The sequence below is a fragment of the Arachis ipaensis genome, chromosome B6 (genome assembly GCF_059453495.1).
Source record: "Arachis ipaensis isolate K30076 ecotype BB chromosome B6, ASM5945349v1, whole genome shotgun sequence".
NCBI classification, from domain to species: domain Eukaryota; kingdom Viridiplantae; phylum Streptophyta; class Magnoliopsida; order Fabales; family Fabaceae; genus Arachis; species Arachis ipaensis.
Window position 1 is genome coordinate 98,871,012 of NC_142441.1, and position 144,179 is coordinate 99,015,190.

General features: G+C 36.6%; 3 protein-coding genes and 2 non-coding genes across 13 annotated transcripts; 4 read left to right on the top strand and 1 right to left on the bottom strand.

The window, feature by feature from the left end:
- The first annotated feature begins 1,505 nt into the window (after nt 1-1,505).
- Nucleotides 1,506-1,613, top strand: LOC148561920 (small nucleolar RNA R71). The gene has a single exon (XR_015887228.1). It is a non-coding gene; the product is annotated as a small nucleolar RNA R71 (small nucleolar RNA).
- A 29,346-nt stretch (nt 1,614-30,959) lies between these two features.
- On the top strand, nt 30,960-65,769 carry LOC107648270 (uncharacterized). Its single transcript, XM_088490801.1, has 5 exons — nt 30,960-31,148; nt 31,266-31,439; nt 31,539-31,631; nt 41,461-41,562; nt 65,377-65,769. The coding sequence occupies exons 1-5, from the start codon at nt 30,960-30,962 to the stop codon at nt 65,767-65,769; spliced, it is 951 nt and encodes a 316-aa protein (XP_088346927.1).
- Nucleotides 60,818-60,925, top strand: LOC148561921 (small nucleolar RNA R71). Its single transcript, XR_015886633.1, has one exon. It is a non-coding gene; the product is annotated as a small nucleolar RNA R71 (small nucleolar RNA).
- Nucleotides 65,770-68,088: 2,319 nt separating the features above from the next.
- LOC107648271 (uncharacterized) lies at nt 68,089-71,514 on the top strand. Of its 2 annotated transcripts, none has more exons than XM_016352205.3 (2): nt 68,089-68,716; nt 71,335-71,514. In XM_016352205.3, exons 1-2 carry the CDS (start codon nt 68,226-68,228, stop codon nt 71,366-71,368), a joined length of 525 nt encoding a protein of 174 aa, XP_016207691.1. In that variant the 5' UTR covers nt 68,089-68,225; the 3' UTR covers nt 71,369-71,514. The 2 variants fall into 2 exon arrangements, with proteins under 2 accessions (XP_016207691.1, XP_088345841.1); XM_088489715.1 differs by lacking the exon at nt 71,335-71,514 and adding an exon at nt 70,461-70,652 and having other exon boundaries at nt 68,089-68,718.
- A 2,703-nt stretch (nt 71,515-74,217) lies between these two features.
- On the bottom strand, nt 74,218-83,481 carry EMB1345 (Transducin/WD40 repeat-like superfamily protein). 8 transcript variants are annotated; one of them, XM_021104571.2, is made up of 13 exons: nt 82,946-83,431; nt 82,270-82,346; nt 79,102-79,225; nt 78,716-78,969; nt 78,281-78,427; nt 77,909-78,127; nt 77,702-77,766; nt 77,502-77,567; nt 77,330-77,401; nt 76,948-77,010; nt 76,553-76,622; nt 75,444-75,527; nt 74,218-74,563 (listed from the first exon to the last, which is right to left on the bottom strand). In XM_021104571.2, exons 4-13 carry the CDS (start codon nt 78,896-78,898, stop codon nt 74,492-74,494), a joined length of 1,041 nt encoding a protein of 346 aa, XP_020960230.1. In that variant the 5' UTR covers nt 78,899-78,969; nt 79,102-79,225; nt 82,270-82,346; nt 82,946-83,431; the 3' UTR covers nt 74,218-74,491. The 8 variants fall into 8 exon arrangements, with proteins under 8 accessions (XP_020960230.1, XP_088345839.1, XP_016208148.1 ...); XM_088489713.1 differs by having other exon boundaries at nt 79,108-79,225; nt 82,946-83,395; XM_016352662.3 differs by having other exon boundaries at nt 78,716-78,960; nt 82,946-83,395.
- Nucleotides 83,482-144,179: the final 60,698 nt, after the last annotated feature.

Genomic DNA, 144,179 nt, shown 5'->3' on the forward strand with positions numbered 1-144,179 from the left:
AGGATGACCTCGAGTTTTAAACACAAGGGAGTCCTCATTCAATTGAAGAACTAGTTCACCTCTGTCAACATCAATCACAGCTCTTGCTGTGGCTAGGAAGGGTCTTCCAAGGATGATGCATTCATCCTCATCTTTCCCAGTATCTAGGACTATGAAGTCAGCAGGGATGTAAAGGCCTTCAACCTTTACTAACACGTCCTCTACTTGTCCATAAGCCTGTTTTCTTGAATTGTCTGCCATCTCTAATGAGATTTTAGCAGCTTGCACCCCAAAGATTCCCAGTTTCTCTATTACAGAGAGGGGCATGAGGTTTATCCCTGAACCAAGGTCACACAGAGCTTTTTCAAAGATCATGGTGCCTATGGTACAAGTATTAGGAACTTTCCAGGATCCTGTTTCTTCTGAGGCAATGTCAGTTGATCCAAATCACTTAGTTCATTGGTGAACAAGGGAGGTTCATCTTCCCAAGTCTCAATACCAAATAATTTGGCATTCAGCTTCATGATTGCACTAAGGTACTTGGTAACTTGCTCCTTAGTAACATCCTCATTCTCTTCAGAAGAGGAATGCTCATCAGAGCTCATGAATGGCATAAGGAGGTTCAATGGAATCTCTATGGTCTCTAGATGAGTCTCGGATTCCTTTGGTTCCACAGAGGGAAGCTCCTTATTGATCACTGGACGTCCCAGGAGGTCTTCCTCCTTGGGATTCACGTCCTCTCCTTCTTCCTTGGATTCGGCCATGATGGTTATATCAATGGCCTTGCACTCTCTTTTTGGATTTTCTTCTGTATTGCTTGGGAGAGTACTAGGAGGGATTTCAGTGATCCTTTTACTCAGCTGGCCCACTTGTGCCTCCAAATTTCTAATGGAGGACCTTGTTTTATTCATGAAACTCACAGTGGCCTTAGATAGATCAGAGACTAAGTTTGCTAAATTAGAAGTATTTTGTTCAGAGTTCTCTGTCTGTTGCTGAGTGGATGATGGAAAAGGTTTACTATTGTTAAACCTATTTCTTCCACCATTATTAAAGCCTTGTTGAGGCTTTTGTTGATCCTTCCATGAGAAATTTGGATGATTTCTCCATGATGAGTTATAGGTGTTTTCATAAGGTTCACCTAAGTAATTTACCTCTGCTATTGCAGGGTTCTCAGGATCATAGGCCTCTTCTTCAGAAGGTGCCTCTTGAGTACTGTTGGATGCAGCTTGCATTCCATTCAGACTCTGAGAAATCATATTGACTTACTGAGTCAATATTTTATTCTGAGCCAATATAGCGTTCAGAGTATCAATTTCAAGAACTCTCTTCTTCTGAGGCGTCCCATTACTCACAGGATTCCTCTCAGAAGTGTACATGAACTGGTTATTAGCAACCATGTCAATGAGTTCTTGAGCTTCTGCAGGCATTTTCTTTAGGTGAATGGATCCACCTGCAGAAGTATCCAATGACATCTTAGCTAATTCAGACAGACCATCATAGAATATATCCAGGATGGTCCATTCTGAAAGCATGTCAGAAGGACACTTTTTGGTCAGTTGCTTGTATCTCTCCCAAGCTTCATAGAGGGATTCACCTTCTTTCTGTCTGAAGGTTTGAACATCCACTCTAAGCTTGCTCAGCTTTTGAGGAGGAAAGAACTTGGCTAAGAAAGCCGTGACCAGCTTATCCCAAGAGTTCAGGCTATCTTTGGGTTGAGAGTCCAACCACACTCTGGCTCTGTCTCTTACAGCAAAAGGGAAAAGCATGAGCCTGTAGACTTCAGGATCTACTCCATTAGTCTTAACAGTATCACAGATCTGCAAGAATTCAGTTAAGAACTGAAAAGGATCTTCAGATGGAAGTCCATGGAACTTGTAGTTCTGCTGCATCAGAGAAACCAATTGAGGTTTCAGCTCAAAATTGTTTGCTCCTGTTCGCAAATTTCTGACAGGTGCTTGCTGGCTTGTTGTAATTTAGCTTCTTTTAGTTTCCTCTTCAGAGTCCTTTCAGGTTCTGGATCTGCTTCAACAAGAATGTTCTTGTCCTTGCTCCTGCTCATATGAAAAAGTGGTAACAGAAAAATAATAATAATAGGGATCCTTTTTGCCCAAGTATAGAGGTTCTCCTGTGTGAGTAGAAGAAGAAAAGAATGTAATGTAAAGAAAGAAACACAAGTGTGAGGAGAGCAGAGATATGAGATGAAGAGAAGTGTTAGTAGATGAATAAATAAATAGAAAGAGATGAGAGAGAAAGAGAATTTTCGAAAATTATTTTTTTGAAAAAGAGTTAGTGATTTTCGAAAATAGTTTTTGAAAAAGGTTAGTAATTTTTGAAAATTAAAATAAAAAATTAAAATAATTAGTTAATTAAAAAGAATTTTTGAAAAAGAGGGAGATATTTTCGAAAATTAGAGAGAGAGAGAGTTAGTTAGGTAGTTTTGAAAAAGATAAGAAACAAACAAAAAGTTAGTTAGTTAGTTGAAACAAATTTTGAAAATCAATTTTTGAAAAGATAAGAAGATAAGAAGTTAGAAAAGATATTTTAAAATCAAATTTTTGAAAAAGATAAGATAAGAAGATATTTTTGAAAAGATATGATTGAAATTAGTTTTTGAAAAAGATTTGATTTTTAGAATCACAATTAATGACTTGATTCACAAGAAATCTCAAGATATGATTCTAGAACTTAAAGTTTGAATCTTTCTTAACAAGTAAGTAACAAACTTGAAATTTTTGAATCAAAACATTAATTGATGATGTTATTTTCGAAAATTATGTGATAAAGATAAGAAAAAGATTTTTGAAAAATATTTTTAAAATTTTCGAAAATAACTAAGAAAAATGAAAAAGATTTGATTTTGAAAAAGATTTTGAAAAAGATAAGATTTTTAAATTGAAAATTTGATTTGACTCATAAGAAACAATTGAATTTTTAAAAATTTTTGAAAAAGTCAATCCAAATTTTCGAATTTTATGAGAAAAAAAAAGGAAAGATATTTTTTTGATTTTTTTGAATTTTTAATGATGAAAGAGAAAAACATGAAAACTGATGCAATGCATGAAAATTTTGGATCAAAGCATGTGATGAATACAAGAACACTATGAATGTCAAGATGAACACCAAGAACACTTTGAATGTCAAGATGAACATCAAGAACTTATTTTTGAAAAATTTTTAATGCAAAGAAAATATGCAAGACACCAAACTTAGAAATCTTTCATATTCAGACACTATGAATGCAAGAATGCATATGAAAAACAAGAAAAGATGCAAAACAAGAAAACATCAAGATCAAACAAGAAGATTTACCAAGAACAACTTGAAGATCATGAAGAACACCATGAATGCATGATTTTTCGAAAAATGCAAGATGAGTATCCAATTGACACCAAACTTAAAAATTGACTCAAGACTCAAACAAGAAACATGAAATATTTTTTTGATTTTTATGATTTTCTAATTTTTTTTGGATTTTTGTATATTTTTTTTCGAAAACATTTGGGAAAAAGGAAGTAATGAATTCATAGTCCTCAATCAAAATCCTGGAAATTAGACATGGCTTAATAGCCAGCCAAGCTAAAACATGTTATATGAAACTCCAGAATTCATTCTTGAAAATTTAGAATAAATTTTTTTTTTCGAAAACAAAAGAAAAATTTCTGAAATATTTTTGAAGAATTTTTGAAAATAAAACAAAAAGAAAATTACCTAATCTGAGCAACACGATGAACCGTCAGTTGTCCAAACTCGAACAATCCCTGGCAACGGCGCCAAAAACTTGGTGCACAAAATTGTGATCCCCGGCAACGGTGCCAAAAACTTGGTGCACGAAATTGTGATCTCAGGCAACGGCGCCAAAAACTCTGTACGCACGTCTTAATAAATTGTTTTTCATTCACAACTTCGATACAACTAACCAGCAAGTGCATTGGGTCGTCCAAGTAATAAAACCTTACGTGAGTAAGGGTCGATCCCATGGAGATTGTTGGTATGAAGCAAACTATGGTCACCTTGTAGATCTCAGTCAGGCGGATATGAAATAGTTATGGAGTTTTCGAAAATAAATAATAAAATAAGGATAGAAACACTTATGTAAATCATTGGTGAGAATTTCAAATAAGCGCATAGAGATGCTTTCGTTCCTCTGAACCTCTGCTTTCCTGCTGTCTTCATCCAATCAATCCTACTACTTTCTATGGCTGGCTTTATGTAAGGACATCACCGTTGTCAATGGCTACTTTTTATCCTCTCTGGAAAATGGTCCGATGCGCTGTCACTGCATGGCTAATCATCTGGAGGCATCACCCTTATCAATAGATGCATCCCATCCTCTTGTGAAAATGGTCCAAATGCTCTGTCATAGCACGACTAATCATCTGAGGTTCTCGATCATGCTGGAATAGGATTCACCCTCCTTTTGCGTCTGTCACTACGCCCAGCAATCGCGAGTTTGAAGTTTGTCACAGTCATTCAATCTCGGAGTCCTACTCGGAATACCACAGACAAGGTTTAGACTTTCCGGACTCTCATGAATGCCGCCATCAATCTAGCTTATACCACGAAGATTCTGATTAAGAGATCCAAGAGATACTCATTCAATCTAAGGTAGAACGGAAGTAGTTGTCAGGCACGCGTTCATAGGGAATGATGATGATTGTCACGTTCATCACATTCAGGTTGAAGTGTGAATAAATATCTTAGAAGCGGAATAAGTTGAATTGAATAGAAAAACAGTAGTACTTTGCATTAATCTTTGAGGAACAGCAGAGCTCCACACCTTAATCTATTGAGTGTAGAAACTCTACCGTTGAAAATACATAAGTGAACATAGGGTAAGCATGGCCGAGTGGCCAGCCTCCCATGGAGGTCTAGAGATCTAAAATTGATCAAAAGATTAATCCAAAGATGTCTAATACAATAGTAAAAAGTTCTATTTATAATAAACTAGCTACTAGGGTTTACAGAAGTAAGTAATTGATGCATAAATCCACTTCCGAGGCCCACTTGGTGTGTGCTTAGGCTGAGCTTGAATGTTACACGTGCAGAGGCTCTTTCTGGAGTTGAACGCCAGGTTGTAACGTATTTCTGGCGTTCAACTCTGGTTTGTGACGTGTTTCTGGCGTTTAACTCCAGACAGCAGCATAGAACTGGCGTTCAACGCCATTTTACGTCATTTAAACTCGGCCAAAGTATGGACTATTATATATTTCTGGAAAGCCCTAGATGTCTACTTTCCAACGCAATTGGAAGCGTGCCATTTTGAGTTCTGTAGCTCCAGAAAATTCACTTTGAGTGCAAGGAGGTCAGAATCCAACAGCATCAGCAGTCCTTCTTCAACCTCTGAATCTGATTTTTGCTCAAGTCCCTCAATTTCAGCCAGAAATTACCTGAAATAAAAAAAAAAATACACAAACTCATAGTAAAGTCCAGAAATGTGAATTTAACATAAAAACTAATAAAAACATCCCTAAAAGTAACTAGATTCTACTAAAAACATACTAAAAACAATGCCAAAAAGCGTATAAATTATCCGCTCATCAGGATGCATTTTCCTCCACAAAACTATTGGGAGCAAGTCAACACCTCCCTAAAAGAATTGAGTTCCAACATGGGACAACTAAGGGTGGAGCACCAAGAGCATTCCATCCTCCTCCATGAAATTAGGGAAGACCAAAGAACCATGAGAGAGGAGCAACAAAGGCAAGAGACATTGAGGAGCTCAAGCACTCCATAAGATCTTCAAGAGGAAGAACTAGCCGCCATCACTAAGGTGGACCCGTTCTTTAATTTCCTTGTTCTTTATTTTCTATTTTTCGAAAATTATGCTCTATGTTTGTCTATGTTTGTGTCTTTATTACATGATCATTAGTGTCTAAGTGTCTATGCCTTAAAGCTATGAAAATGAATCCATCACCTTTCTTAAATGAAAAATATTTTTAATTGAAAAAGAAAAAAAAGTGCATGAATTTCAAATTTTAAAACAGTTTAATTATTTTGATGTGGTGGCAATACTATTATTCTTCTGAATGAATGCTTGAACAATGCATATTTTTGAATTTGATTGTTTATGAATGTTAAAATTGTTGGCTCTTGAAAGAATGATGGGAAAAGGAGAAATGTTATCCGATGATCTGAAAAATCATAAAAATTGATTCTTGAAGCAAGAAAAAGCAGTGAAAAGCTTGCAGAAAAAGGATATATGCGAAAAAAAAAGAGAAAAGAAAGAAAAAGAAAAGCAAGCAGAAAAAGCCAATACCCCTTTAAACCAAAAGGCAAGGGTGATAAAAAGGATCCAAGGCTTTGAGAATCAGTGGATAGGAGGGCCCACATGAATAAAATCCTGGCCTAAGCGGCTAAACCAAGCTGTCCCTAACCATGTGCTTGTGGCGTGAAGGTGTCAAGTGAAAAATTGAGACTGAGCGGTTAAAGTCGAGGTCCAAAGCAAAAAGAAGAGTGTGCTTAAGAACCCTGGACACCTCTAATTTGGGACTCTAGCAAAGCTGAGTCACAAGTTATGTGTCTGTGGCATTTATGTATCCGGTGGTAATACTGGAAAATAAAGTGCTTAGGGCCACGGCCAAGACTCATAAAGTAGCTGTGTTCAAGAATCAACATACTTAATTAGGAGAATCAATAACACTATCTGGATTTTGAGTTTCTATAGATGCCAATCATTCTGAACTTCAAGGAATAAAGTGAGATGCCAAAACTGTTCAGAAGCAAGAAGCTAAAAGCCCCGCTCATCTAATTAATACTGATCTTCATAGATGTTTTTGGAATTCATTGTATATTCTCTTCTTTTTATCCTATTTGATTTTCAGTTGCTTGGGGACAAGCAACAATTTAAGTTTGGTGTTGTGATGAGCGGATAATTTATACGCTTTTTTGCATTGTTTTTAGTATCTTTTTAGTATATTTTAATTAGTTTTTATTATATTTTTATTAGTTTTTAAATAAAAATCACTCTTCTAGACTTTACTATGAGTTTGTGTGTTTTTCTATGATTTCAGGTATTTTCTGGTTGAAATTGAGGGACCTGAGCAAAAATCTGATTCAGAGGCTGAAAAAGGACTGCAGATGCTGTTGGATTCTGACCTCCCTGCACTCGAAGTAAATTTTTTGGAGCTACAGAAGCCCAATTGGCACGCTCTCAATTGCGTTGAAAAGTAGACATCTTGGGCTTTCTAGAAATATATAATAGTCTATACGTTTCCCGAGATTTGATGGCCCAAACAGGCATTCCAAATCAGCTCAAGAATTCTGGCGTTTAACTCCAAAACTGGCACAAAAGCTGGAGTTAAACGCCCAAACTGGCACAAAAGCTGGCGTTTAACTCCAAGAAAAGTCTCTATATATGGAAGCTTCAATGCTCAGCCTAAGCACACACCAAGTGGGCCCAGAAGAAGATTTCTGCATTAATTACTTATTTCTGTAAATCCTAGGCTACTAGTTCTCTATAAATAGGACCTTTTGCTATTGTATTTTCATACTGAGATAGACCTTTTCACGTTTGGAGGCTGGCCATTCGGCCATGCCTAGACCTTGTTCTTATGTATTTTTAATGGTGGAGTTTCTACACACCACAGATTAAGGTGTAGAGCTCTACTGTTCTTCATGAATTAATACAAAGTACTATTATTTTTCTATTCAACTCAAATCTATTTCTTCTCCAAGATATTCATTCGTTCTTCAACTTGATAAATGTGATGATCCGTGACACTCATCATCATTCTCACCTATGAACATGTGCCTGACAACCACCTCTGTTCTACTAGCAATGGCTTGAATGCATATCTCTTGGGTTTTTTATCTAAGATTGGAACCTTCGTGGTATAGGCTAGAATTATTGGCGGCCATTCCTGAGATCCGGAATGTCTAAACCTTGTCTGTGGTATTCTGAGTAGGATCTGGGAAGGAATGACTGTGACGAGCTTCAAACTCGCGATTGTGGGGCGTGTGACAGACGCAAAAGGATCAATAGATCCTATTCCGACATGATCGAGAACCGACAGATGATTAGTCGTGCGGTGACAGCGCATTTGGAACGTTTTCACTGAGAGGACGGGAAGTAGCCATTGACAACGGTGATGCCCAACATAAATCTTGCCATGGAAAAGAGTATGAATGATTGGAAGAAGGCAATAGGAAAGCAGAGGTTCAGGAGGAACAAAGCATCTTCATACGCTTATATGAAATTCCAACCAAAGAATTACATAAGTATCTTTATCTTTATTTTATGTTTTTTTCATCTTTTAATTATCAATTCTTCATCACCATCTGAATTCGCCTGACTGAGATTAACAAGGTGACCATAGCTTGCTTCAAGCCGACAGTCTCCGTGGGATCGACCCTTACTCACGTAAAGTTTATTACTTGGACGACCCAGCGCACTTGCTGGTTAGTTGTGCGAAATTGTGACAAAGTATGATTCACGTTTAAGAGCTCCAAGTCCTTTGGCGCCATTGTTGATGATCACAATTTTGCGCACCACTCACCCATGTTCACTCTATCTCAAAAATAAAAAGATGTAGGCACAAAATTGTTCAGTGGCAGCAAGAGAGCAACTACAACTCTAAAAAAGAAATTGACTAGCTCACTAGTCGCATTAATGATCTTTGGGCAGTGGTGCACGAAATTTTGATCCTTAACAACGACGCCAAAAACTTGGTGCTCGGAATGTAATTCACACACTTTGTCACAATTTCGCACAATTCCGCACGGCTAATCATCTGTCAGTTCTCGATCCTGCTGGAATAGGATTCAGTAATCCTTTTGCGTCTGTCACTACGCCCAGCACTCGCGAGTTTGAAGCTCGTCACAGCCATCCCTTCCCAGATCCTACTCGGAATACCACAGACAAGGTTTAGACTTCCCGGACCTCAAGAATGGCCGCCAATAGTTTAGCCTATACCACGAAGACTCTGATCTCACGAACAGAAGGCTAAGAGATACGCATTCAAGCTTGTTTGCATGTAGAACGGAAGTGTTTGTCAGGCACGCGTTCATAAGTGAGAATGGTGATGAGCGTCACATAATCATCACATTCATCATGTTCTTGTGTGCGAATAAATATCTTAGAGAAGAAATAGACTTGAATTGAATAGAAAAACAATAGTACTTTGCATTAATTCATGAGGAACAGCAGAGCTCCACACCTTAATCTATGGTGTGTAGAAACTCTACCATTGAAAATACATAAGAACAAGGTCCAAGCATGGCCGACTGGCCAGCCTCCCTAAATGGCATATGAATTTGAAAATAGGGAAAAAGACCCCTAGTACAATAGTAAAAAGTTCTATTTAAACTAAAACTAGCCACTAGGGTTACAGGAATAAGTAAATGATGCAGAAATCCACTTCCGGGTCCACTTGGTGTGTGCTTGGACTGAGCATTGAGCTTTCATGTGTAGAGACTCTTTTTGGAGTTAAACGCCAGTTTGTAACGTGTTTCTGGCGTTTAACTCTGCTTTGCAACCTGTTTTTGGTGTTTAACTCCAGAATAGGGCAGAGAGCTGGCGTTGAACGCCAGTTTGCGACATCTAAACTCAGGAAAAGTATGGACTATTATATATTGCTGGAAAGCCCTGGATGTCTACTTTCCAATTCAATTGAGAGCGCGCCATTTGGACTTCTTTAGCTCCAGAAAATCTACTTTGAGTGCAGGGAGATCAGAATCCAACAGCATCTGCAGTCCTTCTTCAACCTCTAAATCTGATTTTTTCTCAAGTCCCTCAATTTCAGCCAGAAATTACCTGAAATCACAAACAAAACATACAAACTCATAGTAAAGTCCAGAAATGTGATTTTTATTTAAAAACTAATAAAAATATATTAAAAACTAATCAAATCATATTAAAAACTATGTAAAAACAATGCCAAAAAGCGTATAAATTATCCGCTCATCACAACACCAAACTTAAATTGTTGCCCAAGCAACTAAAAATAAAATAGGATAAAAAGAAGAGAATATACAATGAATTCCAAAATATCAATGAAACTTAGCTCCAATCAGATGAGCGGGACTAGTAGCTTTTTGCCTCTTGAATAGTTTTGGCATCTCACTTTATCCCTTAAAGTTCAGAATGATTAGCATCAATAGGAACTTAGAATTCAGATAGTGTTATTGATTCTCCTAGTTCAGTATGTTGATTCTTGAATACAGCTACTTTATGAGTCTTGGCCATGGCCCTAAGCACTTTGTTTTCCAGTATTACCACCGGATACATAAATGCCACAGACACATAACTAGGTGAACCTTTTCAGATTGTGACTCAGCTTTGCTAAAGTCCCCAACTAGAGGTGTCCAGGGTTCTTAAACACACTCTTCTTTTGCTTTGGACCTCGACTTTAACCGCTCAGTCTCAAGTTTTCACTTGACACCTTCACGCCACAAGCACATGGTTAGGGACAGTTTGGTTTAGCCGCTTAGGCCAGGATTTTATTCCTTTAGGCCCTCCTATCCACTGATGCTCAAAGTCTTGGATCCTTTTTATTACCCTTGCCTTTTGGTTTTAAGGGCTATTTGCTTTTCGCTCTTGCCTTTTGGTTTAAAGAGCTTTTGGCTTTTTCTGCTTGCTTTTTCTTTTTCTTTCTGTTTTTTTTGCCATTTTTTTCCTTTTTTTTTTTCGCAAGCTCTTCTCTATTCACTGCTTTTTCTTGCTTCAAGAATCAGTTTTATAATTTTTCAGATTATCAAATAACATGTCTCCTTTTTCATCATTCTTTCAAGAGCCAACATATTTAACATTTATAAACAACAATTTCAAAAGACAAAGGCACTGTTCAAGCATTCATTCAGAAAACAAAAAGTATGGTCACCACATCAAAATAATTAAACCAGTTTCAAGGATGAATTCGAAACCATGTACTTCTTGTTCTTTTGTTTTTAGAACATTTTTCATTTAAGAGAGGTGATGGATTCATGGGACATTCATAACTTTAAGGCATAGACACTTAAACACTAATGATCATATAGTAAAGATACAAACATAAATAAACATGAAGCATAGTAAACGAAAAACAAAAAATAAGAACAAGGAGATTAAGGAATGGGTCCACCTTAGTGAGGGTGACGTCTTCCTCTTCTTGAAGAACCAATGGTGCTCTTGAGCTCCTTTATGTCTCTTCCTTGTCTTTGTTGCTCCTCCCTCATAGCTCTTTGATCTTCTCTAATCTCATGGAGGATGATGGAGTGCTCTTGGTGCTCCATCCTTAGTTGTCCCATGTTGGAACTTAATTCTCCTAGGGAAGTGTTGATTTGCTCCCAATAGTTTTGTGGAGGGAAGTGCATCCCTTGAGGTATCTCAGGGATTTCATGGTGAAGGAATTCCTCATGCTCTTGTTGAGGTCCATGATCTCTTGTTTACTCCATCTTTTTCTTAGTGATGGGCTTGTCCTCTTCAATGAGGATGTCTCCCTCTATGTCAATTCCAGCCGAATTGCAGAGGTGGAAAATGAGGTGAGGAAAGGCTAACCTTGCCAAAGTAGAGGACTTGTCAGCCACCTTGTAGAGTTCTTGAGGTATAATCTCATGAACTTCCACTTCCTCCCCAATCATGATACTATGGATCATGATGGCCCGGTCTACAGTAACTTCAGACCGGTTGCTAGTAGGAATGATTGAGCGTTGAATAAACTCCAATCATCCTCTAGCTACAGGCTTAAGGTCCAGTCTTCTCAATTGAACCGGCTTACCTCTTGAGTCAACTTTCCATTGAGCTCCTTCCACACATATATCCATGAGGACTTGGTCCAACTTTTGATCAAAGTTGACCCTTCTAGTGTAGGGGTGTGCGTTTTCTTCCATCATTGGCAAGTTGAACGCCAGCCTTACATTTTCTGAACTGAAATCTAAGTATTTCCCCCGAACCATGGTAAGCCAATGCTTTGGATTTGGGTTCACACTTTGATCATGGTTCCTAGTGATCCATGCATTTGCATAGAACTCTTGAACCATTAAGATCCCAACTTGTTGAATGGGGTTGGTGAGAACTTCCCAACCTCTTCTTCGGATCTCATGTCAGATCTCCGGATACTCATTCTTTTTGAGCTTGAAAGGAACCTCAGGGATCACTTTCTTCTTGGCCACAACTTCATAGAAGTGGTCTTGATGGACCTTTGAGATGAATCTCTCCATCTCCCATGACTCAGAGGTGGAAGCAATTGCCTTTCCTTTCCTCTTTCTTGTGGTTTCTCTGGCCTTAGGTGCCATTAATAGTTATGGAAAAACAAAAAGCTATGCTTTTACCACACCAAACTTAAAATGTTTGCTCGTCCCCGAGCAAAAGAAGAAAGAAAGAAGGAAAAGAAGAAGAAAAATGGAGGAGAGGGAGAGAGGTTTGTATTCGGCCAATGGGAAGAAGAAAGGGTTGTGTTGTGTGAAAATGAAGAAGGAAAGAGAGGTTTATATAGGAGTGGGGGAAGGTTTAGGGTTCGGCCATTAGGGTTGGGTTTGGGAGGGAAAAGAGTTTGAATTTTGGAGGTAGTGGGGTTTTTGGGGAAGAGAGAATAGATGTGAGTGGTGAAGAGGTGATGGGGAAGAGTGATTGAGGTGATTGGTGAGGGGTATTTATGGAAGAGGGTTATGAAAAGGTGTGAAGAGGAGAGAAGAAAATGTGAGGATCCTGTGGGGTCAAGGACTTAACATCCCTGCTCCAATTAGGCGTGTAAAATGCCCTTATCACGCATGTCTGGCATTAAACGCCAGCTTACTGCTTGTTTTTGGTGTTAAATGCCCAAATGTAGCCTGTTTCTGGCGTTTAACGCCACTTCCATGCTCTGTTCTGGCGTTAAACGCCAGTTTGATGCTTCTTACTAGCGTTTAAACGCCAGTAAGTTCTTTCTCCAGGGTGAGCTATTTTTAAAGTTGTTTTTCATTTTGTTTTTGATTTTTCAATAGTTTTTGTGACTCCACATGATCATCAACCTAAAATAAAATAAAATAAAATAGATATAATTAAATAACATTGGGTTGCCTCCCAACAAGCGCTTCTTTAATGTCAATAGCTTGACAGTGAGCTCTCATGGAGCCTCACAGATATTCAGAGTATTGTTGGAACCTCCCAACACCAAACTTAGAGTTTGACTGTGGGGGCTCTGGTTGACTCTGCAGTGAGAAAAGCTTTTCATGCTTCCTCTCCATAGTTACAGAAGGAGATCCTTGAGTTTTAAACACAAGGTTGTCCTCATTCAGTTGGAGGACCAACTCTCCTCTGTCCACATCAATCACAGCTCTTGCTATGGCTAGGAAGGGTCTTCCAAGGATGATGGATTCATCCTCCTCCTTCTCAGTGTCTAGGATTATGAAATCAGCAGGGATGTAAAGGCCTTTAACCTTTACTAACACGTCCTCTACTTGTCCATAAGTCTATTTTCTTGAGTTGTCTGCCATCTCTAAAGAGATTCTGGCAGCTTGCACCTCAAAGATCCCAAGTTTCTCCATTACAGAGAGTGGCATTAAGTTTATTCCTGACCCCAGGTCACACAGAGCCTTCTCAAAGGTCATGGTGCCTATGTTACAGGAAATTAGGAATTTACCAGGATCCTGTTTCTTTTGAGGTAATTTCTGCCTATCCAATGCATTTAGTTCATTGGTGAGCAAGGGAGGTTCATCTTCCCAGGTCTCATTACCAAATAGCTTGGCATTCAGCTTCATGATTGCACCAAGGTATTCAGCAACTTGCTCTTCAGTAATGTCTTCATCCTCTTCAGAGGAAGAATACTCATCAGAGCTCATAAAGGGCAGAAGGAGGTTCAATGGAATCTCTATCGTCTCTAGATGAGCCTCGGATTCCTTTGGTTCCTCAAAGGAAAACTCCTTTTTGGTCACTGAGCGTTCCAGGAGGTCTTCCTCACTATGATTCACGTCCTCCTCCTCCATTTTGGGTTCGGCCACACCAAGTAAGGTAATGGCCTTGCACTCTCTTTTTGGATTCTCTTCTGTATTGCTTGGGAGAGTACTAGGAGGAGTTTCAGTGACTCTTTTACTCAGCTGGTCCACTTGTACCTCCAAATTTCTAATGGAGGACCTTATTTCATTCATGAAACTTAAAGTGGCCTTAGATAGATCAGAGACTATATTTGCTAAGCTAGATGGATTCTGCTCAGAATTCTCTGTCTGTTGCTGAGTGGATGATGGAAAAAGCTTGCTATTGCTAAACCTGTTTCTTCCACCATTATTAAAGCCTTGTTGAGGCTTTTGTTGATCCTTCCATGAGAAATTTGGATGATTTCTCCATGAAGGATTATAGGTGTTTCCATAGGGTTCACCCATGTAATTCACCTCTACTATTGCAGGGTTCTTAGGATCATAAGCTTCTTCTTCAGAAGATGCCTCTTGAGTACTGTTGGATGCAGCTTGCAATCCATTCAGACTCTAAGAAATCATATTGACTTGCTGAGTCAATATTTTATTCTGAGCCAATATGGCATTCAGAGTATCAATTTCAAGAACTCCCTTCCTCTAAGGCGTCCATTACTCACAGGATTCCTTTCAAAAGTGTACATGAACTTGTTATTTGCAACCATGTCAATGAGTTCTTAAGCTTCTGCAGGTGTTTTCTTTAGGTGAATGGATCCACCTGCAGAATGGTCCAATGATATCTTTGATAATTCAGACAGACCATCATAGAATATATCCAGGATGGTCCATTCTGAAAGCATGTCAGAAGGACACTTTTTGGTCAGTTGCTTATATCTCTCCCAAGCTTCATAGAGGGATTCACCTTCTTTCTATTTGAAGGTTTGAACATGCACTCTAAGCTTGCTAAGCTTTTGAGGAGGAAAGAACTTGGCTAAGAAAGCCGTGACCAGCTTATCCCAAGAGTTTAGGCTATCTTTAGGTTGAGAGTCCAACCATATTCTAGCTCTGTCTCTTACAGCAAACGGGAAAAGCATAAGCCTGTAGACCTCGGAGTCAACCCCATTGGTCTTAACAGTATCACAGATCTGCAAGAACTTAGTTAAGAACTGAAAAGAATCTTCTGATGGAAGTCCATGAAACTTGCAGTTCTGTTGCATCAGAGAAACTAATTGAGGGTTTAGCTCAAAATTGTTTGCTCCAATGGCAGGGATTGAGATGCTTCTTCCATGTAAATTGGAATTTGGTGCAGTAAAGTCACCAAGCATCTTCCTTGCATTGTTATTATTTTCGGCCATGTCTCCTTCTTTTTTGAAAATTTTTGTCAGATTTTCTCCAGAGAGTTGTGCTTTAGCTTCCCTTAGCTTCCTCTTCAGAGTCCTTTCAGGTTCAGGATCAGCCTCAACAAGAATGTTCTTATCCTTGTTCCTGCTCATATGAAAAAGAAGAAAACTGAAAAGAAAATATGGAATCCTCTATGTCACAGTATAGATATTCCTTATGTAAGTATAAGAAGAGAAGAATAGAAGAAGGAAAAGATAAGAATCCAAACACAGAGGGGAAGAGTGGGTTCGAATTCTTGGGTGGAAGAGAAGTGTTAGTAGATGAATAAATAATTAGAAGGAGATGAGAGAGGGAAGAATTCGAAAATTAAATAAGATAAAATAAAAATATTTTTTTGTTTTTAATTTAAAATTAAAGTTAAAATTCGAAAATAAGAAAAGAAATAAAATTAAAGTTTAAAATAATTAGTTAATTAAAAAGGAATTTTGAAAAAGAGGAAGGTGATTTTCGAAAATTAGAGAGAGAAAATTAGTTGGGTAATTTTGAAAAAGATAAGAATCAAACAAAAAGATAGGATTAGTTTGAAAAAGATTTGAAAATTAATTCTAAAAAGATAAGAAGTTAGATAAGAAGTTAGAAAAGATTTTGAAATTGATTTTGAAAAAGATGTGATTGAAAAGATATGATTGAAAATCATTTTGAAAAGGAAATTAAAAAGATTTGATTTTAGAAATCAAAGTTGATTACTTGACTAACAAGAAACTTGAAGATATGATTTTAAAATTTAAAGATTGAACCTTTCTTAATAGACAAGTAACAAACTTAAAAATTTTTGAATCAATCACATTAATTGTTAGTAAAGATTTTGAAATTATGAACAAGATAAGAAAAAGATTTTTGAAAATCAATTTGAAATTTTCGAAAATCATAAAAGAAAAATGAAAAAGATTTTATTTTTGAAAAAGATTTGAAAAAGATAGAATTTTTAAATTGAAAATTTGATTTGACTCATAAGAAACACTTAAATTTAGAAACTTTTTGAAAAAGTCAACTCAAATTTTCGAAAGTTTATGAGAGAAAATGGGAAAGATATTTTTTTGATTTTTGAATTTTAATCAAGAAAGAGAAAAACATAAAATTGATGCAAAACATAAAAATTTTGGAATAAAAGATGCATGCAAGAACGCTATGAGTGTCAAGATGAACACCAAGAACACTTTGAATGTCAAGATGAACACCAAGAACTCATTTTTGAAAAATTTTTAAGAAAAAAAAACATGCAAGACACCAAACTTAGAAATTTTCAATGTTGAGACATTAATAATTCAAAAATGCATATGAGAAACAAGAAAAGACACCAAACAAGAAATTTTAAAGATCAAACAAGAAGACTTACCAAGAACAACTTGAAGATCATGAAGAATGTAATGCATGGATTTTCGAAAAATGCAAGAAAGAGATAAACATGCAATTGACACCAAAGTTAAAAACCGACACAAGACTTAAACAAGAAACATCAAATTATTTTTGATTTTATGATTTTATTAATTTTTTTGGTTTTTTTTTTTTTGAAAATTAATTGGAAAAAGAAAATTAAGGATATCAAAATTTTTAATGAGAATTTGATGACAAGTCATCTTAGCCTAGTTTCACTAGCCTTTTTCCTTTATTTTCAACTGAATTATGTACTTTCTTGAGCCATAAGCAAGCCAATTGGGTAGATTTTCATGTTTCCTTTGATTTAATCAACCATGTATGAATTCATGCTATTTCATGAGGTTTTATGCTATAATTGTCACATATTATGAAAGAATGAATATCTCATGATTTTGAGCATAGCTTTGATGTGTTTGGTTGATTAATGATAGGTGAAGAAAGCTTGGAGAAAGGTTGATGCAAGAAGGAATGGCTAGGAGGAAGAGAGAACAAAAAGTTTGAGCAAAAGTTTGCCTCAAACTTTAGCTCAAACTTTTGGATTAATTGAAAATGAACCAGGAAGCAAAAAGCTGGACCAAAAGTTAGCCTCAAACTTTTTGGCTAACTTTTGGGCAAAAGCTGGAGCAAAAGTTAGCCCCTAACTTTTTGGCTAACTTTTGGGCAAAAGCTAGAGCAAAAGTTAGCTCCTAACTTTTTGGCTAACTTTTGGCATGAAAAACACTCCCTGGATGAGCAAAAGTTTGCGCCAACGTTAGCCCCTAACTTTTTGGCTAACGTTGGCACATGAAAAACACTCCCTGGGCTAGCAAAAGTTTGCGCCAACGTTAGCCCCTAACTTTTTGGCTAACGTTGGCGCCATGAATAAGCAAGGGGAGGCCAACGTTGGAGCAAAAGTTAGACCCCTAACTTTTGCCCCAACGTTGGTATCAGCAAGGAAGGGTACTGATGTGAAAAGTTGGAGCAAAAGTTAGACCCTAACTTTTACTCCAACTTTTACTCAAGCTTTCATGATTCCAACCCGGTTCAATTCGGTTCTTCTCCAAACTCCAAGAGCAATCAACCAAGGCCTCTATCAACCCAATTCCATCAAGAGCAAAGGCCCAATTGAAGGCTTGAAGACCATTTGAAGAAAGTGTATAAATAGCATAGGATTTAAGTTTTTAAGGGAGCTTCCCTTTTAGTTTTTCAGAATAGCTTTCTTTTGAGTTTTGCTGAGAGCTCACTTTTATTTTTTCTTAGCATTGTTGTTTAATTGAAGAGAATTTGGGAGGAGAATTGATCTCTCTTCTTCCTTGTTCTTGCCCAGCACTCTTTACTTTTCTTGTCTTGGATTTTGGGTGGATAATTGAAGAAATTCTGTTTCAATCTCACCTTGGGATCTTGTTTAATTTTCTGCTTAATTGAATTTCAGTTTCGGTTACTTGCTTCTTCATCTACTTTCTTTGCAATTTACAATCTCCTTTGCAATTGTTCTTGTTGGATCTAGGAAGGCATTGAGATCTAGACTTGGTTTTCTAGTCTCTTGGGTCCTGAGATCTGAATTCCAATTTTACATCCTCTGTTTACTGCTTTCATGCTCATTTTACTTTTCTGTTTTAGATCCGATTCAATCCAAGTCTTCTTCTATTTCTCTGCTTGTTGCAATTTTACATTTCCTTGTTTAATTTCTGCAAATCCAACTCCCCATTCCCTTTACAATTCAAGCCATTTACATTTCTTGCACTTTAAGATTTTGCAATTTACATTTCTTGCATTCTAAGTTTCTGCCATTTAATTTCTTGTTCTTTAAGATTCAGCACTTTAATTCCTGTTCTCTTTAATTTCATGCCAATTACCCATTCCCTTTACTTTCTATGCAATTTAAATTCTGCAAATCACAAATCTCTCAACCAAATCTTGATTCGCTTGACTAAATCAACCACTAAACTAAAATTGCTCAATCCTTCAATCCCTGTGGGATCGACCTCACTCCCGTGAGTTATTATTACTTGATGCGACCCGGTGCACTTGCCGGTTAGATCTGGGTATTTTGGAGGAATTCGTTTTTCCGTAAAAATATCCCATCAAGTTTTTGGCACCGTTGCCGGGGATTGATTAGATTGACAATGATTAAGTGAGGTGGCAGTTTAGATCAAGCACTTTTTCTTTAATTTTTGACTAACCCACTAACTGTTTGAAGTTTTGTCTCAACTGACTACACTTAATTTTCAAGAGAATCACTGTGTGTTCCGTTGTTGATTTATATGTCACAGGGAGGAAGAGCAGCCAGAGGGAAGGATGTCATTGAAGAAGGAGTTTCTGAGAAAGAAGAACACCACAACATGAAGCCACAACTCATTACACTAATAGAGAACAATTGTTCCTATGGTGGAACTCCACTGGAGAATCCTAAACAGCACCTATCCAATTTTCTGAGAACTTGTGGTGCTGTCAATCTCGATAATGTAAATCATGATGCCATTAAGCTCTTGTTATTTCCCTTCTCACTGAAGGATGAAGCGGCACAATGGCTTGAAATCTTTCCCCAAGGAAGTATAACTAGTTGGGATGATTTGGTTGCCAAGTTTCTAGCTAAATTCTCCTCGTCCCAACAACACATCAAGATGAAAAAGGGAGTACATCCATTCATACAAGGAGGGGAAGAATCATTGTTCAAAGCATGGGAAAAATACAAGAAGGCAATCAACAAAGCGGATTTCCAAGCGTTCTATGAAGGATTAACCCCGGAAATAAGAAGAGCGGTGGATCACTTCTCAGATGGCCTGCTCAACGCAACAGCAACCATTCAAGGAACTGCAGAGTTCAATGACAAAAGAGCCAATAACCAACACTCATTTGAGACCCCACAGAATGCAACATCAGAAAAGGAGATAATGAATCTTGAAGGAATGAAGGCAGTCATGAATCAAAGCAAACAGCTACATCAGCAAACTCAGCAACAATTGGAGTCAATAGCTAGACAAATTGATCTTCTCCATTCTACTACAGTGAATGCACAATTTCCACCATGGAAGCCACATTCTTATCTAAGAATGAGGGAATCTCAACATCAGGAACAAAGGGACTTCAACTACAACAACCCCAATTTTCCAAACCTGCAAAAACACCACCATACCAACAACAATCACTACATACCACCACACTACCCACCCTTCCAACCCCCAACACCCCACAACCTACAAATTTCACAAGACTCTCAGAGGATCACCAATCTGGAGATCTTAGTAGAGAGAATGATGACACATCAAGAGATGATAAGCAAACACCAGGAGGCCTCACTCGGGAGAATTGAGAGGCAAATGGAACAATTAGCTAAGAATCTCACAGGAATGAGTGAAAAGAGGGCTAAAGGAAAAGAATCACTCATCCAGGATGAGCATCACAAAGCAAAGCCTCACTTAGGAGGACAAGGGGACAAGGAGAAGGAAGCTCAAAATCTGAACTGAGCAAGCACAGAGGATGTCAAGCTAATGACAATAAAAGAGCACTTGTTGGGAGGCAACCCAACCTGAGGTAGTTTTCTGTTCATAACTATTTTAATAAAAAGGTTAATTAGTTTTATCTATAATGCAAGAAGCTAAGTTTGGTGTTGCACACCAAAACAATCTAAAGGAGAATGCAGGATTCTAAGTTTGGTGTTTCACCAAAATCCCATTATAAAACACATTCTCACTTTCTGCATAATGCTGGCTTCAAGCATGTTGGATGAACTAGTTAACTATTCTGCTGTTTCCTAGTTTTCAGTTTTATTGCTTTTGAAAAAGAAGAAGAAAAAGAAAAAAAAAATTTATTATCACACATGGTTAATTTGATGCATGAAAACCATTGGCAAGGTACTAAGTTTGGTGTTCCCACACCAAAGTAAGTTCAAAAGCCCATAAATAAATCAGCCAGACTAACCATTGTTTCCAAGTGCTTGGGGAACAAGCAACTTTCAATATCATTGCAGAGGTCCATACAAGCTTTTGGAAGGATTAAGCATCATCAACCAAAGAAATAAAAGATGAACCTAAAGGCCAGCAATGATGATGATGAGAAGAAAGAAAGCAAGTGAACTCCAAAAGGTTGTACTGTTAAGTGATTATCTTACATCAAACACTGCTATGATTGAGAGTGGTTTTGTTTCCCTGATTATCTGTCTGTTTAGCATGGTTTCTTTTCTGTAATTCAATAAGCAAGATGCTTGATCATTCACAACATTTTTCTCTTCAAAACTTGTTTGCACTCAATGTTCAAAAAAATTGCATCACATGAAAGTTCTTTGAAAAGAAGGATTGAGGAATTAAACAATTTTGAGGCAAGCAAAAGATTAGGAGAAGTGGTGGTTCTAGTTGTATGAATGTGTATTGAGGTTGCATGCTTGTGAAAACTTGCATGGGAGCTTATAGGCAGGACATGAAGTTCAAAGAAGTATTGTGGAGATTCTCAAAAATTTATTGATCCAAGAAGCAGCAAACAAAACAAAAGAAAATAAAGAAAATACAAAAGCAAAAAGAACATGGCCCAAGGCTCTGAGCATCAATTACTAGGCAGAAAAAGAAAGAAGAAACAAAACTCAAAGAGTTGTTAGCCTAGTAAATGCTTGTGGTTGAGCTGCGTCAAGGAAAGAGGCTTGAGCAAGTAAATCCTTAAGGGTGCTTTAACACCTAATACCTTAAAACCAACTGGTTTAGGAGTATTGATTGAAAGCTTATCTAAAGAGCCGCTTTGAGACATGACACTTAGAGTCAAGGCCAAAGCACAGAAACTATAAGCTGCTTCAAGGTGACTACATATAAAGAGATCTCCATGATACCATTTGGATGAAAATCCTAAGACCTAAGACTCCCAATATGTGAGGACTAGTGAGCACTGAAGCCTTTGCATGAGCATATGATTTAGAGTTCACCCCACTGACACTTAATCACTTCACTCACAGGACCTTACAATTTTTTCTTCAATCCGCCTTAATTGAAAGAACCTTTGAGCAAAATTCATTTCTTGCTTGGGGACAAGCAAGCTTTAAGTTTGGTGTTGTGATGACAAGTCATCTTAGCCTAGTTTCACTAGCCTTTTTCCTTTATTTTCAACTGAATTATGCACTTTCTTGAGCCAAAAGCAAGCCAATTGGGTAGATTTTCATGTTTCCTTTGATTTAATCAACCATGTATGAATTCATGCTATTTCATGAGGTTTTATGCTATAATTGTCACATATTATGAAAGAATAAATATCTCATGATTTTGAGCATAGCTTTGATGTGTTTGGTTGATTAATGATAGGTGAAGAAAGCTTGGAGAAAGGTTGATGCAAGAAGGAATGGCTAGGAGGAAGAGAGAACAAAAAGTTTGAGCAAAAGTTTGCCTCAAACTTTAGCTCAAACTTTTGGATTAATTGAAAATGAACCAGGAAGCAAAAAGCTGGACCAAAAGTTAGCCTCAAACTTTTTGGCTAACTTTTGGGCAAAAGCTGGAGCAAAAGTTAGCCCCTAACTTTTTGGCTAACTTTTGGCATGAAAAACACTCCCTGGATGAGCAAAAGTTTGCGCCAACGTTAGCCCCTAACTTTTTGGCTAACGTTGGCACATGAAAAACACTCCCTGGGCTAGCAAAAGTTTGCGCCAACGTTAGCCCCTAACTTTTTGGCTAACGTTGGCGCCATGAATAAGCAAGGGGAGGCCAACGTTGGAGCAAAAGTTAGACCCCTAACTTTTGCCCCAACGTTGGTATCAGCAAGGAAGGGTGCTGATGTGAAAAGTTGGAGCAAAAGTTAGACCTTAACTTTTACTCCAACTTTTACTCAAGCTTTCATGATTCCAACCCGGTTCAATTCGGTTCTTCTCCAAACTCCAAGAGCAATCAACCAAGGCCTCTATCAACCCAATTCCATCAAGAGCAAAGGCCCAATTGAAGGCTTGAAGACCATTTGAAGAAAGTGTATAAATAGCATAGGATTTAAGTTTTTAAGGGAGCTTCCTTTTTAGTTTTTCAGAATAGCTTTCTTTTGAGTTTTGCTGAGAGCTCACTTTTATTTTTTCTTAGCATTGTTGTTTAATTGAAGAGAATTTGGGAGGAGAATTGATCTCTCTTCTTCCTTGTTCTTGCCCAGCACTCTTTACTTTTCTTGTCTTGGATTTTGGGTGGAGAATTGAAGAAATTCTGTTTCAATCTCACCTTGGGATCTTGTTTAATTTTCTGCTTAATTGAATTTCAGTTTCGGTTACTTGCTTCTTCATCTACTTTCTTTGCAATTTACAATCTCCTTTGCAATTGTTCTTGTTGGATCTAGGAAGGCATTGAGATCTAGACTTGGTTTTCTAGTCTCTTGGGTCCTGAGATCTGAATTCCAATTTTACATCCTCTGTTTACTGCTTTCATGCTCATTTTACTTTTCTGTTTTAGATCCGATTCAATCCAAGTCTTCTTCTATTTCTCTGCTTGTTGCAATTTTACATTTCCTTGTTTAATTTCTGCAAATCCAACTCCCCATTCCCTTTACAATTCATGCCATTTATATTTCTTGCACTTTAAGATTTTGCAATTTACATTTCTTGCGTTCTAAGTTTCTGCCATTTAATTTCTTGTTCTTTAAGATTCAGCACTTTAATTCCTGTTCTCTTTAATTTCATGCCAATTACCCATTCCCTTTACTTTCTATGCAATTTAAATTCTGCAAATCACAAATCTCTCAACCAAATCTTGATTCGCTTGACTAAATCAACCACTAAACTAAAATTGCTCAATCCTTCAATCCCTGTGGGATCGACCTCACTACCGTGAGTTATTATTACTTGATGCGACCCGGTGCACTTGCCGGTTAGATCTGGGTGTTTTGGAGGAATTCGTTTTTCCGCAAAAATATCCCATCAAGTTTTTGGCGCCGTTGCCGGGGATTGATTAGATTGACAATGATTAAGTGAGGTGGCAGTTTAGATCAAGCACTTTTTCTTTAATTTTTGACTAACCCACTAACTGTTTGAAGTTTTGTCTCAACTGACTACACTTAATTTTCAAGAGAATCACTGTGTGTTCCGTTGTTGATTTATATGTCACAGGGAGGAAGAGCAGCCAGAGGGAAGGATGTCATTGAAGAAGGAGTTTCTGAGAAAGAAGAACACCACAACATGAAGCCACAACTCATTACACTAATAGAGAACAATTGTTCCTATGGTGGAACTCCACTGGAGAATCCTAAACAGCACCTATCCAATTTTCTGAGAACTTATGTAATTCATTGGTGAGAATTTCAAATAGGCGTATGGAGATGCTTTTGTTCCTTCTGAACCTCTGCTTTCCTATTGTCTTCATCCAATCCTTCATACTCCTTTCCATGGCAAGCTTTATGTAGGGCATGACCGTTGTCAATGGCTACTTCCCGTCCTCTCAGTGAAAATGGTCCAAGATGCGCTGTCACCGCACGGCTAATCATCTGTCGATTCTCGATCCTGCTGGAATAGGATTCAGTGATCCTTTTGCATTTGTCACTACGCCCAGCACTCACGAGTTTGAAGCTCGTCACAGCCATCCCTTCCCGGATCCTACTCGGAATACCACAGACAAGGTTTAGACTTTTCGAACCTCAAGAATGGCCGCCAATAGTTCTAGCCTATACCACGAAAACTCTGATCTCACGATCAGAAGGCTAAGAGATACGCATTCAAGCTTGTTTGCATGTAGAACGGAAGTGTTTGTCACGCACGCATTCATAAGTGAGAATGGTGATGTGAGTCACATAATCATCACATTCATCATGTTCCTTTGTGCGAATGAATATCTTAGAGAAGAAATAGACTTGAATTGAATAGAAAACAATAGTACTTTGCATTAATTCATGAGGAACAGCAGAGCTCCACACCTTAATCTATGGTGTGTAGAAACTCTACCGTTGAAAATACATAAGAACAAGGTCCAGGCATGGCCGAATGGCCAGCCTCCCTAAATGGCATATGAATTCGAAAATAGGGAAAAAGACCCCTAGTACAATAGTAAAAAGTTCTATTTAAACTAAAACTAGTCACTAGGGTTACAGGAATAAGTAAATAATGCAGAAATCCACTTCCAGGCCCACTTGGTGTGTGCTTGGATTAAGCATTGAGCTTTCATGTGTAGAGACTCTTTTTGGAGTTAAACGACAGTTTGTAACGTGTTTCTGGCATTTAACTCTGCTTTGCAACCTGTTTCTAGCGTTTAACTCCAGAATAGGGCAGAGAGCTGGTGTTGAACGCCAGTTTGCATCGTCTAAAATTGGGAAAAATATGAACTATTATATATTGCTGAAAAACCCTGGATGTCTACTTTCTAATGCAAATGAGAGCGCGCCATTTGGACTTCTGTAGCTCCAGAAAATCTACTTTGAGTGCAGGGAGGTCAGAATCCAACAGCATCTGCAGTCCTTCTTCAACCTCTGAATCTGATTTTTGCTCAAGTCCCTCAATTTCAGCCAGAAATTACCTGAAATCACAGAAAAACACACAAACTCATAGTAAAGTCCAGAAATGTGATTTTTATTTAAAAACTAATAAAAATATATTAAAAACTAATCAAATCATATTAAAAACTATGTAAAAATAATGCCAAAAAGCGTATAAATTATCCACTCATCAGGCAGCAGGTATTCTAGGGGGCACCAAATTAACAGAGCTTGAAAGGAGGCTAGAAATTGATTTTCAGGATGAAGAGCTTTATTAGAAAAAAAATCAAGAGTCAAATGGCTTATGGAGGGTGATCAAAATACTAAGTTCTTTCATCAGAAGTTTAGATCGAGAATCAGAAGAAATAAGATATGGAAACTAATTGATGACAATGGAGAGGAAGCTACCTCCAATGCTGCTATTGTCGCGACTATTGAAAGATACTTTAAAGGTATATTCTCATCAGAGTGTCATGCTGATTTAGCCCCCTTCTTTGATGATTTTGATCCTAGAGTATCAGCTACTATGAACTGAAAGCTCAGGAAGCCTGTTACTGTGGAGGAAGTGAAACGAGCAATAATCAGCATACACCCACAGAGTACCCCAGGTGATGATGGGATGACCTCAAAATTATTTCAGACTTATTGGGATATTGTGAATGGTGATGTTTTTCGGGCAGTACAAAGCTTCTTTGTGGGTGGTCAAATTCTCAAAAGTTTCAACCACATGCATATTTGCCTTATTCCAACAATACCGGATGTAAGCAACATGGCTCAGGTGAGACCTATTAGCCTCTCAACGGTTGTCTATAAAATTATATCTAAGGTGATGGTGCATAGATTTCAAGATTTAATGAATAAGCTTGTCAGCTTAAATCAGAGTGCATTTATCAAAGGTTGTCTAATATCTGATAATATTCTGATAGCTCATGAGTGTTTGCATTACCTAAAAACCAAGAAGTAAGGGCTAGAATACGAAATGACTATTAAATTAGACATGAGCAAGGCTTATGATAGAGTAGAATGACACTTTTTGTTGTTTATATTGGACAAATTGGGTTTTGATGATATTGTGATCAATTGGATTCGTGAATTGATAACTACTGTTTCTTATTCTGTTGTTGTGAAAGGTTAACCTTATGGTTTCTTTAAACCAAATAGAGGTATCCGACAAAGTGATCCTCTATCCCCGTATCTTTTCCTATTTTATACAAAAGACCTCTCCTTCTTGCGACACAAAGCAGTGAAATTCAAGGTATCCAGGTGAATAGACAATGCCCAAGAGTAAACCACCTTCTATTTGTGGATGATTCTATCCTACTTTGTAAGGAAAGTAATAGTTGCGGTAGAGTTCTAGAGTTGTTAGAGCACTACGAAAGCTTTAGTGTATAGTGGATTAACTTAACAAATGTGCTATTTTCTTTAGTAATAATACTCCACAATCACTACGAACTCAACTGACAGAGACTCTAAATATTGACCATGTTAAGGCACAGGACAAGTACCTTGGTCTACGCTTCAATGTGAATAGATTGAAGAAGGTGCCATGTAGTTTAATCATGGAAAAAGTTTGAAAGAAGATGATAGGGTGGAAGAGGAGTTCTCTTTCATCGGGTGGATGACATATTTTGCTTAAAGCAGTTGGTGAGACAATTCCAATATATACCTTGTCATGCTTCAAACTCCCTAATACTTTGATTTCAGAAATTCATAGCAAGCTTTCACAATTCTGGTGGGGGCAAAAAAGTTCAGAAAGGAGAATGGTTTGGAGAATCTGGAATACAATGACTTGGCCAAAGAAAGGAGGTAGTTTAGGAATCAGAGACCTAAAAGCTCAGAACCTAGCTCTACTAGAAAAACAATTTTGGAGAATAATCGCCCAACCTAAGTCCTTACTAGCAAGAATTCTCAAAGAAAAGTATTTCAAATATTCTGATGCAATGAGAGCAAAGATAGGGACATTACTTTCATGGGCTGGTGAAGTCTGCTAGAGGGTAGAAATATTGTTGAGAAAGGCCTGAACTGACAAGTCGGCTTGGGCTCCTCCGTTAAAGTTTTCGACGATCCTTGGCTACCTCTCTCATCCTTTTCACCACTACAAGATTCAAGTTTATTTGTGGCAGTTTTTTTCTTGGTTTGTGGCGGTTTGAAACCCCTACAAAAATATTTGTAGGAGTTTTCCAAACTTCCAAATTTGAGATGCCACGAGCCTATTTGTGGCAGTTTTACAGAACCCCCACAACATAATTTAGTGGCGGTTCTTTGTCTACTTTGTAGGGATTTTAAGTTAAAATTTTTTATAACTTTTTTAAATTTTTGTGACAAAATAATCAGTAAATTTTTTGCGGTTTAAGAATTTTTAATTAAAAATATTCGTGAATATATTTTTTAAAATTAACCTATATTATTTATAATTAAAAATATTTAATATTTTTTGGAGACTAATTAAAGCTTAACGTTTAACTAATCGGTGATGCTACACGTATAAGTATTTTTGTAACAAAGTTCAATTAAGTTGGCATAAGTCTATCAAAAAAAATGCGTACATGAGTTATCGCTTTTTCTCTTTTGCACTTTTTTTAGCATAGAAATTTTTGTTAGATGTATAAAAATTTATTGATAAAGCACAGAAATTTTTATTCATAGCACAAAAATTTTTTCACATAGCACATAAATTTTGCTGCAAATATATTTTATTGGTTGGATAAATCAATTGTGGTCCTTCAAATATTTTTGTGTTGTGCAAATTTTTGTACTGTGTACCAAAATTTCTATATTGTATGTATTTTGTTGGTTAGGTGTTAATATTTTTGACACATAGTCCTTTAAAAATTTATGTGCTGAACATCAAAATTTTTATGTATTGTGTACCAAAATTTCTATGTTTTTGCGTATTTTGTTGGTTGAGTGTCAATGTTATGAACATGCAGTCTTTTAAAAATTTGTACTGTGCACCAAAATTTTTTGTGTTGTGCATTGATAAACCACTATTTTATGGTTTATTTTGTATTGAATTGAGTGGATTTTATCCATTATTCTCACACTTATTCATATAATTCGCATGTTTTACATTTTCCTTCCTAATTTTTTGCTATGATTGAAAACATGCTTTTTGGCTTTAAAATTACTAATTTTTAATTCTCTCTTATTACCATTCAATGCTGTGATATGTTTGTTAAAATTTTCAAGGTTTATAGGGCAGGAATGGCTTAGAGGATGAAAAAGAAGCATCCAAAAGTGGAAGGAACACAAGAAATTGAAGTTTTGAGAATCTGGTAGCGATGCGCATGCATGGATGACGCGTACGCATGACCGGTGCAACAGACATTCGACGCGCACGCGTGGCTGACGCGTACACGTGACGAGCGTCACGTGCTGCATTAAACAGAATTCGCTGGGGGCGATTTCTGGGCTAGGTTTGACACAGTTTCAAGCCCGAAATTACAGATTAGAGGCTGGGAGTGGAGCAGGAAAGGGGGGATCAATCATTCACTTCACATTCATACACACTTTAGGTTTTAGATGTAGGTTTTCTAGAGAGAGAGACTCTCTCCTCTCTCTAGGTTTTAGGGTTTTTAGTCCTGTTCCTTCTCAAATTCAGATTTCTACCTTACTTTAATTTAGTTTTCTTCCACTTTTATTTGTTCTAGTACTTTTGTTATCTACTTATATCATTGATTCCTTTATGTTGCCAATTTAGTTTATGAATTATTCTTGTTCCCTTTAATCCATATTAGTGCAAGTTATGTTTTCATGTTTATGATTGCTTCTTTCTTCATTTGTTATTATTGATTCCTTGCAATTGTTGGTCTTAGATTTTACATTCTCTTATTACCTTTCTATGCTTTTATTTTGTATCTTCCAAGTGTTTGACAAAATGCTTGGGTGAATTTTACTTTAGATTTTTATGTTCTTGACTTGGATTGATTATTTAGAGACTCTTGAGTTATCAAAAGTCTTTTGTTGATTGGTGATTGAAGATTGCCGGTTAGCTTGAACTTCACCAAAGCTAGTCTCTCACTATGAGTTGATTAGGACTTGTGAACTCAAGTTAATTGTATGCACTTGACCTTCCTCCATTGGTTAGAAGTTAACTAAGTGAAGGCAATTCACATTTACCATCACAATTGATGGTGATAATAAGGATAGGACTTCTTATTCTCAATCCTTGCTAAGAGCCTTCTTAGTTATTAGTTTATTTTTCTCGCAATCTATATTTTCTTGTTCCTCATTTCAAAAACCCAAAAATATACTTTTCCATAACAAAAAATAAATACGCTTCCCTGCAATTCCTTGAGAGACGACCCGAGGTTTAAATACTTCGGTTAATTTTATTAGGTTTGTATTTGTGACAAACAATTTAAACAATGACCAAGGATAATTTGTTGGTTTAGAACTATACTTGCAATGCGATATTTTTGTAAAAATCTTTACCGAAAAGAAGATGAAGAAGATGATGATGATGATGATGATGATGATAATGAAGGAGGATGAGGAGGAAAAAAAAGAGAAGAAATCAAATACAATGACGATGTGGTTGAAAAAAAGAAGCGCACACTTATCTGACTTTGTTGAGACTTGGCTAATAAAACACTTGGTTGTGTAGCTTTATTGTTAAGCGATATCCTGATAACCTCTTAGAGTTTCTGTTTGATCCAAAATAAAAACAAATATCTTTAGAGAAAGTATAGAAAACCAACTCTATATGCACTCAAGCAACCAGCTTTTCAAAACACCCTAATTTTACGCTAAAAAAGTATGCGCCCTCCGACCCCATTCATTTCTCCTCTCCCTCTGTGTATTTTTCCCTCAGCTCTGCGCTGCCTCTCCTTCTGCGCTGCTTCTTCTTCTTTTCTTGTACATGGATTTTTTTTTAGGTTTCAAATGTTCTTTTCTATGATTTTATATGTTTTTCTGTTAAATTTTGGATGTTACTTTTTAAAACATGAGAAAGAAACATCCGAAAACTAATAAAAAAATATTTTAAAACTATTAAAAAGAATCATCCAAAACCTAAAAAGAAGAAATATCTAAATAATAATAATAATAATAATAATAATAATAATAATAATAATAATAATAATAATAATAATAATAATAATAATAATAATAATAATAATAATAATAATAAGAGGGAAAGGCACAAAGAGAGAGACGTGGAAGGAGAGACCGTGCTAGCGATAAGAGGTGATGCATCGTTGATGGTGCAGGACGCACGGCTACTCGTGAAGAAAAAAGATTTTGTGATTTTTTTTTGCCTCCTGTGATTTTAAGTCCTATATATTCCTATAGAAAATAAATAATAAGTGTGAATTATTGAGAACACAAAATTTTCTTATTTAAAATAATTTTTTTTAATATGAAATAAGAAGTGAGATATTTTTACTTAACGTGCCAAATTATTTGCTTATATTTAATGCTTTAGAATTTTTGTTACTTTTTTACATTTTGAAAATAGTATAAGTGATACTCTTGGTGGTACCCAGTTTATTAAGATGCCTAAAATAGGTCGTTACACGAAGAAATCAAAGTTAGACACAGCATGTCAGCAACCTCAAACAGGACCTACTGCAGCTTCATCAGCGCATCAAGTGGATTGCCTAATTCCCGTCTCCAGTGGTACTGGTGCCCCCGCAACCTCATCTTCATGCCCCTTTCGACCACCCCGTACGGAACCACTGCCTGCTCCACAGACTTGCACGAATGGTGCTCAACACTCAGAGTCGGATGATGAAGACTTAGACCTAGAGGCAGATGAGGTAGATACTTTTGATCAACACGTTGATAACTTGTTTGCTGCATGGGAGGCTGTGAAGCGCAAGGGACGCAAGACCACCGAATTTTAGGATGTTAAAATAATTGGTATACAAGAATTTATCCCATATATTCTTTTATATTTAATTTTTGTATGATTTCATCGCATCTTGACCACAGTGGTTACTCACACAAACTAAGTATGATCTACAGAGTCTGATGGGACATTCAAGCAACTTCATTTGAGTGTGAAGGAGGCTATGAAGCGACCAAATGGTAGAAAAGTCGTACTCAGGTTCAACGAGAAACTGCAAACAGTTGGAAATGAAGCTGGTATACTGAACGGCGTTCTCGGATTGTTAGGATCTGACTTTACCAAATTCTCAATCTGCAAGAAGGACTGGACAATTGTTCGCTCTAGGGAAAAGATCTATAATGAATGTGTAAAGGTAAAACGTTATATTTTTGTATAGATCCGGAATCTTAATTTGACACCTACTAATAATTTAATTTTACTGTTGCAGGAAATGTTCCATTTTGAAGAAGATAGTGGATAAATTATCAAGCGTACAATATTAAAAATACTAGGAAGGGCTTGGAAAGACACGAGGAACAAGTTGTACCATCACTTTTACAAATCAGAACTGACTTTTGAACAAAATATTAAAGGCCGTCCACCGGGAATTACTACAGATCATTGGAGACGCTTCCTTGATTATCGCAACAATGAAGAGACAAAGGTAATATATTTTTATTTCATGACAAAAAAAGTCTATTTATGTTACATTGAGTTTGTCAGAAATAGTGTATAGTAGCTCTTACTTTTGATGGCATAACAGGAGAAGTGTAGAAAAAATGCAAAAAATCGATCGAAGCAGTTATACACTCACACTGGTGGATCGAAAAGCTTGGCAAGGCTCGGAGAAGAAGAGGTAATTTACGATTGACGCACTTTTGAACCGTCTATACGTATACCCACTACTGCAAAACCGCCGCTTAGCAGCGGTTTATATGAGGACTAGCGGCAGTTTTTAACCGCCGCAAGACGAATTACCAGCGGTTCAAAAATCGTTGGAGTATAGGGCGTGGACATTTGATTTTGATGTGGTTTCGTTGAACCGCTGGCACAACCGCTGGAAAACCACTTGATTGACGTTGTTTGATTTAGCGGTGTATAGTGTCCTTCTAAGCCCTTCCTAGCATTTTTAATATTGTACGCTTGATAATTCTTCTACTATCTTCTTCAAAATGGAACAATTCCTGTAAGAGTAGAATTAAATTGTTGGAAGGCGTTGAATTAAGATTCCGGGACTGTAAAAAAATATAACGATTTACCTTTACACATTCATTATATATCTTATCCCTAGAGCGAACCTTTCTCTAGTCCTTCTCGCAGATTGGGAATTTGGTGTAGTCAGATGCTAGCATTCCGACAACGCCGCTTAGTATACCAGCTTCATTTCCAACTGGTTGCAGTCTATCGTTGAACCTCAGTACGATCTTTCTACCGTTAGGTGGCTTCATAGCCTCTCTCACACTTAAACGAAGTTGCTTGATTGTCCCATCGGACTCTGTTTATCATAGTTAGTCTGTGTGAGTAACCACTGTGGCCAAGATGCAATGAAATCATAAATAAATTACTCATAAAAAATACATGGGATAAATTACTGTATACCAATTATTTTAACATCCCAAAATTCGGTGGTCTTGCGTCTCTTGCGCTTCAGAGCCTCTGATGCAGCAAACAGGTTGTCAACATGTTGCTCAAAAGAATCTACCTCTGGGTCTAAGTCTTCATCAACCGGTTCCGAGTGTTGAGCACCATTCGTGGGAGGCTGTGGAGCAGGCGGTGGTTCGGTACGGGGTGGTCGAAAGGGGCGTAAAGATGAGGTTGGGGCGGCACCAGTACCACCAGAGGGGGGAATTAGGCCATCCACTTGGGGCACGGATGAAGCCGCAACAGATCCTGTTTGCATTTGCTAACATACTGAGTCTACCTTTGATTTCTTCGTGAAACGACCTATCCTAGGCATTTTAATAAACTTGGTACCACCAATAGTATCACTTAATACTATTATCAAAATGTAAAAAATAAACGAAAATTCAAAAGCATTAAATATAAGCAAATATTTAGACACGTATAGCAATAACATATACATGTTATAGCGCGTAAAAGAAATAGCAATAGGCTTAAAATGAGATAATTGGAAACAACGTGCCTTTTCAATATCTTTGTCATGCGTATAATTTTCTCATAGACTAAACAGGTGCAATATAAATTAATAATAATACATGCGGTTCAAATAAGGAATTTTATATGCTAGGACATATATAAAACATATAGAACAGCACATGATAAAATTATCATAAGCAACTATATATTCCTTACACATTCGAATGTACATGCAAAGGCATGAGTTACAACTTGGTTGTATAAGCACTATACAGGCATTACCCGAAATCAAATCAAAACCCAAGACATGATATAAAAAATATATATATATATCCAAGTTAATTAATCCAAACTTTCATGTTTTGCCAGAGTATTAATTATCTTTTGAAACCTAAATCAATAGAATTTAATTATCCTTTGAAATCTAAATCAAGCAAACAATAATGATTATGATCAATATACTCCCCCCTTACTTGATCCCTTTCTCGTAAACAACTCTATACATAGTAGGAGTAATACATTTCTCAAATTAAGAACATACCCTGTTTACATTTGAGAATGATCAATATATGTTAAGTCTCTAACCCCTCATATAATTATGTATATACTTAGTCAACAAGTCAATTACTAGCTATGGAAATAAATAATTTTAAGTACTCTGTATAAGTCATGAACATTGAATTCTACAATTCACCAAGAAATCTTAATCTGAAATAAACTAAAAACATATCGTGCTTATTCTTTCAATTATTTAAAATACTCACTATTAATTTCTTATCCTCGTGCGTTATTTCATAACCTGAGATACAAATGTATAAATAAACTCCTCTCCTTGACCTATATTCACATATCATATCAGTTTATAATTATTTTTTTTCTACCTACATTAAAGTGGAAATTTAGACATGGATTGACTTTGTAAATATTTTGAGAAAAAAGAGAATGGTGTTTACTTTTTTTTGCCCTTTTCATAGTTAAAGATATCACAAAACCAACTAAAATAAAGATGATAAAGATTTGTAAATTCAAAATTCTGAAAAATAGAAAGCCATAGACAAATTTCCCAGCACAGTTACAGCCATCACAGTTAAAGCTATGAACTGACTAAAGAGTTAGGGGAAAACAGGACAACGAGAAACAACAATTCCCAGTAGAAATTATTACATAAATATACTGCTAAATTACAGTAAATACAATTTTCATCAGCACAACAATTGTGGATATTATAATAAGATAACCTTCTTGAAAATGATAATCAAATAGCTAGTAAATTGCGAGGAACAAAAAACACCACTAAATACGGCAAAGCAAAGTTAAGAACAAATTATTGGAATACCAGATATGTTAAACAAGTGCAGTATGGAAACAATGCTTTCTTAAAGTAGATTTTTTTAATTATTGTTTTCAAAATAAAATCACAGCATCAAAGGGAGGAACTTGATCATGGAGACACAAAACTAATTCTATAAATAAGGGTTAATAAACATGCGATTCTCAATGGGCAAATTAGCAACCACACAAGATCAACTATTAGTGCTTACCTACAGCGGGAGGAAGGTTATCGACGCTGTTACTTCTTATGACACAACTGCTTGATGGGTGGACACGGCAGGAAGACGCTGATGGATTCTGGCTCTGCGACATCGACGGCTACTCCAACTTGATGAAATCTGAAGATTGCTTGGAGGAAGAGAATCGGTCCAACAGCAACGAGCGGAAGTGCGTCTCGTGGGAGGCTTTAGTGGTGAAAGAAATTAGGATTAAGTTAGTGGCGGGGTTTATGTATTTTGAACATTAAAAGGCTGAGTTCTTTTCTCTCCTGACGGTGGTAACAATAACGGGCTTCACTCAGCAGTGTAAAAAAGTCACAAAGAATAATAATAAACAATTTATCATGTTTATATGTGTCAGCCTAATAAAAAATCATGATATATTTTATTAATAACAATATTAATAGAATTATTCAAAAGATCATAAATTTAATTGGGGGTTAAAATAATGTGAATAATAATAATAATAATAATAATAATAATAATAATAATAATAATAATAATAATAATAAGTTTGTAATAAGAATAATAATAAAAAAATAGTTAAATGAATTTTTTTTATTTTTTTAATAAAAAAATTGGCTTTACCTCAGGATAGAATTTAAAATTGAATCATTTTATTTTAGATAAAACAAAAACTAATTATGAGTACTTCCAAAAGAAAAAAAACACTAACTTTTATTATAGTCCTTGAATTTACTTATTATGGTACTTGAATTTTAATTATGTATCTATAACAATATATAATAATATCTCAAATATCTCCAATTCTTTTTTTCCTATGTTACCCAAATTTTTATAATCTAAAAGTACATACTCAGTTATGTATTCAAAGAAATTTAATAAAATTGCTCACTCTCAATCGTAAGATTATAAAAATGGCTCCATTTATAAAATAGTTTAAAAACAGTAATTTTTTCTATTCAAGGTTTATTTTTATAACTTATTTTAATTCTATTAATCAAAACTATAAATATTAATTTTAATTTTTAATTTTTAGGATAAATTAAAAGATGAGACCTCTTTTATAAATTAAATTATTTAAAAATTTACTTATTACAGAAGAAGTGAAGTCTATTTCTTGACTATAGGGGACAAAATTATCTCTATGCGGCACAGAGTATGGACCACATGATCCTAAAGGAGAGGAAGTTATTGAGGGTCAATGGATTTACTGCATATTCTGCGAAAAAAGGATGATAAATCCGCCAAGACAGAGGACACTGGGGCAGGCAAAGCATTCGTTAACGCAATTGGCAGGAGATGCTCCATCAAAATGTGACAGTCGTGGCTTTTTAAGCCCGACATCTTGCGCTGTCGTAGGTCAACACAGCGGAAAATATTGCTAGAGTACCCATCTGGAAAGACCACATTCTTGATAGTCCTTAAAAAGACATCCTTCTGTGGATTGGTCATAGTAAAGATGGCGGATGCGTACTTTCCATCTTCCCGTGGCCACAGATCATGCTTGATTCCCATCAATTGGAGTTATTTTCTTGCCTTAAGGTGGTCTTTAGATTTACCTTTCTCGTTCATTATGGTGAAAACTATGTTGTCGCACACATTCTTCTCTATGTGCATCACATCAAGATTATGACGCAATCCATTGTTTTTCCATTATGGTAGCTCAAAGAATATACTCCTCTTCTTCCAAGGGGACTCGTCATGTACGGCGGTTTGCTATCCGCGTGTCCTTTTTCCAGTAACCGATTGCACCTTGCCAAGGTGGACATGCACGTCCTGTAGTTGTCTCACAATGTCTACACCAAAGAGTTTGACAGGTGGACCTCTATCCTCTATCTTTCCATCAAATCTATCCCGGTTCTTTCTATATCTGTGGAGAGGATTCAGAAAGTGACGATGGCCCATGAAACACTATTTCTGACTGTGTGTGAGCCGGTTAGTCTCAGCATCCAAATTGCATGCAGGACAAGCTCTCCCACTGTACGTGTTCCACCCGGACAAGTTGCCTAAACCAGGAAAATCACTGATTGTTCACATTAACGCAACATACATCCTGAAAGTTTTTTTCGTGTAAGCATCGTACGTTTCAACACCAACCCACAACACCTTCAACTCATCGATCAAGGGCTATAAGTAGACATCTATATCATTTCCAGGCATTTTAGGCCCAGGAATAATCATGGAAAGGATAAAAGAGGTGGATTTCATGAAAATCCAATGGGGCAGGTTGTACGGAATAAGAACTATTGGCCAAATTGAGTACTTCGAGCTCATGTTTCCATAAGGGTTAAAGCCATCGCTAGCCAAGGCTACGTGAACACTGCGCGGATCACTGGAGAAGTCGGAATAAGTTCTATCAAATGCCTTCCATGTGTCGCCGTCCTGTGGATGCCGGTAAATACCGTCAGAGCTATGCCCACTCTTATGCCACAACATGTCAGCGGCAGTCTTACTAGACATGTAGAGCCGCTGTAATCGTGGAATAAGGGGGAAGTAGCGAAGAGTCTTCGCCGCTAGCGGTTTTCTATTCTTCTTAACAACCCTGTTGATCCTCACTCTGGAGTTCTTATTAGACTTTTGCTTCCATCTTGAAGTCCCACATCGCTTGCATTTAGACAACTCTTCGTCGCTGCCCTGGTATAGTATGCAGTCATTTGGAGATGTATCTATCTTTTTGTATGTGATACCGAGTTTTCTTATGATCCTCTTGGCATCATGCATAGTGGAAGGAATCCTTGCATGCTCAAAGGCATCCGCCAGCAACTCCAGTATCATTCCAAAGGCCTTGTCTCTCACTCCACACAGGGACTTTATATGATAGAGCCTCATCAAAAAAGACAGCTTGGAGAATCTTGAACATCCCAGGTATAGCTCCTGCACTCCATCTTCGAGCAGGTCATGTAAGTTGTGGACCTCGCGACTACTTTCATTTGATAAGTATGGCAACTCCTCCCGATCCCCGCCAGCGTGTTCATTCACTGAATTTTCTTCGTCGCCATGAAGTCCTGTGAAGTTGAACGCCTCCTGAACCATGTCAAGCATTGGGTCTTTGAGGTTTCTATCGGGTTCTACTTCTTGTCCTTCATTAGATCTCTCTGCCACGTGTCTCTCACTGTGATGTACCCAAAATGTATAACTAGAGGGGAAAGGTTTTATTATCAAATGATCATACGCATCCTCTCTAGTTTGGAGAAGGTAGAACCCGCATTTCGAACATGGACAATGTATCATCCCATCGGATGATACATTGGCAAATACAAAATCTAAGAATCTGTTCAAACCGTCCCTATACTCTGGACCAATTCGTGGCTTTGAAATCCAACTATTATCAATGTCTACTTCAATGATATAATAGGTCACCAAAAATTCAAATAAAAAAGTGAGAGTAATAGATAATAACTAATATAACAGTCATAAAATAGATGCGAACAATAACTTTTACAGTGAAAATCACAAAATACAGATACTATCCTTCAGAACAATACGCATTACACAAGATAATTTATTGAAAGTTGCTTAATCATTGAAAAATTCTGCACTTTAGAAAAAAATTACTAGAATAAAGAAATACTGTCCCAAAGCCAAAAAATTGGAATAGAAAATAAAATCTTACAAAAAAAAGAAAAAGAAGAGAGGCGTAATAGTTAGAGTTAAGATCATACTTAAGACAAAAGCATCAAAGAACTAAACAATCAAAACTAAAAAAAAGGATTTTAATAATTTTACAGTTAAATAAATAAAAAATGACTAATAGATAAAGGGCTTAAGTACACTAGTTTTAACATGCACATCAAGCTTATAAGTATATATAAGTTTGGTTTCTTACTAGATGTGTACTTTTCAATTAAATAATATTAAGTAAGGTGCAACTCTAATATGAAAAACTAACTATTATATACATATTCCATAACAAAAGTAATGTTATTGTATATATACATGAGAGTGTAATTCACCTGTATTACTATCTAGATGATTATATAGATGTGCTGCTTGCTATTTGCTAGAGTGAATATCAACGAATATTCTGGAAACTAGTACCGGCTATGAAATTATTTACTGCATTATCCAACAATTTACTGCATTATCCATGTGGCATGCGCAAAAGTTATATCTACACCTCTATATTGAACATTGAATTCCTATTTCCTAGTACTGTATAAAAGGATTCAGGGGCTCACACAAGAATCATGTACTTCTATTTGGAAACGACATACCAGGTTCTTCCCCTCTAATTACAATGAGTAAAATTACAATAACAAGTGGTCTACCATTAATTTATAGGTCTTAGATTAAAAAAATACTTGGTAAATTCTCGAAAAAATTTTGTGCAAGACTCATTGCTTCTTAACAAATGAAGTACCTGCCACAGTTGAAGGTACAAGGACGCACCCCAAATAATTTATTTCAAATTTCCGAGATATCTACTCGTCAGAGAACCTACTTCAACGGTTTTAATTTTATCCTATGCCATCGAAGAAGACAGAACCCATAAATTATCTCACAAGCATTTAAAAAGTAAATTAGAAGAAAAGAAAAAGAGAAAAAGAAGATGGTAACATACATTTGGGACTAATGATTAACTCAACTTGAACTTATTTGTGTGAAAATTCAGATAATCCAAAAAATGACATAATTAAATGTGAACAAAGTAACATAAGGAATTTAAATATGCACAAGTTAAGATTTGTTTAATCTAAATATGTTTAGTTAATCTACAATGAATGAAGAACAATTCAAACGAATGGGGAAAAATAGGTAGCACGTCATCTAATATGTAGGGTTTGAATTAGAAATGTGAATCATATCTGATAAGGCTAACAAAGTAATTACCCCATACAAATCAGTTACAAGATAGTTAGTGTGGTCTAAAGTCTTCCCTCCAACCATGTTACTGATGTATGTAAAAGGAATTGTATGAAATGCTGAGTAATGATTAATTGTTTTGACATTCAATAGCTTGTATAACCAGTCATAACATAATACAGATTTCTCTTCTGTGACCCTTCATTCCTCTGCATCCTTCTCCATTTTCTCCTCTATCTTGCATTTTCTTCCTATACACAAACTCTTTCAATATCATAATGATTCTCAATTTTTCAATATATATATATATATCTTCAAAATTGTGGGAGAACTCCACTGTATCTCACTTGAAACATGAGACCTATGCACAAGATATATATAGAAATTTTTCTTGTGTTACAAAATAAAGTTTATGATCACTCAATTACATTCTTTAGCTTCTTGCTTAAATAGAGAATATCATTCATGCATGCATACAACAAAAGCATTAACTTTTAAGCTGTTAGGAAGGGCCCTATATATCACAGAATCATCATTATCTTCGGTCGTAAAGGGTAAAGCTTCACAATATAATATACTATTCTTTCATGACATGATGCCTCTGCGGTTGTGGTCATCATCTAATATATTTAGGGAATCTGTCCTTACAAATAAAATTTAAAAAGGACATCTAAATGAAACAGGACAGTCAAGATTGTCCTAATCACTTGATACTAAGAAATGGAAAAACAGCTTGTTCGGTGAGAAAATTATAATGTGGTTCAATCCGAACTAAAAATGACACATATTAGAAAATACAAATGCTAAATTAGAAACAAATTCTCATCATGTAAGTTGGGGAATGCAAATTGGAACAAGATTAATCAACCTTCTTGGTACCAACACTAAAAAGACATAGGGAGAAAATGTGATGCAAACATTAATCGATCAACAACCAAACGAATTAAATTGGAGAAGGGTTCGAACCAAAATGGCAAACAAATTGGAAATAAGCAACATTCAACTAAATTGGTATAAATCATGATATATAAAAAGAGACAAATAAATGATCATGTTCTCAACACCAAACTCTGTTTTATAACTCTTTCATTCTATTTTATTTTTGCTTGTATCTTTCCTAGTAAAAATTTTTGAGTTGGTTTCATGCTCCATTGACATGTAAACAAACTATATGCAGTGTATGCTTTGTAATGTATAACAATGCTAGATGGGATGGATTCTGCACTGCACTTAGAACAATAACAATAAGGACTTCTTTATCATCTCCACTGCTTGATGCGTAATTGTGATGTGAACAAAAAAATCAAGCTATTTGTTTTAGTTCTGAAAGTAATAGTCTCAAGTTAACTTACTATTTTGCACAATCCACCGAGTGGTATAAACCAATGTAATCAGAAATTTGTTCGAATCATGGAATTCATAATTATAATGTGAAATTATATATTTGTAAAATTTAGAGAAAGTGACTCAGAATCATTTTGGAACTACAATTTGTAATTCAAGCTCAGATTGTACGATTTCAAAGTCTATCCGATTCAGAACCTTACACGAACAATTGGGACTAGGGTTCGAACCAGATTAGGGACCGAATTGGGAACTGGTGGAGAAACAAATTTGGTGCACATAGATTCGATCAACAATCATAATTATTCAATTCAAAAAGTGGTACCAGGCCAGAAGATGAAATTGGAAGAGCAAGAAAAGCGGGAGAGGGCGAACCTGGAAGCAAGGGGAGGGTGCGGTCGAGCGGCGCACAACAGGGTACGGGGAGAATGTTGAGGATGATGAAACTGGGGAGGTTGGGAAGCCTCGCGACTATACCGGGACGTGCACGGTGGAGGAATGAAGAACAGACGTGCCTATCCACCCTCCTTTCACGCGCGGGAGATATGCAGCAGCTTGAGCAGATCTGTGACCCAGAACGATGTGGCGGCTACAGCTGATGGAAGGAATGTATACCGCGGGAGTGAGTCTTGGACCTGGTGATTGGCACCTTTGCCTGCTTTTGGGTTCGCGCGTAAACGAGGGAAATTAGATCTGGCTTCCTCCAATTTTGGTTGTTTTGTCACTATGAGCTTTATGTGATTTGGAGTTTTTGAGGCACAAAACCGCAGCTATAGAGACTGGTCATCGACAGACACAAAATCCGCTACAGGAACCGCAGCTCCTCCATCAACCTGCGGCGGTTTGGGGAGACGCAGGAAATTGGGCGCTACTAAGGAGCGCTTCTCTTGTAGTGACCTATTCACTATTTAAGCTATATTGTTGCAGTCGGAACGACAAGGGCGTCCAGTTAGTAGAGGGGAGTTGCTTGTCTTAACGCACAAACGATCTAATGGCTCCTATCTCCATGATGCAGCTCGGGCTATTGGTGTAAGTAATGTGTTGAGAATCGCTATGTTGTTTCTCATAGGTTTTGTTTGATAAAATTGAGTTGAAAGTTTGTTCAGTTAGCAATTAGCTAATAAATGCATATGTTGTAAGAACCGGGTTTTTCACGAATAAAATAATTTAAATGCCCAAATTAAGTTTCAGAAAAGTTAGAATGAGAATTTAGGGATTTAAATATGATTTTTGGACTCAGTAGGTCTTTCCGAGTCAGAAAATGTGTTTTCTGCGAAAAACCGTGAAGAACCACAAACCGGCAGTTAAACCGGTTGAACCGGTTCAAGTCTGTCCGGTACTGTGCGAGAAAAAGTGAAAAATAGTCGACAACCTTAGAAAAATATTAGGAATGGAAAACCGGGTGTTAGTGTTAAAGGTTTGGCCCAAAGTTAGGCCGAACGGGCTAAAAACGCTAACAGGTTGGACCGGGCCCAAGTTGGGCCCAAGCTCAACTCATATAAAGCAATAAATGAGCCAAAGAAGCTCATTTTAACACCAAGAGAGAGAGAGAACTCGGATAGGGAGAAGAGAGGAGAAGGAAGCCATTAACACTATTCATCTCTTCCTTCAAAGCTCCATAACTTTTGATCCGGAGCTCCGATTGACGAGCCGTTTGCGGCCACGCAAAGCTCTCGACAAGCTCTTCCTTTCTATCTAAGAAAATTTGGTAAGGAATCGCGTTCTAATTCCCAGTTTCCAGCCCTAGATTCTGCTCGTTTTCATGTTTGGTTTTTGAGTATATTTTGTGGTTTTGGTTGTTTAGGTGATCTCTAGTAGTGGGTAATTATTGAATTTTACCCCTACTCACATTGGATAAGGTAAGGTTTCACTAAATCCTTGTGTTTAGTTGTTTTATATATATTAGGTTTTCATTTTGGTAATATATGTGTTGCTAGTTTGAGCCTTGGTGTTTGTTGGAGTTGGTTGAGGCTTTGGATCAAGTTTGGTGGTTTCATTTTGGTGTTTGGAGTGCTTGAGAATCAGCCAAGGTATGGTTTTGGTTTTCTTTATGTAATATGTAATGTTCATGGACACTTAGGCTAGTTGACCCTAAGATAGGATTGAATGATGTTGGTGTATGAATAATTATATGTTAATTGTTGGTGGTATTGAATTGTTGTGGTTGATGAGGATTGTTGGAAAATGTTGGTGTTGGGTGAGTATTATGATGATGATGATGGTAAGTGATGGATCAATGTATGAAAAATTATTGATGTGAAATGTTGTTGTGAAATGAGGAAATTATGGGATTATATTGAGAGTGGTTGGTGTTGTTGATGATTGATAAATGAGTTGATGAGGTTGTTGGTATTTAATTTATGATGAATATTGATGTTGTTGGTATTTAATGATTACGAAGGTCAATGAGGAATGTGTGGTTTATTATTGTTAATGAGGGATTGATGATTATTGAGATTGATGAGAATTTGTAGTAATTGTTAAAATTGTGATGGTTGGTATTGATTATAAGTGTTATGATGGTTGTTGATGTTGAGAAAATTGAGCATGCGGGTTGATATTTATTATGGTTGTTGAGGGTTATTGGTATTGTTGATGATTATTTATGAGTTTTGTTGATTATGGTAAATGATGGTGTTGGTGTATGATGTGGGAAAGTTGGGTAATGATGATTTTGAGGATTGTTAATGGTTGAGGGGGTTTGTGAGGTTCATAAGGTTAATGGAAAGTGGAAGATGTGGATTTGGTGGGAATTTGGAATTGTTACAGGACTTAGAAGGTTGTGTGATTGAGAAAATGGTTGAAGTAGTGTTTGATATGAATTTTGGGCTGTTTTGGGTATGGTTGGAATGTGTTTGACTTGGTATTGGATTGAGGTTTGGTTAAAAAGTGAGTTTTTGAGATCTTAGATAAAAATGTAATTTTTGGGGAACTTTGTTTGATCATAACTTTTGTCTCAGTTTTCAAAATCTGTTGAATTTGGTTTAGAATTAAAGATCATTGAAAACCCTTCGATTTGATATAAAGTTTATAAAATTTAGAATTTTGTAGCGGAAGTTATGATCATTCAAAGATTGGTGTTGAAATATGAAATTATGCAGAGTTGTAACCTGTTTCTGGCGTTTAACTCTGCTTTACAACCTGTTTCTGGCGTTTAACTCTAGAATAGGGCAGAAAGCTGGCGTTGAACGCCAGTTTTCGTCGTTTAAACTCGGGCAAAGTATGGACTATTATATATTTATGGAAAGCCCTGGATGTCTACTTTCCAACACAATTGAGAGCTCGCCATTTGGACACCTGTAGCTCCAGAAAATCTACTTTGAGTGCAGGGAGGTTAGAATCCAACAGCATCTGCAGTCCTTCTTCAGCCTCTGAATCTGATTTTAGCTCAAGTCCCTCAATTTCAGCCAGAATTTACCTGAAATTACAGAAAAATATACAAACTCATAGTAAAGTCCAGAAATATTATTTTTATTTAAAAACTAATAAAAATATACTAAAAACTAACTAATCATACTAAAAACCATGTAAAAATAATGCCAAAAAGCGTATACATTATCCGCTCATCACAACACCAAACTTAAATTGTTGCTTGTCCCCAAGCAACTGAAAATCAAATAGGATAAAAAAAGAGAATATACTATAAATTCCAAATATCAATGAAACTTAGCTCCAATTAGATGAGCGGGACTAGTAGCTTTTTGCCTCTAAACAGTTTTGGCATCTCACTTTATCCCTTGAAGTTCAGAATGATTGACATCTATAAGAACTCAGAATTCAGATAGTGTTATTGATTCTCCTAGTTCAGTATGTTGATTCTTGAACACAGCTACTTTATGAGTCTTGTCCGTGGCCCTAAGCACTTTGTTTTCCAGTATTACCACCGGATACATAAATGCCACAGACACATAACTCGGTGAACCTTTTTTAGATTGTGACTCAGCTTTGCTAGAGTCCCCAATTAGAGGTGTCCAGGGTTCTTAAGCACACTCATCTTTTTGCTTTGGACCTCGACTTTAACCACTCAGTCTCAAGTTTTCACTTGACACCTTCACGCCACAAGCACATGGTTAGGGACAGCTTGGTTTAGCCGCTTAGGCCAGGATTTTATTCCTTTAGGCCCTCCTATCCACTGATGCTCAAAGCCTTGGATCCTTTTTACCCTTGCCTTTTGGTTTTAAGGGCTATTGGCTTTTTGCTCTTGCCTTTTGGTTTAAAGAGCTTTTGGCTTTTTCTGCTTGCTTTTTCTTTTTCTTTCTCTCTTTTTTTTCTTTTTTTTTTTTTGCCATTTTTTTTGCAAGCTTTCTCTATTCACTGCTTTTTCTTGCTTCAAGAATCATTTTTATGATTTTTCAGATCATCAAATAACATTTCTCCTTTTCATCATTCTTCAAGAGCCAACAATTTTAACATTCATGAACAACAATATCAAAAGACATATGCACTGTTCAAGCATTGATTTAGAAAACAAAAAGTATTGTCACCACATCAAAATAATTAAACTAATTTCAAGGATGAATTCGAAATTCATGTACTTCTTGTTCTTTTGTAATTAAAACATTTTTCATTTAAGAAAGGTGATGGATTCATAGGACATTCATAGCTTTAAGACATAGACACTTAAACACTAATGATCATATAATAAGACACAAACATAGATAAACATAAAGCATAATTTTTGAAAAACAGAAAAATAAGAACAAGGAGATTAAGGAATGGGTCTACCTTAGTGATGGCGGCTAGTTCTTCCTCTTGAAGATCTAATGGAATGCTTGAGCTCCTCTATGTCTCTTCCTTGCCTTTGTTGCTCCTCCCTCATAGCTCTTTGATCTTCTCTAATTTCATGAAGGAGGATGGAATGCTCTTGGCGCTCCACCCTTAGTTGTTCCATGTTGGAACTTAATTCTCCTAGGGAGGTGTTAATTTGCTCCCAATAGTTTTGTGGAGGAAAGTACATCCCTTGAGGCATCTCAGAGATTTCATGATGAGGAACTTCCTCATGCTCTTGTTGAGGTCCATGAGTGGGCTCTCTTGTTTGCTCCATCATTTTCTTAGTGATGGGGCTTTTGAGATGAATCTCTCCATCTCCCATGACTCGAAGTTGGAAGCAACTGCCTTCCCTTTCCTCTTTCTAGAGTTTTCTCCGGCCTTAGGTGCCATTAATGGTTATGGAAAAACAAAAAGCAATGCTTTTACCACACCAAACTTAAAAGGATTGCTCGTCCTCGAGCAAAAGAAGAAAGAAAGGATGAGAAGAAGAAGAGATCGAGAAGATGGAGGTGTGTGAATGGTTCGGCCAGGGGGGTTTAGGTGGTTATGATGTGTGAAAAGGAAGGAGTGATGGTTTAAATTTGAGTGGGTGGGTGTAGGTGGGTTGTATGATGGTTTTGGAAGAGTAATGGAGAGGTATGAAGAGGAGAGAAGAAGAGGTGGGCTAGGTGGGGATCCTGTGGGATCCACAGATCCAGAGGGGTCAAGGACTTAACATCCCTGCTCCATTTAGGCGTGTAAAACGCCCTTAGAATGCATGTCTGCCGTTAAACGCCAGCTTGCTGCTTGTTTCTAGCGTTTAACGCCAATTCCATGCTTTGTTCTGGCGTTAAACGCCAGTCTGGTGCTTGTTTCTGGCGTTTAATGCTAGCTTGGTGCTTCTTCCTGGCGTTAAACGCCAGTTTGATGCTTCTTACTGGCGTTTAAACGCCAGTAAGTTCTTCCTCCAGGGTGAGCTATTTTTAATGCTGTTTTTCATTCTGTTTTTTATTCTTCAGTAGTTTTTGTGACTTCACATGATCATCAACCTAAAAAAAATAAAATAAAAATGGAAAATAATTAAATATAATTAAATAACATTGGGTTGCCTCCCAACAAGCGCTTCTTTAATGTCAATAGCTTGACAGTGAGCCCTCATGGAGCCTCACAGATGTTCAGAGCATTGTTGGGACCTCCCAACACCAAACTTAGAGTTTGAATGTGGGGGTTCAACACCAAACTTAGAGTTTGGTTGTGGCCTCCCAACACCAAACTTAGAGTTTGACTGTGGGGGCTTTGGTTGACTCTGCAGTGAGAGAAACTTTTCATGCTTCCTCTCCATGGTTACAGAAGGAGATCCTTGATTTTTAAACACAAGGTTGTCCTTATTCAGTTGAAGGACTAATTCTCCTCTGTCCACATCAGTCACAGCTTTTACTGTGGCTAGGAAGGGTCTTCCAAGGATGATGGATTCATCCTCATCCTTCCCAGTGTCTAGGATTATGAAATTAGCAGGGATATAAAGGCCTTCAACCTTTACTAGCACGTCCTCTACTAGTCCATAAGCCTGTTTTCTTGAGTTGTCTGTGGTGCACGAATTGTGAATCACACTTTTCACAACTCGTACCACTAACCAGCAAGTGCATTGGGTCGTCCAAGTAATACCTTACGTGAGTAAGGGTCGATCCCACAGAGATTGTTGGTTTGAAGAAATCTATGGTTATCTTGTAAATCTTAGTCAGGAAATCAATTATAATTATCAGTATGAATTGCGAAGAATAAAAGAGCATGGATTAAATACTTGTTCTGCAGTAATGGAGAATATGTTGGAGTTTTGGAGATGCTTTGTCTTCTGAATCTCTGATTTCTCCCTGTCTTCTTCTTCACGCACGCAAGGTTCCTCCTATGGCAAGCTATGTGTTGGTGGATCACCGTTGTCAATGGCTACCATCCGTCCTCTCAGTGAAAAAGGTCCAGGTGCGTTGTCACTGCACGGCTAATCATCTGTCGGTTCCCACTCACGCTGGAATAGGATCCATTGATCCTTTTGCGCCTGTCACTATGCCCAGCCCTTGTGAGTTTGAAGCTCGTCACAGTCATTCAATCCCTGAATCCTACTCGGAATACCACAAACAAGGTTTAGACTTTCCAGATTCTTAAGAATGCTGCCAATGGATTCTAGCTTATACCACGAAGATTCTGATTAAGGAATCCAAGAGATATTCATTCAATCGAAGGTAGAACGGAGGTGGTTGTCAGGCACGCGTTCATAGGTTGAGGATGATGATGAGTGTCACGGATCATCACATCCATCATATTGAAGTGCGCATAAACATCTTAGATAGAAACAAGCGTGTTTGAATAGAAAACAGAAATAGTTGCATTAATTCATCGAAACACAGCAGAGCTCCTCACCCCCAACAATGGAGTTCAGAGACTCATGCCATCAAAGAGTACAAAGTTCAGATCTAAAATGTCATGAGTTGCGAAATAGACCTCTAAAAATTGTTTAAATACTAAACTAGTAACCTAGGTTTACAGAAAATGAATAAACTACGATAGATGGTGCAGAAATCCACTTCTGGGGCCCACTTGGTGTGTGCTGGGGCTGAGACTTAAGATTTTCATGTGCCTAGGCTGTTTTTGGAGTTAAACATCAGGTTGTAACCTGTTTCTGGCGTTCAACTCCCATTTGTAACCTGTTTCTGGCGTTTGACGCCAGACTGCAACATGGAACTGGCGTTGAATGCTAGTTTACATCGTCTATCCTTAAGAAAAGTATGGACTATTATATATTGTTGGAAAGCCCTGGATGTCTACTTTCCAACGAAATTGATAGCGCTCCAATTGGACTCTTGTAGCTCCAGAAAATCCATTCCGAGTGCAGGGAGGTCAGAATCCAACAGCATCAGCAGTCCTTTTTCAGTCTGAATCAGATTTTTGCTCAGCTCCCTCAATTTCAGCCAGAAAATACCTGAAATTACAGAAAAACACACAAACTCATAGTAAAGTCCAGAATTGTGATTTTTATTTAAAAATTAATAGAAATATAATAAAAACTAACTAAATTATACTGAAAACATACTAAAAACAATGCCAAAAAGCGTATAAATTATCCGCTCATCACAACACCAAACTTAAATTGTTGCTTGTCCCCAAGCAACTGAAAATTAATTAGGATAAAAAGAAGAGAATATACTATAAATTCCAAAATATCAATAAAACTTAGCTCCAATTAGATGAGCGGGACTAGTAGCTTTTTGCCTCTTGAATAGTTTTGGCATCTCACTTTATCCATTGAGGTTCAGAATGATTGGCATCTATAGGAACTTAGAATTCAGATAGTGTTATTGATTCTCCTAGTTTAGTATGTTGATTCTTGAACACAGCTACTTTATAAGTCTTGGCCGTGGCCCTAAGCACTTTGTTTTCCAGTATTACCACCGGATACATAAATGCCACAGACACATAACTGGGTGAACCTTTTCAGATTGTGACTCAGCTTTGCTAAAGTCCCCAATTAGAGGTGTCCAGGTTTCTTAAGCACACTCTTCTTTTGCTTTGGACCTTGACTTTAACCGCTCAGTCTCAAGTTTTCACTTGACACCTTCACGCCACAAGCACATGGTTAGGGACAGCTTGGTTTAGCCGCTTAGGCCAGGATTTTATTCCTTTAGGCCCTCCTATCCACTGATGCTCAAAGCCTTGGATCTTTTTTATCACCCTTGCCTTTTGGTTTTAAGGGCTATTGGCTTTTTGCTCTTGCCTTTTGGTTTAAAGAGCTTTTGGCTTTTTCTGCTTGCTTTTTCTTTTTCTTTCTATTTTTTTTTTGCCAAATTTTTTTTCGCAAGCTTTTGTATTCACTGCTTTTTCTTGCTTCAAGAATCAATTTTATGATTTTTCAGATCATCAAATGACATTTCTCCTTTTCATCATTCTTTCAAGAGCCAACATATTTAACATTCATAAACAATCAAATTCAAAAGACATATGCACTGTTCAAGCATTCATTCAGAAAACCAAAAGTATTGTCACCACATCAAAATAATTAAACTAGTTTCAAGGATGAATTTAGAACCATGTACTTCTTGTTCTTTTGTAATTAAAACATTTTTTTTAAGAAAGGTGATGGATTCATAGGATATTCATAACTTTAAGGCATAGATTCTAATCTTTATTTATTATTTAATAATATAAATTAGGCATAAAAGCAGACACTTAATAATAAAAGACAGGAAATTAAGGACTTAAAAATAAATGACTCTAACTCTAACACTCATATACTCTTAAAATAGATAAAAGGTTATCTCAGAGTTAGGACTCAACAACCTTTATTTTGGGAGGTAGATGCTTCTTTAGTCTGTGGGGTGCTTGGCCCTTCAAGAGACAGCTTCTGGCGCTTCAGTTCCTTTATGTCACACCCTTGCTCTTCTTGTTCTTTAAGCAGTTTGCATAGCATGCTGTTTTGATTTTGCTGTTCTTCCTTCATTTGATTCACAGCTTCTTGCAACTTGGTGACAGATGCTTCTAAGCGCTCCCAGTATTCAATTTGAGGGATTTCCGGGAGGAGCTCCTCTGTTTTTCTCTTGATGGGGTCATCCTGCACTTGTAGTCCTTCCATAGACTTTTTGGTGATTTGTTGCTCAACTGAGATATACTTATCTACTCCCATTTTTATTCCAGCATCTTTACATAGCAGAGAGACTAAGCTTGGATAAGCTAATTTAGCATCTTTGGAGTTCTTGTTTGCAATTTTGTAAAGCTCACAAGCAATCAGTTGATGAACTTCCACTTCTTTTTCTAGCATAATGCAATGAATCATCACTGCTCTTCTGATGGTGACCTCAGAGCAGTTGCTAGTGGGCAGTATAGAGCGCCCAATGAAGTCCAGCCAGCCTCTGGCAACTGGTTTGAGACCTCCTCTCTTGAGTTGGTTCGGGGTACCCTTTGTGTTGGTTGTCCACTTGGCTCCAGGGAGGCATATGTCCTCTAGGATTTTGTCCAATCTCAGGTTTGATCTCATCATTCTCCTATTAAAGGAGTCTGGGTCATCTTGCAGTTGAGGCAGCTTGAATATCTCCCTTATTTTGTCAGGGTAGGTGTGAACAATCTTCCCTCTGACCAGAGTTCTATAGTCATAGAATGCGGTTCCAGCTATTCTCTGCTTGTCCGTCTGCTATAGATTAGCATAGAATTCCTGAACCATGTTTCTTCCCACCTTTGTTTCAGGATTAGCTAGGACTTCCCAGCTCCTGTTTCGAATTTGCTCTTGGATCTCCGGATATTCATCTTCTTTCAGATCAAATTTAACTTCCGGGATCACTGACCTTAGACTCATTATTTTGTAAAAATGGTTTGAATGTTCTTTGGTTATGAACTTCCCTTGATTCCAAAGTGGTTTTGGAATATTCTCCTTCTTGCCTCTTGAGTCGGTTTGTTTTCCCTTGGGAGCCATGATCTTAGTGGGTATTGGCATAGTGATCACGGATAAACACACCAAACTTAGAGGTTTGCTTGTCCTCAAGCAAAAGAAAAGAAAGGAGAGGGAAAGAGGGAGAGCCAAGCGCAACTTGTGGAGGAGAGGGGGAGGCCGAATTAGGATTTAAAGGGAAAAGGGAGGGTGGGTTCGAAAATTTTGAAGGAGATATGATAGAAGATATAATTTGTAAAAGATAAGTATGATAGGAAAAAGATATGATTTAAAATTAAAAAGATATGAAAGATATTTGAAAAAGATAAATCTGAATTTTGAAAAAGATGATGTGAGGATTTGAAAAAGATATTGATGATTTGAAATGATTTTAGAGTGAAAAGAGATAGATTTGTTTTGAAAATGATTTGAAAATAATTTGAAGAGGATTAAGAAAAAGGGCTTATAAATTAAGATACATTTGATATCTTTTAAAAAAAAAGATTTGAAAAATTAGGATTTGTAACATGTTTGTGCAAGAAATCATGAATTGAAACATAAAAATGGAAAAAAATTTGAATTGAAAACGAAATTGCCTACTCCCCACAATCCTGGCGTTAAACGCCCAACTGCTACATGTTTTGGGCGTTTAACGCCCAGTTGGTGCTTGGTCTGGGCGTTTAACGCCCAGCTGTTGCTTCTAACTGGCGTTAAATGCCAAAAACCCCTTTGTCACTGGGCGTTTTTCTGAACGCCCAGGATGCTGTCAATCTGGCGTTAAACACCCAAAAGCTGCTTCTTTCTGGCATTTAATGCCCAGATGGCTGTCTTTACTGGCGTTAAACGCCCAGTAGATGCTTCTTTTGGGCGTTTAACGCCCAGTTGTGCCTCTTACTGGCGTTTCTTGCCAGTGAGCTCTTTTTCTCTGTTTTGTGTGCTGAATCCTTCTGTAACCCTGTGAACCTATGCAATTGACTCTTTACCTTATTAACATTGAACTTATATGCTTTAAAAATAAATAAAATGAAGAGTAAGGCAAAATAACAGAAAAAATTTTGCCAATGGCTGGGTTGCCTCCCAGCAAGCGCTTCTTTATTGTCTTTAGCTGGACTTTGCTGAGCTTTTAAACTAGCCTCAGCTTTGAGCACTCTTACTCAACATTGCCTTCAAGATAGTGTTTGATTCTCTGTCCATTAACAATAAACTTCTTATCAGAATCAATGTCTTGAAGCTCCACATAACCATATGGTGATACACTTGTAATCACATATGGTCCCCTCCATCGGGATTTCAGTTTCCTAGGGAATAGCCTGAGCCTAGAGTTAAAAAACAGAACCTTTTGTCCTGGTTCAAAGACTCTTGATGATAGCTTTCTGTCATGCCACCTTTTTTATTTCTCCTTATAAAGCTTGGCATTTTCGAAAGCAGTGAGTCTAAATTCCTCTAGCTCATTTAGCTGGAGTAATCTTTTTTCTCCGGCTAATTTGGCATCAAAGTTCAGAAATCTGGTTGCCCAGTAGGCCTTATGTTCCAGTTCCACGGGCAGATGACAGGCCTTACCATACACAAGATGGTATGGAGAGGTCCCTATAGGAGTCTTGAATGCTGTTCTGTAAGCCCACAGAGCATCATCCAAGCTTCTTGCCCAATCTTTTCTACGGGTACTTACAGTCCGTTCCAGGATTCTTTTTAGTTCTCTGTTAGAGACTTCAGCTTGCCCATTTTTCTGTGGATGATATGGAGTTGCCACCTTGTGGCTAATCCCATACCGGACCATGGCAGAGTAAAGCTGTTTGTTGCAGAAGTGAGTGCCCCCATCACTGATTAGTACTCTAGGGACACCAAACCTGCTGAAGATATGTTTCTGGAGGAACTTCAACACTGTTTTAGTATCATTAGTGGGTGTGACAATGGCCTCCACCCATTTTGATACATAATCAACTGCCACCAGAATATAAGTGTTTGAGTATGATGGTGGGAAAGACCCCATGAAGTCAATTCCCCATACATCAAACAACTCAATCTCCAAGATCCCTTGTTGAGGCATGGCGTAACCATGAGGCAGATTACCAGCTCTCTGGCAACTGTCACAGTTACGTACAAACTCTTGGGAATCTCTATAGAGGGTAGGCCAGTAGAAGCCACATTGGAGGACCTTGGTGGCTATTCGCTCACCTCCGAAATGGCCTCTATATTGTGATCCACGGCAATGCCATAAGATCTTCTGTGCTTCTTCTCTAGGCACACACTTACGGATTATTCCGTTTGCACATCTCTTAAAGAGATAGGGTTCATCCCACAAGTAGTACTTTGCATCAGTAATTAATTTTTTCTTTTGTTGCCTGCTGTACTCCTTGGGTATGAACCTTACAGCTTTATAGTTTGCAATATCTGCAAACCATGGTGTTTCCTGAATGGCGAATAAATGCTCATCCGGAAAGGTTTCAGAGATCTCAGAAGAGGGGGGCGTCCCTTCTATTGGCTCTATCCGGGACAGATGATCAGTCACTTGGTTCTCTGTCCCTTTTCTGTCTCTTATTTCTATATCAAACTCTTGTAGAAGCAACACCCATCTTATAAGCCTGGGTTTTGAATCCTGCTTTGTGAGTAGATATTTAAGAGTAGCATGGTCAGTGTACACTATCACTTTTAATCCTACCAAGTATGATCTAAACTTGTCAATGGCATAAACCACTGCAAGTAATTCTTTTTCTGTGGTTGTGTAATTTTTCTGGGCATCATTTAAAACACGGCTAGCATAATAAATGACATGCAGAAGCTTGTCATGCCTCTGCCCCAGTACTGCACCAATGGTGTGATCACTGGCATCACACATTAGTTCAAATGGTAATGTCCAGTCTGGTGCAGAAATAACTGGTGCTGTGACTAGCTTAGCTTTCAGAGTCTCAAATGCTTGCAGACACTCTGTGTCAAACACAAATGGCGTGTCAGCAGCTAGCAGATTGCTCAGGGATTTTGCAATTTTTGAAAAATCCTTTATAAACCTCCTGTAGAATCTTGCATGCCCCAGAAAGCTTCTGATTGCCTTAACATTAGCAGGTGGTGGTAATTTTTCAATTACTTCCACTTTAGCTTGATCCACCTCTATTCCCTTGTTTGAAATTTTATGCCCAAGGACAATTCCTTTCGTCACCATAAAGTGACATTTTTCCCAGTTTAAAACTAGGTTTGTCTCTTGGCATCTTTTCAGAACAAGTGCTAAATGGTTAAGGTAGGAGCTGAATGAGTCTCCAAATACTGAAAAGTCATCCATGAAGACTTCCAGAAATTTCTCTACCATATCAGAGAAGATAGAGAGCATGCACCTCTGAAAAGTTGCAGGTGCATTACACAGACCAAAAGGCATCCTTCTATAAGCAAACACTCCAGAAGGACATGTGAATACTGTTTTCTCTTGGTCCTGAGGATCTACTGCAATTTGGTTGTAACCTGAATAGCCATCCAAAAAGCAGTAATATTCATGACCTACTAGTCTCTCTAGCATTTGGTCTATGAATGGTAAAGGAAAATGATCCTTTTTTGTGGCTGTATTGAGCCTTCTGTAGTCAATACACATGCGCCACCTTGTAACTGTTCTTGTAGGAACCAGTTCATTTCTTTCATTATGAACCACTGTCATACCTCGCTTTTTGGGGACAACTTGAACAGGGCTCACCCAGGAGCTATCAGAAATATGATAAATAATCCCAGCCTCCAGTAACTTGGTGACCTCTTTCTGTACCACTTCCTTCATAGCTGGATTTAGCCGCCTATGTGGTTGAACCACTGGTTTAGCATCATCCTCCAATAGGATCTTGTGCATGCATCTAGCTGGGCTTATGCCCTTAAGGTCACTTATGGACCACCCAAGAGCTGTCTTGTGTGTCCTTAGCACTTGAATTAGTGCTTCCTCTTCCGGTGGATTTAAAGCAGAGCTTATGATCACCGGAAAATTGTCACCTTCTCCCATAAATGCATATTTCAGGGATGGTGATAATGGTTTGAGCTCGGGTTTAGGAGGTGTTTCCTCTTCCTGAGGAAGTTTCAGAAGTTCTTTCAGTTCTTCTGAATCCTCCAGCTCATGCTGAACATCTTTAAAGATGTCTTCCAGCTCTGATTCGAGACTTTTAGCCATGTTAACCTCCTCTACCAAGGAGTCAATAAGATCAACTTTCATGCAGTCTTTGGGTGTGTCTAGATGCTGCATGGTTTTGACAGCATTTAACTTGAACTCATCCTCATTGACCCTCAGGGTTACTTCCCCTTTTTGCACATCAATGAGAGTTCGTCCAGTTGCTAGGAAAGGTCTTCCTAGAATGAGAGTAGCACTCTTATGCTCTTTCATTTCTAGCACCACAAAATCAGTGGGAAAGGCGAATGGCCCAACCCTGACAAACATGTCTTCAATCACGCCTGATGGGTATTTAATGGAGCCATTAGTAAGTTGGAGACATATCCTGGTTGGTTTGACTTCTTCAGTTAAACCAAGCTTTCTAATAGTGGATGCAGGTATTAGGTTGATGCTTGCCCCAAGATCACATAAAGCTGTCTTGGTGCAATTACCCTCTAATATGCAAGGTATCAGAAAGCTCCCGGGATCTTTAAGCTTTTCTGGAAAGCTTTTCAGAATGACTGCACTACATTCTTCAGTGAGGAGAACTCTTTCGGTTTCTCTCCAATCCTTCTTATGACTCAAGATCTCTTTCATGAACTTGGCATAAGAAGGTATTTGCTCAAGTGCCTCTGCAAACGGAATCTTTATTTCAAGAGTCCTGAGATAGTCTGCAAAGCGAGCAAATTGCTTATCCTGCTCCTCTTGGCAGAGTTTTTGAGGATAAGGCATCTTGGCTTTGTATTCCTCAACCTTAGTTACTGCAGGTTTATTTCCTATAGAGGTGGTTGGGGAGCCTTTTTAGAGGGGTTGTTATCAGCACTTGTGTGTGTCTGGTCCCTCACTGGCATTTGAATGCCAGAGTTAGAAGCTGGAGTGGTGTTGGACGCCAACTCCTTACTTGTTCCTGGCGTTTGAACGCCAGAACTGAGCTTCCATTGGGCGTTTGATGCCAAATCCTTGCCTGTCTCTGGCGTTTGAACGCCAGAGTTATTCCTCTCTGGGTTCTTACTGTCCTCAGAGGGATTTTGAATAGCAGTTTGTTCATTTCTTGGCTTCCTACTGCCCTGAAGTGAGGTATTTAATGTTTTCCCACTTCTTAATTGAACTGCTTGGCACTCTTCTGTTATTTGTTTTGATAACTGCTGTTCTGTTTGCTTTAACTGTACTTCCATATTTATATTAGCCATTCTTGTATCTTGTAATATCTCCTTGAATTTGGCCAGCTGTTTTGTTAGAAAATCTAATTGCTGATTGAATTCAGTAATTTGTTCTGCAGGACTGAGTTCAGCAGTTACTGTTTTAGCCTCTTCTTTCATGGAAGATTCACTGCTTAGGTACAGATGCTGATTTTTGACAACTGTATTAATGAGCTCTTGAGCTTCTTCAATTGTCTTTCTCATGTGTATAGATCCACCAGCTGAGTGGTCTAGAGAAATCTGAGCTTTCTCTGTAATTCCATAATAGAAGATGTCTAACTGCACCCATTCTGAAAATATTTCAGAGGGACATTTTCTTAGCATCTCTCTGTATCTCTCCCAGGCATCATAAAGAGATTCATTATCTCCTTGTTTAAAGCCTTGGATGTCCAGCCTTAGCTGTGTCATCCGTTTTGGAGGGAAGTATTGATTTAGGAATTTTTCTGACAGCTGTTTCCATGTCCTTATGCTAGCTTTAGATTGGTTATTTAACCACCTCTTAGCTTGATCTTTTATAGCAAATGGAAACAGTAATAATCTGTAGACATCCTGATCTACTTCTTTATCATGTACTGTGTCAGCAATTTGTAAAACCTGTGCGAGAAACTCTGTAGGTTCTTCCTGTGGAAGACCGGAATACTGGCAACTTTGCTGCACCATGATAATAAGCTGAGGATTCAACTCAAAGCTACTGACTCCAATGGAGGGTATACAGATACTGCTCCCATATGAAGTAGTAGTGGGGTTAGCATATAACCCCAGAGTCCTTCTGGACTGTTCACTTCCACTTAGGTCCATGATGGAGAAAAGGGAATTGATGTGAATTGCAAATAGAATATATTTTTAAAATTTTTTTTTAAAAAAATGAATAAATAAATAAAAAATGAAATAAAATAAAATAAAATAATTAGAAATTAAATATAAATTTCAAAAATTAAGAACAAAAATTTAAAATTAAAATAATTACTTAATTAAGAAGATTTGAAAAACTTTAGATATGATTTTTTTTTTTAAAAAAAATTTTAAATTTTGAAATAAAAATCTGAATTTTAAAAGTAAATTTCGAAAGTTTGCTTTAAAATAGAGAGAAAGGATATTTTTGAATTTAATGAGGAAAGAGAAAAACAATAAAATAGCACAAGATTTAAAATTTTTTAGATCTAATGCTTCTTGTTTTCAAAAATTTTGGAGGGAAAACACCAAGGAACACCAAACTTAAAAATTTTAAGATCAAGGCACAAGAAAAACTCAAGAACACCTTGAAGACTCACAAGAACAACAAGAACATGAAGAAAGAACACCAAACTTTAAATTTTTAGAAAACTTACATAAAATTTTCGAAAACAAAAGAAAAGCTAACAAGAAAACACCAAACTTAAAGTTTGGCACAAAATTTAATCAAAGAAAAATTATTTAGAAAAAATTTTAAAAAGAAGATAGCCAATTACCAAGAACATAAGCACAACTCTCTAGCCAATTGAGCTATAAATTTAACATATTTTAATATTGTATATAAAAAAATAAAATTTTCCTTGGAAACTGATATTTTGAAAACAGCACAAGAAAAATAAGAAAAGACACAGAACAAGAGAAACTAAAGATCAAACAAGGAAAATAAACAAGAACAACTTGAAGATCAAGAAAGAACAATGAACACTAATTTGAAAATTTTAAAGGAAAATAAAGACATTCAATTGACACCAAACTTAAAATATAAAACTAAACTCAAATAGAGGAATTCAATTATTAGTAAAAAAAATAAAATTTTGAAAAATTATTTTTGAAAAAGAAAATAAGGATTCTAAAATTTTAACAAGAATAATAATAAAAGACTCAAAGACAAATCACAGATTAATAAAGAAAAAATAAAAATATTTTGAAAGATTTTTGAAAAGAAAGTAAAAGACTCTGACCCAAAAGACAAAATCTTCCTAATCTAAGCAACAGGATGAACCGTCAGTTGTTCAAACTCGAAAAAACCCGGCAACGGCGCCAAAAACTTGGTGCACGAATTGTGAATCACACTTTTCATAACTCGTAACACTAACCAGCAAGTGCACTGGGTCGTCCAAGTAATACCTTACGTGAGTAAGGGTCGATCCCACGGAGATTATTGGTTTGAAGCAATCTATGGTTATCTTGTAAATCTTAGTCAGGAAATCAATTATAATTATCAGTATGAATTGCGAAGAATAAAAGAGCATGGATTAAATACTTGTTCTGCAGTAATGGAGAATATGTTAGAGTTTTGGAGATGCTTTGTCTTCTGAATCTCTGCTTTCTCCCTGTCTTCTTCTTCACGCACGCAAGGTTCCCCCTATGGCAAGCTGTGTGTTGGTGGATCACCGTTGTCAATGGCTACCATCCGTCTTCTCAGTGAAAAAGGTCCAGGTGCGCTGTCACCGCACGGTTAATCATCTGTCGGTTTCCACTCATGCTGGAATAGGATCCATTGATCCTTTTGCGTCTGTCACTATGCCCAGCCCTTGTGAGTTTGAAGCTTGTCACAGTCATTCAATCCCTGAATCCTACTCAGAATACCACAGACAAGGTTTAGACTTTCTGGATTCTCAAGAATGCTACCAATAGATTCTAGCTTATACCACGAAGATTCTGATTAAGGAATCCAAGAGATATTCATTCAATCGAAGGTAGAACGGAGGTGGTTGTCAGGCACGCGTTCATAGGTTGAGGATGATGATGAGTGTCACGGATCATCACATCCATCATATTGAAGTGCGCATAAACATCTTAGATAGAAACAAGCGTGTTTGAATAGAAAACAGAAATAGTTGCATTAATTCATCGAAACACAGCAGAGCTCCTCACCCCCAACAATGGAGTTCAGAGACTCATGCCGTCAAAGAGTAAAAATTTCAGATCTAAAATGTCATGAGTTGCGAAATAGACCTCTAAAAGTTGTTTAAATACTAAACTAGTAACCTAGGTTTACAGAAAATGAATAAACTATGATAGATGGTGCAGAAATCCATTTCCGGGGCCCACTTGGTGTGTGTTGGGGCTGAGACTTAAGCTTCTCACATGCCTAGGCTATTTCTGGAGTTAAACGCCAGGTTGTAACCTGTTTCTGGCGTTCAACTCCCATTTGTAACTTGTTTCTGGCGTTTGACGCCAGACTACAACATGGAACTGGTGTTGAACGCCAGTTTACGTTGTCTATCCTTGAGTAAAGTATGGACTATTATATATTGTTGAAAATCCCTGGATGTCTACTTTCCAACGCAATTGAGAGTGCGCCAATTGGACTCTTGTAGCTCCAGAAAATCCATTCCGAGTGCAGGGAGGTCAGAATTTAACAGCATCAGCAGTCCTTTTTCAACCTGAATCAGATTTTTGCTCAGCTCCCTCAATTTCAGCCAGAAAATACCTGAAATTACAGAAAAACACACAAACTCATAGTAAAGTCCAGAATTGTGATTTTTATTTAAAAACTAATAGAAATATAATAAAAACTAACTAAATTATACTGAAAACATACTAAAAACAATGCCAAAAAGCGTATAAATTATCCGCTCATCAGTCTGCCATCTCTAATGAGATTCTGGCAGCTTGCACCTCAAAGATCCCAACTTTCTCCATTACAGAGAGTGGCATAAGGTTAATGCCTGACCCCAGGTCACACAGAGTCTTCTCAAAGGTCATGGTGCCTATGGTACAGGGTATTAAGAATTTACCAGGATCCTATTTCTTTTGAGGTAATTTTTGCCTATCCAATGCATTCAGTTCATTGGTGAGCAAGGGAGGTTCATCTTCCCAAGTCTCATTACTAAATAATTTGGCATTCAGCTTCATGATTGCACCAAGGTACTTAGCAACTTGCTCTTCAGTAATGTCTTCATCCTCTTCAGAGGAAGAATACTCATCAGAGCTCATGAAGGGCAGAAGCAGGTTGAATGGAACCTTTATGGTCTCTGTATGAGCCTCAAATTCCTTCAGGTCCTTATTGAGGAACCCTCTAGTGTTCAGAGGACGTCCCATGAGGTCTTCCTCATTGGGATTCTCGTCCCCCTCCTCCCTTGTAGGTTCGGCCATGATGGTCAAATCAATGGCCTTGCACTCTCTCTTTGGATTTTCTTCTGTATTGCTTGGGAGAGTACTTGGAGGAGTTTTAGAGACCCTTTTACTCAGCTGGCCCACTTGTGCCTCCAAATTTCTAATGGAGGATCTTATTTCATTCATGAAACTTAGAGTGGCCTTAGATAGATCAGAGACTATATTTGCTAAGCTAGATGGATTCTGCTCAGAATTCTCTGTCTGTTGCTGAGTGGATGATGGAAAAGACTTGCTATTGCTAAACCTGTTTCTTCCACCATTATTAAAGCTTTGTTGAGGCTTATGTTGATCCTTCCATGAGAAATTTGGATGATTTCTCCATGAGGGATTATAGGTGTTTCCATAGGGTTCACCCATATAATTCACCTCTGCTATTGCAGGGTTCTCAGGATCATAAGCTTCTTCTTCAGAAGATGCTTCTTTAGTACTGTTGGATGCAGCTTGCAATCCATTTAGACTCTGAGAAATCATATTGACTTGCTGAGTCAATATTTTATTCTGAGCCAATATGGCATTCAGAGTATCAATTTCAAGAACTCCCTTCCTCTGAGGCATCCCATTACTCACAGGATTCCTTTCAGAAGTGTACATGAACTGGTTATTTGTAACCATGTCAATGAATTCCTGAGCTTCTGCAAGCATTTTTTTTAGGTGAATGGATCCACCTGTAGGATGGTCCAATGACATCTTAGATAATTCAGACAGACCATCATAGAATATATCCATGATGGTCCATTCTGAAAGCATGTCAGAAGGACACTTTTTGGTCAGTTGCTTGTATCTCTCCCAAGCTTCATAGAGGGATTCACCTTCTTTCTGTTTGAAGGTTTAAACATCCACTCTAAGCTTGCTAAGCTTTTGAGGAGGAAAGAACTTGGCTAAGAAAGCCGTGACCAGCTTATCCCAATAGTTCAGGCTATCTTTAGGTTGAGAGTCCAACCATATTCTAGCTCCGTCTCTTACAGCAAACGGGAAAAACATAAGCCTGTAGACCTCGGGATTAACCCCATTGGTCTTAACAGTATCACAGATTTGCAAGAATTTAATTAAGAACTGAAAATGATCTTCTGATGAAAGTCCATGAAACTTGCAATTCTGTTGCATCAGAGAAACTAATTGAGGCTTTAGATCAAAATTGTTTGCTCCAATGGCAGGGATTGAGATGCTTCTTTCATGTAAGTTGGAATTTGGTACAGTAAATTCACCAAGCATCTCCCTTGCATTGTTGTTGGGTTCGGCCATGTCTCCTTCTTTTTCAAAAATTTCTGTCAGATTTTCTCCAGAGAGTTGTGCCTTAGCTTCCCTTAGCTTCCTCTTCAGAGTCCTTTCAGGTTCAGGATCAACTTCAACAAGAATGTTCTTATCCTTGTTCCTGCTCATATGAAAAAGAAGAGAACAGAAAAGAAAATATGAGATCCTCTATGTCACAGTATAGAGATTCCTTATGTGAGTATAAGAAGAGAAGAATAGAAGAAGGAAAAGATAAGAATTCGAACACAGAGGAGAAGAGTGGGTTCGAATTTTTGAGTAGAAGAGAAGTGTTAGTAGATAAATAAATAATTAGAAGGAGATGAGAGATAGAAGAATTCGAAAATAAAATAAAATAAAAATATTTTTGTTTTTAATTTAAAATTAAGGTTAAAATTCGAAATTTAAGAAGAGAAATAAAATTAAATTAAAATTTAAATCAATTAGTTAATTAAAAAAGAATTTTTGAAAAAGAAGTTAGTGATTTTCAAAAATTAGAGAGAGAGAATTAGTTAGGTGGTTTTGAAAAAGATAAGAATCAAACAAGATAAGATTAATTGACAACAAGATTTGAAAATCAATTTTGAAAAGATAAGAAGTTAGAAAAGAAAAAGATATCATTGAAATTTATTTTGAAAAAGATTTGAAAAAGAAATTTAAAAAGATTTGATTTTGAAAATTAAAGTTGATTACTTGACTAACAAGAAACTAAAAGATATGATTCTAAAATTTAAAGATTGAACCTTTCTTAATAGGCAAGTAACAAACTTTAAAATTTTTGAATCAATCACATTAATTGTTAGTAAAAATTTTGAAATTATGAAACAAAATAAGAAAAAGATTTTTGAAAATCAATTTGAAATTTTCGAAAATATGAAAGAAAAAATGAAAAAGGTTTGATTTTTGAAAGAGATTTGAAAAAGATAGAATTTTTAAATTGAAAATTTGATTTGACTCATAAGAAACAATTAAATTTAAAAAATTTTTTACTAAATCAAACCAAATTTTTTAAAATTTATGAGAGAATAAGGGAAAGATATTTTTTTGATTTTTGAATTTTTAATGAAGAAAGAGAAAAACAACCAAAAGACTCAAAACATGAAAATTATGAATCAAAACAACTAATACATGCCAGAACACTTTGAATGTCAAGATGAACACCAAGAACACTTTGAAGATCAAGATGAACATCAAGACTTATTTTTGAACATTTTTAAGAAAAGAAAAACATGCAAGACACCAAACTTAGAAATTTTCAAACTTTAGACACTAACAAATTGAAAATACATATGAAAAACAAGAAAAGACACAAAACAAGAAAAATTAAAGATCAAACATAGAAAATCATCAAGAACAACTTGAAGATCATGAAGAACACATGCATGAATTTTCGAAAATTTTAAGAAAAATTAAAAAGATGCAATTGACACCAAACTTACAAATTGACACTAGACTCAAACAAGAAACATAAAATTTTTTGTTTTTATGATTTTATAAGATTTTTTTTTGTTTTTTCGAAAATTATTTTGGGAAAAACGAAAAAGAAGAATTTTTTTAAAAAAAATAAGAAATAAAAATCTTAAAAAATAAAATAAAATTACCTAATCTGAGCAACAAGATGAACCGTCAGTTGTCCAAACTCGAACAGTCCCCGGCAACGGCGCCAAAAACTTGGTGCACGAAATCGTGATTGTTCATTCCTTGGTAACGGCGCCAAAAACTTAATACGCACGTTCATAATCTTAATTCTTTGTCACAACTTTGCACAACTAACCAGCAAGTGCACTGGGTCGTCCAAGTAATAAACCTTACGTGAGTAAGGGTCGATCCCACGGAGATTGTCGGCTTGAAGCAAGCTATGGTCATCTTGCAAATCTCAGTCAGGCGGATTCAAATGGTTGTAGAGTTTTAATAATTAAAATAAAAATAAAACGTAAAATAAAGATAGAGATACTTATGTAATTCATTGGTGAGAATTTCAGATAAGCGTATAGAGATGCTTAGTTCCTTCTGAATCTCCGCTTTTCTACTGCTTTCATCTAATCCTTCATACTCCTTTCCATGGCAAGCTGTATGTTGGGCATCACCGTTGTCAATGGCTACATCCGGTCCTCTCAGTGAAAATGGTCCAAAATGCGCTGTCACCGCACGGCTAATCATCTGTCGGTCCTTGATCATACTGGAATAGGATTCAGTAATCCTTTTGCGTCTGTCACTACGCCCAGCACTCGCGAGTTTGAAGCTCGTCACAGCCAACCCTTCCCAGATCCTACTCGGAATACCACAGACAAGGTTTAGACTTTCCGGATCTCAAGAATGGCCGCCAATAATTCTAGCCTCTACCACGAAGACTCTGGTCTCACGATCAGGAGGCTAAGAGATATGCATTCAAGCTTGCTTTCATGTAGAACGGAAGTGTTTGTCAGGCACGCGTTCATAAGTGAGAATGATGATGAGCGTCACATAATCATCACATTCATCATGTTCTTGTGTGCAAATGAATATCTTAGAGAAGAAATAGGCTTGAATTGGATAGAAAAACAATAGTACTTTGCATTAATTCATGAGGGACAGCAGAGCTCCACACCTTAATCTATGGTGTGTAGAAACTCCACCATTGAAAATACATAAGTGAAAATAGGGTAGACATGGCCAAGTGGCCAGCCTCCCATGGAGGTCTAGAGATCTAAAATTGATCAAAAGATCCTCAAAAATGATCAAAAGATTTCTAACACAATAGTAAAAAGTTCTATTTATACTAAACTAGTTACTAGGGTTACAAAAATAAGTAAATGATGCAGAAATCCACTTCCGGGCCCACTTGGTGTGTGCTTGGGCTGAGCATTGAAGCTTTCACGTGTAGAGGTCTTTCTTGGAGTTAAACGCCAGTTTGTAACCTGTTTCTGGCATTTAACTCTGCTTTGCAACCTGTTTCTAGCATTTAACTCCAGAATATGGCAGAAAGCTGGCGTTGAACGCCAATTTGCGTCATCTAAACTCAGGCAAAGTATGGACTATTATATATTGCTGGAAAGCCCTGGATGTCTACTTTCCAACGCAATTGAGAGCGCGCCATTTGGACTCCTGTAGCTCCAAAAAATCCACTTTGAGTGCAGGGAGGTCAGAATCCAACAGCATCTGCAGTCCTTCTTCAGCCTCTAAATCTGATTTTTGCTCAAGTCCCTCAATTTCAGCCAGAATTTACCTGAAATCACAAAAAAATACACAAATTCATAGTAAAGTCCAGAAATGAGATTTTTATTTAAAAACTAATAAAAATATACTAAAAACTAATTAAATCATACTAAAAACTATGTAAAGACAATGCCAAAAAGCGTATAAATTATCCGCTCATCATTTAGTTAACCCGGTTTATGGTTTAAGTTCTTTATATATTTATTTTGTTTTGTTTTATTCTAAGCTTGAATATCCGTATGTGGTTTGAAGTTCTAGGATTACCTTTGGCATCCCAGGTCCTTACATCTTACATTATTGGGCACTGTTACCATACTATGAACCTCCGGTTCTCATTCCATACATTATTGTTTTTCAGATGCAGGACGCGACCCACCGTAGTGAGTTGGGTGATGGTAGCAGAGCGGAGGATCTTATTCTATTTTGTTGTCTTCTTGGTTATTTTATCTTTTACTTTCATTTTTGCATTTTGTTCTGCCTAGAGGCTTTTATTTGAGAGAATAAAATTTGTATAAGCCCTTTTGAACTACAGTCTTCTTGTTGTCTGTATATGGCTAGCCGACTTAAACTCCGCGAGTCGTGACTAGATTCTTTTGATATTATACTATTATATTTGATACATCTTATCTGTACCTTGTGTTTTCAGTTAGTAGCTTCGCTAGTACGTTATGCGCTTTTCAAATCCTGTTTTTGGAGCTAAATCCTTCATCAGGCTTCTAGAGTATATTATTTCTTTCTATATAAATATGTATAAGCCTTAGAATTGTCGTAATCTCTGATTAACCTTTGCTTTACGGCTAGAGGTAAGGCTTAGGGTAATTGGGGTGTTACATATGTTCTCTTATATAACTGTGTAGGAAAGAATTGCGGAGATTGAGCAACATGATGAATCATCTAAACCGTTGTCTCATAATGATTCGCTTGCTCAAGCTCTTGGAAGGGAGCACCCGGGTAGAGTGCGTGACATGGGTATCGGACCGACTACTAGTCAAGTGTTTGGTACGAATTCACACCAGCCGAGCATTGGAACTCAAAGGAAGGAGACACAAAGGGTGCTGCTTGAACTACAAGTAGAACTGACGGATGAGAAATTAAAAAGGAAGGCAATGGAGGATGAAGTAGCAGCCAAGAAGACGAAGAGGCAGGGAATGGAGAGTGCTATGATATGTCTAGTTAGGGGACAAGGTAGGGAGCTGCCAGCAGAAGTGGCTGCATGGATGAATTCCTTGGAGGAACAGAGTAGAAAGTAGAACCTAGGACTTGAAATTTATTCTTTAAGTTAAATATACACTTTTTTATTGTTGGCTATGTAACTCTTAGTAAGGAATTTGGATTAATATGAATATTTTTATCTGTTTTTGCTAATGTCGTTTATCCATCAATTTATTCTTTCAGTTACAAAATAATTGATTTTTCTAAAATAAAAAAAAATTCAAAAAATAACAGAAAAACAAAAAATAATACCTAGTATATTCAAATTAAAAGAGCATTGATTGCGGATGCAAAATACAATATTTTCGTGGCCATTTAGTAGGGCAATTAGCGGCGGTTACAAAATGGCCGAAAATAATTTTAAATTTTTGGACAATCAGATAGCGGCGGTTTTAAACCGTCTCAAAATACATTTAAAAGAAAACAACGGTCAACAGAATAGCAGCGGTTCAAAATCGCCAGAAAATGCAGTGGAATTTAATGTTGGCCAAATAGCAACGGTTTAAAACCGCCGCTAAACCAATCAACGCTATTCACGGGATTTCGTAAGCGGTTATGAAAAACCGCCGCAAAATTAAATCTCCACGCCCTATACTACAACAGTTTTTAAACTGCTGATAACTTGTTTTGCGGCGATTAAAAACCGCCGCTAATCACTATATCAACTGCTGCTAAGCACCGGTTCTCTTGTAATGATCGTTGATGGTGGAAGACGCGTAATTACTCGTGAAAAAAAAATTATGATTTTTTTATTGTAAATAAGAATAAAGTGAAATTAAAATTACTTTTGGTTTAGAAAGCTTTTTTTTTCTTTTGTTAAGCTTCTTTTACAATCTATATATTAATTAATATTAATTAACTACAGTTAATTAATATCCTAGTTTATTACCTTTATTTTTTGGGCGTATAAAAGGAGTCACTGTCTCAATACAAATCATAGAACATATACAAACATTTCAAGTTGATTGAATAATCATGAAAAATAGGGATCCGTGTTGGGGAAAAGAAATCATATGATGCAACCTCATTGGCTGAAGGCCAATAATCATATATAATAATTAAGGAGAAGATCAACCTCACAATCCTCCAAAGATCAATAGAAGGAATCCAATAGGGCCTCTCTGTCACGGAAAATTTTTGGAATCGGATCACATTTAATACGTATTCCAAAATCATTAAAATAATTTATCCTTAAACATATATATAAGGCTTTAGTACAATAAATTTAAATGAGTGATTGTAAATTTATTGAAATATATTTTAAATATGTTTAAGAACACATAATATTCTTGTGCACTTAATTTTTTTTGGATTAATTAATTTTGATTAAGGGTGTCTGTAAACTTAGTTTAATTAGATTTGAGTCCAATCTTAATTTTTTATTAAATCATTTTTAAATATTTAAATTCAAACTTAATTAAAAAAAATTGGTTAAATCAGGTTGATTTAACATTTAATTAATATTAATTTTAGAAAGAATAATTTAAACATAGAATATAGTAGATATTATATAATATTTATACTAAAATAAATAATTTTAAAACAAAAATATTATTATACAATATAAAAAAATTATTTTAAAAAGTTTTAATATTTTATTATTAATTTTATTTTTATATATGACTTCAAACGAATTTAATTTTATCCAAAATATAACCTGAGTTCGATCTTAAATTGATATCGGATAAAAATAACAAATATAAATCAATCCTACCAAATATGTCTCAGATCAACCAATTAAGATTGATTGTTGAGTGATTAGTTTATTTGTCCATTTAAATATATATTTGACGTTTGAATCTTATCTTATATACATAGTAATTTATTGGTCATCAACGACATAATAATCTTCGAATTGAAAGATACTATAAAAAATGTGTGTATATACAATAATTTATTAGTCATCATTAACATAATAATGTGTGTATAAATTCTAATATAAAGATATTTTAATGACTATCATGATTATATAAATATTATGAAAGTCACTTCTTTTACATTTTGATATATATTTTTTATTTTTTAAATTAAAAGGTATTATGTTAATTTTTAATAATACTTTTTTAAAGTATGATAATTACTGTAATCACTGTAATATAGTTATATATAATATATATATATATATATATACTTCGGGTCAGGTAAGTATTTCAGGTCGGGCCCGAATTTTGAGTTTGAAGTTAGAACTTGGAAGCTTACCAAAAACAAAGTTGGAAGTTGGAAGTAACAAGGCACACATATGAGAACCCCATCTTAAAGAAGACACGTACGTTTGTCACATACCATACGAAAGAAGCCTCTTGTGTATGCGACGTGTAAACTAATTTCCCACTTATTCCCACCCTCCAACCCATTGCCTCTATTCCACACACTTCATACCATTTCAAACACGCTCCACCTTCTCCAATTTCTCTCTTATTTCTTTCACAAACCCAAGTTAAGATTACAACACATCAAAGGAAACAAATCTTCACCTCTTTTTATCTCCCACTGCATGAAACAAGACAAGAACCCTCCTTTCATGGCTCACCAATCTGAAGCAGACCAGATAATTCCTTCTCAGCCATTGGAACCTAAAGATCATCATGCCAACATGGAGCAGCAACAAGAAAAAGAAGAAGAAGAAGAAGAAGAACACAATAGCATTGATGCTAGAGAGAAATATAAAGATAGTTCCAAAGTAACATCACAAGACCCTTGTGCTTCGAAAATAACGGAGAAGGAAATAGGAGTAGCAGCATTGGAGGGAGAGGATAGTGGGCGTGAGAAGCTGAAGAGGCATAGAATAGAGGTAGCTAAAAGGGTTTGGATTCCAGAGATATGGGAACAAGAGGAGCTCTTAATGGATTGGATAGATTGCACTGCATTTGATGCTTCTTTGGTTCCAAGCACAATCACAACCGCACGTGCTGCTTTGGTTGAACAAGATCGAAGAAGAACAACCAAGGCTACTGCTGCTTCTGCTGGACTAAGAATAGAGAACAGGTGTTAGAAACATTTTTTCCCCTCTCTTTTTCTTTCTCTTTTTCTTTTCTGTATTATTCTGTTTAACCACAACCATATATTATTCATGATGGAATTGAATGGTTCATTATTAATGTTGTCTTTCTATGATATAATTGTATTCTTTTTCCGGGAGGTTGAAGATCTGAAAAGCTAATTAACTAAAACTTTCGGAACTACAATAAATAGGATGATTAAATTATTTACTTATATTTAACTAATTTACCAAATATCGCTCTTGATATTCATGAATATACAGGGAAAATTTTTTTTTTTTATTTGAAAAAATAAAGTATGATCTTTTATTAATAATTTTTATTTTTTTAATTAAAAAAATTGAGAGAATCTATTCTCGAATATATATATATCAAAATGAAAAAAAAATTATTTATAAAAAATATTAGATGACTATTAAAAATTAATTATTTTTTATCATCAGTTTACTATTAATATTTAAAAGTATTGAATAAAGTATGTTGTTAGATAAATAACTAAAAAAATTAGACTAAATAAATTAAGTTAATGATGATAATCAAAAACAATAAATTTTAATATTTTTTAATTTTTTCATTATTTATTATGAACTTATATCTTCAAAAAGAATGAATAAAAAATAGTTGTCCAACTAATCTATGTTATTAGTTATTATTAGGTGGGACGGAACTCAAACAACCATTATCATCACATAAAACATGTATGGAATGGTTATCTAATATCACAACTATATTTTAATTGTACAAGTAACATAGTTATCTCAATATATTAAGGAAAAGTATAAGTAATTAACAATATTTTTGAACAATACAGGAATAATGTGAATTAATAGGGTTAAAAGAATAAATTAATTTTAAATTTAATTAGTAGCATTAAATTAGAATGTAGTGTATTTTTATTTGATTGGTGGTTATTTATGTTGTTCAAGATGGTCATTGTTTAACTCAATAGGAGCACTTTCATTAAAACTCTCAAAGTTTTTTTTTTTTTATCGAAAATATGGAGATATCATTTGAGTTATAACTTATTAATTTTTAATGTTTGATATATAAGGCCATATATAATTTCATATAAATTTCACCATATTTCAAATTATTCTAGTAGATTTAATGTTAGTTATTAAAAAGAATAAGTTCCTACAAGACTACATACATAATTTTAAAGAAATCAAACCAGTTCTAAAAGTATATTTGGACAGATTAAAAAAATTATCATTTTTACTAGTAAATATTTAAAATACTTACAAAACTACTTGTAAAAAATGAAATTTATATTGTATTTATGAAAGATTCGTTTTATTCGACCAAATACCAAATAATTATTCTAAATTTTTAGATTACTCTTGTAATCACCACCACTACCACCGTCAAAACCTCCTCTCTAAATGTCAGCGATTCTGTTTTTTTTTTTTTTAAATTAAGAATGAGACTTGAATGCACAACCTCTAAATTAGTATAGAAAGACCATGCTATTTGAGATATAACTCGTTAGCGTTTTATGATTCTGTTTATTTTTAAGATTTTCAACATTTTAATCTTAAATTCTTAATATTTTTAATTTTAGTCTTTTTTTTTATGTTTGATTTTTTTTAAGCTTGATTTTTCTTATACTTCTGGTGATGTTGTAGTTGTTGTTTTGCTCCTCACCACCCATGTTGAGTATTTACCAGTGATAATAATAATAATAATAATAATAAGGGTTTAATTGATGTCTTGGTTATCAATCGGTGCAGCTCACTTCATATATAAAAGGAGATTTGGTATGTTTGCTTTTGGGAGGGAAGGCTAGAGTAGAATGGTGGCGTTCAGAGTAGACGGTTTAACTGTGGAAGTAGTAATGATGACGAAAGTAATTCAGGATTTTTGAGTAATTTTTTATATTTGAATATTTTTGTAGAACAAAATTGGGTATAATATTAGTTTTATTTTTTTGGATAGTTTTTTTTTTTTGGTGACTTTTCTGGATAATTTTATTAGCATTGTAAACATTTATAGGTAAAAATTATAATTTTTTTTTGAATAAACAGTAATATGCGAGTTTTTTTATATATAAATAAAATATTATATCAATATGCATAATTTCTATATTATTTATATATTTAAAATCTAAAGCATATCTAGAATTTAGTAGATACAAGATAAATATACACATATTTTGAATGTAGTACTTTTAAAGATATGACAAAGTTTGAATACATTGATTTAGATACATCTGAAATCTGGCTCGTTTGATAAATTGAATATAGAATAAAGTAACAATTATTTTATGATAATGTCGGACTAATTAGTTTTTAAAAAAAAATTACTAATTTAATTTTTTATGATAACAAACAATGAATATGTTATGTTTTCTATTAATTTATTACGTAAAATTTAACAGTAGTATTTATATATACCTTTAATTATTATAATTTATTTATTTATAAAAGATTTTTATGCAGATAATAATTTTTGAATAAAATTTTAAATATTTTGATAGAATTCGTAGCACATAAAAAACAATTAATTAAAGTTATACGAAACTTCAAAAAATAATAATATTTTACTGTTTAAAATTGCAACTATACGGCTTCTGAACAATAAGAAAATTGCAATTCTCCTCGGCAGATTAGCGAAAAGAGCGGTAATGCGCGGTGGTTGAGCATGAAACACGACGGTGCACCGTTGACAAGGCGATGACGACGCTAGAGAGCTTCGTTGTCGGCGAAAATGGCTGCATGCTAGAATAAGGGGCAGTGAATAGCTGCGGTGGAAAAGGATTTAGATTAAGAGAGGGTAAAATTAAATAAAAAAAAATAAAGAGTGAAAATATAATCAGTTATTCACATTGTTCACATCTCCTGATTTCTACCTAAGGACACTCATTAGTTCGAGTTCGAAATTCTTAAGAATATAGTTGTTCCTTTGGTCTTGAATATATCTAAACGACTGTACATTCGAAATGTGTGGTTGTAATTTTTGTACTGTGTATGTGTGAATGTGGGTTCTATGCCTATGCCCTATAACCTATCAGGCTATCACTCTATCTCTTCAATCATCCTCATATATAATATTAATTAATAACACTCATCATCACCTGCAAGCAACGGATTTATATATTTTTTTATTTGTGATTCGACAAAGGTGTTTGAATTAAATGATAAAATAAATTTTGTATGCAATTTATATTATTAGGTTATTTATTAGAATCAAATCAAATAAAATCACATCAAGCATTATGTTATACATTTTTATATTTATTTACAAAAATATATGTCTAAATATTAGAAGTTAGCTAGAATTTATATTCATCCAAGTATTACTCTTGCTTAAATCTTTTATTATTTAGTACGCTTTTTAAGTAGCACCTTTCCCTGACATTTTAATTGGATTTGATGCTTTTACGAAAATTTAATTAATCAAATTAGAAGTTTTTCTTTTATACGTTATTATATATGAAAAGCAAAGGATTTGGATGAGAACAGTTATTATACACACATAATGAGTGTCTATTTCAGAAAAGAACATTGGAAACATGGATGAATATATGAATAAATAAGATTTACAGCACCGAACACACATACACATCTCGAATGCCCAACATCCTAGATATGCTCAATTTACTAAATGAGTCAAATTTCAGGTGCATTTAACATCAATGCATTTAAATTTGTTTTCATTATGCAGTGCGTCTAAAATACATTATTTATTTTTTATCCACTGCATTTGAGATGTATTTTAAATTTTAAATTCGTAAATAGTCCAGAAATTGTACATATGGATAAACAAAATATTTATTTCATTTATGTATAAAAAAATCCCAGTGCTATGCGGGGAAAATAAATCTCTCTCTCCCTATATATATATATAATATATAACTAAAGGCCACCGAAGTACATTTACCAATTGTTAAGTTCAAAAGAAAATGTCTAACTTTACAATGCTCAATATTATTATTGATGTTGCTCCCTCATTTGTTAGTACTGTGGGCAGTACATGTTCGCCTTCACGGAATATACTAGTGACTAAGGTTGTGCATGGGCTGGGTGAAATCGGGTTTGATGTGATCCAAACTCGACCCGAAATATATACCGGGCCTATTTATTAGACCCGAACCCGGCTCTAGACCCGATGAAATCTATACACTTTCGGGCCACGATTATACTGGGTGAAAACTGGGCCGTCAACATTACATTACTTTGATACCTTCTTATAAGCTAGCATACGAAAATATCCGAATTTCCAAGACTCCAACCATTATTTGATATGGTAAAATTCACTTAGAAAAATATAACAAGAACCAACTCTTCTCTAAAATTAAAGCATAACCATAATCAATACTAATATTGTCTAATAATACCAAATATTTAAATCAATACAAATAACACAATATTATGCATTAGTCTAAAATCTTATGCATTTTAAACATAAAATATTAACTTATAGTCTTATAATAACTAATAACACAAAATATTAAGGTTTACAATACTTAAATTTCACATAAGAACAGCCATCATCCATCACTAATAACACAAAATATTAAGTGTGTATGATGACCGGGCCGACTTCGGGTGGCTCAAGCCATAGCCCGGACCCGACCCGAAATAATGATCGGGTCTATTTTTGAGACCCTTACCCGACCCTAGACCCAGTGCAATCACACAAAAATAGTCCCTAAAGTGTTCGAGACCGAGTCAGACCTTCGGGTCGGGCCGAGCCATGCACACCCCTACTAGTGACTAGTGATAAAAGTGGTTTTGCCCCTGCTAAAGAGTTTTTATATGTATATGGCAGAATTTAAACTCTTAAAATTTAAGTAAACTAACGAACTAACCACTAGACTAATTCAAATTGGTTCATAAATCTTTACCACTCATCCATTTATGTATATATAGTCAATAACTAGCTTTCGAGGCCCAACACGAAACAAGTATGTTTTGAACATTTCTTGTGAACATTAATGGAGAAACACCATTAACATCTTTAGGTAAAGGGAAAAACACTACTCGGACCTTTCATTATCAATTTTCTTATCCATCTTATTTTCCACTACAATTAAGCGGTGTTCTGAAAAAAGGTATGAAGAAAAAAGATCATTTACAAAATAAAGTTTCTGATAAAGAAATACATGACATAAAAATATAAAATAGTAAAATACCTATTGGCTATTGCTAAAGTATTGGAAGTTTCGTCAGCAAAAGATGTCTCGCACTACCAATGTGGGATGATCATTGCACCACATCAAAAGTGATTCTTCTTCCTTTCCATGTTAGATTTAACAATGGGATCCATTCCTTTCCATGTTAGATTTAACAATGGGATCCATTGAAACCAACTTGAATTGATCAAATAATTAAATCACTAATCCGTTTATGCAGGTGCCAAGATTTTAAATCTCATTACAAACAGCAAACTCTTAAATAAAACTTTGATCTACGATAAATTAATTCTTAACTTGTCGGATTGAAAAATACCGTAAAAAAATCCAAAGACAAAAGACAATGGGGTCCATTGAAGTAACAGTACTTATGGTACTAAATCTAGGTTAGTTTATTTTCAAGCATTCAAGAGCAAAAATGGAAGGTTTACGGTTATTTCGATTTACAGTCACATAGTACTCCTGGGCCTAGCATCCCTAAGGAAAAGAAAGGGGGAAGAAAAAATATTCCTTATCTATATTAAAGAAAAAGAAAAATAATAACCGAGAATCTGCAACCTAGCACTTCTATTAGGCTTCAACAGCATAAAGTTTTGCTACTGATACAGCAAAGGTGCAAAACTTGAATCACCTCTGTGACACTACCTCCCACACCTTGATTGTCCCATCATCACTCGCAGAGGCTAATAGCGGCTTCTCCTGTTTAGTATGCCACAGCAAAAAAATAGAATAAAATAAAATAAAAAATGACAGATGTAAACAACAGATTAGATAATCACATAAAGCAAAAAAACCTGCTGAGAAAGCTCACCATTCTTTCATATCAAGTTTTTATAAGCTTATGTGTAGAAGAAACAAGGTGGAGGATCAGTTACACCCCTCTACTTTGGTGTTTGGTCATCCATTTTCTTAATACCATTTTGACATACTGTTAAGCAAATGGTTGAGATGGAATATTTATAAAATTTATGTAATGTAATTTATTAAATAATGTAACAGTTTGAAATTGCACATTTATTCTTTTAAATTTCCCTCACTGTCTCTCTTCCTCTGGCCATTCCCTAGCCCCCTTTCTTGATTAGCATGTAGATCGCTTCAGCAACGAACCACATTCGGGTAAGGAGTTATCACTTTTCAGTATCATTCAAACAAGGGCAAGAAAGAGGCACCACAAGGCTTTAGCACACATCTAGCATCAGCGGGAAATGGGATTTGAGCACATAATAATACAAATAGTGACTATCCTTCAATCTTCCCATCCGTTAGCTTCTTGGGTTCAAACCAAATTTTTTTTTTAGAGTTACTAAACATGTTTATGGTTATGGTTCGGCTGCAAGGCATAGAATACTCAACAATACTTTACACTCAGACCAGTGTGCACACAGGGTTATTTTTTGGCGGTAGCTGTGTTAAGTGTCCAACACAAATAACTCAATCTGATTAATTCAGCAAATGTACACAGGAAATAGAAATAGAGACAAAATGCTCAACAATCTATTCCATTGTAATACGAATAGCAAAGCTACCAAAGAGAATCACTTTTGGTTGATTCCATTAAAGCAATGTCCAAGAATCTTACCCCAGGGCTCCATTGCACTGAATTTATGTCCATATCATGGGCCTTTTCCTTCTTCAGCAGCAACTTGTACAGAGGACCATCCACCTATGTCATATACAAGCAGCAAATTAGGGTCAAATTTACCCTACATTCTTGATAGAGTAGATGCATCGATTCTGTCGTCTTTATCCTTTTAGCATTTTCATACACAAAAAAGCATAATCTTATACAGTTTGCATTTTTTCCAGGTACTTGGATTTCAATATACATATGGCTGTGTCCTTTAATGTTGAGGTTTACAAAACCGTTAAATGAAAAGGGTCTGATGCAATTCCACAAAGCACGGAGAAATGACAAGGAAGATTATCATATTAATAATAACAAATTAACGATGGAATCTGTCTACTCCAAATAACTAGTAATCCTGAACAATATTGAATTATAACGCAAGATTATCATGCTCAACTCTTAAAAATGAACATAGTTCAATTAAAAAATCAATGCAGATAAATGATGTTGCAAAATATATTCAACAGTAAATCTGTTTGATCAGTGTTCTCTGAGCTTAATGAACAAACATTTGGCACTAGTTTGCCAACTTGATTGCAAAGTCCTTATGGTGGCAAGTACAAATAGCTCAATAAGTCCCATGTTTATCCATGTGTGCAGAGAATCAACTACAATAATAAAAGGTCCGTGATTTAAAGGAAATATTATGGACAAGACAAAGGGAACTTTTAATGAATGACATGCAAAGATTTAATGTTACCTCTTTTTGGGCATGTTAGCTACTTACAAAATTTATAGTGTATGAGGATAATAATATGTTCCCAGGCCCTAGTGGTACCACGTGAAAATCACATGCCTCAAATAATCACCTACTTGTATTCAAAAGTTGAAACAGCTTATGAATGTTTCAGTTAACATTCTCAACTGTAGTTCTGTATTTAAATTATGGACTACTAGACTAGCAAAGTAATAACAATAATAAATGACCTCCCTGCATCCAGATAAGAGAAATTCATCTCTTAGGCAATAGGCAAACATAATATATATACACACTAAAAAACACAATAAAACGACATATGAACTCCTTTAGTTAAGGATAGATGCAAGAAAAATTGGCATACTTGACTTTCATTGTCATCCACAAAAAGACGTATAGCATCATCGGCAGCTCCACTAGCAAAGATACCTTCTCTGTTACATGAAAACAAAATGCAAGATACCGATTGATCAGATTTACATAACTAGAAATTAATTTAGGGTGCACTGGTTATCTTGATGACAAAATATAGTGTTTGATTTATTTTTCTTTCAAAAAAAAAATAAATATGAATATGAAATTATGAATCAGTAGAATATATCATAATGATATATAATAAAACTTTTCCAAAAGCAATGCAAATGAAACTATGACTGACTAATGATTGGACAGAGGGATTAATCAGAGAAATAAAAGGATCTGGATAAATACCAAAGAGTCAAATGAGAATTTCATTTTAGTTAACTAATACCCAACTACCTTGACCAATGAACAGAGAAAATTGTCCGATCATGATACCCTGTAAGAGTGCAAAGATGTCTCCTGAAATTCCCAAGAAGAAATAGGAATCAAATTTTGAAATGTACAAAAAGGAAAAGGTATAATAGAAGACTAATATGTCACCATTATAATCATTTATGCTTATTCTTCATTTGCACAAGTTCCATAATAGGATTAGTAACCCAAACTGATCTAGTTGCAGAAACAACTAAACCATATATGTTCATGTATGGTTTATATATGTAGTCAAACTTCCCATTAAATATCCAGGAATTAGAAAATCTCATCAAATGTTGAATACACATTCTGGTAATCCATATCTGGGTGGGAAAGGGGAACATCTAGCAAAAATGTTACTTACCAATGTCTGAATCCATCACCAGATTGCATCCCTATATTTTCTGATTCCCATATCTTAAGCGTAAGATCATCACTGACATATAAGGTCGAAATCAAGAAAATGCTACATATTTTTTAGTATGAAGATAAGCAGGAAACAATTACACGATGAACAAGAGAACTATTTCACTTACCTGCAAGTAACCATTTTATCACCACTGACATTGAAAGAGAGTGCCCAAACAGTTGAAGTATGACCACTGACAACAGTTGTATTAAAATATTGACATTAAAAATTTTCCATAGAATACAGGAAAAAGGATCACCAATCATGTATTAAAATTTAAATTTTAAAGAGAAGAAAAACATGATGGAAGATGTCAACAAATATTACTTATTCGGTTCTCCTATTGTTTGAATGCATTGCCAATCGTCACTATCACCTTCATCTGCCCAAACCTGGAAGAAAAATTGATTGCTCTATAACATTATCACACTGCCATATCCTATTCATTTACAGTGGAAAACAAGCAACAGTAAGGCTAGAGGAGGACCAACAGCAAAACTTGAATGCAAGAGCCATTACAACATATTGAATTACCTTAATAGTGTTATCATAACTACACGAAAATAAGATATCCATTGTTGGATGCCATTTCACCATTTTCACATCTTGGGTATGTCCTTGCAACACTGACACACACTCAAATTCATTCCCTGGCAGCACTTCCCATATCCAAACAGATTTATCTCTACTACACGTTGCAAGTAGGTTTCCAGATGCATTCCAAGACACACTCTTCACTTCGTGTTCATGTCCCTGCCAAAAAAATCACATGTATGTCAATGCAAAAGATTTTTTTTCTTTTTTGAACACAAAAGGAAAAGGAAAGCAGCAACAATCTAGTAGGACATAAAACATCCAGAAGAACAATAATAACGGAAAATAACTGAATTGGAAGCACTAGCATACCTCCAAAGTGGAGACACACTCGTAATCACCCCCAACATTCTCCCATATAGCTGTAGAGGCATCAAAACTTGCAGTGGCCAGCAGCTTACCAGAAGGTGACCAAGCACACGACCGAACGGTTCGAGTGTGCGGCTCATCCAAAACCGCCTGCATTGCATCAATCATCACACTGACACACTCGTAGCAATAAACATAAAACATACAATCTCGATCACCAAATTAAACTCTAACCAAGCTTAGTCACTGAATATAAATCTCTCAAATGTTAACTGCAATTGGATTACTCTCGATCACATTATTCAATTTTTTATTATAATCAATCAATCAACCAATCAATTGAAAAACAAATAATAATAGGTTGATCAAAGAGTAATGTTACTGAGTTGCTGCTAATTAATATGTAATTCAAAAAAAGGAAGAAAAGAAGAGATATGCCTTGGTGGACCAGACACCAGAAGAGAGGTTCTGTTCCCAGATTCGAATAGTTTTGTCGCCACTGCAAGAGGCAAAGAGGAGTGGGACACCGTTGTGGCCGGTGGCGGGGTTCCAAGCCAAGCTCCAAACCCTATCAGTGTGGCCTTCAAGTCTCTGAACTTCCTTTAGTTCCAACCTCTCCATAGTTTTCTTCAGTTCTTCTTCCTTTGTTGCTGAGCTTTTCGCAATGGGTTTTTCCACGTGAACTGCACACGCTGGGAAAAATACCCAAAAGTAAGAACAAGAATTAGCGTTAAAACTTGAAAGGCAGTAAGGTGGCTCCCTTAAAAGGAAGGGCAAGTGAGAAAAGTTTGGAAGATTAATTATAGAGAAAAAAAGCAGTGTACCTCCACCTCTTTAATGTTTTGGGGATGTGCAATTTACCTCCCTTAAAATCTATCTATCTATCTATCTATTCTATTTCTTCTTAATAGGAGACTGCTTCATGATTCAATGCTTGATAAGTGGCACCTAACAAAAGCAACAAAAAATCAATCGATTGAGATTGAGATTTAAAAAACAATATCAAACACAAACTAAAGATAGTGAAGCATATCCAGAGATGCATGTACAGTGGTGCAGCCAGTGGCTCTAGCTCTTCCTATAAAACATTTACACAACACACAGAATAACTTGATTATATACTAGATAAAGAGAAGACAAAAAAAATCACTTTAAGATTTTACACAGCATACAAACAACTTGAGCACATTGGATATAGAATTTTGAGAAAGCAAAAAGTAATCACTTTTTACATTACTTAAAAGTACTCCTGATAACATGATGGTCGATGGACACACAAGAGTGGCAAAACAAACCGTCATAATTATTACATGGCATACAAAGAATACATTGGGATGCTGCCCCACATTAATATAAGTGTTGCAGCATTTTTCTTAATACAAAAACTTATAATTTAAATACTAATCGGCAGTTCAAAAATCTTTCCGGCTGCTTCTTGAGTTATAAATAAGAAGCAAAGCTATGTTTCTCACACATTATTTCTTCTCAATTATACTCGTCCTTTTAATTTCTTTTCTTCCAGATCTCTTTTCATGGAAGGGGAGAAGCACAAACATTTAAGAACTGGTGGCAGTCAGATCCCCACATTAACAAGGTGTTTTCCAATGGATGATCTAAAAAGAAAGGTAAACCATCATTGAATAATTACATCTTAACTTTTAACTTCTTTGCATATGTACATACAACATATCCTCATATTATTCATTGTAGTGGCAAAATGTTTTTTTATTAACATATTCAATTTGAATTCTTATTTTACCATAGTGATTAAATTTTTTCTCATGAAAGGATCTGTGTTAATTTTAAACACCCTAAAACAAAAGGGCCAACTCAGAAAATTGGAACCTTAAGTATTGAGAAGTGAGCAAGAGTATGTGAACTGTGAAAGGTGAAGCATAAGATGTTAGATCACGTAATAACAAAGAAAACTTATTAGTTTTAGTTCAGTGTTAGAGAGTGCTAGCAAGTCAACTTTCGACTTCTAACACAAATGGGTCTATATAAAAGGTGATCAAGGTGTAAACATCACATTCAAAAATATCTCTTAGTTCCCTTTGGCCTAAACTAGTTGTGAGATTTAGTTATAGTTTTGTTTCCCCTTCATGGTTAAAAAGAGTGTCCAAAGAATAAGGAGAAAAACTCAAAAGAAGAACAAGGTCAGGAAACCCCTTTTTTCAGAATAAAAAATGTTAACAGTTTCATTAGCAGTACACATATAACCCCTCCTCCAAAATTATTTTTCCATTAAACTCGCCTATTTACATATTTAGAGGACCATTGCCTACTGAAAATTACAAATACACCTTACTCACTTCATAACAAAAAAAGATTGAAATTCAAGATAAATGGTGTCTAAATGCCAAAAATGTTGATGCACAAAGGGGAAGAATGACAGCAAAATGCATGCAGAAGCTCAACAAAATAGGTTACAAATCAATATATCCTGAGTTCTATGCATGGCTATCTCAAGACTAACTGCTTTTAAAATTTAACTATAACAGTTGTTTCTGAAATTAGCAGACTATAAGCAAGGGGAAACACATTTAGTCATATGCAACAGAATCCCATGCTGAATCAATTGCAAGTTGCTTGAGCACAAGACACTTTGGCAGTTTGGCTGGTGAAATGTCATAAAACAAACATAGCTCTGACATACTTTATGACTTTGGTAACTTTGCACATAATTTTTTGTAAAAATAAAAAATTGAGAAACCAAAATTTGCTTCCAAATGTGGTTGGTTATCAATAGAAAATGCATGAATCAATCAAAGCAAGCACTATGCAATTCGCATTTCAAACTAACCACATAAAATCTTATTAACGTTTTTAGTTATTTCTTTTCCAAAAACTTTATCTTCAAAAAATGTGGCTGGTGTAGCAAACCGACTTATGATACTTTTAAAAATTTCTTCATCATCTGTAAAATGATTTATGTCGAGATGACAGCAAAAAACTCAAGTCCTAGAAATTAAATTAGTAACTAATTTTCTCATCTTGGGAACCATTTTATCCATTTTGTTTTCAATGATTGAGATACATATCAGATACATTAAACAACAATACTATTTAAAACGTTGCTAGGAATTACTTAAGAGGGAACTAACATGTGAGAATGAAAGAGAATGGAGCTTCATATGAAGCAATTATTTACAGTTCCAACTACAGTAATTCAATTCTCGAACACTCTGCATTATCAGACACTCTTGAATTTATCTCAGTGTCCACAAAATCAACTTGGAACCTGGGTTACTATTTCATTACGCCAGCCTTATGCAATTATCAATCTTGAATTTTATCAATCTTCATTTAAAACGGTATCACTTTAATTCCATGGTAAGCACAGATGCAAAGGTTGAATATTCATTTGATTAGATGTATTATGGCAAATTGATTTTTTACATAATAGAACGGTATCAATATATTTTATTATTGTTTTTGATAAATAAAATGACAAGATCAACATTAGAGAACAAAGTCTTAAAACATACAAAAAATGCATCATATGTTCAGAGTGTAAAGACATACTTCCACAGTACCAACAGAATCCCCTTCTCTATATTACATAATTATCATAGAATTTCTAAAAAACAAAGACCTCTTACAGATGAAATACCACAACTCTTCTTATGACCATCTTCCAACTTTGTTGCGTCCCATGGATTAGGTGACTATCCCCAAACCCAGTCCCCATTATCTTAATCAACTAAGCACAAAAATAACATTAAGAGTCATATGAATCACTTTATTTGATATATCTCAATAAATTCATTTGCACAAACCACTAATTCCAACTATAACAGATCTTCCTTTTCCTCTCATAGTTCTTTCATTCTTGGACAAATTTTGCCAATAAATAGACCACACAATTTGAGTATTTGACAACTACATCTTAGCAACGCACCACAAATATCATGAATCAGTTTAACATGAACCAAACCTTAGAATTGAAGTAACACAAGAAAATCACAAAGTGAAAAGCTAGAAAAACATACATTAAAGGCTATGGGTTGCGCAGTGAGCAACAGATATGGAACGAGCAGCGACCAAGTGCAGAACTAGACCAGAAGAGCTGAAAGGGTGCGAAGAGAAGGAAACAAAGGGAATAAAACAAAGGGAAGCAGAATAAAACAGGGACAGAAAGGAAACAAAGGGAAGCAGAACCAGACCAGAATAACAGAAGCAGAACTAAGTTAGTTAGTTCTATAGATTAGGGTTGGCTGATCGAGACTATAGTTATCACAACCGAACTCATTCAATAGATTACAGGCTCACCCAGTCACAATTAGATAAATATAAAAAAATTATATTTTCACTACTTACCAACTAATTATGAACTAAATTAATTAATTATATATTTTCACTATAAAAATCCTAGAACAGATTCAATTCAATTGAAAGGTCCATTTTTCATCTCAGGAAAGAGGCAAGCATAAAAAGGAAAAGGCTATCACATCGCAATACCTAACACTAAACTCACATCATCAAATTTGTAATTGTTTTTTGTGCTTATTCTCCTCGCAGTTTTCAATTTTCATGTACTATTATTATTCTGCCATAGACCTATAACTGATCACTCATACAGAAAAACCCTCTCTTCTGACAAAAAAGAGCCCCACAACAAAGTTTTTGAAAAAAAAATTAAATACGAAACAAATAAAAAATGCTCACTCGATTGACTAGAATACGCAGATCAGAGTCACCCAGAGCTTCCTAGCACGAACAGAGGAAGATTCAGAGGAGGAGCAGAGGCAGACGGCCAACCCGAGCACGGCGACGGCGAAGCAGAGGACGGAGACGAAGAACCAGAATACGCGCTGACCCGCACCTGCGACGGCGACGGTGACTCAGAGGCCGAACCAGAGGATGGCGAAGGCTAACGGAATAAGGAAACACGAGAAGAGGCAGAAGACGATGGCACACGAACCAAGGGCAAGCAGATCCAGACGAGAAGATAGGAGGCCGGAAACGGGGACCAAAGCCACGACGACACGCCAGCAACGGAATTACTGACTTGTGTGTGGCAGTCAGTGTGTGAGTGTTGGCTGTCGTGACCAGGAGATGTGAGCGAGACTAGAGAGCTGAGAGACGAGATGAGATTGTGTGAGGAGGACGAAGTGCGAAAGCATGAGTAATTAATTACCCATATAATCGGACACTTTTGGTGTCTCTTATTTTAAAATATTATAAATTATGGTGACCGACGTGGAATGTTAATTCGTAAGTATAACCCATTTTGTATTGAATTTGGATCTTCTAAATTTTAAATTTGTACTTTAGAGAGTAAAGTGTGATCTTTCTTGAATAATTTTTCTCTCATATTTATTGTTGGTCTCACTTATAAAATAAATAATAAGAGATCACGAAATTCAAATTTTAAAAAATCTAATTTTTTTTGTATTTATATGTGTAAGCTGAATAAATTAATTTTTATAATAAAATATAAAATATTTTTTTAAAAATTTTAAAATAATTTTTAAAAATTTAAAAATTTAAAAATAGTCTCTTTTAAATATTTTAAAATTCAACGTCTTATAATATTTTTATTAATTAAAATAATAAAATATTATTAAAAATATATAATAAATAAAAATAATAAAATATAAACTAAAAGATAATTTTATTTATTAACTCCCACCGCCAATAGTAGATTGAAGTGAGTACCTCCTCTTGTCGACTCTAAATTCATGGTAGCATGTAAAAAGCGATAAAGACATGTTTTTCTCCCAGTTTTTAGTCTTTTCCTGGTCCTAATGCTAATGGACTAGTCAACATACCTGGACCGGAATGAGTACATTGATGTAGAGAAAATAGGATAGAGTCAGTGTGCCGTGAGTGGAAGGAAAAACATATTTTCTTTCTAGGAGCAGGGCATTCATCGCTTCTCTTTTTTTTTTTAAGCGGGTATATTATTCACAGTCGTGCTAAAATAGTCATAAAAAATAATAGTGTTTAATCATTAACTTATGATACCTATATCGAAGTAATGTAATAATAATAATAATAATAATAACAAAAGTGTCGTGGATCAATGTGCTCTGCTAGGTTTTTAACTTAACAGAATTCCTATGTCGTCAAAGTCAACGTTTTTTACACATATCACAATTTCATTCCTAACTCAAAATCATCATACAACGCAGGTTCTTCTCTATCCTTTTCTCTTGGCATTACCTCCTTAAATCATGGAAGAAAGTGGAGAGAATTTAATTGTCTTCGTTTCTTTGAGTAATAAAGAGAGGGATGATGTAATAAATTGTCAGAGGAGGATATAAAAGGGCTATTCACAACTGCATTAATAGTCTGGTTAGAAGACTTTTTGCTAATAAATCATTTTCAATTGGAACCACAGATGGGGCGCTTAAAGCAATTTAGAAGAGACCGATATTATGAGAATTGAAAAAGACTCTCCATGACTTTTTCAAGGACTATGCTCTCTATGTTGAGTGTTAGAAAGAGGGGGTATGCATTGGAGAACAACTAATCAATGAGATACTAATATGGGTCCAATTTTGGGGGTTCCTGAAACCTTTAAAAGCTGAAGGTTGCTCGAAAGCTTGGTGAAGGACTCGGTAAGATTATGGATGTGGGACTGTTTGATGTTAAAGGGAAAGAGACACGTATCATCAAAGTAAGGGCGGTTATTGATGAAAATCGATCTGTAAAAGACTCTCTTAAGGTCCTGATAAGTTTCCAATTGGAGTGGCGGTTCGGTATGAAAGGATAGGTAGCGTTTGTTTTGAGGTACTGAGACAGAGACTGGGAAACTAAGACTTAGTATCATGTTTGTTGGTTCAGAGACTGGTACTAAACTTTCTGTCTCTGTCCCCAAAATTTCAGTATTTCAGTACCTCCAAAAAGTAGAGACACAGGGGACTAAAATTTTTAGACATAGAGACTGAAATTTTAATAATATTTCATACCTAAAATATCCTCATTTCAATTAATTAATTCCAATTTTACCCTTTGTGCAAATAAAATTAGAGTTTCATTCTTGTTTCAATTTCTGTCTTCCACTTTGCACCAAACAGAATACTGAGATTTATTTCAATTTCTATCTCTTAATCTCTGTCTCGCAGTCTCAGTCTTTTCGTCTCTATATCTCTACCAAACGCTACCTTAGGGACAGTGTGTATGTACTATACAACTATAGACCATGTTATGTGTTTTTGGAGGATATAAAGAAAAATAGGTTAAGAGAGGATAAGATAGGAGAATGGATCAGAGCTGATCAAATTGGTATAAGGGTGGAGAATAAGGAGGATGAAGGGAAAAAGGGAGAAAAGAACTTTCAAGCAGATCAGTCCCTTCGCAGAAAGAAACCGCTCTCAAACCGCCTGTAGATGGATTTTTAAACTTGAGTGTCAAAGACAAAAAAAAAAGGTATGATCAAGGAGTCAAGAGTCCTTCCAGAAACAAAAGACATAATGAAGAAAAGAAGAATGATAGGAGTATAGAAGATGATGTGGTTATAAGCTCGAATCAGATTCAGTTGGGAGGAACAAGTAGTTTCCAAACGAAGCATGCTATCATAGGGGTCCTAACTGAAAACTGCATACCAAGTACTCCTGCTGATGAATACTCCGTCAAATATAAAAGGTTGAAATAAATGGCTATATCAAACCATGGAGGGATGAAAATGCTGTTCGAGACTAAAAGAAAAGCAAAAGATGAATGGGAGATAGTTTCAGAATCATTAACTGGAGGAATTATTAGAGATATGGATCAAGAGATGGTGGAGGGTGCCAACCATTCAGTGGCACCCAATGCACCATGAGAGTCTTAATGTGGAACTTTTGGAGTTTTGAGAGACCTCTGACAGTCCACAATCTTAAAGGGATGTGCCAATCCTACTCCCTCAAGGTGGTTTTTCTCTATGAAACTAAAAACCTATCTCGAATGGTGGAACATAAAGTCAGATCATGCGGATATCAAAGTTTTATATTAGTGGACCCGAATAGAATATCAGGAGAAATGGCTCTATTATGGAACCACACATTCTGTTTTAAAACTCTTTTTCCATAATTTCTTCGGTTAAAGATGAGAATAAGAATGTGAGTTGGGTGGTTGGAATTAACTTGAGCATTAATAAGCTGACTTGAATCAATCAATTCGAAGAACTCTCTTCTTGACTTCAACAATTTGAAGGTAGCTCTATCATCTTAGATGACTTCAATGTAATTATAAATTATAGAGAAAAGAAGGGAAAGAATATGAGGTCTGATGCCTCCATTGAAAATTTTAATGGTTTCATTGACAATAATCAATTGGTTGATCTTGGGATGATAAGACAGCGGTTCACATGGTCAAATAGGAGGGCTGGAGAGGTGTTAATTAGAGAGAGGCTTGATCGTTTTATGGTTGAAATGGCTTGGAGAGAGACTTATGCAGCTGCGGTGGTAAGAAGATTATTGGAGAATGGTTCAGATCATGCTCCTCTCTTACTTGATTCGGATCCTCTAAGATGGTCTACCAAAAGAAGATTTAAATTTCAAGAGCGGTGGTGTGAGATGGAGAATATAAGGGCATTGATAACAGAAGTTTGGAGTATGGAAGTTAATGGCTCATCTATGTATGTTTTGGCACAGAAATTGAAGTGTTGTAGGCACCGTCTAGTACAGTGGTAGCAGTGATGAGCGGATAATTTATACGCTTTTTGGCATTGTTTTTACATAGTTTTTAGTATGATTTAGTTATTTTTTAGTATATTTTTATTAGTTTTTAAATAAAAATCATATTTCTGGACTTTACTATGAGTTTGTGTGTTTTTCTGTGATTTCAGGTATTTTCTGGCTGAAATTGAGGGACTTGAGCAAAAATTTGATTCAGAGGCTGAAGAAGGACTGCAGATGCTGTTGGATTCTGACCTCCCTGCACTCGAAATGGATTTTCTGGAGCTACAGAAACCCAATTGGTGCGCTCGCAATTGCGTTGGAAAGTAGACATCCAGGGCTTTCCAGAAATATATAATAGTCCATACTTTGCCCGAGTTTTGATGATACAAACTGGCGTTCAAATGCCAACTTTCTGCCCTATTCTAGAGTTAAACGCCAGAAATAGGTTGCAAACCAGAGTTAAACGCTAGAAACAGGCTACAACCTGGCGTTTAACTCCAAAAAGAGTCTCTACACATGAAAACTCAATGCTCAGCCCAAGCACACACCAAGTGGGCCCGAAAGTGGATTTCTACATCATTTACTTATCTTATGTAACCCTACTAGTTTAGTATAAAAACTACTCTTAGTGATTTATTTTATATCTCTGGTTAGTCTTTGAATAACTTGATGTTCAGAGATCACGTTTAGGGGGCTGGCCATTCGGCCATGCCTGGACCTTCATCACTTATGTATTTTCAACGATAGAGTTTCTACACACCATAGATTAAGGTGTGGAGCTCTGCTGCTCCTCATGAATTAATGCAAAGTACTATTGTTTTTCTATTCAATTCAAGCTTATTCCTATTCTAAGATATTCGCTTGCACTTCAACATGATGAATATGATGATCCGTGACACTCATCACTATTCTCAACCTATGAACGCGTGCTTGACAACCACTTCCGTTCTACCTTAGATCGAGCGTGTATCTCTTAGCCTCCATTCCGAAAGATCGGAGTCTTCGTGGTATAAGCTAGAATTATTGGCAGCCATTCTTGAGATCCAAAAAGTCTAAACCTTGTATGTGGTATTCCAAGTAGGATCTGGGAAGGGATGACTGTGACGAGCTTCAGACTCGCGAGTGTTGGGCGTAGTGACAGATGCAAAAGGATCACTGGATCCTATTCCAACATGATCGAGAACCGACAGATGATTAGCCGTGCGGTGACAGCGCATTTGGACCATTTTCACTGAGAGGACGGGAAGTAGCCATTGACAACGGTGATGCCCAACATACATCTTGCCATGGAAAGGAGTATGAATGATTGGATGAAGGCAGTAGGAAAGCAGAAGTTCAGAAGGAACAAAGCATCTCCATACGTTTATCTGAAATTCTCACCAATGAATTACATAAGTATCTCTATCTTATTTTCTGTTAATTATATTTTAATTATCAAAAAACCTTATAACCATTTGAATCTGCCTGACTGAGATTTACAAGGATGACCATAGCTTGCTTCAAGCCGACAATCTCCGTGGGATCGACCCTTACTCATGTAAGGTTTATTACTTGGACGACCCAGTGCACTTGCTGGTTAGTTGTGCAGAGTTGTGAAAAAGAATTGAGATTATGAACGTGCGTACCAAGTTTTTGGCGCCGTTGCTGGGGAATGAACAATCACGATTTTGTGCACCAAGTTTTTGGCGCCGTTGCCGGGGAATGAACAATCATGATTTCGTGCACGAAGTTTTTGGCGCCGTTGTCGGGGATTGTTCGAGTTTGGACAACTGACGGTTCATCTTGTTGCTCAGATTAGGTAATTTTATTTTATTTTTTTAAGATTTTTATTATTATTTTCGAAAAAAAATATATTTTTTATTTAGTTCTTCAGAATTTTTAAGAATGAATTCTAGAGTTTCATGATGATCTGTTGAAGTCTGGCCGGCTGTTGACAAATGAATTTTTGCCGGTATAGAAATTATCAAATGATCAATCGTAGTATAGTCTAAACCGACGCAAAATCCTTCATCAAACAAATCTACAATCTATATCCGAGAGTACTAGTCTCCCGAGTCGTTCTCCCTTGGAATTGCCAAAGTGTGCATCTTATTGATTTAGTAAGCCTTGTTGGAATTCTTTGAAGGTTTTAGCAAAGTAATGAGAAACAAACAATCAATTATCAAAAGACTTGGCTTAGGGTTGACATTAGAAATTCTATTCTTATAGTCCATTCAATGTTGACAACAATTAGGCCTTGCTTCATTTAGTTATCCCCTAGGTATAGAGGGAGGTCAAATGAAAGCAATCAACTTGAGTCACAAGTCCTAGCTTCACCTTATGGGAATCTAGCTTTAGTGCACTCCAAGCCAACTAGCAATCCCTAATTCCAAATCAACTATTGATACAACTATTCAACTTCTTCCAAGGACCAAACCCTATGCCAAGTGTGAAAATTCTACTCCATAGCTAGTGTTGTCATTTTATCAAACATGTGATGAGCAAGAAGGAAAGTCATAGTAAAATGAGATGAAAAACCGAATTGAAAGTATTGCAACACAAAGATCTAACAACAAGTCTCAAAGAGTAGCAATGAAAATCGAATTCTCAAAATAGAGACGAAATCCGAAATTACAAAGTTGAATTCTAGATCTATGAGAATTGATCAATTGCATCTACTACTTGAAATTGGAGAAGAAAATCTATGACATGAACAAAGTGGAGTGAGAATTGTAATGGATCTCACCAAAAAGTCATTGAAAATTCAGAAATTAGATGAGGATGAACCCTAGTGAAGCTTGGAGTCTCCCTCTTCTTCTCCCCAAAGTGTAACTAACTCTCCTCTCCCCAAAAAAATATCTAGATCTCAAAAATGAACTAACTAAGTGTCCTTAACCCTTGCTCCTTTGGTCTTCTTAAGCTTTTCCCGCCAAGGTGTTTCCCCAAAAGTGGGATCCTTAACTGCCTCCACGCATAAGTCACGTGACTTCTTAAAAAATCATATTCGCGAATCGGCGCGCACGCGCAAGGTACGCGCACGCGCCGTTGAGACGTCTTGTAATGTGCGCGGAGGCGTGATGTACGCGTGCGCACCCATGAAGATCCTGGCTTAGCCGCTTCTCAAGCCGGCTCTTGGCTTTGGCTTCACGTTGCCCTATCCGCGCGGGCGCGCCAAGTGCGCGCACGCGCCCATGCGGAAATTTCCAAAGCTTAATCCTCATGCTTCCTTCCTTTGTACCCGTCTTCCTTCTCTCTTTCGGTCCATTCCTACTCTATATCCTGAAACCACTTAACACACAAGTCACGGTATCGAATGGCATCAAGAGCAGATTAGAAATGTATCTATTTTAGTGCGAAATAAGCATGTTTTCATTCATGAGGCGAAACTAGGAAAGGAATGCAAAATCTTGTATTTTCATATAGAAAGTGTGTGGAATCATTGATAAAACCCCTGAAATCAGCACAAGATAAACCCTCAAATTGGGGTTTGTCAGCTGTGAAGCCATGTTTAACCTTTTGGACCGAGGTTTCAACTCATCATCATAAGAGCTTTTTGATTTTTATCAATTCAGCTGTTGTATGCCTGATTTGTATGCTAAAGCTTGGCTGGCCATTGGCCATGTCTAGTATTTTGGACCAGAGCTTTCACTAAAAGCTTGGCTAGCTAGTAAGCCATGTCTAATTCCTGGACTGGAGCTTTAGACTAACATTGCATGATTCCTGGAATTCTCATTAAAAATTTTGAAATTCTTATTTTTCTTTTTCCAAATAATTTTCGAAAAATACAAAAAAAAAGTTAATAAAATCATAAAACCAAAAAAAATAATTTTGTGTTTCTTGTTTGAGTCTAGTGTCAATTTTTAAGTTTGGTGTCAATTGCATCTTTTTAATTTCCTAAAAATTTTCGAAAATTCATGCATGTGTCCTTCATAATCTTCAAGTTGTTCTTGATGATTTTCTTTGTTTGATCTGTGCATTTTCATGTTTTGTGTCTTTTCTTGTTTTTCATATGCATTTTCAATTTGTTAGTGTCTAAACATTGAAAATTTCTAAGTTTGGTGTCTTGCATGTATGTCTTTTCTTATAAATTTTTAAAAATATGTTCTTGATGTTCATAATGATCTTCAAAGTGTTCTTGGTGTTCATCTTGACATTCAAAGTGTTCTTGCATGCATTGTGTTTTGATTCATAATTTTCATGTTTTGAGTCTTTTTGTTATTTTTCTCTGTCTTTTTAAAAATTCAAAAATAAAAAAATCCTATCCTTTCAAAACTTTTTCAAAGTAAAAAATCAAATCTTTTTAATTTCCTTTTCAAATATTTTTCAAAATGATTTTCAATCATATTTTTTTCAAAATCAATTTTAAAATCTTTTCTAACTTCTTATCTTTTCAAAATTGATTTTTAAATCTTTTTCAATTAACTACTTGACTTTTTGTTTGTTTTACTATTTCTTATCTTTTTCAAAACCACCTAACTACTTTTCTCTCTCTTATTTTCGAAAATCACTAACCTTTTTTTCAAAAATTTCTTTTCATTAACTAATTGTTTTAAATTTCAATTTAATTTTATTTTCCTTCTTTATTTTCAAATTCTTCCCCCTCTCATCTCTTTCTATTTATTTATTTATCTACTAATACCCCTCCTCCACTCAAAAATTCGAACCCACTCTTCTCCTCTGTGTTCGAATTCTTATTTTCCCCTTCTTCTATTCTTCTCTTCTTATACTCACATAAGGAATCTCTATACTGTGACATAGAGGATTCCATATTTTCTTTTCTGTTCTCTTCTTTTTCATATGAGCAGGAACAAGGATAAGAACATTCTTGTTGAAGTTGACCCTGAACCCGAAAGGACTCTGAAGAGGAAGCTAAGGGAAGCTAAGGCACAACTCTCTGGAGAGGATCTGACAGAAATTTTCGAAAAAGAAGGAGACATGGCCGAACCCAATAACAATGCCAACAATGCAAGGAAGATGCTTGGTGACTTTATTGCACCCTCTTCCAACTTCTATGGAAGAAGCATCTCAATTTCTGCAATTGGAGCAAACAACTTTGAGCTTAAGCCTCAATTAGTTTCTCTAATGCAGCAGAATTGTAAGTTCCATGGACTTCTAATGGAAGATCCTCATCAGTTTTTGGCTGAATTCTTGCAAATCTGTGACACTGTCAAGACCAATGGAGTTGATCCCGAGGTCTACAGGCTTATGCGTTTCCCTTTTGCTGTAAGAGACAGAGCTAGAACATGGTTGGATTCACAACCTAAGGATAGCCTGAACTCTTGGGATAAGCTAGTCAGTGCTTTTCTGGCCAAATTCTTTCCACCTCAAAAGATGAGCAAGCTTAGAGTGGAAATCCAAACCTTCAGACAGAAGGAAGGTGAGTCCCTCTATGAAGCTTGGAAAAGATATAAGCAACTGATCAAAAGGTGTCCTACTGACATGCTTCTAGAATGGAGCATCATAAGTATATTCTATGATGGTCTATCTGAGTTGTCAAAAATGTCATTGGACCATTCTGCAGGAGGATCTCTTCATCTGAAAACCCCTACAGAGGCTCAGGAACTCATTGAAATGGTTGCAAATAACCAGTTCATGTACACCTCTGAGAGGAATCCTGTGAACAATGGGACGCCTCGGAAGAAGAGAATTCTTGAAATTGATACTCTAAATATCATATTGACTCAGAACAAAATATTGACTCAGCAAGTCAATATGATTTCTCAGAGTCTGAATGGATTGCAAGCTGCATCCAACAGTACTAAGGAAGCATCTTCCGAAGAAGAAGCTTATGATCCTGAGAACCCTGCAATGGCAGAGGTGAATTACATGGGAGAACCCTATAGAAACACCTATAATCCTTCATGGAAAAATCATCCAAATTTTTCATGGAAGGATCCATAAAAGCCTCAACAAGGCTTCAATAATAATGGTGGAAGAAACAGGTTTAGCAATAGCAAGCCTTTTCCATCATCTTCTCAATAATAGACAGAGAATTCTGAACAGAGCCATTCTGGCCTGGCAACCATAGTCTCTGATCTATTCAAGACAACACTAAGTTTCATGAATGAAACAAGGTCCTCCGTTAGAAATTTGGAGGCATAGGTGGGTCAGCTGAGTAAGAAGATTACTGAAACTCCTCCCAGTACTCTCCCAAGCAATACAGAAGAAAACCCCAAGAGAGAGTGCAAGGCCATAACAATGACCAACATGGCCGAACCTGGAGAGAGTGAGGAGGACGTGAATCCCAGTGAGAAAAGCCTCATGGGACGCCCCCTGGACAGAAAGGAGTTCCCCTTTGAGGAACCAAAGGAATCTGAGGCTTATACAGAGACCCTAGAGATTCCATTGAACCTCCTTCTGTCATTCATGAGCTCTGATAAATATTCTTCCTCTGAAGAGGATGAAGACATCACTGAAGAGCAAGTTGCTAAGTATCTAGGAGCAATCATGAAGCTGAATACCAAGTTATTTGGTAATGAGACTAGGGAGGATGAACCCCCCCTTGTTCACCAATGAACTGAATGCATTAATGAGGCAGACATTACCTCAGAAGAAATCGGATCCCAAAAAATTCTTCATACCTTGTACCATAGGCACCATGACCTTTGAGAAGGCTTTGTGTGACCTGGGGTTAGGGATAAACCTCATGCCACTCTCTGTAATGGAGAAACTAGAAATCTTTGAGGTACAAGCTGTAAGAATCTCACTAGAGATGGCAGACAAATCAATAAAACAGGCTTATGGACTAGTAGAGGACGTGCTAATAAAGGCTGAAGGCCTTTACATCCCTGCTGATTCCATAATCTTAGACACTGGGAAGGATGAGGATAAATCCATCATCCTTAGCAGACCCTTCCTAGCCACAGCAAAAGCTGTGATTGATGTTGACAGAGGAGAGTTAGTCCTTCAGTTGAATGAGGACTACCTTGTATTTAAGACTCAAGGTTCTCCTTCTGTAACCATGGAGAGGAAGCATGAAAAGCTTCTCTCAATACAGAGTCAAACAAAACCCCCGCATTCAAACTCTAAGTTTGGTGTTGAGAGGCCACAACCAAACTCTAAGTTTGGTGTTGAGAGGCCCCAACCCTGCTCTGATTGTCTGTGAGGCTCCATGAGAGCTCACTGTCAAGATATTGACATTAAAGAAGCGCTTGTTGGGAGGCAACCCAATGCTATTTAATTATATCTATTTATTTTCCATTGCTATTTTATGTTTTCTTTAGATTGATGATCATGTGAAGTCACAAAAACAACTGAAAAATAAAAAACAAAATGAAAAACAGAATGAAAAAATAGCTCACCCTGGAGGAAGAGCTTACTGGCGTTTAAACGCCAGTAAGAAGCAGCAGACTGGCGTTTAACGCCAGAAAGAAGCATCTAGCTGGCGTTAAACGCCAGAAATAAGCACCAAACTGGCGTTTAATGCCAAAACAGAGAATCTACTTGGCGTTTAATGCCAGAAATGGGAGAAAAGCTGGCGTTAAATGCCAGAAACAAGCAGCAACCCGGCGTTTAACGCCAGAAGTGCATTCCAAGGGCGTTTTGCACGCCTAAATGGAGTAGGGATGTTAAGTCCTTGACCCCTCAGGATCTATGGACCTCACAGGATCCCCACCTACCCCACCTCTTCTTCTCTCCTCTTCACACCCTTTCATAACACTTTTTCCCAAATACCCTTCACCAATCACTTCCATATCTCTTCCCCAAATACCCTTCACTACTTACATCCATCCATTCTTCCCCAAAAACCCCACCTACCTCTAAATTCAAAATCCATTTCCCTCCCAAACCCAACCCTAATACACGAAACCTACCCCCCATAAACCCCTCAACACTACTTCATTTTCACACATTACAAACACTTCTCCCCCTTGGCCGAATACACTCTTCCACTCCATCTCCTCCATTTTCTTCTTCTTCTACTATTTTCTTTCTTCTTTTGCTCGAGTATGAGCAAACATTTTAAGTTTGATGTGGTAAAAGCGTTGCTTTTTGTTTTTCCATAACCATTAATGGCACCTAATGCCAGAGAAACCTCAAGAAAGAGGAAAGGGAAGGCAATTGCTTCCACCTCTGAGTCATGGGAGATGGAGAGATTCATCTCAAAGGTCCATCAAGACCATTTCTATGAAGTTGTGGCCAAGAAAAAGGTGATCCCTGAGGTCCCTTTTAAGCTCAAAAAGGGCGAATATCCGGAGATCCGACAAGAGATTAGAAGAAGAGGATGGGAAGTACTCTCCAATCCTATTCAATAAGTCAGAATCTTAATGGTTCAAGAGTTCTATACAAATGCATGGATCACTAGGAACCATGATCAAAGTATAAACCCGAATCCAAAGAATTGGCTTACAATGGTTCGGGGGAAATACTTAGATTTCAGTCTGAAAAATGTAAGGTTGGCGTTCAACTTACTAATGATGGAAGAAAATGCATGCCCCTACACTAGAAGGGTCAACTTTGATCAAAGGTTGGACCAAGTCCTCATGGACATATGTGAGGAAGGAGCTCAATGAAAAATTGACTCAAGAGGCAAGCCGGTTCAATTGAAAAGGCATGACCTTAAGCCTGTGGCTAGAGATGGTTAGAGTTCATCCAACGCTCTATCATTCCTACTAGCAACCGATCCGAAGTAACTGTGGATCGGGCTATCATGATCCATAGTATCATGATTGGGGAGGAAGTGGAAGTTCATGAGATTATACCTCAAGAACTCTACAAGGTGGCTGACAAGTCCTCCACTTTGGCAAGGTTAGCCTTCCCTTACCTCATTTGTCACCTCTGCAATTCGGGTGGGATTGTCATAGATGAAGACATCCACATTGAAGAGGACAAGCCCATCACTAAAAAGAGAATGGAGCAAACTAGAAAGCCCACTCATGGACCTCAACAAGAACATGAGAAAATTCCTCATCATGAAATCACTGAGATGCTTCAAGGGATGCACTTTCCTCCACAAAACTATTGGGAGAAAATCAACACCTCCCTAGGAGAATTAAGTTCCAACATGGGACAACTAAGGGTGGAGCACCAAGAGCACTCCATCATCCTCTATGAGATTAGAGAAGATCAAAGAGCTATAAGGAAAGAGCAATAAAGGCAAGGAAGAGACATAGAGGAGCTCAAGAACACCATTGGTTCTTCAAGAGGAAGAAGACGCCACCCTCACTAAGGTGGACCCGTTCCTTAATCTCCTTGTTCTTAATTTTCTGTTTTTCGATTTTTGAGCCTTATCTTTTATTTATGTTTGTGTCTTTATTACATGATCATTAGTGTTTAAGTGTCTATGTCTTAAAGCTATGAATGTCCTATGAATCCATCACCTTTCTTAAATGAAAAATGTTTTAACCACAAAAGAACAAGAAGTACATGATTTCGAATTCATCCTTGAGCTTAGTTTAATTATTTTGATGTAGTGGCAAAACTTTTTGTTTTCTGAATGAATGCTTGAACAATGCATATGTCTTTTGAATTTGTTGTTTATGAATGTTAAAATTGTTGGCTCTTGAAAGAATGATGAAAAAGGAGAAATGTTATTGATAATATAAAAAATCATAAAATTGATTCTTGAAGCAAGAAAAAGCAGTGAAAAACAAGGCTTGCGAAAAAAATGGTGAAAATAAAAGAAAAAAAAAAGAGAAAGAAAAAAGAAAAAGCAAGCAGAAAAAGCCAATAACCCTTTAAACCAAAAGGCAAGGGTAAAATAAAAAGGATCCAAGGCTTTGATCATCAGTGGATAGGAGGGCCCACAAGAATAGAATCCTGGCCTAAGCGGCTAAACTAAGCTGTCCCTAACCATGTGCTTGTGGCGTGAAGGTGTCAAGTGAAACGCTTGAGACTGAGCGGTTAAATTCGAGGTCCAAAGCGAAAAAAGAGTGTGCTTAAGAACCTTGGACACCTCTAATTAGGGACTTTAGCAAAGCTGAGTCACAATCTGAAAAGGTTCACCCAGTTATGTGTCTGTGGCATTTATGTATCCGGTGGTAATACTGGAAAACAAAGTGCTTAGGGCCACGGCCAAGACTCATAAAGTAGCTGTGTTCAAGAATCAACATACTGAACTAGGAGAATCAATAACACTATCTGAATTCTAAGTTCTTATAGATGCCAATCATTCTGAACTTCAAAGGATAAAGTGAGATGCCAAAACTGTTCAGAGGCAAAGAGCTACTAGCCCCGCTCATCTAAACTGGAGCTAAGTTTCATTGATATTTTGGAATTTATAGTATATTCTCTTCTTTTTATCCTATTTGATTTTCAGTTGCTTGGGAACAAGCAACAATTTAAGTTTGGTATTGTGATGAGCGGATAATTTATACGCTTTTTGGCATTGTTTTTACATAGTTTTTAGTATGATTTAGTTAATTTTTAGTATATTTTTATTAGCTTTTAAATAAAAATCACATTTTTGGACTTTACTATGAGTTTGTGTGTTTGTCTGTGATTTCAGGTATTTTCTGGTTGAAATTGAGGGACTTGAGCAAAAATCTGATTCAGAGGCTGAAGAAGGACTGCAGATGCTGTTGGATTCTGACCTCCCTGCACTCGAAATGGATTTTCTAGAGCTACAGAAACCCAACTGGTGCGCTCTCAATTGTGTTGGAAAGTAGACATCCAGGGCTTTCCAGAAATATATAATAGTCCATACTTTTCCCGAGTTTTGATGATGAAAACTGGCGTTCAAATGTCAAATTCCTGTCCTATTCTGGAGTTAAACGTCAAAAACAGGTTGCAAACTAGAGTTAAACACCAGAAATAGGCTACAACCTGGCGTTTCACTCCAAAAAGAGTCTCCACATATGAAAGCTCAATGCTCAGCCCAAGCACACACCAAGTGGGCCTGAAAGTGGATTTCTACATCATTTACTTATCTTATGTAACCCTAGCTACTAGTTTAGTATAAAAACTACTTTTAGTGATTTATTTTATATCTCTAGTTAGTCTTTGAATAATTTGATGCTCAGAGATCACATTTAGGGGGCTGGCCATTCGGCCATGCCTGGACCTTCATCACTTATGTATTTTCAACGGTAGAGTTTCTGCACACCATAGATTAAGGTGTGGAGCTCTGCTGCTCCTCATGAATTAATGCAAAGTACTATTGTTTTTCTATTCAATTCAAACTTATTCCTATTCTAAGATATTCGCTTGCACTTCAACATGATGAATATGATGATCCGTGACACTCATCACTATTCTCAACCTATGAACGCGTGCCTGACAACCACTTCCGTTCTACCTTAGATCGAGCGTGTATCTCTTAGCCTCCATTCTGAAAGATCGGAGTCTTTGTGGTATAAGCTAGAATTATTGGCGGCCATTCTTGAGATCTGGAAAGTCTAAACCTTGTCTGTGGTATTTCGAGTAGGATCTGGGAAGGGATGACTGTGACGAGCTTCAAACTCGCAAGTGTTGGGCGTAGTGACAGACGCAAAAGGATCACTGGATCCTATTCCAACATGATCGAGAACCGACAGATGATTAGCCGTGCGGTGACAGCGCATTTGGACCATTTTCACTGAGAGGACAGGATGTAGCCATTGACAACGATGATGCCCAACATACAGCTTGCCATGGAAAGGAGTATGAATGATTGGATGAAGGCAGTAGGGAAGCAGAGGTTCAGAAGGAATAAAGCATCTCCATACACTTATCTGAAATTCTCACCAATGAATTACATAAGTATCTCTATCTTATTTTCTGTTAATTATATTTTAATTATCAAAAAACCTTATAACCATTTGAATCTGCCTGACTGAGATTTACAAGGATGACCATAGCTTGCTTCAAGCCGACAATTTCCGTGGGATCAACCCTTACTCACGTAAGGTTTATTACTTGGACGACCCAGTGCACTTGCTGGTTAGTTGTGCAGAGTTGTGAAAAAGAATTGAGATTATGAACCGGCGTACCAAGTTTTTGGCGCCGTTGCTGGGAATGAACAATCACGATTTCATGCACCAAGTTTTTGGCGCCGTTGCCGGAGAATGAACAATCACGATTTCGTGCACCAAGCAGCATAACAAATCCAACTCTAAGAAGATAATTAAAGAACTAAATCTTATGTTGGAACAGTTAAGGATAGCGGATTATTTTGGTGGGCCAGAGGTGTTAGAGGTAGAGAAAAGATTAGAAGAGGAGCTATCAAAAGAAAAAAGTTTTTGGAAGGAAAAATCAACATGCAAGTGGCTGAAAAGGAGGAGATAGCAACACAAAGTTCTTTCATCAGAAGTTCGAAGCTAGAAACCGAAAAAATAAAATTTGGAGATTAGTTCAGAATGATGGTGAGATGGCTTTAGATCTACAAAATATAGCTTTGGTGGCTGAAAATTATTTCAAGGAAATATTTTTATCCGCTAACTCATTAGAACCTGGTGACATATTCAGCGATTTCAGTCCTCCAGTTACAACTTTCATGAACCGGAGGCTAATGAGACCAATCTCTGTGGAGGAAACAAAGAGATCCATTTTCAGCGTTGTCCTCAAAGTGCTCCAGGTGAAGATGGCTTCATAGTACGATTTTTTCAGTTTTATTAGGACATTGTGGGTGGTAATAATTTTAAGGCAGTTCATAGCTTCTTTGGTGGAGGTAAAATGCTCAAGGCATTTAACCATACACATATTTGCTTGATCCCTAAGATCCCAGATGCTAGAGACATGGTCAGACTTATTAGCTTATCCTCAGTCTTTTATAAGATTATTTCCAAAATTCTAGTACATAGACTACAGGAGTTTATAAATAATTTAATAAGTCCAAACCAAAGTACGTTTTTAAAGGGTAGATTAATTTCTGACAATATTCTAATAGCTCATGAATGTATGCACTACCTCAAAATTAAGAGGTGCGGATTGGAATGTGAAATGGCTATTGAATTGGATATGAGTAAAGCATATGAAAGAGTTGAGTGAAGTTTTTTATGGTTCATCATAGAGAGAATGGGTTTTAGAACCAGATGAATTTCTTGGATTAGGGAACTAGTCACTACTGTTTCTTGCTCTATTCTTGTGGAAAGTCAACCTTATGGCTTTTTTAAACCAACAAGGAGTATCCGGCAAGAAAATCCCTTATCACCTTATCTATTTTTATTCTGTGCGAAAGGATTATCCTATTTGTTACACAAGGAAGAGCAAAATAGGTCAATTCAAGGGATTCAGATTTGCAGAAGGTCTCCAATAGTCAATCATCTTCTCTTCATTGACGACTCTATCTTATTTGGGAAGACTAATGAGGAATCATGCAACAATATCCTATCTCTACTCAATGAATATGAGATGCTTAGCAGGTACAAAGTTAACCTCCACAAATCATCAGTTTTTTTTTTTCAGTCAAAACACTCCACTTGCCAGAAGACAACAGCTAGCAAAGTTACTTAACATAGAATATGTGGGAGCCTGATGCACCATTATTTTGTGGTACATTTTAGGTTGAATTGAGTGGATTTTATTCATTATTCTCACACTTATGCATATAAATTGCATGTTTTACATTTTCCTTCCTAATTCTGTACTTTGATTAAAAACATGCTTCTTTGGCCTTAAATTACTAATTTTTAATCTTCTCTTATTAGCATTCGATGCTGTGATATGTGTGTTAAGTGATTTCAGGTTTTCCAGGGCAGGAATGGCTTAGAGGATGGAAAAGAAGCATGCAAAAGTGGAAAGAACACAAGAAATTGAAGTTTGGAGAAGCTGGCAGCGACACGCACGCGTGGATGATGCGTACGCGTGATCAGCACATCAGGCAAGTGACGCGTACACGTGATAGAGCGTCACATGCTGCAATTTGCAGAAAACGCTAGGGGGGATTTATGGGCTTCTTTTGACCCAGTTTTAGGCTCGAAAACACTTATTAGAGGCTGCAGAGTGGAGCTGGAAGGGAGGGGAAATCACTCATTCACATCTTATTCACAACTTATTCACAACTCATTCACACAACATTTGGTTTTAGATGTAGTTTTCTAGAGAGAGAGGCCCTCTCCTCTCTCTAGGTTTTAGGGTTCTTAGGTTTATTTCTCCTTAAATTCAAATTTTTACTTTGCTTTAATTTAGTTTTCTTTTACTCTTACTTATTCTAGCATCTTAGTTTCTCTTCTCTTGTTTATTTATTTATTTTCCAATTTAGTTTATGAACTTTTGATGTTATATTCAATTTCCATATTAATGCAATTTAAGTTTTCCATATTTATCATTGCTTTCTTTAATTTGTGTTATTGATTCTTGCAATTGTTAGTTTTAGGTTTTATTATTCCTTGTTAATTTTCTATATTTTTATGTTATTCCTTCCAAGTGTTTGATAAAATGCTTGGTAGGATTTTAAATTAGATTTTTGGTATTCTTAACTTGGATTGATCAATTAGAGACTCTTGAATTATCAAAATTCATTTGTTGATTGGTGATTGAAAGTTGCTACTTGACTTAAGCTTCACTAACGCTAGTCTTTGATTAGGACTTGTGACTCAAGTTAAATTGCTCACTTGACTTATGATGAGTGGATAATTTATACGCTTTTTGGCATTGTTTTCACATAGTTTTTAGTATGATTTAATTAGTTTTTAGTATATTTTTATTGGTTTTTAAATCAAAATCACATTTCTGGACTTTACTATGAGTTTGTGTGTTTTTCTATGATTTCAGGTAATTTCTGGCTGAAATTGAGGGACTTGAGAAAAATATGATTCAGAGGCTGAAAAAGGACTGCAAATGCTGTTGGATTCTGACCTCCCTGCACTCAAAATGGATTTTCTGGAGCTAAAGAAACCCAAATGGTGCGCTCTTAATTGCGTTGGAAAGTAGACATCCAGGGCTTTCCAGCAATATATAATAGTCCATACTTTGCTCAAAGATAAATGACGTAAACTGGCGTTCAACGCCAGTTCCATGTTGCATTCTGGCGTTAAACGCCAGAAACAGGTTACAAGTTGGAGTTAAACGCCCAAAATAGGCAACAACCTAGCGTTTAACTCAAGAAACAGCCTAGGCACATGTATCAAGTCTCAGCCCCAGCACACACCAAGTGGGCCCCGGAAGTGGATTTCTGCACTATCTATCGTAGTTTACTCAATTTCTGTAAACCTAGGTTACTAGTTTAGTATTTAAACAACTTTTAGAGATTTATTATGTACCTCATGACATTTTCATGTTTTACATTGTATCTCTATGGCATGAGTCTCTAAACTCCATGATTGGGGGTGAGGAGCTCTGCTGTGTCTCGATGAATTAATGCAATTACTTCTGTTTTCTATTCAAACACGCTTGTTTCTATTCTAAGATATTCACTCGTACTTAACCAGGATGAATGTGATGATCCGTGACAGTCATCATCATTCTCAACCTATGAACGTGTGTCTGACAACCACTTCCGTTCTACCTTAGATTGAGTGTGTATCTCTTAGCCTCTTGGTTCATGATCAGAGTCTTCGTGGTATAGGCTAGAATTATTGGTGGCCATTCCTGAGATCCGGAAAGTCTAAACCTTGTCTGTGGTATTTCGAGTAGGATCAGGGAAGGGATGACTGTGACGAGCTTCAAACTCACGAGTGTTGGGCGTAGTGACAGACGCAAAAGAATCAACGGATTCTATTCCAACATGAGTGAGAACCGACAGATGATTAGCCGTGCGGTGACAGCGCATTTGGACCATTTTCACTGAGAGAATGGATGGTAGCCATTGACAACGGTGATCCACCAACATACAGCTTGCCATGAAAAGAGACCTGCGTGCGTGAAGAAGAAGACAGTAGGAAAGCAGAGATTCAGAAGGCAGAGCATCTCTAAAACCTAAATTTGTTCTCCATTACTGCATACAAGTACTATTTAATTTATGCTTTTTACTCTTCATAAATATAATTACTCTTATTATTGATCTCCTAACCAAGAATTACAAAATAACCATAGCTTGCTTCAAGCCGACAATTTCCGTGGGATCGACCCTTACTCACGTAAGGTATTACTTGGACGACCCAGTGCACTTGCTGGTTAGTGGTACGAGTTGTGAAAAGTGTGATTTACAATTCGTGCACCAAGTTTTTGGTGCCGTTGCCGGGGATTGTTCGAGTTTGGACAACTGACGGTTTATTTTGTTGCTTAGATTAGGAAAAATTTTTCTTTTTTTGGTTTAGAGTCTTTTATTATTGCTCTTGGTTGAAATTTTTTTTTAAAATCCTTATTTTCTCTTTTTAATTTTTTTGAAAATTTTTATAAACTAATAATTGAGTTTTTCTGTTTGAGTTTAGTTTCATATTTTAAGTTTGGTGTCAATTGCATGTTTTTATTCTCTTTTAAATTTTTGAATTTGTGTTCATTGTTCTTTCTTGATCTTCAAGTTGTTCTTGCCATTTTTCTTGTTTGATCTTTAGTTTTTCCTGTTCTGTGTATTTTCTTGTTTTTCTTGTGCGCTTTCAAATTATCAGTATTAAAAAAAAACACTTTAAATTTATAGCTCAATTGGCTAGAACGTTGTGCTTATGTTCTTGGTAATTGGGAATCTTCCTTTTAAAACTTTTTCAAAAATAATTTTTCTTTGATTAAATCTCGTGTCAAACTTTTAAGTTTGGTGTTCTCTTGTTATTTTTTTATTTATTTTCGAAAACTTATTTTTAGTTTTCTAAAAGTTTTAAGTTTAGTGTTCTTTTTATGTTCTTGTGAGTCTTCAAGGTGTTCTTGAGGCTTCTCTGTGTTTTGATCTTAAAATCTTTAAGTTTGGTGTTCCTTGGTGTTTTCCCTCCAAAACTTTCGAAAAACAAGGAGCATTAGATCTAAAAATTTTAAATCTTATGTCATTTTATTGTTTTTCTCTTTCCTCATTAAATTCAAAAATATCTTTTCTCTTCATTTTAAATTGAATTTTCGAAAATTACTTTTAAAAATTCAAATTTTTATTTTAAAAATCAAATCTTTTCAAAATTCAAAATCTTTTTCAAAAATCATATCTAAAGTTTTTCAAATCTTCTTAATTGAGCAATTATTTTTATTTTCAAATTTATTTTTCTCTTGGTTTTTGAAATTTACATTTTAATTTCTAAATATTTTATTTTATTTTATCTTATTATTTTTATTTATCTTAATAATTTGGTTTGTCCTACTTAAATAAAATAAAAACAAAAATATATTTTCTTTGCAATTCATATAAATTCCATTTTATCCATCATGGATCTAAGTGGAAATGAACAGTCCAGAAGGACTTTGGGGTCATATGCTAATTCCACTATTGCTGCATATGGGAGTAGTATCTGTATACCTCCCATCAAAGCAGGCAGTTTTGAGCTAAATCCTCAGCTCATTGTCATGGTGCAGCAAAACTGCCAGTATTTCGGCCTTCCGCAGGAAGAACCTACTGAGTTTCTGGCACAATTCTTACAAATTGCTGACACAGTACGTGACAAGGAGGTAGATCAAAATGTATACAGGCTGTTACTGTTTTCGTTTGCTGTAAAAGATCAAGCTAAAAGGTGGTTAAATAACCAACCCACAGCAAGCATAAGAACATGGAAACAATTATCAGACAAATTCCTGAATCAATATTTCCCTCCAAAAAGGATGACACAGCTAAGGCTGGACATCCAAGGCTTTAAATAGGAGGATGATGAATCCCTTTATAATGCCTGGGAGAGGTATAGAGTGATGCTAAGGAAATGCCCCTCTGAAATGTTTTCAGAGTGGGTGCAATTAGACATATTCTACAATGGGCTTACAGAAAGAGCTCAGATATCTCTAGACCACTCAGCTGGTGGATCTATACACATGCGAAAAACTATTGAAGAGGCTCAAGAGCTTATTGATATAGTTGCTAGAAATCAGCATATGTACATAAGTAGTGGGTCCTCCGTAAAAGAAGAAGCCAAGGCAGTGTCCACTGAACTTGGTCCTCCAGAACAAGTTGCTGAACTCAATCAACAATTGTGTTTTCTAACAAAACAGCTGGCAGAATTTAAGGAGATGCTACAAGACACTAAAAATGCTAATAAAAATATGGAAGCACAATTAAATCAGACAAAACAGCAGTTATCAAAGCAGATAATAGAAGAGTGCCACGCAGTTCAATTAAGAAGTGGAAAAATATTAAATACCTCACTTCAGAGCAGCAGAAAGTCAAAAAAAGAACAACAGACAGAAGATGAGCAAAATATTATCCAAAATCCCTCTGAGGACAGTAAGAGCCCAAAGAGGAATAACTCTGGCGTTTAAACGCCAGAAAAGGATGCAAAGTTGGCGTTGAACGCCCAACCTACGCACAGTTCTGGCGTTCAAACGCCAGAAACAGGCAAGGAGCTGGCGTCAAACGCCCAATGGAAGCTCAGTTCTGGCGTTCAAACGCCAGAAACAGGTAAGAAGTTGGCATCTAATGCCAATCAAGCTTCCAACCCTGGCATTCAAACGCCAGTGAGGGATCAGACACACATAACTGCTGATAACAACCCCTCTAAAAAGGCTTCTCTAACCACCTCTGTAGGAAATAAACCTGCAGCAACCAAGGTTGAGGAATACAAAGCCAAGATGCCTTATCCTCAAAAACTTTGCTAAGAGGAGCAGGATAAGCAATTTGCCCGCTTTGCAGACTATCTCAGGACTCTTAAAATAAAGATTCCGTTTGTAGAGGCACTTGAGCAAATACCCTCTTATGCCAAGTTCATGAAAGAGATCTTAAGTCATTAGAAGGATTGGAGAGAAACTGAAAGAGTTCTCCTCACTGAAGAATGCAGTGCAGTCATTCTGAAAAGCTTCCCAGAAAAGCTTAAAGATCCCAGGAGCTTTATGATACCATGCATATTAGAGGGTAATTGCACCAAGACAGCTTTATGTAATCTTGGGGCAAGCATCAACCTAATACCTGCATCCACTATCAGAAAGCTTGGTTTACTTGAAGAAGTCAAGCCAGTCCGAATATGTCTCCAACTTGCTGATGGCTCCATTAAATACCCATCAGGCGTGATTGAAGACATGATTGTCAGAGTTGGGCCATTCGCCTTTCCCACTGACTTTGTAGTGCTGGAAATGGGGGAGCACAAGAGTGCTACTCTCATTCTAGGAAGACCTTTCCTAGCAACTGGACGAACTCTCATTGATGTCCAAAAGGGGGAAGTAACCTTGAGAGTCAATGAGGATGAGTTCAAGTTAAATGCTGTCAAAGCCATGCAGCATCCAGACACACCAAAAGACTGCATGAAAGTTGATCTCATTGACTCTTTGGTAGAGGAGATCAACATGGCTAAGAGTCTCGAATCAGAGCTAGAAGACATCTTTAAAGATGCTCAGCCTGATCTGGAGGATTCAGAGGAAATAAAAGAGCCTCTGGAAATTCCTCAGGGAGAGGAAAAACCTCCTAAACCCGAGTTCAAGCCACTACCACCATCCCTGAAATATGCATTTCTGGGAGAAGGTGACACTTTTCCAGTGATCATAAGCTCTGCTTTAAATCCACAGGAAGAGGAAGCACTACTTCAAGTGCTAAGGACACACAAGACAGCTCTTGGGTGGTCCATAAGTGATCTTAAGGGCATCAGCCCCGCAAGATGCATGCACAAAATCCTATTGGAGGACAATGCTAAGCCAGTGGTTCAACCACAGAAGCGGCTAAATCCAGCCATGAAGGAGGTGGTGCAAAAAGAGGTCACCAAGTTACTAGAGGCTGGGATTATTTATCCCATTTCTGATAGCCCCTGGGTGAGCCCTGTCCAAGTTGTCCCCAAAAAGGGAGGCATGACAGTGGTTCATAATGAAAAAAATGAACTGGTTCCTACAAGAACAGTTACAGGGTGGCGCATGTGTATTGACTACAGAAGGCTCAATACAGTCACCAGAAATTATCATTTTCCTTTACCATTCATAGACCAGATGCTAGAAAGACTAGCAGGTCATGATTATTACTGCTTTTTGGATGGCTATTCAGGCTACAACCAAATTGCATTAGATCCCCAGGATCAAGAGAAAACAGCATTCACGTGTCCATCTGGAGTATTTGCCTACAGAAGGATGCCATTTGGGCTGTGTAATGCACCTACAACCTTTCAGAGATGCATGCTCTCTATTTTCTCTAATATAGTGGAAAAATTTCTGGAAGTCTTCATAGATGACTTCTCAGTATATGGAGACTCATTCAGCTCCTGTCTTGATCACCTAACACTGGTTCTGAAAAGATGCCAAGAGACTAACCTGGTTTTAAACTGGAAAAAATGTCACTTTATGGTGACTGAAGGAATTGTCCTTGGGCACAAGATTTCAAACAAGGGAATAGAGGTGGATCAAGCTAAGGTAGAGGTAATTGAAAGATTACCACCACCTACCAATGTTAAGGCAATTAGAAGCTTTCTGGGGCATGCAGGATTCTATAGGAGGTTTATAAAGGATTTTTCAAAAATTGAAAAACCTCTAAGCAACCTGCTAGCTGCTGACATGCCATTTGTGTTTAACACAGAGTGTCTGCAGGCGTTTGAAACTCTGAAAGCTAAGCTGGTCACAGCACTAGTTATTTTTGCACCAGACTGGACATTACCATTCGAACTAATGTGTGATGCCAGTGACCATGCCATTGGTGCAGTATTGGGGCAGAGGCATGACAAGATTCTGCATGTCATTTATTATGCTAGCCGTGTTTTAAATGATGCCCAGAAAAATTACACAACCACAGAAAAAGAATTGCTTGCAATGGTTTATGCCATTGACAAGTTTAGATCATACTTAGTAGGATCAAAAGTGATTGTGTACACTGACCATGCTGCTTTTAAATATCTACTTACAAAGCAGGATTCAAAACCCTGGATCATAAGATGGGTGTTGCTTCTGCAAGAGTTTGATATAGAAATAAGAGACAGAAAAGGGACAGAAAACCAAGTGGCTGATCATCTGTCCCGGATAGAACCAGTAGAAGGGGTGTCATTTCCCTCTATTGAGATCTCTGAAACCTTTCCAGATGAGCATTTGTTCGCCATTCAGGAAATACCATGGTTTGCAGACATTGCAAACTATAAAGCTGCAAGGTTCATTGATAAACCACTATTTTATGGTTTATCTTGTACTCAATTGAGTGGATTTTATCAACTCTTTATCCACTTATTCATACTATTTGCATGGTTTTATATTTGCTTTCCTAATTATGTGCTTTGATTGAAAACATGCTTCTTTGGCCTTAAGTTCCCTATGTTTAATCCTTTCTTATTACCATTAGATGCCTTGATATGTGTGTTAAGTGATTTCAGAGATTACAGGGCAGGAATGGCTCAGAGGATAGAAAGGAAGCATGCAAAAGTGGAAGGAATACAAGAAGTTGGAGAAACTGCTAAGCTGTCCAGCCTGACCTCTTCGCACTCAAACGGCTATAACTTTAGCTACAGAGGTCCAAATGATGCGGTTCCAGTTGCGTTAGAAAGCTAACGTCTGGGGTTTCGATTTGATATATATATATACCATAGTTTCCCTGAAGCTAGGTGACGCGAACGCGTGCTCCACGTGGCCGCGTCGCAGTGACGAAAAATCAACGTGTTTGAATTCGCAACCAGCAAATTCTGGGCTGTTTCTGACCCAGTTTTCAGCCCAGAACACACAGATTAGAGGCTATAAAGTGGGAGAATGCATCCATTCATAAAGAAGCTTTCATAATTCATAATTTTAGGAGTAGATGTAGTTTTTAGAGAGAGAGGTTATCTCCTCTCTCTTAGGATTTAGTTTTAGGATTTAGGATTATTTCTTCTTAATCACAGGTTCAATGTTCTTTTTATTTATTTTCCTAATTTAGTTTATGAACTCTTCCATGTTACATTTGATATCTTTATTAGTGCTAATTGAGGTATTTCAGAATTATTATTGCTTTCTTTTATTTATTATATAAATAATTTGGATTTTTCCCTTTTGGCTTTGGTTGAGTCATTGGAGACTCTTGAGTTATCAAACTCATTGTTAATTGAAAATTGGAATTCTTCAAGAATTAATTCGAGTTCCACTAACTCTAACTTTTCCCAAGGAAAGACTAGGACTTGAGGAATCAGAATTAATTCATCCACTTAACTTACCTTCATAGTTAGAGGTTAACAAAGTGGGAGAAAAATCCAATTCTCATTACAATTGATAAGGATAACCAGGATAGGACTTTCAGTTTTTATACCTTGCCAAGAGTTTTATTATCTATTTGATTTAATACAATTTACTTTCTTGCCATTTACTATTCTCGCTTTTTATCTTATACATTAAAAATCCCCCAATTTACAAACTCATAACCAATAATAAGAACACCTCCCTGCAATTCCTTGAGAAGACGACCCGAGGTTTAAATACTCGGTTATCAATTTTAAAAGGGGTTTGTTACTTGTGACAACCAAAACGTTTGTAAGAAAGGACTTTTGTTGGTTTAGAAGCTATACCTGCAACGAGGATTTATCTGCGAATTTCTAGACCACGCAAAAATTTCTCTCTTCAAAATGGCGCCATTGCCGGGGAATTGCAAACGTGTGCCTTATTATTGGTTATTGTAAATATTTATTTTTTCTTGTTTATTTGTTTTTATTTTTGTTTTTATTTTTGCTTTTTCATAAATTAAGAGGTTATTGGTTTTTATTTAGTTATAAAAAAATTTTTCAAAAAAATTTGTTCTTTGTGTTCATCTTGATCTTCAAGTAGTTCTTCGTGTTCATCTTGACCTTCAAGTTGTTCTTAGTTGTTTTCTTCGTTTTGATCTAAAAAATTTTAAGTTTGGTGTCATTTTATTATTTTTCTCTTTCCTCATTTAATTCAAAAATATCTTTTCTCTTTATTTTAATTGAATTTTCGAAATTTCAAAAAAAAAAAAATCAGATTTTTATTTTAAAATTTTTATCTTATCTTATCTTATTTCAAAAATCAAATTTCAAAATTCAAATTTAAATTTTTTTTTCAAAATTCAAATTTAAAAATTTTCAAATTTCAAATTTCAAGTTTCAAAATTCAAATTTCAAAAATTTAAAATTCAAATTTCAAAATTTAATTTTCAAATTCAAAATTTAAATAACCTTTTAATTTAAATTTATTTTTATTTTCATTTTTAATTTTTATTTGCAACTATGAACTCTCACCCCTTTGGCTATGAGTCTGGTTACAATTATGTTGCAGGAAGAGGAAATTACAAGGAGAACAGGCATCAAGGTTGGAACAATCAAAGATGGGAGGAGCCACAAGGATTTGATCAACCCTCATGGCAACAACCACCTCCAATGGACTATCAACAACCACCACCATATGCCTATAAACCCTCTCCTCAAAATAACTCTGGACCACCATACTCACAAGCTCCTTACCACCAAACACCTCCATATGACCCTAACCCACATCCACCATACCAACCACCCTATGAACCGAATGAGCCATACATAGATCCACCCCAACCTCTATTGGATAACAATACACTCATCTCTAACATCATTGGTCTCACCTCTACACTCCAAAATCTTATATCCCTCATGAACCAACCCTCTACCTCCAATATTCAATCCTCAAGCTCTAGTGCACTTCCTTTTCAACCACATAATGATCTTTTCATCCCATCATCACCCTCCATGGAAGAGCACCCACATCCATCAATCCAAGAGCAAGATGATCCCAATTATGCTATTGATATGGAACAGGAAAGAAGGAATCATCTTCGCGAATCCATACTTCATAAAGAGCTAGAGGAGGCCCTACGGCTAAAGGTAGGAGAGACCCTTGAAGATGAAGGAGTAGTTGAAAGGAGTTGTCATGGAAAGAAAATCATCGAGGATGAGTATGATTTTATACTTAAACAACTGGACAAAGCAGCAATTATTAAAAAGGAAGAAGTGGTTGCAAACATAAGAGATGTTGTACCTCCATTGGAAAGTCCAGTCACAGAGCCTCCTTCCACGGTGTTTGATGTTGATGTTGATGTTGAGGAGAGCGTACAACCTCCAAGGCAGATCATGGTTGAAGACTTTGTAGAGGTTGATCAAGAGATGGAGATTAAAGAAGAAGAAGCACAACCTCCCATGCCCTTGGTGAGCAATAAAGAAGAGATTGAATTGGAAGAAAGCTACCAAGAGGAAGAGGTTGAAATTAAAGAAGTTTGCAAAGAGGTGGAAATTGTCAAAGAGCACAAGGGAGTGGAGCTTGAAATCACCTTGCCAAAGTTATTGGAGACCCCTCCCCCTAAGTTGCCATCATCCTTCACAACATTCAAGTGGGTGAAATTCATATCCCTTAGCTTTCTAATCCCACTTGAATATGGGCTACTGGAGACGGATGGTCAACTTAGAGCTCTTTGTGGCATTAAGAGTAAGAGGAAGATGGCCAGTGGTAAGAATTGTCCTGCAAGGTTCATTATGGTTGGAAGCTTTAAGTTTAAACGCAAAGGTTGGTGTAGAGCTCAATTGAATGGGTCTAGGAAGCTGTTTGGATGTCTCAGTGAGAATTCCGACTGTTCACCACCCGGATGGAATCATGATAATCAACTTGAAGACGGGTGTAGAAATAAGATTTGGGATCCCGGAGGCTACTGGAAGTACAAACATTGGTGGAGATTCCTGGATGAGTTCAAGCACAAGCCACCATAACAGGGAGCTCATCAATTGTCCAATTTAAGGACTTTAACTAAAAGTGCTAGGTGGGAGACAACCCACCATGGTATGATCGTCCATCTTTCAGTTTTAATTCTAGTCTGTTTTGTTTGTTTTTGAGTTTTATTTTATTTTATTTCATTGAACCTGGAATTACTCATAACATTCATATCATTTTGCACTCTGCATACTGCATAAAAAAAAAAGCACGCACGCGACGCGGCAGCGTCGCTGATGCGTCCGCGTCGAGTGGGAATACTGGCCTCCCACGCGACCGCGTCACTCACGCGGCCGCGTGACCTGGACTTCGACGTAAAAATGGGTGCACGACCGAAAGTTGTGCTAGAGTGGTGCTGGATTGGTGCTGGACGCATAATCCTTTCCAGGCGGTCGCGTGACCGACGCGACCGCGTCACATCCCAATCATTGACCACTCACGCGATCGCATGCCACACGCGATCGCGTCAACCAATATTTGGCAATTAATGATTTTGAACAGAGAGTTGTGCGAGTGCGAGGCTGCCCTCGCGCTAGTGGCATAAAACGGGTCACGTGACCGCGTGACCGACGCGACCGTGTCAATCAGTATAAGCGCAAGTCGCGCGACCGCGTGCTCCACGCGACCGCGTCAATTGCGCCGCACAGCTTTCCTGATTTGCCACATATCTTATCTTTTCTTCCCCAATCCTAATTTCTCTTCCCTCCTTTCTTACTTACTTCTTCTTTCTTTCTTTCCCTTCTCATTCTTCTTATCTTTCATTTTATTTTATTTTCTTTAATTTATTTGCATACTTTCATTCATTGCATATTTTTATTTTTCTTTTCTAAATTTATTATTTTACCATTGGTGTTCAAATGTTCTTATTCAACTGTTATATCTTTTCTGGTATTATTTTGGTGCTTCATGACTTGTTTTATTCTGATTGGGTAATATTATTTAAATCAATGCTAATTTTTATATTACTGATATTCCTTTTGCATTGACATGAACTTACATTGTCTTTCATTACCCACTCTCTTCCCCATTGTTGCAAATTTTGCACCACTGGTATGCCATGGCTTCTATTGTTTTCTCACGTACATGTTGAAGCTTCCATGTAAATGAGACCCTTATCATTTGGCATTAACACCTATATTTTATTTATTTTCTATCTTTTGGGTTACTTTTCTTCTTTTTCTCTTCTTTCAGGCTAGCCACCAAAGACGGAAAAAGGGAAAAAATTCTAAAAGGGGAGACAAACAAGTCCATCTGCACAATCCTTGAAGAAAAGCATCAGTTGGGACAACCCGTCCACCTGCACATCTCAGCATGCACCGAGGATGGTGCAATCTTTAAGTGTGGGAGGTCGATACCGATCTCCATGGGTTAGCTATTTTCTTCTTTTCAACACCATTGTTTTATTTTCTTTGTTTGTTCATTGTTGCATTTGCATGGTTAATTGCATGTTTATTTGATTTTGTGCATTTAGTTACTACTTGGATGAAGTAATATTTTCTTTTTCAAGAAATTTTTATAGTATTTCACTAATTTAAATTGAAAATTTTTTTGTTAAATTTGTTTGAAGTTGTATTTGGAACATGGTTTTTGAGCTAAAGAACACACAACCTGTGAGATTTGAGCTTATTTATATGGTTACATTATTTAACCATAAATATTTTATTCCTGTGTGTTTCCTTCTCTATGATTGTAATCTATATTTTGTTCCAATCTATATGTCCATTATTTAGTGTATTTACATGCTTGCATATGATTGAGGCCATTGTTTGATTTTAGCTCACTTATCCCAAATAAGCCTACCCTTTAAATCACCCTTGTCAGCCACTTTGAGCCTTTTAATCCCCATTTGTTCTGTATTTTACCACATCACTAGCCTTAAGCAGAAAAACAATTAAATATCCCAATTGAATCTTTAGTTAGCTTAAGATAGGGATTGTGCAACAATTAAGTGTGGGGAAACTGTGGGAACTTGGGTTAATAAGGGAATGTATCATGTTTCTAATTTTGAATATTGGAAAATTTGGGTACCTACTCATGTAAAACAGAAAATTAAAAATTCCATATGCATTGATATGTTATTCTAGTTTTTATGTCTCTCTAAAAAAAAAGAGAAAAAATGTTAAAAAAAAAAGAGAAAAAGAAAAAGAGAAAAAATATATAATATAAATAAATAAACAAGGGGACAAAATTACCCCAATGTTAAGTTAATAAAAGATCAATGCATATGTGATAAAATTAAAGAAAAATTGATACATGAGTATGTAATGCAAAAGTGAAGACTATGGGTAGCTAGGCATAATTCTAGAGTTATATAGAGTATATGTATGTTAGGTGAAAGCTTAGGTTAATTAAAGATTCAAATTATAAAGCTCACTTAGCCATATACATATACCCTTACCCTTACCTTAGCCCCATTACAACCTTGAAAAGACCTTATGATGTTTGCATTGGTATATTAAATATTGTTGATTGGTTAGGTGAAGAACAAATTTTAGAAAGCATGACTAGAGAAGAGTAGAGTGATTGACCCTAGACACTTGAGAGTTAGAGTGATATACACTACCAGTAAGGGTTCAGTGCTCAATTCTATGTTCCCTGGTTTCATGAGCTATCTTCTTACAAGTTTACTTGTCTTTTATTGTATAATTTGAATTAGTGAAATCTGATTTATGTTTGTCTTGGAGAACTTATTTATTTTTAAACCAAGTAGATAAAAACATTTTTCATGTAGTTGCATTCATATAGATAGGTTGCATTTCATATGTTTTACCATTCCTCTTCATCATTATAGCTTCTCTTGAGCTTAGCATGAGGACATGCTATTGTTTAAGTGTGGGGAGGTTGATAAACCACTATTTTATGATTTATCTTGTGCTCAATTGAGTGGATTTTATCAACTCTTTACCCACTTATTCATACTATTTGCATGGTTTTACATTTGCCTTCTTAATTATGTGCTTTGATTGAAAACATGCTTCTTTGGTCTTAAGTTCCCTATGTTTAATCCTCTCTTATTACCATTAGATGCTTTGATATGTGTGTTAAGTGATTTCAGAGATTACAGGGCAGGAATGGCTCAGAGGATAGAAAAGAAGCATGCAAAGTGGAAGGAATACAAGAAGTTGGAGAAACTGCTAAGCTGTCCAGCCTGACCTCTTCGCACTCAAACGGCTATAACTTTAGCTACAGAGGTCCAAACGACGCGGTTCCAGTTGTGTTGGAAAGCTAACGTCTGGGCTCCAATTTGATATATAATATGCCATAGTTTCCCTGACGCTAGGTGACGCGAAAGCGTACTCCACGTGGCCGCGTCGCAGTGACGAAAAATCAGCATGTTTGAATTTGCAACCAGCAAATTCTGGGCTGTTTCTGACCCAGTTTTTAGCCCAGAACACACAGATTAGAGGCTATAAAGTGGGAGAATGCATCCATTCATAAAGAAGCTTTTATAATTCATAATTTTAGGAGTAGATGTAGTTTTTAGAGAGAGAGGAGAGGATTTAGTTTTAGGATTTAGTATTATTTCTTTTTCATCACAGGTTCAATGTTCTTTTTATTTATTTTCCTAATTTAGTTTATGAACTCTTCCATATTACATTTGATATCTTTATTAGTGCTAATTGAGATATTTCAGAATTATGATTGCTTTCTTTTATTTATTATATAAATAATTTAGATTTTTTTCTTTTGGCTTTGGTTGAGTCATTGGAGACTCTTGAGTTATCAAACTCATTGTTAATTGAAAATTGGAATTCTTCAAGAATTAATTTGAGTTCCACTAACTCTAACTTTTCCCAAGGAAAGACTAGGACTTGAGGAATCAGAATTAATTCATCCACTTAACTTACCTTCATAGTTAGAGGTTAACAAAGTGGAAGAAAAATCCAATTCTCATTACAATTGATAAGGATAACCAGGATAGGACTTTTAGTTTTTATACCTTGCCAAGAGTTTTATTATCTATTTGATTTAATACAATTTACTTTCTTGCCATTTACTATTCTCGCTTTTTATCTTATACATTAAAAACCCCCCAATTTACAAACTCATAACCAATAATAAGAACACCTCCCTGCAATTCCTTGAGAAGACGACCCGAGGTTTAAATACTCGGTTATCAATTTTAAAAGGGGTTTGTTACTTGTGACAACCAAAACGTTTGTAAGAAAGGAATTTTGTTGGTTTAGAAGCTATACCTGCAACGAGGATTTATCTGCGAATTTCTAGACCACGCAAAAGTTTCTCTCTTCATTCATACCCAAGGAGTACAGGCAACAAAAGAAAAAATTAATTATTGATGCAAAGTACTACTTGTGGGATGAACCCTATCTCTTTAAGAGATGTGCAGACGAAATAATCTGTAGGTGTGTGCCTAGAGAAGAAGCACAGAAGATCTTATGGCATTGCCATGGGTCACAATATGGAGGCCACTTCAGAGGTGAGCAAACAGCCACCAAGGTCCTCCAATGTGGCTTCTACTGGCCTACCCTCTATAGAGATTCCCGAGAGTTTGTACGTAACTGTGACAGTTGCCAGAGAGCTGGTAATCTACCTCATAGTTACGCCATGCCTCAACAAGGAATCTTGGAGATTGAGTTGTTTGATGTATGGGGTATTGACTTCATGGGGCCTTTCCCACCATCATACTCAAACACTTATATTATGGTGGCAGTCGACTATGTATCCAAATGGGTAGAGGCCATTGCCACAACCACTAATGATACTAAGACAGTGCTGAAGTTCCTTCAGAAACATATCTTCAGCAGGTTTGGTGTCCCTAGAGCACTAATCAGTGATGGGGAAACTCACTTCTGCAACAAACAGCTTTACTCTGCTATGGTCCGGTATGGAATTAGCCACAAGGTGGCAACTCCATATCATCCACAGACAAATGGGCAAGCTGAAGTCTCTAACAGAGAACTAAAAAGAATCCTGGAATGGACTGTAAGTACCTGTAGAAAGGATTGGGCGAGAAGTTTGGATGATGCTCTGTGGGCTTACAGAACAGCATTCAAGACTCCTATAGGGACCTCTCCATACCAGCTTGTGTATGGTAAGGCCTGTCATCTGCCCGTGGAACTGGAGCATAAGGCTTACTGGGCAACCAGATTCCTAAACTTTGACACCAAATTAGCTGGAGAAAAAAGATTGCTCCAGCTGAATGAGCTAGAGGAATTCAGACTCAATGCTTTCGAAAATGCCAAGCTTTACAAGGAGAAAGCAAAAAGGTAGCATGACAGAAAGCTGTCATCTAGAGTCTTTGAACCAGGATAGAAGGTTCTGTTGTTTAACTCTAAGTTTAGGCTATTCCTCGGGAAACTAAAATCCCGGTGGAGGGGACCACATGTGATTACAAGTGTGTCACCATATGGCTATGTGGAGCTTCAAGACATTGATTCTAATAAGAAGTTCATTGTTAATGGATAGAGAATCAAGCATTATCTTGAAGGCAATGTTGAGCAAGAGTGCTCAAGGCTGAGGCTAGATTAAAAGCTCAGCAAGGTCCAGCTAAAGACAATAAAGAAGCGCTTGCTGGGAGGCAACCCAGCCATTAGCAAAACTTTTTTTCTTTTCTTCTATTTATTTTTTAATTATACAAGTTTAATATAAATACTCTTCAAGGTAAAGAATCAATTGCATAAGTTCACAGGGTTACAGAAGGATTTAGAGTACAAAACAGGGAAAAGGAGCTCACTGGCAAGAAAACGCCAGTAATGATACCTTTCTGGGCGTTAAACATCAGAATAGGTACCATTCTGGGCGTTTAACGCCATACTTGCAGCATCCTGGGCGTTCAGAAAAATGCCCAGTGACGAAAGATTTCTGGCGTTTAATGCCAGCCAGAAGCAACAGCTGGGCGTTAAACTCCCAAAAGAGGCTACAGATGGGCGTTAAACGCCCAAAACATGCAGCAGTTGGGCGTTTAACGCCAGGATTGTGGAGGGGAGGAAGTTTTTGTTCCCAACTTGGATTTTTTTTCAAAATTTCATATTTCCATCCATTTTTCTTGCATAAACATGTTCCCATACTTTCATTTTTCAAACTTTTTTCAAAAATTTTTTAAATATCTTAATCCTAAAATTAAATCTTTCTCAATTCTTCTTCAACCTCTTCTCAAATCTTTTTTCAAAACAAATCTATCTTTTTCAAATTTTTTTTTCAAACTCATCAATATCTTTTTTAAATCTTCACAATATTTTTAGACAAATCTATCTTTTTCAAATATCTTTCATATATTTTCAATTTTAAATTACATATTTTCCTATCTTACTTATCTTTTCCAAATCACATTTTCTATCATATATTTTTAAAATATTTTCGAAAACCCACCCCTCCCCTTTAAATCCTCGTTCGGCCTCCCCCCTCTCATCCACAAATTCGAACTTGGCTCTCCCTCTATCCCTCTCCTTTCTTTTCTTTTGCTTGAGGACAAGCAAACCTCTAAGTTTGGTGTGTTTATCCGTGATCACTAAGCCAATACCCACCAAGATCATGGCTCCTAAGGGAAAACAAACCAACTCAAGAGGCAAGAAAGAGAATATTTCAAAACCACTTTGGAATCAAGAAAAGTTCTTAACCAAAGAACATTCAGACCATTACTACAAAATAATGGGTCTAAGGTCAGTGATCCCGGAAGTTAAATTCGATCTGAAAGAAGACGAATATCCAGAGATCCAAGAGAAAATTCGAAACAGGAGCTGGAAAGTCCTAGCTAATCCTGAAACAAAGGTGGGAAGAAACATGGTTCAGGAATTCTACTCTAATCTGTGGCAGACAGACAGGCAGAGAATAGCTGGAACTGCATTCTATGACTATCAAACTCTGGTCAGAGGAAAGATTGTTCACACCCACCCTGACAAAATAAGGGAGATCTTCAAGCTGCCTCAACTGCAAAATGACCCAGACTCCTTTAATAGGAGAATGATGAGACCAAATCAGAGCTTGGACAAAATCCTAGAGGACATATGCCTCCTTGGAGCCAAATGGACAACCAACACAAAGGGTGTCCCAAACCAACTCAAAAGAGGAGATCTCAAACCAGTAGCCAGAGGCTGGCTGGACTTCATTGGGCGCTCTATACTGCCCACTAGCAACCGCTCTGAAGTCACCATCAGAAGAGCAGTGATGATTCATTGTATTATGCTGGAAAAAGAAGTGGAAGTTCATCAACTGATTTCTTGTGAGCTTTACAAAATTGCAAACAAGAACTCCAAAGATGCCAAATTGGCCTATCCAAGCTTAATCTCTCTGTTATGTAAAGATGCTGGGGTAAAAATGGGAGTAGATGAGTATATCTCAGTTGAGCAACCAATCACCAAAAAGTCAATGGAATGACAAGTGCAAGACGACCCCATCAAGAGGAGAGCACAGGAGTTCCTCCCGAAAATTTCTCAATTTGAATACTGGGGGCGCCTAGAAGCATCTATCACCAAGTTACAAGAAGCTATGGATCAACTGAAGGAACTAAAGCACCAGAAGCTATCTCTTGAAGGACCAAACACCCCACAGACTAAAGAAGCATCTACCTCCCAAAATAAAGGTTGTTGAGTCCTAACTCTGTGATAACTTTTTATCCATTTTAAAAGTACATGAGTATTAGAATTAGAGTCATTTGCCTTTATGTCTTTAATTTCCTTTCTTTTATTATTTATTGTTTGCTTTTTATGCCTATTTTATATTATTTTCATTAAATAATAAATAAAGATTAGAGTCTATGCCTTAAAGTTATGAACATCCTATGAATCCATCACCTTTCTTAAATGAAAAAAATATTTTAATTACAAAAGAACAAGAAGTACATGATTTCAAATTCATCCTTGAAAATTAGTTTAATTATTTTGATGTGGTGACAATACTTTTTGTTCTCTGAATGAATGCTTGAACAGTGCATATGTCTTTTGATATTGTTGTTTATGAATGTTAAATATGTTGGCTCTTGAAAGAATGATGAAAAGGAGAAATGTTATTGATAATCTGAAAAATCATAAAATTGATTCTTGAAGCAAGAAAAAGCAGTGAATATAAAAGCTTGCGAAAAAAAAAGCAAGCAGAAAAAGCCAATAGCCCTTAAAACCAAAAGGCAAGGGTAATAAAAAGGATCCAAGGCTTTGAGCATCAGTGGATAGGAGGGCCCAAGGGAATAAAATCCTGGCCTAAGCGGCTAAACCAAGCTGTCCCTAACCATGTGCTTGTGGCGTGAAGGTGTCAAGTGAAAACTTGAGACTGAGCAGTTAAAGTCAAGGTCCAAAGCAAAAACAGAGTGTGCTTAAGAACCCTGGACACCTCTAATTGGGGACTTTAGCAAAGCTGAGTCACAATCTGAAAAGGCTCACCCAGTTATGTGTCTATGGCATGTATGTATCTGGTGGTAATATTGGAAAACAGAGTGCTTAGGGCCACGGCCAAGACTCATAAAGTAGCTGTGTTCAAGAATCAAAATACGGAACTAGGAGAATCAATAACACTACCTAAATTCTAAGTTCCTATAGATGCCAATCATTCTGAACTTCAATGGATAAAGTGAGATGCCAAAACTATTCAAGAGGCAAAAAGCTACTAGTCCCGCTCATCTGATTGGAGCTAAGTTTCATTGATATTTTGGAATTTATAGTATATTCTCTTCTTTTTATCCTATTTGATTTTCAGTTGCTTGGGGACAAGCAACAATTTAAGTTTGGTGTTGTGATGAGCGGATAATTTATACGCTTTTTGGCATTATTTTCACATAGTTTTTAGTATGATTTAATTAGTTTTTAGTATATTTTTATTGGTTTTTAAATAAAAATCACATTTCTAGACTTTACTATGAGTTTGTGTGTTTTTTTGTGATTTTAAGTAATTTCTGGCTGAAATTGAGGGACTTGAGAAAAATCTGATTCAGAGGCTGAAAAAGGACTGCAGATGCTGTTGGATTCTGACCTCTCTGCACTCGAAATGGATTTTCTAGAGCTACAGAAACCCAAATGGCACGCTCTTAATTGCCTTGGAAAGTAGACATCCAGGGCTTTCCAGAAATATATAATAGTCCATACTTTGCTCAAAGATAAACGATGTAAACTGGCGTTCAACTCCAGTTCCATGTTGCATTCTGGCGTTAAACTCCAGAAACAGGTTACAAGTTGGAGTTAAACGCCCAAAACAGGCTACAACCTGGCGTTTAACTCCAGAAACAGCCTAGGCACGTGTAAAGCTCAAGTCTCAGCCCCAGCACACACCAAGTGGGCCCCGGAAGTGGATTTCTACACTATCTATCGTAGTTTACTCAATTTCTGTAAACCTAGGTTACTAGTTTAGTATTTAAACAACTTTTAGAGATTTATTATGTACCTCATGACATTTTCACGTTTTACATTGTATCTCTACGGCATGAGTCTCTAAACTCCATGATTGGGGGTGAGGAGCTCTGCTGTGTCTCGATGAATTAATGCAATTACTTCTGTTTTCTATTCAAACACGCTTGTTTCTATTCTAAGATATTCACTCGTACTTAACCAGGATGAATGTGATGATCCGTGACACTCATCATCATTCTCAACCTATGAACGCATTCCTGACAACCACTTCCGTTCTACCTTAGATTGAGTGTGTATCTCTTAGCCTCTTGGTTCATGATCAGAGTCTTCGTGGTATAGGCTAGAATTATTGGTGGCCATTCCTGAGATCCAGAAAGTCTAAACCTTGTTTGTGATATTTCGAGTAGGATCAGGGAAGAGATGACTGTGACGAGCTTCAAACTCACGAGTGTTGGGCATAGTGACAGACGCAAAAGAATCAACAGATTCTATTCCAACATGAGTGAGAATCGACAGATGATTAGCCGTGCGGTGACAACGCATTTGGACCATTTTCACTGAGAGGATGGATGGTAGCCATTGACAACGGTGATCCACCAACATACAACTTGCCATGGAAAGAGACCTGCGTGCATGAAAAAGAAGACAATAGGAAAGCAGAGATTCAGAAGGCAGAGCATCTCTAAAACCTCAATCTGTTCTCCATTACTGCATACAAGTACTATTTAATTTATGCTTTTTACTCTTCATAAATATAATCACTCTTATTATTGATCTCCTGACCAAGAATTACAAAATAACCATAGCTTGCTTCAAGCCGACAATCTCCGTGGGATCGACCCTTACTCACGTAAGGTATTACTTGGACGACCCAGTGCACTTGCTGGTTAGTGGTACGAGTTGTGAAAAGTGTGATTTACAATTCGTGCACCAACTTACCTTCAATTGTTAGAGGTTAACTAAGTGAGAGCAAAAGGCAATTAGCATCACAAGTGACTATGATAATGGGGATAGGAATTCCAATTATCAATTCTTGTTAAGACTTTTCTTAATTGTTAGTTTACTTCCTTGCCATTTACATTACTTTTTCCTTATTTCAAAAACCCAAAAAGATACTTTTCCATAACCAATAGTAACATACTTCCATGCAATTCCTTGAGAGACGACCCGATGTTTAAATACTTCAGTTTATTTTTATTGGATTTGCTTTAGTGACAAACAAATTAAATTTTGATTGAGATTTAACTGTCGGTTTAGACTATACTTGCAACGAGATTTTATTTTGAAAATCTTTACCGACATTTTTCCGCCATCAAATTTTTGGCGCCGTTGCCGAGGAATTGCAAATGTGTGCCTTATTATTGGTTATTTTATATATTTACTTTTTGCTTGTTTGTTAGTTTTTGTTAGTTTTAAGACTTTGTTGCTTATTTTTATTAGTTTTATTTTTATTTGATACTATGAATTCTCACCCCTTTGGCTATGAGTTTGGTTCAAATTTTGTTGTAGGAAGTGGAGATTACAATGAAGGCTTGCATCAAAGATGGGACAATCAAAGATGGGAGGAGCCACAAGGATTTTATCAACCCTCTTGGCAACAATCTCCTCCAATGCACTATGAGCAACAACCATTCTATGATGCATACCAAGACAATGGTTATGGTGGACTTATTCGTGACAATCAACAACCCCCACCATATGCCTATGAACCCCCTCCTCAACATAGCCCTCAACTACCATACTTACAAGCCTCGTTTTATCAAACACTTCCTTATGACCCCAACCCATACCCACCACACCAACCACCCTATGAGTCATACATAGAACCACCCACATTCCAACACAATTACTCCCAAGAACCACCACCTCTATATACACCATGTCCATATCCATCAATCCAAGAGCAATATGATCCTAATTATGCTATCCAAGAGGAACAAGAGTCAAAGGATCGTCTCAAGGAAATACTGGATCAAATTCAAGCAACCATCCATCAAATGGAGCGAGAGTAAAGTCGAAAAGCACATGAAGCTCTCATGGCTAACATATCTTAACTTGAGAACAAAGGATTGAAGTGTGTTGTGCAATGAGTGAAAAAGATGGAGAGTGTTGAACCGCTACATCCGTATCATTATGAACCACCCTCTTATCATGAACCCCTTCTCCCAATCAATGAACCCTCATATCCACCCCAATCTCCAATGGATGACACTCTTGGTGCTCTTCTTCAAGATCAAAGAGAGATGCAAAGGGAGGTACTAGAATTCACAGCTGCCTTGACTGAGGTAGTAAGTCGATTAGCTTCCCAACGTTTGGACACTCAAGGAACTCCCATAGCTATATGTGGAGAATCAATAGAAGAGCGTAGCATGAAGGAGATACTAGAAACTCTAGTGGACAATGAGGAACGTGACTTTGTATTGGAACAAGTGGAGGAAGCCGTAATAGTTGAAGAGGAAGAAGTGGTTGAAGACTTAGGAGATGCTGAACCTCCATGGGAATCTAGAGTTGTAGAGTATTCCTCCAAGAAGCTAGAAATCGATGTTGAGGAGGATAATGCACAACCTCCAATGCATATTCTATATGTAGAATTGGACGGAATAGATCAAGAAGCAAGTTCCCTTGGTGATGATGATCATGAATTAAGTCTTCCTAGTGATGAATCTACATTCACAAATGAACTCCTTGAGTTTGAAGAACCTTCTTCGAGTGAATTTGAAGGTGATGCTGAGGTAGACTTTTCTCAGCCTCCAACTTATGACTTGAGTGACGGGGAAGAATTAGAAGAACTTGATAAGGGAGCGGTTGAAGTTGAAGAAGCTTGCAAAGAGGTGGAAGAATTCAAAGAAGAGCACAAAGGAGTAGAGCTTGCAAGATCATTAGAAACACCTCTCCCAAAGCCATTACCATCCAATACAATATTCAAGTGGGTAAAATTCTTATCTTTAACCTTTACTTTCCCACTTGAATATGGTTTACTTGAGACGGATGGTCAACTTAGAGCTCTTTATGGCTTTAAGAGTAAGAGGGAGATGGTTAGCGGTTGGAGTTGTCATGCAAGGTTCAATATGATTGCATCCTCCAAGTTGAAGTGCAAGGATTGGTGTAGAGCTCGATTGAATGGGTCTAAGAAGTTGTTTGGATGTTTCAGGGAGAATTCAGATTGCTTGCCACCTGGTTGGAAAAATGATGATCAACAAGAAGACGGGTGAGAAAGCAAGGTTTGGGATCCCGGAGGCTATTGGAATTACAAACATTGGTAGGGATTCATGGAAGAGTTCAAGCATAAGCCACCCTCACAATGATCTCATCAAATGTCCAACTTAAGGACTTTAACTAAAAGTGCTAGGTGGGAGACAACCTACCATGGTATGATCTTCCTTTTTATTAGTTTTATTTTATTTCTGTCAGTGTTAATTTCCAATTCTACATGTTTACCCTTATTTTGCTTTATATTTCATAATATAAAAAAAAGTGCCCCAACGCGTAAGCGTCAGCGACGCGCATGCATCGCGTGGGGGTTCGCTCCTTATCTAAAATGAATAGAGAGTTACGCGGGAGCTGTGCAGGAGGGGTGCCTGATGTACAAGCCACCCCACGCGTACGCGTGACCCATGCATACGCGTCCCTTGCAAATTTTTCAATCCACGCGTAAGCGTCAGCCACGCGCACGCGTGGGCATGAAAATCGGCATAAAAGAGTGAATTGAACAGAGAGTTGTGCGGCCATGGTGTTGGAGTCGTGCGAGTAGTCACGCGTACGCGTGACCGATGCTTACGCGTCATTGTTCATTCTTGGCCATCCACGCGTACGCGTGGCAATGCTTATGCGTCACATGGCTATTTCTGTTTTCACGCGTACGCGGGATGCATGCGCGCGCGTCGCGTCCCGTTTTCCATTCTACTTCTTTCTTCTCTCCTTTCTTATTCTTTCCTCTTTCCTTTCTTCCCCTTTTTCTTCCTCCTTTCTTACTTTCTTCTTCTCCATTTCTTTTACCTCTCATCCTTATTCTCTTTCATTCTCATTCACTTATTGCATTTGCATAGTTTTGCTCATTACATTTCAACTTTGTGCACGTTTTTTATTTTCTTTTCTAAGGTTATTATTTTTCCATTAGTGTTAAATGTTCTTCTTCAACTGTTGCATTTTTCTTGTATTATTTTGGTGCTTAGTGACTTGTTTTATATTGTTGGGTGATATTATTTATAGGTCAATGCTACTTCTTTATGATACTTATATCCCTTTTGCATTGACATGAATTTATATTGTCTTTCATAACCCATTTTTTCTCCCCCATTGTTGCAATTTTTGCACTTTTGATATGCCATTTGCTTCTACTATTTCCTCACTTGCATGTTGTAGCTACCATGTAGTTGAGACCCTCATTATTTGGCATTAACCCACCCATATTTTATTTGCTTTCTTATCTTTGTTTCTGGGTTACTTTTCTTTCTTTTCTCTCTTCTTTCAGGATGGCCACCGAGAAGGGAAAGGAAAAGCTTCTCAATGGGGCAACAGACAAATCCATCTGCACAACCTTTGGGAAAAAGTATTAGTTGTAGCCACACGTCCACTTGCACATCGTAGCATGCACCGAGGATGGTACAATCTTTAAGTATGGGGAGGTCGATACCGACTTCTGTGGGTTAGTTATCTTCTTCTCAACACCAATGTTTAATTTTCTCTGTTAAATTAGTTGTTGCATTTGTATGTTTGATTGCATGTTTGTTTGATTTGGTGCATGTTCTTCTACCACTACTTGGTTGGAGTGATAAGTTCTTTTTCAAGACACTATTTTAGAGCATTTCACTAATTTAAATCAATTTTTTTAAAACTTGTTTGAAGATATTTATTTTGGAACATAGTTTAGAGCTCGAACACACAACCTTGTGAGATTTTGAGCCTATTTGATTGGTTGTATTTTATCAACCAATATTTTGTTTTAGTGTGTGTTGTTCTCTCTATAATTGTGGTCTTTATCTTGCTTGATTCTATATTTCCATTGTTTGATGTATGCATACACTTATATGATTGAGGCCTTGTTTCACTATAGCTCACATACCCATATGGCCTTATCCCTTTCACTATCCTTTGCAAACCAATGTTGAGCCTTTTAACTCCATTTGTTCTTTACTTTAGCTCATCACTAACTCTAAGCGAAAAATAATAATGTCCCTAATTTGAATCCTTGGTTAGCTTAGACTAGTGACTGTGTACATGAATTAAGTTTGGGGAAATTGAGTATGGTAACATTTGGTCTGGGATTGAGTATATGACGAATTGATTTCTGTTTAGTAAAGAATTTTTATAAAAATAATCGTGTTGTAAGTATAGTTTCTAAACCAACAGAGAATCTTTTCGTACAAAAGTTTTGGTTGTCACTTAAGCAAACCTAATAAAAATAATAAACCGAAGTATTGAAACCACGGGTCATCTTCTCAAGGAATTGCAGGGAGGTATGATTTATTATTGGTTGTGTAAAAAGGATATATTTTTGGGTTTTTAAAATAAGGGACAAGTAATTTAAATGATAAAAAAAATAAATTAATAATTAAAAAATCTCTTGGTAAGGTATGAGAACTGGAAATCCTATCCTAGTTATCCTTATCAGGTGTGATGAGAATTGTTATTGCTCCCACTTAGTTAACCCTTACTAAATAAAGGAAAGTTAAGTGGACTAATTAATTTGATCCTCAAGTCCTAGTCAACTCCTGTGGAAAGACTAGCTTTAGAGCGATTCGAATTAATTAGCAACTCCAATTTCAACCCACAGCTGAGTTTGATAACTCCAGTGTTACCAATTAATCAACCAAAGCCAAAAGAAAAGAAAATCTACTTGAATGAAAATAATTTGGATAAATCGAAAACATCAATAACATAAATAGAATAAAACGATCTTATATTTGAAATACCTCAAATTATATTAAATAGAATATTCAAATCTAACATGAAAAAGTTCATAAGCCAATTCGGAAAGATAAATATCAATTAAAGTAATGAAATAAATAAAAGTAGAAAATAAAATAAAGGAACATTGAACCTGTGATTGAAGAGATCATAGCTTAAACATAATAGAAATCTTAAATCCTAATCCTAAGAGAGAGAAGAGAGCATCTCTCTCTAAAAGCTACATCTAATCCTAAAATTATGAATATTGTATCTATTACTAAGTTGTTGTTTGATTCCTCCATTCTCTGGCTTATATCCTGTGTTTCTGACTTGGATTTGGGCCGAAAAAGGGTCCAGAAATCACTGTGGGTGTTTTCTGCAGATTCTTGTACGTGGCGTCTGTCACGCGTTCGCATGGGTCACGCATTCGCATCATCTGGGAGTTTTCCTTGTTATGCGTACGCGTCGGTCACGCGTACGCATCATTTGCATTCTGCTCAAGGCACGCGTCCACGTCGTCTATGCGTACGCGTCGATGCCATTTCGCGCTAGGCACGCGTTCGCATCGTCCATGCATTCGCATCGCTGCCTTTTCTTCAAAACTCTATTTTTGTACTTTTCTTCCATTTTTGTATGTTTCCTTTCTGTCCTCTAAGCCATTCCTGTCCTATGAAACCTGAAAATACTTAACACACCAATCACGGCATCGAATGGTAATAAAGGATAATTAAAATTAATATTTTTAAAGCATAGGAAACATGTTTTTCACATATATCATAAAATAATGAAGGGAAGGTAAAACCATGCAATTTACATAAATAAGTGGGTGAAGGATTGAATAAATCACTTAAATTGAGCACAAAATATATCATAAAATATGGGTTTATCAGTATGTTAGACTTTTTTGTGAAAATATGAAAAGATAGTTGAGCACATATTCTTGCATTCAATACCTTAATCGTATACATTGAGAAAAACAAAAGAAAGGAAAAAAAAAAGAAAAAAAAAAGAAAGAAAAAGAAAGAAAAACTACAAGCAATAAAAAGGAGAAAAAATGCTCCAAAGTAAGTGTTAGTAGCAATGCATATGTACTGTTCTCAAGTTGGAATGTATGAATATGTGGTAAACATAGTTAATGGGTAGTTAGATTTTGTATTTTGATTACATGGATTGCCCTAAGTTAGGTGAGAATGTTTTGGTTAATTAAGGATTCAGATTTCAGTCCACTTGACCAAATACAATCCTACCTTGACCCTGACCCCATTACAACCCTTAAAAGACCTCTTGATATGTGTATTTGTGCATTAAATTTTTGTTGATTGTTAGATGAAGAGCAAGCCTTAGAAAGTAAGGTTAGTAGAGAATTGAGAGAATCGAACCTTAAACACCTGAGCGATTAGAGTGTATACACTTCCAATGAGGGTTCGATGCTCGATTCTTTGTTCGCTGCTTTCATGAGCTATCTTCTTTTGCAAGTTTACTTGTACTTTATTTTATGATTTGAATTAGTGAGATCCAGTTCATATTTGTTCTTGAGAGATTTATTTACTTTTATCCAAGTAGGTAGAAGCATTTTGCATTTAGTTGCATTCATATAGATAGGTTGCATTTCATAAGTTTTACCATTCCTCTTCACTCTTATAGTTTCTCTTGAGTTTAGCATGAGGACATGCTAATGTTTAAGTGTGAGAAAATTTAATGCACCACTATTTCGTGATACATATTAGGCTAAATTGAGTGGATTTTATCCATTATTCTCACACTTATGCATATAAATTGCATGTTTTACATTTTCCTTCCTAATTCTGTGCTTTGATTGAAAACATGCTTCTTTGGTCTTAAATTACTAATTTTTAATCTTCTCTTATTACCATTCGATGCCATGATTTGTGTGTTAAGTGATTTCAGGTTTTCCAGGGCAGGAATGGCTTAGAGGATGGAAAAGAAGCATGCAAAAGTGGAAGGAACACAAGAAATTGAAGTTTGGAGAAGCTGGCAGCGACGCGCACGCATAGACGACATGTACGCGTGATCAGCGCATCAGGCAAGCGACGCGTACGCATGATAGAGCGTCACGTGCTGCAATTTGCAGAAAATGTTGGGGGGCAATTTTGGGCTTCTTTTGACCCAGTTTTAGGCCCAAAAACACTGATTAGATGTTGTAGAGTGGAGCTGAAAGGGAGGGGAAATCACTCATTCACAACTCATTCAGACAACATTAGGTTTTAGATGTAGTTTTCTAGAGAGAGAAACTCTCTCTTCTCTCTAGGTTTTAGGGTTCTTAGGTTTATTTCTCCTCAAATTCAGATTTTTACTTTGCTTTAATTTAGTTTTCTTCCACTCTTACTTATTCTAACATCTTAGTTTCTCTTCTCTTGTTTATTTATTTATTTTCCAATTTAGTTTATGAACTTTTGATGTTAGATTCAATTTCCATATTAATGCAATTTATATTTTCCATATTTATGATTGCTTTCTTTAATTTATGTTATTGATGCTTGCAATTGTTAGTCTTAGGTTTTATTATTCCTTGTTAATTTTCTATGTTTTTATGTTATGCCTTCTAAGTGTTTGATAAAATGCTTGGTAGGATTTTAAATTAGATTTTTGGTATTCTTAATTTGGATTGATTAATTAGAGACTCTTGAATTATCAAAATTCATTTGTTGATTGTTGATTGAAAGTTGCTACTTGACTTAAGCTTCACTAACTCTAGTCTTTGATTAGGACTTGTGAACTCAAGTTGAATTGCTCACTTGACTTACCTTCAATTGTTAGAGGTTAACTAAGTGAGAGTAAAATGCAATTACCATCACAAGTGACTATGATAATGGGGATAGGAATTCCAATTATCAATCCTTGTTAAGACTTTTCTTAATTGTTAGTTTACTTCCTTGTCATTTACATTACTTGTTCCTTATTTCAAAAATCCAAAAAGATACTTTTCCATAACCAATAGTAACATACTTCCATGCAATTCCTTGAGAGATGACCCAAGGTTTAAATACTTCAGTTTATTTTTATTGGGTTTGCTTTAGCGACAAACAAATTAAATTTTGATTAAGGTTTAATTGTCGGTTTAGACTATACTTACAACGAGATTTTAATGTGAAAATCTTTATCGACATTTTTCCGCCATCAGAGCCCACGATAAATATCAAGGCCTTTCATCCATTATTCAGAGATCTAAATAGGCTACATTCAGTGCAATAAAGGATAAAATTCAGAAAAGAGTTCAGGCTTGGAAGAGGCATCTATTATCAGCAGGTGGCAGACATGTTTTAATCAGAGTTATTGGAGAAGCTATTCAAATATATATGCTTTCATGTTTCAAGCTTTCAGATTCTCTAGTGGAAGAAATATATAGGATTCTAAGATAGTTTTGGTAGGGTCAGAAGAGAATGGAGAGAAAGATGGCTTAGGTTAGTTGGGATTATATGACCGGACCCAAAAAGAAAGGCAAATTGGGATTTAAGGATCTCAGAGCCTAAAACCTAGTCTTGTTGGGTAAACAGTTTTGGCAAATTACTACTAAGTCTAATTCGTTACTTGCGTGTAAAAATCTAGAATTAATAAATAAATAACTAATAAATTAATAATTATTTAAAGAAATTAGAAAATTAAATTTCATAGTTTAAAGAAGTAAAAATAATTAAAATATTAATTTTGATACTAATTTTAAAGGTTTTGGCCCAAAACTGGGCCAACGAACTAAACCAGTTGAACCGGGCCCATATTGGGCCCAAGGTCCAACCCATTACCACTTAATGAAGTGGCTTCAGCCATTTCTTCTCTCCCTCATATGCATTTCACGCTAAAACACAAAGGGGAGAAGGGGAAGAAGAGCAAACCCTTGTTCTTGATTTCAATTTCACATATCTTTCAATCCATATTTTGATTGACAAGCCGTCAACAGCCACGCGTTTATCTCAAAATGCTCTACAAAATCCACTAAACAATTTGCTAAGACAATCGCATTTTCTCACCTAGCCTTCCCCTTTTTAGTTTAAAAAAATCTTAGGTTTTGGTATTGAGAAATTAAATACATTTGATGGTTTAGGTGAACTCTAGCAGCGGAAAATCACTAGGTCTTGCCTGTTTGACTCGTGGATAAGGTAAGAAATTGTTAAACCCTAGTGAATTGTTGCATTAGTGAGCCCTATAATGATTATAATGATGTTGTGTGAAGTAGATTGTATTCTTGTTGATTTGGAGTTTATTTTGGCGATTTGGTACGAACCTTGGGTGATTGGGCTTGTGGAATTGGAAATTGGAGCTTTGAAGCTTGTGGAACAGAGGAATTTTGAGGTGTCCGAGCATTAGAGAGAAATTGGCCAAGGTATGATTTGGTTTCTCGTAGATAATGTGTAATGTTATGTGAAAACTTAGGCTAGTTGACCGTAGGATAAGTTGGATAATGTGAACTTGTTAATATTTAGTAACTTTGGTGGTAATGTTGAGTTTATTATGAAAATGTGTTGTTTGATGATGGTTGTGATGATGATAGATTGATGTGTATAAAATATAGTTGATTGTTTAATTGGGAAAGGAAATTGTTGAATGTATATATGGAATTATTGAATAATTAAAGGAAGAAAATTAGATATTGGTGTGAGGTGAGGTGGTTGGAAGGTATATGTGTATGTTACGGAGTTTTGGTGTTGTTCTAATTATAAAACTTTGATTTTGAAATTGAAAATTTGGAAAGAAAAGAGGTTTTGGGGGAGGGGGGTTGGTAAAAGTTGATTTTTGACCAACTTCAGCGGGCTATAACTTGGCTTATAGACCCCCAAATTTTGTCAAACTTATTTCAAATAAAAATTGTGTCTGTGAAGTTTATGTCGTTCGAAGAACAATGAAAAATCAGTTAAAACAAGAGTTATGCACGTTTGAAGTTTGGTGTCAAATTTTAAAATTTTACAACTTAGCAGCTTTTGAGGAAAAAGGGAGTGGTTGCGTACGCAAGCGTGCACACGCGACGTGAGATTTACTCACTGCCTTGATATTTCGTGTACGCGAACATAGTCCCGCATATGCGGACCTGCCAAATCAAACGCTCACGTATGCGGGCGGCACACGCTACGCGAGAAGTTCCTTCTGTTTTGCCTTCTCGCGTATGCGGACATAAACTCGCGTACGCGAGACCCCTGTTTTGGTTAAAAGTGAAATTTTTGCACACTAAACAAATTTTCTAGCTTTCTAAACTCCTTTTTCACTTGTTTATGGTCTGTTAATGAGCCTTTAAATGAGGATGAGCCTGTTAAATAAATTGAGGAGATATTTGGAAGGATTTTGCGAAGTGTTAACTGAATTAATGAAGGGTTGGTGATGTTGAGTAAAAAATGGTGGATAAATATGATGATGATAATGATGAATTACAATTGAGTAAGAGATAGATTGATGATGATAATGACATTAAGAAGTGATGATGATTGAATTTGAATGAAGGATGATGAGAAACGATTTTAAAGTATGATATCTGAATGAATTGAATGATAATGAGATATATGACTCCGGTAAGATGCAGTGGTGTTATCCACTTACTCCGGATGAGAGTCGAGACTCTGGGTAAGATATAGTGGTGTTATCCACTTGCTCCAGATAAGAGTTTGAGACTTCAAGTAAGAGGCAAAGGTGAGTTCTGTCGCTACTTGCTCTGGGTCGAGAACTGTAACACCGCCTGGGTAAGAGGCAAGGGTAAGGGTGTCCACTTGCTCCGTGTTTGGTGTTCTGTCCAGGGTTAGCTACTGAACATGTCGGGTTTGGCTTTATAACCAACACGGCCATAGGGCAAACATGCATCATGTGCATTTGTGTGATTTGTTTGAGTATGCTTTGTTTTGGTTTGCCTAAATGCTTATATATATGCTTAATTGCTAATTACTCTAACTATTGTATCTGTACCTCTAATTGTATTTTCTTTGTCTGAATTGTATGTCTTTGTAACTGAGAGATCCCTTATGCTGGTGGAGGTGATGCTGAGGTAGTTTCACTAGTGTTTTGGAGGGTTGAAGGAGATAAAAAGTGATGTATTAGGTTAAAGATGGATTTAAAACTTGAATACCTTAGATAACTTACCTAATTTATGGTTTAGAATACTTTTTTAACTTTAATTCTGAGTGTCAGAGTTTTAGGAATGCTTCTGCCTTTTCCGGGACCTTTGGCTGCGTTTGGTTTATGTATGAGTTGAGACAGACACACAAGAACATAGACATTGAAGACATAGACATAATGAGACACAATTTTTACTTTGTTTAGTAACTATACATTAGACAGAATAATAAATTGCAAATGTCAATATTATCCCTATAAAAAAAATCACTAAAAAAGAGGGGATAATGAACAAAGTCGAAATTAAAGAAAAAAGAAGGGACAAAATTGGAAAAATTTGTGTATTATAACTTGTGTCTTAGTGTCTCACTCTTAAGGAGAGACATGAAAGACACTTATTTTATGTGCTCTTGTGTGCCACCATGTCCATAAAAAAATTGTGTCTAATAAACCAAACGACAGACACGTACCACCATATCCATCAAGTGATGGACATGTCCAGCAAAACAAACGATGCATTATATATTATCTATGTGGACACCTCTATCATGCTGAGAACCCCTGGTTCTCATTTGTTGTTTTTTAGATGCAGGACGTTAGGCACCTTGCTGAGCGTGCTGGAGACTCTTTGGGAGTGAAGATCTACATTTTGGGCTTTTTACATTATGTACTTAGTTATATATGTACTTTCTCCAGTTTTGTATAAAAACATGTTTTGTCCCTCTTAGAAGTTGACTTTGGAGAACTAGGACTTGTATTTTGTCTTTTGGATATGGTTGGGTTTTATATACATATGTATATCTATACTTTGACTGGCCTTAGCTTCGCAGGTCGAGTCTGGAGCTTGATATCTATATCTTTGGAGCTCTGATATGTATATTTATGTTTTTATCCTTCTTTTCAATCTTGTTTATTGATGAGCGGATAATTTATACGCTTTTTGGCATTGTTTTTACATAGTTTTTAGTATGTTTTAGTCACTTTTTATTACATTTTTATTAGTTTTTATGCAAAAATTATATTTCTGGACTTTACTATGAGTTTGTGTGTTTTTCTATAATTTCAGGTATTTTCTGGCTGAAATTGAGGGACCTGAGCAAAAATCTGATTCAGAGGCAGAGAAAGGACTGCAGATACTGTTAGATTCTGACCCTCCTGCACTTGAAGTGGATTTTATGGAGCTACAGAAGCCCAATTAGTGCGCTCTCAATTATGTTGGAAAGTAGACATCTTGGGCTTTCCAGAAATATATAATAGTCCATACTTTTCCCGAGATTTGATGGCCAAAACTGGCATTAAACGCCAGCTAGAGACCCTTTTCTGGCGTAAAATGCCAGAACTGGCACCAGAACTGGAGTTAAACGCCCAAACTGGCACCCAAGTTGGCCTTTAACTCCAAGAATGGCCTATTCACATGAAAGCTTCAAAGCTTAGCCCAAACACTCACCAAGTGGGCCCCGGAATTGGAATTCTGCACTATCTACACCTAGTTACTCATTTTCTGTAAACCTAAGTTACTAGTTTAGTATAAAAACTACTTTTAGAGATTCATTTTGGCAACTCATGACATTTTACATTTCATATTATATCTTCTACGGCATGATTCTCTAAACCCCATAGGTGGGGGTGAGGAGCTCTGCTATGTCTCAATGAATTAATGCAATTATCATTGTTTTCTATTCAATCACGCTTGATTCTGTTCTAAGATACTCACTCGTACTTCAATATAGAGAATATGATGATCCGTGACACTCATCATCATTCTCAAATTTATGAACGCGTGCTTGACAACCACTCCCGTTCTACCTGAGCTCAACATAGTCATTGGGCGACAGCTTGAGTGTGTATCTCTTGGGTCTCTAATCCACGGACCGAGTCCGTGAGATTAAAACCTTCGTGGTAGAGGCTAGAACCAATTGGCAGCATTCCTGAGATCCGTAAAGTCTAAACCTTGTCTGTGGTATTCTGAGTAGGATCTGGAACGGGGTGACTGCTACGAACTTCAAACTCACGAATGTTGGGCTCAGTGACAGTGTGCAAAAGGATAGAGAGATCCTATTCTGACACAAGTGAGAACCGACAGATGATTAGCCGTGCGGTAGCTGTACCTGGTATTTTTCATCCGAGACGAGAGATCCGATAGTTGATTAGCTGTACAGAAATCGTGCCTGGTATTTTTTCATCCGAGAGGACGGATGGTAGCCATTGACAACGGTGATCCACCAACATACAGCTTGCCATTGAAGGAAGCCATGCGTGTTTGGAGAAGAAGACAGGAGGAAAGTAGAGATTCAGACGACAGAGCATCTACGGAACCTCAACCTGTTCCTCATTACTGAATCACAAGTACCATTCATTTAATGTTATTTACTTTTCATAAGCAAAATCATTTTTTTTACTAATCTCCTGACTAAGATTTACAAGATAACTTTAGCTTGCTTCAAGCCGGCAATCTCCGTGGGATTGACCCTTACTCACGTAAGGTATTACTTGGACGACCCAGTGCACTTGTTGGTTAGTTGTGCGGAGTTGCAAAGGTATGATTGCAATTCCGTGCACCAAGTTTTTGGCGCCGTTGCCTGGAATTGTTCGAGTTTGGATAACTGATGGTTCATCTTGTTTCTTAGATTAGGAAAAATTTGTCTTTTTTGGTTTAGAGTCACTAAATTTGAGTCTTTTATTATTGTTTTTGTTAAAATTTTAAAATCTTTGTTTTCTTTTTCTAGATTTTTTTCAAAAATTTTTAATAAATAGATAAAAACCAATAAACTAATAATTGAGTCTTCTGTTTGAGTTTAGTTTCATGTTTTAAGTTTGGTGTCAATTGCATGTTTTTATTTTCCTTCAATTTTTCGAATTATATGTTCTTTTTATTCTTCATATTTTCGAGTTTTATGTTTCTTGTTCTTTCTTGATCTTCAAGTTGTTCTTGTTTATTTTCCTTGTTTGATCTTTAGTTTTTCTTGTTTTGTGTCTTTCCTTGTTTTTCTTGTGCATTTTCGAATTATTAGTGTCCAAAATATAAAAATTTTTAAGTTTGGTGTCCTTTATGTTTTTATTTTCCTAAAGATTTCCAAAATTTGTTCTTGGTGTTCATCTTGATCTTCAAAGTGTTCTTGGTGTTCATCTTGACATTTAAAGTTTTCTTGTTTGCTTTCTTTATTTTGATCTAAAAATTTTAAGTTTGGTGTCATTTTATTGTTTTTCTCTTTCCTCATTAAATTCAAAAAAATAAAAAATATCTTTTATCTTTATTTTAATTGAATTTTCGAAATTTACATTAAAAAATTCAGATTTTTATTTTAAAATTTTTATCTTATCTTATCTTAGTTTTAAATTTTAAAATTCAATTTTTTTTTCAAAAAATCATATCTTTTTCAAAATCTTATCTTATCTTATTTGAAATTCAAATTTCAAATTTCAATTAAATTCCAAAATTTAAAATTCAAATTTCAAAATTTAAATTTAAAATTTTAAAAATCAAACCTTTTCAAAATTTAAATCTTTTTCAAATCTTTATCTTATATTGTTGACTTTTTCAAAATTAAAAATTAAAAATTTAAAATTCAAAATTTAATTTTCAAATTTAAAATTTAAATTTCAAAACTTTTTAATTTAAAAACTTATCTTCTCTTAAATTCCTTATCTTCTCTTACCTAACTTATCTTATCTTTTCTAATATCAAATCTTAAAATAAAATCTTTTTCAAATCTTTTTAATTAATTAATTAATTTATTTTTCTAATTCTTTTATTTCTTTTTCTTTTCTTAATTTTTTAAACTTGCATAAATTTTTTTTATTATTTACTTTATTTTCAAAAAAAAAGGGGGATAAAATTTTTATTTACAATCTACATCATCTCCCTTTCTCCATCATGGACCTAAGTGGAAATGAACAGTCCAAAAGGACTTTGGGGTCATATGCTAATCCCATTACTGCCTCATATGGGAGTAGTATCTGTATAACCCCCATCAGAGCCAGCAATTTTGAGCTAAACCCTCAGCTCATTATCATGGTGCAGCAAAATTGCCAGTATTCTGGCCTTCCACAGGAAGAACCTCCTGAGTTTCTGGCACAGTTCTTATAAATTACTGACACAGTACGTGATAAAGAAGTAGATCAGGATGTCTACAGATTATTACTATTTCCAATTGCTGTAAAAGATCAAGGTAAGAGGTAGTTAAATAACCAACACACAACAAGCATAAGAATATGGAAACAGTTATCAGACAAATTCCTGAATCAATATTTTCCTCCAAAAAGGATGACACAGCTAAGGATGGACATCCAAGGCTTTAAACAAGAGGATAATGAATCTCTTTATAATGCCTGGGAGAGGTACAGAGAGATGCTAAGGAAATGCCCCTCTGAAATGTTTTCAGAATGGGTGCAGTTAGACATCTTTTACTATGGGCTTATAGAAAAGGCCCATATGTGTCTAGACCACTCTGCTGGTGGATCTATACATATGAGAAAGACAATTGAAGAGGCTCAAGAGCTCATTGATGTAGTTTTCAGTAATCAGCACCTGTACTCAAGTGGTGAGACCTCCATGAAAGAAGAAGCTGAGGCAGCATCCACCAAACTTAGTCCTTCAGAACAAATTGCTGAACTCAATCAGCAACTATTTTCTGTAACAAAATAGTTAGCAGAATTTAAAGAGATACTACAAGAAACTAAAGATGCTAACAAGAATATGGAGGAACAATTGAATCAGACAAGGCAGTAGTTATCTAAACAGATAACAGAAGAATGCCAAGCTGTTTATTTGAAGAGAGGGAAGACATTGAATGTCTCAAATCAAAGTAGCAGAAAGCCAAGAAAGGAACAACTGATAGAGGATGACCAAACCACTACCCAAAATCCCTCTGAGGACAGTAAGAGCCCAGAGAGGAATGATTCTGGCGTTCAAACGCCAGAAAATGGTGAGAAGTTGGCGTTGAACGCCCAGTGGATGGCTAATTCTGGCGTTCAAACGCCAGAAAAGGGTGACAATCTGGCGTTGAACGCCCATACAGCACCCAATTCTGGCGTTCAAACGCCAATGAGGGATCAAACACCTGCAATTGCTGATAACAACCCCCTTAAGCAGGCTTCTCCAACCACTTCTGTAGGAAGTAAACCTGTAGCAACTAAGGTTGAAGAATATAGAACCAAGATGCCTTATCCTCAGAAACTCCATCAAGCGGAACAGGATAAACAATTTGCCCGCTTTGCAGACTATCTCAGGACTCTTGAAATAAAGATTTCGTTTGCAGAGGCACTTGAGCAAATACCCTCTTATGCTAAGTTCACGAAAGAGATCTTAAGTCATAAGAAGGATTAGAGAGAAACTGAAAAAGTTTTCCTCACTGAAGAATGCAGTGCAGTCATTCTGAAAAGCTCACCAGAGAAGCTAAAGATCCCGGAAGTTTTATGATACCATGCACATTAGAGGATGCTTGTACCAAGACAACTCTATGTGATCTTGGGGCAAGTATCAACCTGATACCTGCATCCACTATCAAAAAGCTTGGTTTGATTGATGAAGTTAAACCAACCCGGATATGCCTCCAACTTGCTGATGGCTCCACTAAAATTCCATCAGGCGTAATTAAGGACATGATTGTCAAGGTTGGGCCATTTGCCTTTTCCATTGACTTTGTGGTGCTGGAAATGGAAGAGCACAAGAGTGCAACTCTCATTCTAGGATGATCTTTCCTAGCAACTGGACGAACCCTCATTGATGTCCAAAAAGGGGAGGTGACCTTGAGAGTCAATGAGGATAAGTTTAAGTTGAATGCTGTCAAAACTATGCAGCATCCAGACACCTCAAATGACTGCATGAGCATTGATATTATTGACTCCCTGGTGGAAGAGGTCAATATGACTGAGAGTCTCGAAACAGAGCAAGAGGACATTTTTAAAGATGTTCAGCCTGATATGGAGGAACCAAAAAAAAATAGAAGAACCTCTGAAGACTCCTCAGGAAGAGGAGAAGCCTCCTAAACCCGAACTCAAACCACTACCACCATCCCTGAAATATGCATTTCTGGGAGAAGATGACACTTTTCCCGTGATCATAAGCTCTGCTTTAGAGCCACAGGAAGAGAAAGCACTAATTCAGGTGCTAAGGACACACAAGACAGCTCTTGGATGGTCCATAAGTGATCTTAAGGGCATTAGTCCAGCCAGATGCATGCACAAAATCCTATTGGAGGATGATGCTAAGCCAGTGGTCCAACCACAGAGGCGGCTGAATCCAGCCATGAAGGAGGTGGTGTAGAAAGAGATCACTAAATTACCAGAGGCTGGGATTATTTATCTTATTTCTGATAGTCCCTGGGTGAGCCCTGTCCAAATTATCCCCAAGAAGGGAGGCATGACAGTGGTTCATAATGAAAAGAATGAACTAGTTCCTACAAGAACCGTTACAGGGTGGCGTATGTGTATTGACTACAGAAGACTCAATACAGCCACTAGAAAGGATCATTTTTCTTTACCATTCATAGACCAGATGCTAGAGAGACTAGCAGGTCATGAATACTACTATTTTTTGGATGGCTATTCAGGTTACAACCAAATTGCAGTAGACCCTCAAGACCAAGAGAAAACAGCATTCACATGTCCATCTGGAGTATTTGCCTACAGAAGGATGCCATTTGGTCTGTGCAATGCACTTGCAACCTTTCAGAGGTGCATGCTCTCTATCTTCTCTGATATAGTAGAGAAGTTTCTGGAAGTCTTCATGGATGACTTCTCAGTATTTGGAGACTCATTCAGCTCCTGTCTTGACCATCTAGCACTTATTCTGAAAAAGGTGCCAAGAGACTAACCTGGTTTTAAACTGGGAGAAATGTCACTTTATGGTGACTGAAGGAATTGTCCTTGGGCACAAAATTTCGAACAAGGGAATAGAGGTGGATCAAGCTAAGGTAGAGGTAATTGAAAAATTACCACCACCTGCCAATGTTAAGGCCATCAGAAGCTTTCTGGGGTATGCAGGATTCTATAGGAGGTTTATAAAGAATTTTTCAAAAATCGCAAAATCTCTGAGCAATCTGCTAGCTGATGATACACCATTTGTCCTTGACACAGAGTGTTTGCAGGCCTTTGAGACTCTGAAAGCTAAGCTGGTCACAGCACCAGTCATGTCTGCACTAGACTGGATATTACTATTCAAACTAATGTGTGATGCCAGTGACCATGCCATTGGTGCAGTATTGGGACAGAGGCATGACAAGCTTCTGTATGTCATCTATTATGCCAGCCGTGTTTTAAATGACGCGCAGAAAAATTACACAACCACAGAAAAGGAGTTGCTTGCAGTGGTTTATGCCATTGACAAGTTCAGATCTTATTTAGTAGGATCCAAAGTGATTGTGTACACTGACCATGTTGCTCTAAAATATCTCCTCACAAAGTAGAATTCAAAACCCAGACTCATAAGATGGGTATTGCTTCTGCAAGAGTTTGATGTAGAAATAAGAGACAGAAAATGGACAGAGAACCAAGTAGCTGATCACCTGTCCCGGATAGAACCAGTAGCAGGAGCGTCCCTCCCTCCTACTGAGATCTCTGAAACCTTTTCGGATGAGCAACTCTTTGCTATTTAGGAAGTACCGTGGTTTGCAGAAATTGCAAACTATAAGGCTGTGAGATTCATACCCAAAGAGTACAGCAAGCAGCAAACAAAAAAATTGGTTTCTGATGCAAAGTACTACTTGTGGGATGAACCATATCTCTTTAAGAGATGTGCAGACGGAATGATCCGTAGATGTGTGCCTAGAGAAGAGGCACAGAAGATCCTATGGCATTGCCATGGATCACAATATGGAGGATATTTCGGAGGTGAGCGAACAGCCACAAAGGTTCTCCAATGTGGCCTACTCTCTATAGAGACTCCCGAGAGTTTGTACGTAACTGTGACAGTTGCCAGAGAGCTGGTAATCTGCCTCACGGTTATGCCATGCCTCAGCAAGGGATCTTAGAGATTGAGTTGTTTGATGTATGGGGTATTGACTTCATTGGGCCTTTCCCACCGTCATATTCAAACACTTATATTCTGGTGGCAGTAGACTATGTATCTAAATGGGTAGAGGCAATTGCAACACCCACTAATGATACTAAGACAGTGATGAAGTTCCTCCAGAAGCATATCTTCAGCAGGTTTGGTGTCCCTAGGGTACTGATCAGTGATGGAGGCACTCATTTCTGCAATAAACAGCTTGACTCTGCTCTGATCCGATATGGAATTAACCACAAAGTGGCAACTTCATATCATCCACAAACAAATGGACAGGCTGAAGTCTCAAATAGAGAATTAAAAGGAATCCTGGAACGGACTGTAAGTACCCGTAGAAGGGATTGGGCAAGAAGTCTGGATGATGCTCTATAGGCATACAGAACCGCATTCAAGACTCCTATAGGGACCTCTCCATACCAGCTTGTGTATGGAAAAGCCTGTCATCTGCCAGTGGAACTGGAACACAAAGCCTACTGGGCAACCAGATTCCTAAACCTTGATGCTAAGGTAGCTGGAGAGAAAAGATTACTCCAGTTGAATGAGCTGGAGGAGTTCAGACTCAATGCTTTCGAAAATGCTAAAATTTACAAGGAGAAAGCAAAAAGATGGCATGACAGAAAGCTATCATCTAGAGTCTTTGAACTAGGACAGAAGGTCCTGCTGTTTAACTCTAGGCTCAGATTGTTCCCTGAGAAATTGAAATCCCGGTGGAAGGGACCATATGTGATTACAAGTGTGTCACCATATGGATATGTAGAGCTTCAGGATATTGACTCTAACAAAAAGTTCATTGTTAATGGACAGAGAGTCAAGCATTATCTTGAAGGAAATGTTGAGCAAGAATGCTCAAGACTAAGACTAGATTAAAGCTCAGTAATGTCAAGCTATTGACAGTAAAGAAGCACTTATTGGGAGGCAACCCAATCTTATTTATTTATGTTACTTACTTTTTCATTTCATTTTCCATTGTTATTTTATGTTTTCTTTAGGTTGATGATCATGTGGAGTCATAAAAATAGCTGTAGAATTAAAGCGGAATAAAAAATAGCATAAAAAACAGCACACTCTGGAGAACAGGCTTACTGGCGTTAAACGCCAGTAAGGATAGCAGAATGGGCGTTTAACGCCATAAATGGCAGCATTCTGGGCGTTCAGAAAAATGCCCAGTAAAGAAGGATTCCTGGCGTTTAACGCCAGCCAGGATGACACAAGGGAGTAATAAGTTTTCAAAATTAATTGCATCTTTCTTCTTCTACTCCCTTCTATCTTATTTTGCTCGAGGACGAGCAAAGCTTTTAAGTTTGGTGTGGAAAAGCTCAGCTTTTTGCTTTCCATAACCACTAATGGCACCTAAGGCCGGAGGAACCTCTAGGAAGAGGAAAGGGAAGGCAATTGCCTCCAACTCCGAGTCATGGGAGATGGAGAGATTCATCTCAAAAGCCCATCACTAGAAAGAGGATGGAGCAAACAAGAGAGCCCACTCATGGACCTCACCAAGAGCACTCCCTCATCCTCCATGAAATCAGAGAGGACCAAAAGGCAATGAGAGAGGAGCAACAAAGGCAAGGAAGAGACATAGAGGAGCTTAAGAACTCCATTGGTTCTTCAAGAAGAAGAACTAGCCGCCGTCACTAAGGTGGACCCGTTCTTTAATTTCCTTGTTTTTTCTATTTTTCTGTTTTCAGTTTTTATGCTTTATGTTTTGTCTACGTTTTTATCTTTATTACGTGATCATTAGTGTTTAAAGTCTATGTCTTACAGCTATGAATTATTCCATGAATCTCTCACCGTTCTTAAATGAAAAATATTTTTATTTGCAAAAGAATAAGAAGTGCATAATTTCGAAATTTGTCTTGAAATTAGTTTAACTATTTTGATGTGGTGGCAATACTTCTTGCTTTCTAAATGTATGCTTGAACAGTGCATATTTTTTATAGTGAAGTTTATGAATGTTAAAATTGTTGGCTCTTGAAAAAATAATGAAAAAAGAGAAATGTTATTGATAATCTGAAAAATCATAAAATTGATTCTTGAAACAAGAAAAAGCAGTGAAAAATACAAAGCTTGCGAAAAAAAAGCAAGCAGAAAGAGCCAATAACCCTTTAAACTAAAAGGCAAGGGTAAAAGGATCCAAGGCTTTGAGCATTAATGGATAGGAAGGCCCAAAGGAATAAAATCCTGGCCTAAGCGGCTAAATCAAGCTGTCCCTAACCATATGCTTGTGTCATGAAGGTCCAAGTGAAAAGCTTGAGACTGAGTGGTTAAAGTCGTGATCCAAAGCAAAAAGAGTGTGCTTAAGAACTCTGGGCACCTCTAACTGGGGACTCTTGCAAAGCTGAGTCACAATCTGAAAAGGTTCACCTAGTTATGTGTCTGTGGCATTTATGTATCCGGTGGTAATACTGAAAAACAAGATGCTTAGGGTCACGGCCAAGACTCATAAAGTAGCTGTGTTCGAGAATCAACATACTAAACTAGGAGAATCAATAACACTATCTGAATTCTGAGTTCCTATGGATGCCAATCATTCTGAACTTCAAAGGATAAAGTGAGATGCCAAAACTGTTCAGAGGCAAAAAGCTACTAGTCCCGCTCATCTAATTAAAACTAATCTTCATTGATATTTTTGAAATTTATTGTATTTTCTCTAATTTTTATCCTATTTTGTTTTTAGTTGCTTAGGGACAAGCAACAATTTAAGTTTGGTGTTGTGATGAGCGGATAATTTATACGCCTTTTTTAGTCACTTTTTATTATATTTTTATTAGTTTTTATGCAAAAATCACATTTCTAGACTTTACTGAGTTTGTGTATTTTTCTGTAATTTCAGGTATTTTCTGGCTGAAATTGAGGGACCTGAGCAAAAATTTGATTCAGAGGCTGAGAAAGGACTGCAGATACTGTTGGATTCTGACCCTCCTGCACTTGAAGTGGATTTTCTGGAGCTACAGAAGCCCAATTGGCGCGCTCTCAGTTGCGTTGGAAAGCAGACATCTTGGGGTTTCCAGAAATATATAATAGTCCATACTTTGCCCAAGATTTGATGGCCAGAACTGGCATTAAACGCCAATTAGAGACCCTTTTCTGGCGTAAAACGCCAGAACTGGCACCAGAACTGGAGTTAAACGCCCAAACTGGCACCCAAGTTGGCGTTTAACTTCAGGAATGGCCTATGCATGTGAAAGCTTCAAAGCTCAGCCCAAACACTCACCAAGTGTGCCCCGAAAGTGGAATTCTGCACTATTTACACCTAGTTACTCATTTTCTGTAAACCTAAGTTACTAGTTTAGTATAAAAACTACTTTTAGAGATTCATTTTGGAAACTCATGACATTTTACATTTTATATTGTATCTTCTACGGCATGAGTCTCTAAACCCCATAGGTGGGGGTGAGGAGCTCTGCTGTGTCTCAATGAATTAATGCAATTACTATTGTTTTCTATTCAATCATGCTTGATTCTGTTCTAAGATACTCACTCGTACTTCAATATAGAGAATATGATGATCCGTGACACTCATCATCATTCTAAAATTTATAAACGCGTGCTTG

Coding starts and splice junctions, on each gene's coding strand:
- LOC107648270 (XM_088490801.1), top strand. CDS start 30,960: ATGAAGCGACCAAATGGTAGAAAAGTCGTACTCAGGTTCAACGAGAAA. Junction 31,440..31,538: donor GCAACAATGAAGAGACAAAG/GTAATATATTTT, acceptor ATGGCATAACAG/GAGAAGTGTAGAAAAAATGC. Junction 41,563..65,376: donor ATGCAGCTCGGGCTATTGGT/GTAAGTAATGTG, acceptor ATAACTGTGTAG/GAAAGAATTGCGGAGATTGA.
- LOC107648271 (XM_088489715.1), top strand. CDS start 68,226: ATGAAACAAGACAAGAACCCTCCTTTCATGGCTCACCAATCTGAAGCA. Junction 68,719..70,460: donor ACTAAGAATAGAGAACAGGT/GTTAGAAACATT, acceptor CAATCGGTGCAG/CTCACTTCATATATAAAAGG.
- EMB1345 (XM_016352661.3), bottom strand. CDS start 78,898: ATGGAGAGGTTGGAACTAAAGGAAGTTCAGAGACTTGAAGGCCACACT. Junction 77,568..77,701: donor ACAATAGGAGAACCGAATAA/GTAATATTTGTT, acceptor AACTGTTGTCAG/TGGTCATACTTCAACTGTTT. Junction 76,623..76,947: donor TTCTCTGTTCATTGGTCAAG/GTAGTTGGGTAT, acceptor TTCATGTAACAG/AGAAGGTATCTTTGCTAGTG.